This window comes from Dendrobates tinctorius, unplaced genomic scaffold (assembly GCF_039654945.1).
Source record: "Dendrobates tinctorius isolate UK_male_01 unplaced genomic scaffold, ASM3965494v1 ptg000219l, whole genome shotgun sequence".
In the NCBI taxonomy this organism is placed as follows: Eukaryota; Metazoa; Chordata; class Amphibia; order Anura; family Dendrobatidae; genus Dendrobates; species Dendrobates tinctorius.
This window is the reverse complement of record NW_027361886.1, coordinates 3,461,805-3,605,983: the sequence shown is the minus strand read 5'-3', so window position 1 is coordinate 3,605,983 and position 144,179 is coordinate 3,461,805. Positions and strand designations below refer to the sequence as shown.

General features: G+C 43.1%; 3 protein-coding genes across 7 annotated transcripts; 2 read left to right on the top strand and 1 right to left on the bottom strand.

Moving 5' to 3' along the window:
* The first annotated feature begins 25,288 nt into the window (after positions 1–25,288).
* On the top strand, positions 25,289–47,246 carry NR2C2AP (nuclear receptor 2C2 associated protein). 2 transcript variants are annotated; one of them, XM_073555128.1, is made up of 5 exons: positions 25,289–25,450; positions 27,180–27,270; positions 31,931–32,036; positions 32,109–32,193; positions 34,556–34,762. In XM_073555128.1, the coding sequence occupies exons 1-5, from the start codon at positions 25,335–25,337 to the stop codon at positions 34,632–34,634; spliced, it is 477 nt and encodes a 158-aa protein (XP_073411229.1). In that variant the 5' UTR covers positions 25,289–25,334; the 3' UTR covers positions 34,635–34,762. The 2 variants fall into 2 exon arrangements, with proteins under 2 accessions (XP_073411229.1, XP_073411228.1); XM_073555127.1 differs by lacking the exon at positions 34,556–34,762 and adding an exon at positions 46,134–47,246 and having other exon boundaries at positions 25,291–25,450; positions 32,109–32,177.
* An 11,688-nt stretch (positions 47,247–58,934) lies between these two features.
* RFXANK (regulatory factor X associated ankyrin containing protein) lies at positions 58,935–134,361 on the bottom strand. Of its 3 annotated transcripts, none has more exons than XM_073555122.1 (10): positions 133,227–133,744; positions 126,347–126,432; positions 90,241–90,354; positions 85,161–85,241; positions 75,741–75,806; positions 75,559–75,659; positions 67,525–67,650; positions 66,730–66,796; positions 65,148–65,228; positions 58,935–61,381 (listed from the first exon to the last, which is right to left on the bottom strand). In XM_073555122.1, exons 1-10 carry the CDS (start codon positions 133,511–133,513, stop codon positions 61,329–61,331), a joined length of 1,062 nt encoding a protein of 353 aa, XP_073411223.1. In that variant the 5' UTR covers positions 133,514–133,744; the 3' UTR covers positions 58,935–61,328. The 3 variants fall into 3 exon arrangements, with proteins under 3 accessions (XP_073411223.1, XP_073411224.1, XP_073411225.1); XM_073555123.1 differs by lacking the exon at positions 58,935–61,381 and adding an exon at positions 61,403–64,604 and having other exon boundaries at positions 133,227–133,771; XM_073555124.1 differs by lacking the exons at positions 58,935–61,381; positions 65,148–65,228; positions 66,730–66,796; ... (3 more) ...; positions 85,161–85,241; positions 90,241–90,354 and adding an exon at positions 117,460–122,844 and having other exon boundaries at positions 133,227–134,361.
* Positions 96,561–117,462, top strand: BORCS8 (BLOC-1 related complex subunit 8). Of its 2 annotated transcripts, none has more exons than XM_073555126.1 (4): positions 96,561–96,667; positions 104,465–104,577; positions 109,900–109,964; positions 115,611–117,462. In XM_073555126.1, exons 2-4 carry the CDS (start codon positions 104,488–104,490, stop codon positions 115,720–115,722), a joined length of 267 nt encoding a protein of 88 aa, XP_073411227.1. In that variant the 5' UTR covers positions 96,561–96,667; positions 104,465–104,487; the 3' UTR covers positions 115,723–117,462. The 2 variants fall into 2 exon arrangements, with proteins under 2 accessions (XP_073411227.1, XP_073411226.1); XM_073555125.1 differs by lacking the exon at positions 96,561–96,667 and adding an exon at positions 96,684–96,915.
* Positions 134,362–144,179: the final 9,818 nt, after the last annotated feature.

Here is a 144,179-nt window from a genome sequence, read left to right as displayed (position 1 = left end):
CCTTGGGGCTGAGTTCTGTGACCATTTACTGAGCACTCTTTGCCGAGCTCTGTGAGCTTAAACAGGCTCTGGCATTTATGTTCTGCAGTAGTGCGGCTCTGTGAGGTAACAGAGTTCACCTTGTACACACCGGGTGACGTTAACCCACGTGTGTTCTCCCTTTATACCGACATATAGCGTCCGCCATTACCGGGCAGCAGTTTACCATCCCTGCATGGTGGAGCCCGGGCTGCTAACGCACCTAATTACCATATTTTTATTTGGTGCGTTCCGCCAGCCCTAACATTATATTAGCGCCAGGGTCTGGCTAGTAATGGCGGATGAGCAGCGACTGCAGCAGTACATCCAGCAGCTGGAGGGCAGGTTGGCGGCTCTCAAGCGCACAGCCGCAGCTGTGGATGTTACCACAGTAGCTGTTCAGGCTACTAGTGTGGCTGCAGCTAGTTTGTCTACTGCCACCCCTGTTCCGACCTTATCCCGCCTCCCGCTACCAGATAAGTACTCTGGCGATAGCAAGTCATGTAGGGGATTTGTGAGCCAGTGTGCGATACACCTGGAGCTCCTGGCTGCACTTTTCCCCTCAGAGCGGGCTAAAGTAGGATTTATTGTATCTCTTTTGTCGGACAGGGCATTGGAGTGGGCTACGCCGCTGTGGAAGCACGACAATCATGTGGTGCAGAGTGCTTCATGGTTCCTGAGCACTCTGAAACAGATATTTTTGGGACCTCAAGTCACCCATGATACGGTGCTCCAGCTGCTGGCACCGTCACAGGGTTCATCCATGGTCAGCCATTTTTCCGTCCACTTCCGGATGTTAGCATCTGAGCTGGAGTGGCCAGATAAAGCCCTTATCCCTGTATCTTGGAGGTGACTGGCTGACCATGTGAAGGACGCTTTGGCCACTAGGGAGATTCTCGCCACACTGGAGGAGCTAATAGCGGTCTCCACTCGCATCGACCTCCGTTTTCACGAGTGAGGGTTGGTGCAAGCCCAGTGTAGGCAGAGGTTTCGGCTGGCTCCCACCTTCGCCAGACCTCTGGAATCTCCGGTTCAGGCGTCTGAGCACAGGAGCCCATGAAGGTTTCTCGAGCAAGGTCTAAGTCCCAGGTTGCTTGAGTACCCATGGTCTGTCCTGTTTGCCAGCAGTCGGAACATTCTGCCAGGTGATGGCCCCAGCGGTCAGGGAGACGTCAGCGTCTAGTGGTTGTAGGAGGAGGTACACTGGACACGACGACGTTTTCTCCCAAATTGTCCTTCGAGGGGACAATTACAATAGGCCCATCCACTCAAACGGTTGAGCTTTGCGTGGATTCCGGGGCGGAGGGCAACTTCATGTCTTCGGCCTTTGCCCAACGGCACGCAATGCCCCTGGTGATGCTCGCCAAACCAGTGACCGTACAAGTGGTGAATGGGGTGACTCTGCCCTCACAGATATCACATCAGATCATCCCATTTACTCTTTCCATGTCGCCATCCCATCAGGAGATGATCTCTCTTCTTGTCATTTCCGAAGGAATTGTTGAGGTCCTGTTAGGTATACCTTGGCTACGGTACCACTCCCCACATATAGAGTGGTCCACAGGGAGAATTTTGGGATGGAGTGAATCTTGTGAGGGTAGACGTCTGAGGGAGTGCATTCAGGTTGCCACTACGGAGGTACCCGCAGATCTTTCCTCTCTCCCCAAGCACTATTGGCCCTATGCAGACATGTTCTCCAAGAGGGCTGAGGAGACCCTTCCACCTCACTGCCTCTATGACTGTCCTATTGACCTCTTGCCTGGTGCAGAGCCTTCCCAGGGTCGAATCTATCACTTGTCTCTCCCGGAGACAAAAGCAATGACCCAATATATCCAGGAGAATCTGGCAAGAGGATTCATTAGGAAGTCAGTGTCACCTGCAGGGGTGGGATTCTTCTTCGTGCAGAAGAAGAATGGAGAACTGCATCCATGCATAGATTACAGGGGTCTTAACGCCATCACCGTTAAGAACAAGTATCCTCTGTCCCTGATATCTGAGCTCTTTGATAGGCTGCGGGGAGCAACGGTATTTACTAAACTGGATCTATGGGGTGCTTACAACCTGATTCGCATCCGTGAGGGGGACGAATGGAAGACGGCATTTAACACCAGGGATGGGCACTATGAATACCTGGTGATGCCCTTTGGGTTTTGTAATGCTCTGGCCGTCTTCTAAGACTTTGTGAACAAATTCATGGACTTCAGTGCGCTGCTTGACAAATTCACGAACCCAGGTTATGAGAAAAGATTAACTGTTTTATTTCCCAACGCGTTTCAAAGTGTATACCACTTCTTCCTCAGGGGATGACATATATCATATATTTGATATATGATATATGTCAAGCAGCGCACTGAAGTCCATGAATTTATTCCATAAAAATCTGAAGTTCTGGCGGTCACGGAGCTGACCTTTGGACATGCAGCAAGCTGACTACGGATCTTATATGCCTGAACCCCTCCTGGAAAGGGTGAGTGAATTTTCATTTATTCGTTTAACAATAACTCGGGTAAGACCCTATTGCGCTTTCTGTTCCTATAGTTTATTTGCATCAAGACTTTGTGAATGACATCTTCCGGGACATGCTCACCACCTCAGTTGTAGTCTACCTCGATGATATTCTCATCTACTCTCCAGATATAGACTCCCACCGGAGAGATATTTGCAAACTCCCTCTACGCCAAGTTGGAGAAGTGTGTGTTTGAGCAGGAGTCCTTGCCTTTCCTGGGCTATATCATCTCCGCCCAGGGATTGGCCTTGGATCCTGCCAAGCTACAGGCTGTGATGGATTGGCAAGGGCCTCATTCCCTTAAAGCGGTGGAGCGTTTTATGGGATTTATTAACTACTACCGCCAATTCATTCCCCACTTCTCAACTTTGGTAGCTCCCTTTGTTGCATACACCAAGAAGGGAGCAAATCCCAAATTGTGGTCAGAGGAGGTCTCCAAGGCCTTCCTCTCTATTAAGGCCCATTTTGCTAGCGCTCCCATTTTACATCGCCCCGATATGGATAAACCATTTATTTTGGAGGTGGATGCCTCATCCGTCGGTGCTGGAGCAGTCCTGTTCCAAAAGGATGCTCAAGGTTGGAAGCATCCTTGCTTCTTCTTTTCTAAGACCTTCTCACTGGCGCAGAGGAACTATTCCATCGGGGAGAGGGAGTAGCTAGCCATGGAGGGGCTCGCTATACCTTCCAGGTCTACACCAACCACAAAAATCTGGTGTACCTACAAACCGCCCAGTGGTTAAATTCTCGCCAGGCTAGATGGTCCTTGTTCTTCTCCCGGTTCCACTTCACCCTCCACTTTCTTTCTGGGGAGAAGAACATTCATGCCGACGCTCTCTCCCGTTCCGTAGTGTCATCAGAGGAGGCGGAGCCTCGGTTAATTGTCCCTTCAGAGAGCCTGAGTACTGTGGCCCCGGTTTCGCTAGAGTCTGTGCCCCCAGGCAAGACTTTCATTCCACCTAATTTGCGACTGGAGGTTCTCTCTTGGGCTCACTCATCCAGGGTGGGTGGACATTTTGGGACCAAGAGGATATCTGAGCTCCTGGCGAGGACGTACTGGTGGCCGCATATGACCCGTGACGTCAGAGACTATATTCAGGCGTGTGTCTCCTGCACCAAGAATCGGTCTCCTTGGCAATGGCTTGCTGGGTTACTTTACCCTCTGCCGGTGGCAGAAAGGCCCTGGGAGATGGTTGGGATTGACTTTCTGGTGGGTTTACCCAAGTCTCGTCGCTGCACCTCTATTTGGGTAGTCACTGACCATTTCCTCAAACACAGGACTAGCCAGATCTTCCTCCAGGGAAGGACCCAGCCAAAGGGTGGCTCCTTTCGGAAACCACCATTACCACCATATTAAGTGGCCCATTAAGTCAATATCCAGCTCTTTACGAGTTTACAGATATGACAAGGGAAATACCAAGGCCAGGTATCCATCCACAGGCAGCTGTTTCGGGGTGTTGCCCCTCATCAGTGTGGAGTAGGATACTGGCTAGGTGGGAGCAATGCCTAGTAGACCAACATCACGAAACAATCACTGACCTCAGGGAGACCAGTCAAAGAAAACACTGCGGCAGCCGGCAAAGGCGCTCAATCACAGTGAAATCCTAGGTGCATTGCTCCCTGGGAAATACGAATATGCAAATAAAGTCTGTGGAGCCTCATTTGAGAGTCTCAAACACGGGACTAGCGAGATCTTCCTCCAGGGAAGAACCCAGCCAAGGGGTGGCTCCTTTCGGAAACCACCATATTAAGTGGCCCTTTAAGTCAATATCCAGCTCTTTACGAGTTTACAGATATGACAAGGGAAATACCAAGGCCAGGTATCCATCCAGAGACAGCTGTTTCGGGGTGTTGCCCCTCATCAGTGTGGAGTAGGATTCTGGCTAGGTGGGGGCAATGCCTAGTAGACCAACATCACGAAGCAATCACTAACCTCAGGGAGACCAGTCAAAGAAAACACTGCGGCAGCAGCAAAGGCGCTCAATCACAGTGAAATCCTAGGTACATTGCTCCCTGGGAAATACGAATATGCAAATGAGGTCAGTGATTGTTTCGTGATGTTGGTCTACTAGGCATTGCCCCCATTCCGGGTCAGGACCAGGAGAGGACTTCCGGTTCAGTTCCTCCAGGATCATAGAGAGGCTAGCTAGATCAGATTCTGCTGGACCATAGGGAGGGTCATATGATCAGGGCCTCCAGGACCATAGGGAGGATTGCTGGATCATATTCTGCTGGACCATAGTGACTATCACAGCAGGCAGAGCAGAGACGGGAGGTCAGCCAGCAATGGCCTGCAGCCATGAGGTAAAGCACACATGTGCACTGGCAATGACGGGCAGCCATGAGATGAGGTGCGCGTGCACACTGCTCCAGGCATCTTGCAGCACAACAGTCACGAGGTGCGTGTGCACACTGCTCCAGGGATCTTGCAGCATAAGACATAACGGGCATGATAGTTCGGTGCACGTGCACACTGCTCCAGGAGTCATGCGGCATACCAGACACGGCGGGCATGATAGTTCGGTGCGCATGTACACTGCTCCAGGGGTCATGCGGCATAACAGACATAGCGGGCATGACACGTCCTGTACCTCAGACCTCCGTTAGTCACTGCCGTCCCGTCTTGCAGCTCTCCTCTCAGGGCCACCCCTTCTCCTTGTCACAGTCTTTCTCTTCTGCCTTTCCTGAGCTTCTCCTTCCTCTGTCTTCTCCTGAGATCTTCTCACTTCTCTCTTCCTCCTGGGTGTCTGCCCTTCCCCTTGGACTCTTCTTCCTTATATCTCCTCTTTCTGGAAATACGCTTCTCTGTCCCGTAACTCTGCCCACCATGACTAGGCGGTTTCCTTAGCCTAAGGCCTCTTTCACACATCAGGTTTTTGCCGTCAGGCGCGATCCGGCTCTTTTGACAAAAAACGGATCCGGCGAAATGCAATGCCGGATCTGGTTTCCCCCCCATTGACTTGCATTAGCGCCGGATGGCCATGCGTTTTGTCCGGTTTTCGCCGGATCCGGCAATGTGTCGCAATCCGGCGTCTGGAAAAAACGGCTACTGTAAGGTTTTTTGTCTCCGGCGAAAAAGACGGACCCGCCGGACCCGGCGCTTCCGGCTTTTTCACACAATGAAAGTCTATGAGCGCCGCAATGTGCCGGATCTGGCGAAAGCCGGATCCGTTTTTTTGGGTCTGAGCATGCTCAGTAGCTCTGCTCACAGCACACATATATAAAACCATGACAGTGGGACCCTCAGCCACACCCAACATGCCACCCAAGACAGGAACCAGGCGCAGGAGAAGGCAAGAGACCACTGCACCACCATCAGCACCACGACCACCCCAAATGGAGCAAAGCGACCATGAGGAACAACGGGAGGGGAGTCCACCAGCAGATGAGAGACGGTAATTATCAAATCCCCCATTCCTCAAAACTAAGGCCATGGAATATCAAGATTGGCCCTTTGTTTCTCTTTATTCAACAGCCGCCCAAGAGATGCAGCAGCAGCAGCACTGGCAGCAGCAGCAGCAGCACCACCCACAGGCATGGAGTCTGGCCAGCAGGAGGACACCACATCTTCTTCTGGGAGCCCTCCCTCGCATCGTCAGCGTTTGATGGTAAGCTTTTATTTCCAAAATCCATCATCTCTGTAATATATGTCTATTCATTGGCTTTTATTTCAAAACAGGAATCACAAGTTGAAGAGGAGCTCCCAGAAGAAGAAGGAAGGGGTGGACAGACACCTGGAGTGGGCTCACAATTGGTAAGATTTTTTCATCAAACTCAGAAACACAACATCACACTACACACAACACATAGAAAACTATGTACCGCAGACATCACACAGCAAACAAATATGCCAACATCCAAACACATACATTTTTTTCTTTTCTTCTCTAGTCTTCCCAATCTGGTGCTCGGCCAAGAGGTCCTAGCAGTGCCTCCCAGGGTCGTCGGCGACAGCAACGCGGCGGTCACCAGCGTGTAAGTATAATATTTAAGTTACATTTTGGTACACTTTTCATTTCATGTCTTAAAGTGTGGTGCCTAATTTTGCTATTTTTCTCTTTTACTTTAACAGCCTTCACAGCGTGCTCCCGACTCTGACGGTGAGGATCGAGGAATTGATATGGACCACCTCATCGATCTCGTCAGAGAAAGGGAGCCGCTATGGAATATGGCTGACCGCCGCCATGCTGACCTGATAGTTACCCGACGGCTCTGGGAGGAAATCTGTTCGCTCCTTGTGGACCGCTGGGAGGACCTCGATGCTCGGGCCCAGATTAAAGAGCGTAAGTATATATAATACCGGTTGCTTGATGTAAACCAGTGTTTCCCGAACTCCAGTCCTCGTGGTCCCCACGGATCATGTGTTCAGGATTTCTATTTACTATGGAAATCCTGAAAACATGACCCCTGGGGACCATGAGGACTGGAGTTTGGGAAACACTGATGTTGTATACTAACCACTTTGTCCTTTCTCGTTTCAGGGGAGAGAATTGTGAAGCGGTGGCAGTCTGTGAGGGATCGTTTCAAGAAGGAGTTCAATAAAGAGATGCGGGCCCCGAGTGGATCTGGAGGACGCAGGAGCAAGTACAAGTATGCACGAGCCCTGTCGTTCCTCCGGGATACAATGGTCACCAGAAGGTAAATATTACACACCACATGTAAAAAAAAAAATGTTTAGATGTAAAAAAAATTTTTCAGCCAGGGCCATGCCATGTCACTATTTTAATTGTTTTTTTTCTCTTTATTCCACAGCACGGTGAGCAGCGCTCGGGAGCCTGCACGGTTGGACCCTTCTGAGGCAATCCCTGAGGAGACCGGCACCGGGGGACACTTCGACCGCCCCGGTACATCTGCACCTTCCCAGCCTTCCCACACATTAGACCCATCTGTCCCATCCACCAGCGCAGGAGCATCGTGGCCGACAACATTACATGGAGCTGCTGGTGAGGAGATCGCTTTCCCTTTACCCCACCCTTCTGCCCCTGCCACCTCTAGTACACCTGCGGGTACTGGGCGGCAGCGACAGAGGTGTCAGGAAAAGACTTATGCGCCAGAGTTCTTGCATCTGAATGCATCTTTCCAGAACTGTCTAAAAGTCTTGTCAGAGCAAATCTCTGCAGGCTTTCAGCAGATCAACTCCAGCATTCTGGAGGTGAAGACACTTCTGCAAAATATGCATTCAGAAGCAAGATCTTCGCCAAACCACACCTTTTCAGGTCTGTTGTGGAGCGCATGGAAATGCTCTCTCCTAGCCAGCAGATGCATGTAATGCATTCGTGCCACGGTGCTCTCCAGCACGTTACCTCCCAACCTCCTCCTCCCACCCCAGTAGTTCCTCCACCTGCACCCCCTCCAGCCACTTTCCATCCTCCCCCTCCTTTTACATACCAGCCACCTCCCCAGTACCAGCAACCTCCCCAGTACCAGCAACCTCCCCATTACCAGACATCTACCCACTTACAGCAACCTGCCCCGTACCAAACTCCTTCCCCGTACCAAACTCCTTCCCCATACAACTTTCCATCCACATCATCTGATCCTACAGTCCCTGCCCAACCCTCCACTCCACTACCCACCACCTCTTCTGCCTCCCACATGTCCACCCATTCTCTATCTTTTTCCACACCTTCACCTCTAACTGTTCCTTCCCCACCACGATCCCAGTCCTCTCTCCACACTCCCAGTGTCAAAGTGTCCCGCAGCCCCTCCAGCAGTATTTCCACCCCACACTACACAAATTTATAACAATGTGTGTTTTTAAATAAATGAACAATTTTCTGGTTTAAAAGGTTTATTAAAAAAGTTTTTACATTTCAAAAAAGTATTCTAAAAAAAAAAATGTTCAATAAAAGTTTAATTATTGTTTTACACTGGTTGTCTGTCATTTCTTTCTGCGGCGAAATATGGTAAAAAAAAGGTTAAATACAGGGTATTTAAAAGGTAAAAAGGTTCTCAAAACCAGGTATATAACTGTAGGTAAAAGTAAATAACTTTTACCTTTTTGCCACAGTTGTGTTCCTGGTTGTGTTTGAAGCAAGTATTTCACCAAAAAAGTTGTGTATCTTGTTGGTGATTTCCTAACAATGTACACAACTTTTGTTAAAAGGTGAAATACTTTGCATAAAACACAACCAGGTACACACCTGTGGCCTAAAGGTAAAAATAGTTAAACCAGGACAAGAGAGCCAACTTTGGTTGGCAAAGGTATATACTGTTGGTACAGAAGGTACACAAGTTTGGTTAGGGCACAAATCTTTCACACTCTGTCATCCTGCCAGTCTATTCTGCCTTGAGGCGACATAAAGTATTGTGCAAAATTGTCCCTCATTACTGAAACCGTCACAGAACTTCTAGTGGTAATGTTCTGGTAATCTTGCAAGGTGGTTTCTTCAGAGGTGTCCTCAATGGAAATGGGTTCCTTGCAGATAACAAAATTGTGGAGTACCACTCAAGCTTTGATCACCTCGTCAACAGTTTCTGTCTTGAGGTTGATCGCAGTCAATAGGACCCGCCATTTGGCTGTCAGAATACCAAAGGTACATTCAACCATTCTTCTTGCTCTGGTGAGGCGGTAATTAAAAATGCGTTTTGTTCTTGACAATCCTCTGCTACCGTACGGTTTCAAAAGGTGTTCTGACAGCTGGAAGGCTTCATCCCCTACACAGACAAATGGCATAGGTGGACCAGATGTTTGCGGCAGCGGTCTAGGGGATGGGAACTGGAAGGTGTTTCCATACAGTTTACGCCCCATGGCAGACAGTTTGAAAACTTGAGAGTCATTTGAGCGGCCATAGGCCCCAATATCAACAGCAATAAATTTGTATTCCGCGTCAGCGATGGCCATGAGGACAATTGAAAAATATTTCTTGTAATTGAAATATTCCGATCCCGATCCGGCTGGCTTTACAATGCGGATATGTTTCCCGTCCACAGAGCCCAAGCAGTTCGGAAACTGACATATCTGTAGAAACTTTTCAGAAATTTCAATCCACCTCTCTGTTGTGGGCTCTGGTAAAAACTCTTCAGCTAAGGAGTCCCACAGTGCACGGCATGTGTGCTTCACTATTCCAGATATGGTGGAAATCCCGAGTCCGTACTGGAAATGCAGTGACGAAAGGGATTCTCCAGTTGCAAGAAATCTGTGGGGAATTAAAAAACAATAAATTAGTTTAAAATAATAGCATTACATACCAAAACTCAGCTATAACACTTGGAGATACAAACTACCACCAACAAGATTGCAGTGAAAGTGTGCTCTGATGCGAGCATATCCAATAAATGTGGCTTACCTTAAAGTCACCATCAGACGCTCTGCGGGTGAAACAGAGAAGCGGCAATAGGTGTCCGATTTTCTTATGAGGTGTGCAATGCGCTCCACCAAGTAACCAAAATTCTCCATTTTCATCCGAACATATCCAAAAAATTTCTCCGGGTTTCGTCTAAGGTCCATGCAGAGTGTAGAATAGACCCCACGCGTCATTCTCTTGGCTGTGATGGGGTGGATCCACAAACGTCGTCTACGATGCCTGATGCGCTGCTGTCTCGCTCTCTCCTTCTCCAGAACAATCACCCTGAAACGATTCGCCTCCGCTGTAAAATCCGCCAAATTCTTCAAAATATTTCCAATCACAACATCCATCTTCGCCAGTCACTTGCTCTTTTCTCCAACCTGCACTTTCTCCTCTACAACCTGTCAAAGACGAGCTGTAGGAACACGGTATATATAGTTTTTCAGTAGCCAATCCCATTCGGAAGGCCACAAGGGGCCTTTTTAAAAACTGGATCCGGCGTAATCCGTCGAAAAACGGATCGAAAAACGGATGAACCGGATGAGACGGATCCGGTTTTGGCTGTCATGCGCAAGACGGATCCGGCAGAAAACCGGATCCGTCACATCCGGTTTTACAAAACATTTGCCGGATTCGGCGCTCCGGCACGACGCCGGAACGCGCCTGACGGCGAAAACTTGATGTGCGAAAGTAGCCTAAGACTTGCAGTTGAGTCCTTTTCTCACTGCTCTCTGTCTCCATCTAGTGGCCAAAACCCGGTACTACACCATCTTTGAATAATTCTAGCTGTTATCCCTGGGAAATACGAATATGCAAATGAGGTCAGTGATTGTTTCACCTTCAGAGACAGGCACAGTCCCCTGTAACAGTAAGAAATGCAAGACCTGCACCCACATATCACTAATCGATAAAGTCCCCATACCAAACCCAAATCAAGACTATAAGATGATGGACTCTTTTTCATGTACATCCTCCAATGTCGTGTACATGATACAGTGTACAAGGTGCAATGCAGGGACATACATCGGGGAAACTAAGCAAAAACTACAAACAAGGATGAATCTTCATAGACATACAATCAAAAATGAGCTGGACACACCTGTAGGGATACACTTCTAGACCTGGACACAGCTTGGCCGATCTAAAAGTCCTAATATTGAAAGGTCATTTTAATAGTGACAGAGAAAGGAAGATTTGGGAGTTTAAATTTATAAATATGTTCCAATCGCTAACAATAGGACTGAATTTGACACCTGGGTTCATGACTCATTACATGAACACAGTTCACACCTCCACAAGAAGGTCTTCAGATCTCTAATAGAACATTTGGTCCTCATCTGCATGTGTAACAAAAACCTTAATTGGATTTCCTTGGCCTGTCTATAGCTAGCATCATCTCATGTCCTGTGGTAATTCCTATTTAAATGATGCCATCTTTTCTCAGTAATTGACTTGTAATCTAGCCTGATGAAGGGGCCTTTTGAGCCCTGAAAGCTTGCTTGCAAATATAATTTCTCTGGTTAGCCAATAAAGGTATCACACCTTGAATACTTTTCTCAATTTTTTGGGGGGACATAAGTATTTACATCTATTTTTCTGGCTAACACGGTACCACAATTTTATTTTGTATTGTACATAGCTGTTATCCCACACATCTACATACAAGTCAAAATAAAGCATTGTATGCATCATCCCTTTCACATTCCCCTCTTTAGCAGACAGGTCCATAGGTCAGTCCACCCCCTACATACCTCCTTCCTTTGACCATTGTTGTCCCCAACAATCTCGTACCCTTCGTTTTCCTTTAAGTACTTCCCCACTTTCTTTTGTCTGTGTGGCCGGTTGCCGAGCAGAGCCTGGAGCTCTCTAGCTCTACATGGGATGCTGGACAGAGCCGGGAGCAATCATGATCCGAGTAGGTTACGGCTACCCGCAGGTGCTTGCGCCTCTGACGGTTCCCTTTCATTGGGGTAGGACCACCCGGACTCCTCAACGGGTGTTCTCCCCCAATTGTCTCACTTTCAGAATTGCGTTCCACTCTAGGGCGGGATGAACGAGGCTCTGGCCTACCTGGTCACCGACTTCCCTTTTCCTTTCGTTACGGGTATTTTCCACCTAGGACCTGACCGATGGACCGCTGTCTGTTCCAAATCACAAACTCTCTTATCCCTTCTTTTATAATTTAGTCATGGCAAGCATTTTTCCAATTCTTCACATTTTGGACCCCCTTCTTGAACATATTTTTTCAGTATAACAATTTAACTAACTTTCCAACATTTGGAATCATTCCTGTTAAATACGTTCATTACCTCTACATTTAGACATTTATTTAACCATTATTTTTAACTAACTTTTTCCTCTTAATTATCCAGCATAGTAATAACCCCCCAAATCTTTTGTATAAACATTTGTAACCACAAGAGCGCCCCCTTCCTTTGTGAGCAGTACCCCCAACACATCCCTTCTGTGTCAGGAATAGGGTTTCTTACCCCAAAGAGACGCGGAACAGTCCCCATGCTGTGCAATGGCGCGCAGCAGTCCCGGTAGTCCGTGAACATCAATGGTGCTACGGGCCACCTCCTGACGGCCATTCTTCTTTGCCGGCAGGAGGGCACCCCACAGCCAGGGGCCCCCAGGATGCCTGCCAGTCCCTGGGCCATGAATGTTTTTAGTGCCCAAGACCCAGGAGTCTACCTACCCCTCACGGGGTTCCATATTCTTCGGGGTACACAATTATGGCTACCGCATAGTAGCCACGGGGGCAGTACTCTTTGTAGAAGGACACCCAGTCCCCCATCTGCAGAGCCCTCCCATGTTTAATGAAGGCTGCATTAAGGAAGACTGTTGTTAACACTTTTGACCTGGCTTCTGAGTTTGGGCTCCCTCTGGTGGTTGCTCCTGGTAATGGAGCTGGTCTAGCTGACAGAAGTCAATCACCTGAGCTGGATGATTGGAGGTCAGGTGTTACAGACTGGGGAGATTTAAGTGAACACCCTTCCCTCAGCTCTTGCCGGTGATTTGGTTTGCTTCCTGAGCATATTTTGAATTCTGCTTGTCTCCTGCTCCGTCCTGCATCTTTCAGATAAGTTATTTGTCTTTTTAAATCTTTTTTGCATTGGATCCATTTGTGCTTGTCTCTGATTTTTGCTTAGCTGGTGTTAGTTCAGCCTGGTTCCCTGTTGGGACCTGTGCTGGACCCTGTTCCATATTCCACAGTGTATGTTATTCTTTTTAGTAACCAGTTTACACCAGAGTTCTGATCTAGTGGGAGAGAGGTTGTGTGGCCTGAGTATTTTTGCATATCAGACGTGCTGGATTTTTCTTAGGGTTTTTTGCGTGATTGCAGACAGTATCCTTTCCTGTCCTGTTCTATATAGACAGTTTGGACCCCATCATTTGCTTACTCTATTCTTTGCCTGTGTTCTGTGCTTCATCTTGTCTCACCGGCAATATATGTTCGGGGGCTATCTGTTCCTTTGGGGTTCTACTCTAGGGCAGTTTAGTTTTCACATTTCTCTCTTTAGGCTTAGTTAATTCTGTGGCTGTGCCGAGGCGTCTAGGGCATCTAAGGTACGTCCCATGGCTAATTCTAGTTGTGTTGTCAGTTTAGGGGTCTGCAATCCACTAGATACCAACCTCCCTGGTTATCTGGTTGCCTAATATATTCCCCGTTATCCTCCTCGGTTACCTAATCATAACAGTAGACTTTGTGGCCAGTCTCTGCCTCCTTAATGAATCCGTAGCCCCGCTCAATGTTGATATAGACGAGCCGCCCGTGGCTCCAGGGAACAGACATGGCGGTTTCCCCCTTCTCATGGAGGGCCGCCCAGATCTCCGGCTCCTTATTCTTTTTCTGGGAGATGATATCTGCAAACCAGACGGCCCTGTGTAGGCCGCAGGCCCGCTCTGTGCCGGTGACGCGGGGCGTGGAGAAGCCGGGCGAGGGGGCCGGGTATCGATGGCGCGGACATCAGCCGGCCCAGCATAGGCCGTGGGTGAGTGAGCGGGGACTGGGCAGAGAGGCTGAGACTCGGGTGCGCAGGCGTTAGGCCTAGCACCCCCTTGGGATGGTAGGATAGGATGGGGCGGGCCCGTGTAGGGCGGCTGGGAATCAATGTCTGGGATTTTGGGCCTAGCGTCCGGATGGGGCAGGGAAGCGGGGGCAGCCTGCGATACCGCCAGTCAGGGCGGGGAATCACTCACCTTCCCCTGCGCCGCAGCCTCCTTCCGCTGGATGGGCCCGATGTCGTCAGCCATCACCTGCGGGAAGGATCCCGCCGATCCTCCGCTGCTTCCGGTCCTGTCGCTTGATGTCCGTGGCTGCTCTTCATACTGCCATCTGTGTTGTGAGTTCATTTTCCCCTTCGTCACTGAGGTCTGGTGAACTCCCTATTCTGGTAAAGGAAGGTAATGAGACTGATTATCAGGCACCTGAGCCTAATGAGGATGACTGGCTGAGTGGAGTCACGGACTGGATATAAGGCTGCCGACGCCCTTCTGCCCTGCGGGTGATTTCTCTGTGGACTTCTAGGACACCAGTCTTATTGCTGCTCCTCTAAAGCTAAGTTTTCTGCTTTGCCTGTTAGCATTTGTGTTTTGTTTTTGTTTTCCTTGCTTTTCTGGATTCTGCCATTCCCTGCTGGGGTGAGCTGAATCTCCTTTTGCCGGTTGCTCTGTCTTCAGAATATTCCTGAGTACTGACATAGCTTTTTTGAAGCCTAGCGTCTTCAGGGCCTTTTTCACTGTCAGTCTGTTGGCTCTTATTTTCATAGGGTTTTTCACGGATTGCAGACAGCAGCCTTCCTGTCCTTTCCTATCTAGTTAGCTTGGGCCCAGTCTTTGCTCAGTCTATCTTTCTGTCTGTGTTAGTGTTTTCATCTTGCTTCACCGTCATTATATGTTGGGGGCTGCCTATTGCTTTGGGGTCTGCTCTGGGGCAGTTTAGATTTCCCCTTTCTTTAGGCCTATTTAATTCTCCGGCTGTGATCGAGGGGGGTCTAGGGCATCGTAGGAACCCCCCACGGCTACTGTTAGTTGTTGTGGATAGGATCAGGGGTCTGCAATCCATTAGCTGCCAACCTCTCTGGTTTTCTGGACTTAGCTAGCATTTCTGTTTTTGCCTCCTACGGTGACTCAATCATAACAGAATCACCCGCCATACCGCAGATCCTAGGGTACTCAATAGCAGGAAAGAATTGTGATTAAAAAAAAAAAAAAAAGGTGTGTATATTCTTTCCTCTATATCTCTGAGGCCTTAGGGGGAATTTTTTTTTCTCTCAATGGAGATAAAGCAATTGTCTGATCGTGTGGAGCAGCTTGCTGCGGAAGTGCGGGGAATTTCCGCCTACCTTGCTCGTTCGCATGCTGTTGAACCAAAGATCCCTACACCTGATGTATTGTTTGGGGATCGATCTAAATTTTTGAGTTTCAAAAATAATTGTAAATTATTTTTTGCCTTGAAGCCTAACTCGTCAGGGAGCTCCGCGCAGCAGGTTAAAATTGTCGTCTCTTTGCTGCGTGGCGATCCCCAGGATTGGGCGTTTTCTTTGAAACCAGATGATCCTATTCTGACTAATGTGAACGCATTCTGTCAAGCTTTGGGGTTGTTGTATGACGAACCTAATGCTATTGATCAGGCTGAAAAGACCCTGTTGGCATTGAACCAGGGTCGAGATTCTGCAGAGTTGTACTGTCAAAAGTTCCGAAAGTGGGCGGTCCTTACTACCTGGAATGATAATGCCTTGGCTGCTCTCTTTCGGAAGGGTTTGTCAGAAGCCGTAAAAGATACTATGGTGGGATTTCCTGTTCCCTCTGGTCTGGACTATTCTATGTCATTAGCCATTCAGGTTGATCGGCGTTTACGTGAACGCAGGATTGCACGAGAGGTGTTGCCACCGGTTGAACAGACGTCTGAACCTATGCAATGTGATAGAGTTTTGTCTAAGGCGCAACGTCAGGAGTTCAGAAGGCGTAATAAGCTGTGTTTTTTCTGTGGAGATGCCTCGCATATTATTTCTGTTTGTCCTAAACGAGAGAAACGCTTTGCACACACGTTTTCTGTTGGTGGTGTTCAACCTAAGTTTCTTCTGGCAATTACTCTGATCTGCTCCCTGTCCACATTTTCCGCCAAGGCTTTTGTGGATTCGGGAGCAGCGCTAAACCTAATGGACTTGGATTTTGCTAAACGTTGTGGATTTCCGATGACACCTCTGCAGACGCCTATCCCTTTGAGGGGGATTGATGCTACTCCTTTGGCTAAAAATAAACCTCAGTTTTGGACCCAGGTGGTCATGCGGGTCGCCCCAGACCATCAAGAAAATTGCAGATTTTTGGTGTTGCATGGTCTGCATGATGCCGTTGTTCTGGGGTTTCCCTGGTTGCAAATTCATAATCCAGTTTTGGATTGCAAATCTGTGTCTGTGGTGGGTTGGGGTTGTCGGTGTGCCTTTAGTGAGGCTCCGGTTTTTTCGACCTCTCCTCAGTCGCATGATGTTCCTGACTATTTGGCGGACTTTTATGATGTATTTAGTGAGAATGAGTCTGCGTCCTTGCCTCCTCATAGGAGTTATGACTGTGCAATTGAACTAAGCCCGGGGTGTAAATATCCCATGGGTCGGCTCTTCAATTTATCTGTACCCGAGCACGAGGCTATGCGGTCCTATATTAAGGAGGCGTTGGAGAAGGGTCATATTAGACCATCCTCTTCACCCTTAGGTGCGGGGGGTTTTTTTGTGGCCAAAAAGGATGGTTCTTTAAGGCTTTGTATTGATTATCGTGCCCTCAATAAAATTACTATTAAATATCAGAATCCGTTACCCCTGATTTCGGATCTATTCTCTAGAGTTAGAGGTGCTTGCTGGTTTACCAAGCTTGACCTCAGGGGGGCGTATAATCTTATCCGCATTAAGCAGGGGGATGAATGGAAGACGGCGTTTAATACTCCGGAGGGACATATTGAGTACCTGGTGATGCCTTTTGGGCTCACTAATGCCCCTTCTGTCTTCCAGTGCTTCATGAACGATATTTTCCGAGACTTTGTCGATAAATTTTTGATTATCTATCTGGATGATATTTTGATCTTCTCCAAGGATTGGGATTCTCATGTGGAACATATTCGGACAGTGTTCCGGATCTTGAGGGAGAATTCCCTGTATGTCAAAGGATCGAAATGCCTTTTTGGAGTACAGAGGATTTCATTTTTGGGATTTATTTTGTCTCCATCAACTATTGAAATGGACCCGGCCAAGGTACAGGCCATTTATGATTGGGTTCAGCCCACTTCTTTGAAGGCCCTCCAGAAGTTTTTGGGTTTTGCTAATTTTTATCGGAAATTTATAGCAAAATTTTCTAGTATTGCCAAGCCATTGACTGATCTGACTAAGGCCGGTTTCACACTAGCGCATTTTCAACGCGCGCACGGCCGGGGGTAGCTCCGCCCCCGATCCGGCTCTCTGCCCGGCGTGCCCGCCCCTTCCTTGTAGCGCCGCCTCCTAGCGGACGGCGGTGCCTGCGATCGGCGCACCCTATCTTTAGCATAGGGTGCGCCGATCGTGCGCAGGCCGTGCGCTAGTTGCGCTTTGACCTGCGCTGCGCACTTTTGACGGTGCGCCGTGCGCGCCAAAATCCGAAAAGTTCGATTTTGGCGCGCACGGCGCACCGTCAAAAGTGCGCAGCGCAGGTCAAAGCGCAACTAGCGCACGGCCTGCGCACGATCGGCGCACCCTATGCTAAAGATAGGGTGCGCCGATCGCAGGCGCCGCCGTCCGCTAGGAGGCGGCGCTACAAGGAAGGGGCGGGCACGCCGGGCAGAGAGCCGGATCGGGGGCGGAGCTACCCCCGGCCGTGCGCGCGTTGAAAATGCGCTAGTGTGAAACCGGCCTAAGAAGGGTGCTGATGTGTTGAATTGGTCTCCGGAGGCTGTTGCTTCCTTTCAGGAGCTGAAGCGAAGATTTACCTCCGCCCCGGTTTTGCGGCAACCTGATGTCTCACTCCCGTTCCAGGTAGAGGTGGATGCTTCTGAGATTGGTGCAGGAGCTGTTTTGTCCCAAAAGGATCCTGTAACATCTAAAATGAATCCCTGTGCTTTCTTTTCCCGAAAGTTCTCTCCATCTGAACGTAACTATGATGTGGGGAATCGGGAACTGTTGGCCATGAAATGGGCATTTGAGGAGTGGAGACATTGGTTGGAGGGAACTAAACATCAAGTTGTGGTCCTCACTGACCACAAGAATTTGATTTACCTAGAGTCGGCTAAACGCTTGAACCCTAGACAGGCTAGGTGGGCCTTGTTTTTTACACGTTTTGATTTTGTGGTCTCTTTTCTTCCTGGAACTAAGAATGTCAAGGCAGACGCCCTCTCTAGGAGTTTCTTTGCTGATTCTCCTGTGGTGACCAAGCCTGCTACCATCTTAGGCGAAGGGGTAGTTCTTTCTGCCATCTCGCCCGATTTGAGACTTGCTCTGCAAGAGTTCCAGGAGGACAAACCTGAGCGTTGTCCCAGTGGAAAGTTGTATGTTCCTGACCAGTGGAAGAAGAGAGTGATGTCTGAAGTTCATTGCTCTGCATTGGCTGGTCATCCAGGTATTTTTGGTACTAGAGATCTGGTGAGTCGCTCTTTTTGGTGGCCCACCTTGTCTCATGATGTCAGGAATTTTGTGCAGTCCTGTGGGACCTGCTCCCGGTCTAAATCTTGTTCTCGCTCTAGTGGGTTGTTGATGCCTTTGCCGGTCCCCAGGAGGCCATGGACCCATATTTCAATGGATTTCATCTCTGATATTCCGGTCTCTCAAAGAATGACTGTTATTTGGGTGATTTGTGATAGGTTCTCTAAGATGGTTCATCTTGTACCACTCCCTAAGTTGCCATCTTCCTCTGAGTTGGTGCCCCTGTTTTTGCATCAGGTTTGCATCGCTTACACGGGATTCCTGAGAACATTGTATCTGACAGAGGAGTTCAGTTTGTGTCTAGATTTTGGAGGACCTTCTGTTCCAAGCTGGGAATTCAGTTGTCCTTCTCCTCTGCTTTTCACCCTCAGACCAATGGGCAGACAGAGAGAACAAACCAGACCTTGGAGTCGTATTTGAGATGTTTTATTTCCGCTGATCAGGATGATTGGGTTTCATTTTTGCCCTTGGCCGAATTTGCTTTAAATAATAGAGCTAGTTCTGCCACTTTGATGTCACCTTTTTTTTGTAACTTTGGGTTTCATCCTCGATTTTCTTCAGGGCAGGTGGAGCCTTCTGCCTGCCCAGGTGTTGACACTGTGGTGGAGAGAATGCACCAGATCTGGGACCAAGTGGTGGATAAGTTATCTCTCTCCCAGGAAAAGGCCCAGCGGTTTTCCAATCGACATAGGACCATTGGTCCCCAGTTTAAGATTGGTGATATGGTGTGGTTATCATCAAAAAATATTGCTATGAAGGTGGCTTCTCCTAAGTTTGAGCCTAGATTTATTGGACCTTACAAGATTTTGGAGATTATTAATCCAGTCTCTTTTCGTTTGGCTCTTCCTGTCACATTTAAAATCCATAATGTGTTCCATAAGTCCTTGTTGAAGAGGTTTGTTGAACCAGTTGTTCCTGGGGTGGCACCTCCAGACCCTGTATTGGTTGAAGGTAACATGGAATATGAGGTAGAGAAAACGCTGGATTCCCGTCTGGCTAGACGGAGACTCCAGTATTTGGTTAAGTGGAAGGGTTATGGTCAGGAGGATAATTCCTGGGTCTCTGCCTCTGATATTCATGCCAAAAGATTGGTGCGTGCCTTTAATCGGGCTCACCCTGATCGCCCTGGTGGCGTGGTTGAGGGTTCGGTGACCCCTCCTCAAGGGGGAGGTACTGTTGTGAGTTCATTTTCCCCTTCGTCACTGAGGTCTGGTGAACTCCCTATTCTGGTAAAGGAAGGTAATGAGCCTGATTATCAGGCACCTGAGCCTAATGAGGATGACTGGCTGAGTGGAGTCACGGACTGGATATAAGGCTGCCGATGCCCTTCTGCCCTGCGGGTGATTTCTCTGTGGACTTCTAGGACACCAGTCTTATTCCTGCTCCTCTAAAGCTAAGTTTTCTGCTTTGCCTGTTAGCATTTGTGTTTTGTTTTTGTTTTCCTTGCTTTTCTGGATTCTGCCATTCCCTGCTGGGGTGAGCTGAATCTCCTTTTGCCCGTTGCTCTGTCTTCAGAATATTCCTGAGTACTGACATAGCTTTTTTGAAGCTTAGCGTCTTCAGGGCCTTTTTCACTGTCAGTCTGTTGGCTCTTATTTTCATAGGGTTTTTCACGGATTGCAGACAGCAGCCTTCCTGTCCTTTCCTATCTAGTTAGCTTGGGCCCCGTCTTTGCTCAGTCTATCTTTCTGTCTGTGTTAGTGTTTTCATCTTGCTTCACCGTCATTATATGTTGGGGGCTGCCTATTGCTTTGGGGTCTGCTCTGGGGCAGTTTAGATTTCCCCTTTCTTTCTTTAGGCCTATTTAATTCTCTGGCTGTGATCGAGGGGTCTAGGGCATCATAGGAACCCCCCACGGCTACTGTTAGTTGTTGTGGATAGGATCAGGGGTCTGCAATCCGTTAGCTGCCAACCTCTCTGGTTTTCTGGACTTAGCTAGCATTTCTGTTTTTGCCTCCTACCGTGACTCAATCATAACACATCTGGCAGGATCGGCCTCCAGGCCCGAAGGTTCCGCGGCACATGTCAGCGGCGGTTTCTCCAATGGCCGCTTCAGCGCGGCCGGTGCTGTGGGCGGGCACATCTCTTCCTTCCGCTCCGCAGGTCCAAGTGTCAGCGACCCCAGCTTGGTCTGAGGATCTTCATTCTTGGTAAGTGTCCGGTACGCTGTGACTCTCTAGCACAGGTGATGCGGCGGGCCTCAACCTCCCGCTGCTATCCACTCCATCCGTCCAAGGCCACGGCAGCTGCAATGTCTCATCGCGTCCGTGCTTCCGAGGCTCAATGGCGCCAAGCAACTGCACCCAGCCTGATAAGTGGTGTCACTCCCGTTCTTGGGTGGGGCATGGGCCAGTCCCTCCACCTATTTTCCAGCGTTCAATGGAAAGGGGCAGCTGTCACTGGATGTACAGCGCTTCCCCCGTCCGAGTCTGTCTGCTGCAACACCTACTCACTCTTCGGTGTCCAGCCATCCTGTACCCCAGACCTCTGTTAGTCACCGCCGTCCCGTCCTGCAGCTTTCCTCTCAGGGCCACCCCCTTCTCCTAGTCACCGTCTCTTTCTCTTCTGTCTTTCCTGAGCTTCTCCTTCCTCTGTCCACTCCTGAGCTCTTCTCACTTTTCTCTTCCTCCTGGGTGTCTGCCCTTCCCCTGGGACTCTCCTTCCTTATATCTCCTCTTTCTGGAAATCCCTTTCTTAGTCCCATAACTCCGCCCACCATGACTATGCGGTTTCCTTAGCCTAAGGCCTGGATCACACTTCCGTTTTTTTAAATCTGTCCAAATCCGTCATTTTCCGTTAAAAAACGGATCCGCCATATTTTTGGCGGATCCGTTTTTTTTTCCCATAGACTTGCATTAGCGGCTACTGCGGATCCGTCATAAAACGGATCCGGTAGCATCCGTTTGCGGCAAAAAACGGAAACGGATCCGTTTGGCGGACACAAAAAACGGATGTGTGAAACAGGCCTAAGGCTTGCCATTGAGTCCTTTTCTCACTGCTCTCTGTCTCCCATCTTGTGGCCAAAACCCGGTACTACACCATCTTTCAATAATTGTAGCTGTTATCCCGCACATCTACAATCAAGTCAAAATAAAGCATTGTATACATCATCCCTTTCACATTCCCCTTTTTTTAGACAGGTCCATAGGTCAGTCTACCCTCTACATCTACAGAGTGTGCTCTGCCGCACGTCTGCCAACAGGGGGGAATAATGCTCATGGTCCAGCACCTGGCACTCGCTTCTCAATGCGCGCACCGTATGTTGTCGGCTGTGCGGCTGATGCCCTGTGCACTCCCTGGTTCTGTGGGGCCCACGTGTAACTTTTCCCTGGCCACGGCCCCGCATTCTCTCTGTCTCTGCAGAGTGTGGCGCACACCTGTCTCAACTCTCTGTCGGCTGGAAACTGAGCTGTTTTCCTGCGCTTCCTGTTCTCTTCCGGATCTCACCGTGCCCTCTCTCAACAGGTCAGAAGTCCTGTACGGTTCCCCATTCTTTTCCCCCCGCAACACTTGACGCAGCCTCGACAGTTCCAGACCCGGCATTGAGCAGGTACCCACAGCTCGATCTTCTTCCTTACACTGAGACCCATTCACTTGACTAGGCAAATAGCACTCCGTTCCTCCTGAGTCTCTACATACTGTACAGCCACATATGGGGTATTGCCATGTACAGTAGAAATTGTGGGACAAACATTGGTGCCATTTTTACCCACTTCTTGTGTAAAAATGTAAAATATTTGGCTAAAACAAAATTTTGATGGTAAAAAATGTAGTTATTTTGTCTTCACTGCCCAATGGAATAAAATTCTGTGGCACACCCACGGTGTTAATATGATCACTGCACCCCTTGATGAATTCATTGGGGAGTGTAGTTTGTAAAAGGAGTCACCATACAGGGGATTTCTGTTGTTTTGGCACCTCAGGGGTTCTGCCAATGTGACATGGCACCCTCAAATCATTCCAGCAAAATCTGAATTCCAATAAGCCGCCTCGTCCCTTCTGAGCTTTGCACTGTGCCTCAAAAGTAGTATTCCCCTACATATGGGGTATTAACATACTCAAGAGAAATTGTACAACAACTTTTGGGGTCCAATTTTTCCTGTTACCTTTGGTAAAATAAAAAATTGGGGGCGAAAAAATCATTTTTGTGGAAAAAATATGATATTTTATTTTCACAGCTCTGTTATAAACTTCTGTTGAAACACTTGGGGGTTCAAAGTGCTCACCACACATCTAGATAAGCTCCTTGGGGGGTTTAGTTTCCAAAATGGTGTCACTTGTGGGGGGGTTTCCAGTGTTTAGGCATATCAGGGGCTCGCCAAACGCGACATGGCGTCCGATCTCAATTCTAGCCAATTTTGCATTGAAAAAGTAAAATGGCGCTCCTTTCCTTCTGAGCTCTGCCATGCGCCCAAACAGTGGTTTACCCCCACATGTGGGGTATCAGCACACTCAGGACAAATTGCACAAGAACTTCTGGGGTCCAATTTCTCCTGTTACCCTTGGTAAAATAAAAAAATTGGGGCTAAATATCTTTTTAGTGGGAAAAATGATTTTTTATTTTCATGACTCTATGTTATAAACTTCTGTGAAGCACTTGGGGGATCAAAGTGCACAACACATAACTAGATAAGCTCCTTGGGCAGTCTAGTTTCCAAAATGGTGTCACTTGGGGGGTTCCACTGTTTAAGCACATCAGGGGCTCTCCAAACGCGAAATGACGTCTGATCACAATTCAAACAGTGCTCCTTCCTTTCCGAGCTTTGCCATGTGCCCAACCAGTGATTTACCTGGACATATGGGGTATCAGCATACTCAGGACAAATTGCACAACAACTTTTGTGGTGCATTTTCTCCTGTTACCCTTGGCAAAATAAAAAAAAATTGGATCTAAAGTAAATTTTTTGTGAAAAAGTTCATTTTTTTAAACATTCCAAAACTTCCTTTGAAGCACTTGAAGGGTTAATAAACTTCTTGAATGTGGTTTTGATAACCTTGAGGGATGCAGTTTTTAGAATGGTGTCACTTTTGGGTATCTTCTATCATATAGACCCCTCAAAGTGACTTCAAATGTGATGTGGTCCCTAAAAGAAAAATGGTGGTAAAAATTAGAAATCGCTGTTCAACTTTTAACCCTTATAACTTCCTAAAAAAAAAAAAATTGGTTCCAAAATTGTGCTGATGTAAAGTAGACATGTGGGAAATGTTACTAATCAGTATTGTAATATTCGGTCAGTATATGATGTTAATTTGTGGTCTGGTCACAGTGTAGCAGTATTTCTCCTTGTATGTAGTATTATTTGGTCCCTATATGCAGTTAATATGTCATATTATTCGGTCACTATGTGGTGGTAATACGTGGTCTGGTCATGGTGTGGTGGTATTTGTCCCTTGTGTGTAGTTTTATTCGGTCACTATGTGATCTGGTCATGGTGTGGTGGTATTTCTTCCCTGTGTGTGGTATTATTGGTCTTGATATAAGATTTTTGTGTATGGCGGTCATTTGTTCGCTCTGATATTAATTAGAAGATTCTTTATTTCCATTAGAGATTAAATACTTTGCACACAGTGGCAGAGATGCACTTACAGAGGGTTTCCTGTGGAAAAAAGTAATCACCTATCCACAGGATAAGTGATAACGTATTGATTGGTGGGGGTCTAACTACTTGGACCCATTCAGCAAAATGTGGAATTTTTTATCCCTATTAGACTGGAGCAGCATGTCCGACTTGCCCACTGATCCATTCATTCCCTCAGTGGCTGCACTTGTTTTTTTTCTGGAAGCCCCAAAGAGGGTGAATGGAGCTGTGGTCAGACATCCCTACTGCCCCTCCATTTTAAAATGGGAATAAGTGTCCTGTCAGGAATAAAACTTCCTTATTCTTCCAATCGATGCAGTTTCTAATGGTCGGACCTAAGTGATCACCTATCCTGTGGAGCCCATGGATCGGTGATACCTTGTTTAAACCAAAGAACACCATTAATGTAAACTACCGTAATTATACATCCAGTTACGGGGGCGCACAGTAGATGTGCAGGAGTGCAGGAACCGTCTGTGTTTTACAGCCGATGCTCCACTATAAAGGGGATAACGACTGACAGATATTTGTATATAGCTGTAGGGTGGGCCCATACTGTTCACTCCCCTGGTGGGCCCCAGACACATGTGTGTGTGCGTGCGTGCGTGATCTCCTGCTCCAAAAAATAAAGGGAACACTTAAACAACAAAATGTATCTCCAAGTCAGTCACACTTCTGTGAATGCAACACTGATTGCGATTCAATTTCTCCTGCTGTTGTGCCAATGGAATAAACAGGTAGAAATGATAGGAAGGTCACTAATATCCATGTGTCTGCTCAGTAAGAGTGTCCAGGGCTCCCTTTATTTCTTTGCGCAGTGTGTATGTATATATAGATAGATATAATGTGCGTGTTTGCAAAGTCGCTACCTAGCTTAACTGAAGAAAATCTGTCAATCTGCTGACATGGAGACCATTATGGATGTAATGACTCATAAACTCACACAATGGGGAGTGTTCTAGTGAAAGATCTGTACATAAAGCACTGTGTGCTTGATATATTCCTCTCCCCTTTTCTAACTTCTAAAAACAAAGTGAGGAAAGTGTGCACATTGTGAAATAGGCTGTCAGCATTGCCTATGTGCCTCCTCAGCAGCTCTCAAAAGCACTGCATGTTCTTATAATAGCTGCATCTGTTTCCCGCCTAAATAGAAGGGCAATGCTTTACAGTAAACTATGTGGTTCTGCTGCCATCTGCTGGCTGCATCCAGTATTAATATGACGAGAAAATCCGAAGCAACGTCACGTGATGACATTCAGTCATTCTAGATTCGAGGCTTGGAATGCAAAGCCCAATGCTTTACGGCACACTATGGCATAGACGTGCTTCACGACAACAGCATGTGGTATTTTACGGCAACATGGTGCAGACAGTGTTATCTCCTGGGGTAGTAAGCAGGTGAGTTGTTTGACGCTCTCCTTCTATAGTGGGGTGTGTGAATGTTTAACTTTGTTTTGTCTTTCATTCATATAAAGTTATATAGAGGTTATGTGATTGCTATTGAAGGAGCTGTGACCGCAGCTCAGTGTTGACCAGAATACAGTGCATTGGCCCCCCATTCCTACCCCCTGAGGGGACTGCTGACTGAGTGCTCAGAAATCTCCCCCTGGTGGTCAGATGGTGCCTGTGCTATGGAGTGGGTCCCATGGCAGCTGCCCTTTTTTAGAGCACATATGGGGAATATGACAGCCCCACAGTGCTTGGTTTGCCATGGGCAGCACCGCCAATTTACTTTCCACTCGTTCTGATGCATCTCCCCAGCAGCTGTTGTTAAAGGTAACCTGGCAGCTTGGTTACAGAGGTATCCAACTTGTAAAGTAAATTTTCGACTTTAACCGTTTGGGTCCATTGTGAGAAAAGCACTTCTGACAAAGTGGGCAGAACTGGGACAGGGCATGGCAACCAAATTCGTGACGAGCGGCGGCATTCCTTATGCCACAAATCTTACTTCCCGCTCTTATTGGAGTAAGACTAGTGGCGAGGTGCTCGCCACTTGGTAGACATGTCAGCTTCATTATGAGGCATGTATCTCTTAATGAATCAGGAGCATCTGACTCCCCATCACGACTGACATTTTTTCTCAGGGCTCACGTTTTTGAAAAAGTATGCATTTTCGAGGAGGATTTTGAGCGTTTCCATTCAGTTTCTGCTCCAAAACCACTTCACAAAACTTTGTGTGCACATAGCCTAATAGTGGCTTGTCAAAATTTCGCTGATCAGCCTGTTACAGCTGGGCACACAGATGTGTTTTGTGATATATTGCTTTTCTGATGAAACGGATCATTTGATGCAATACAGATGACATGAGAAAAAAACATTCCATTTCTTACGGATTAAAAAAAAAACCAAAACGGATGTGTGAATGAAGCTTTAGGCAAAGCTCACACTGGGCGTTTGTGCTATGGTTTTTATTTCTTCTGCAGCAAAACCTGTGTGCTTGGCAAAAATGCAGGTTTTGCTGCGTTTTTGGTGGGGTTTTTTCCATTTAATTCAATGGGTGAAAAACACTGAAGGTGACATGCTCTATGTCCAAAAAAAACAAGCAAAGCACAAATACTGATGACTAATAAAAACAAGCTGTGTTCGTGAGATGTCTGAAATCTCAGACATAGCTAGTACTGTCAAATGCAGTTGAAAATTAGCATTAAAAAGGCATAAAAAAAAGCCCAGTGTGAATAGGCTACATTCCCATAGTGAGTTTTTGACGCTGTATATTTTCATTTTGTCAATAACGCAATATCTTACAGTTCAATCACTCTTGCAACACACTGAATTTTATGTGCGGATTTTCCCCATAGACTTGCGTTAGATGCAGAATATTTCCACGGACATGTGGTTTTAGTGTGTTTCCGCAGCAAAAACACATATGACAAAGTTTTGTTACTTCCTAGTATTTGGCTTTATCAAAAATAAAACAGCTTTGATTAAAACATGACAACTATCAAGAAACAAAAACCGCAGCAATAAAAATACCTGTAAAAACAATTGCACGTTATCTAATTTACTTAATAGAACATCTGCAACGTCAAAAGCTCATCGTGGAAACGTAGCATATGAAGGGTGGGATAACAAGCAGCAGACAGAATAGAGGGTTCTTGTGGCATTGATCTTATTTTTTTTTCTGCAGGGTAAGTTCAGTTCTTCAGCGGGATGTTAAGCAATTTGGTAAGCAGTTCCTCTTTGACCGTAAGGAAGAAACATGCTGGAATTCTGATCAGGTACAGTCATGTCAGATGTTGTTTGGTGTAGTAGTTCCCCCTGGAATTTTTCAACCTTTTCCCACATATCATGCTTCAAACATACAGATACCAAATATATATAATGTATATTTTTGGTGAAGAATTAACAACAAGTGGGACACAATTGTGAAGTTAAAAGAAATTTATTAGTTATTTTAAATTTTTGTGGAAATTCAAAAACTGAAAAGTGGGGCGTGCAATATTATTCGGCCCCTTTACTTTCAGTGCAGCAAACTCACTCCAGAAGTTCATTGTGGATCTCTGAATGATCCAATGTTGTCCTAAATGACTAATGATGATAAATATCCACCTGTGTGTAATCAAGTCTCCGTATAAATGCACCTGCTCTGCAATAGTCTCAGGGTTCTGTTTGATGCACAGAGAGCATCATGAAGACTGAGGAACACAACAGGCAGGTCCGTGATACTGTTGTGGAGAAGTTTAAAGCCGGATTTGGATACAATATGATTTCCAAAACTTTAAACATCCCAAGGGGCACTGTGCAAGCGATCATATTAAAATGGAAGGAGTATCATACCACTGCAAATCTACCAAGACCCGGTCGTCCCTCTAAACTTTCATCTCAAACAAGGAGAAGACTAATCAGAGATGCAGCCAAGAGGCCCATGATCACTCTGGATGAACTGCAGAGATCTACAGCTGAGGTGGGACAGTCTGTTCATAGGACAACAATCAGTCGAACACTACACAAATTTAGCCTTTATGGAAGTGGCAAGAAGAAGGCCATTTCTCAAAGATATCCATAAAAAGTGTTGTTTAAAGTTTGCAACAAGCTACCTGGGAGACACTCCAAACACGTGGAAGAAGGTGCTCTGGTCAGATGAAACCAAAATCGAACTTTTTGGCAACAATGCCAAACGATATGTTTGGTGTAAAGGCAATACAGCTCATCACCCTGAACACACCATCCCCACTGTCAAACATGGTGGTGGCAGCATCATGGTTTGGGCCCGCTTTTCTTCAGCAAGGACAGGGAAGATGGTTAAAATTGATGGGAAGATGGATGCAGCCAAATACAGGACCATTCTTGAAGAAAACCTGTTGGAGTCTGCAAAAGACCTGAGACTGGGACAGAGATTTGTCTTCCAACAAGACAATGATCCCAAATATAAAGCAAAATCTACAATGGAATGGTTCACAAACGTATCCAGGTGTTAGAATGGCCAAGTCAAAGTCCAGACCTGAATCCAATTCAGAATCTGTGGAAAGAGCTGAAAACTGCTGTTCACAAACGATCTCCATCAAACCTCACTGAGCTCGAGCTGTTTGCCAAGGAAGAATGGGCAAGAATTTCAGTCTCTCGATGTACAAAACTGATAGAGACATACTCCAAGCGACTTACAGCTGTAACCGCAGCAAAAGATGGCGCAACAAAGTATTAAGTTAAAGGGGCCGAATAATATTGCACGCCCCACTTTTCAGTTTTTGAATTTCCACAAAAATTTAAAATGACCAATAAATTTCGTTCAACTTCACAATTGTGTCCCACTTGTTGATTCTTCACCAAAAATTTACATTTGGTATTCTAATGTTTGAAGCATGATATGTGGGAAAAGGTTGAAAAGTTTCAGGGGGAAGAATACTTTCGCAAGGCACACATACACTGTACACATGCACAGCTCCTTTTAGAGTAAATTCAGACTATACTGATTCTGTTGTGTAAAGTTCTGCAATTGTCCCATTCTTTTGAAACAACCCATTTAGATATACGGAACCAATTTTCAGTGGCAGTAATTTGTGCAGCAATATCTGCAGTGTAGGACATTCTCATAACTGTCATGGAATGAGTCAGGGTATGTGGAGCGAATTTAGAAGCTAAGCGTGCGCCAAATAGAGCAAATGCCAGCTGTGTTAAATAGCTGATATTTGCCTGAATTGCTGTTGTTAACCCCTTAAATGATTTTCTCAATCACTGACAGTGACATTTTAAGTGCCACAATGTGGTTTGGCCGTTCATTCGGGTGCCCAGTTCCTCTTTCCTCGTTGCAATCACTGCTGAAGGCAATTAAACTTGACCAGCCAGTCGCAGCAGTTTTTCACTGAAAAACCCTATCCTGGTGCCGCACGGCATATCTTCATGATGGTGATTGGTGCTGCTAGTCAGTGTTAATCACACCTCAAGCTATACATATAAAAAAATTTCCAGTGTTAGCCCCAGCATCCCCCAATCGCCATATAAGGTATTCATAGACAGAAGTGTGATGACTGACCATTTGAGCTCTCTGCGCAGTACAGCAGAGATGACTGTGCTGTATGAGCAGGAGAGCTGATGGACTTGTTTGTAATGTGATACAGCTAACCTCAGCTATGCTGCCTCTTCCACCACACTGATTTTGAGGACATTATCCGAAAGCTGTGAGTTTTCTGTGCTCCCAGCACAGTTTAATCATGCAGAACGTTAGACCAGAGGATCAGCTGTATTATAACACTTCACACACTGAGAAATCTGCTCTAAGCTATTGTGGCGGCGTTTTCTTTTTAAGTGATGCTGCCTGATAATGATTGGGCAACAAGGTGATGAAATACGTGCCATAAATGAAAACTCTCGCGTGTTTTTTTTTTTTTTTTTTTTTTTTTGTTTTTTTGTTTTTTTTTAATAGTGAATCTATCAACAGGATTATGCACCAGGTTTATGCTATCTCAACGATGTATCACTTAGTTTACTTGGTGCAGAAGTTGTGACACAGAGTTATTGGATGTAGCAGAGATTAAAAAGCTAACCCTGCCTACACAACAGCTTTGTATGTATATTGCCTACTGACAGTGAGATGCTTATCAGAATAAGGAATGTGGTTGGTCTAGCGTGAGCTGTATTCTGGACGATGATAATCTCCTGCTGACTGAGAGCAATGAAACTTGGCACAGTTATTAGCCCTTCTCTACATAGGTGCCACCTAGGGATATACATTCTCCCATCTCTTTAAGCAACTGTAAACACCACGCTTAAAAACACATGTGACATGCACAAATGTGAACAAGTCGGTCGGACAGTGTTCACACCACCCACTGACTGAAACACAAAAAGAATGCACAGAATAACAAATGTGCAAAAATGCCCTGCTGTAAAAAATTACAATCAGCAAGTGCTGGTAAAAAGATGACAACAAATACAGGGTATTTAGTCGATACGTTTTTTTGCAAAAAAGTGTATACCAATCCACTCCACCTCATCAAGGTAACACTTAATGGAGCAGTCCCTATCTAATGTATTTAAAATCTGATCATATGAACAGTGTCTAAATGAACAGGATGAAGACAGGCACTTCCTAGTATGGGCATGTGGTGTAAGAAGGCTCTTTATGTGCATGTCACTCAAGAGAGGGGTGGGGTCTCTCAAACCATGCTTTCCTTGCTTTTGCATGGTTTGAGAGACCCCACCCCTCTCGTGTGACATGCACATAAAGAGCAGTCTTACACCACGTGCCCATACTAGGAAGTGCCTGTCTTCATCCTGTTCATTTAGACACTGTTCATATGATCAGGTTTTAAATACATTAGATAGGGACTGCTCCATTAAGGGTTACCTTGACGAGGTGGAGTGGCTTGGTATACACTTTTTTACAAAAAAAGTATCTACTAAATACCCTGTATTTGTTGTCATGTTTTTACCAGCACTTGCTGATTATTGTCATATTTTTTACTGCAGGGCATTTTTGCACATTTGTTGTTCTGTGCTTTCTTTTTGTGTTTTGTAAACACCACGCTTGTAGATGTCGACAGGTTTCTCCAAAAGCCATGTTGTGACTTTGGAAATCAGAGTGTCATCATTTGGAAATTGCTTGCCCTTCAAAAATAACTTCATTGCTGGAAAGAGGTGAAAGTCTGATGGTGCGAGGTTGGGTGACGAGGCCGGGTGACAGCTGAGGGTTGGGCATGTGCCTTCTTTGGAAGCAGTGAGTCATGATGCTTCCATTGCATCGACTGGACTTGTGATGACCCAGCTTTCATCCCGTGTGATCAGTCTGTTGAAAAAGTCCTCCTGGTTTCCATAGTAGAAACAAAATGGGAGAGGAGGGGGCGCTGCTGGTGTAATACCCGGTGGTCAAGTGGAGGAGGTTAAGAACAAGGTACACTAACCTGCTGTGGTAATGCTGTCAGCATAACCACATTTGTAGAGCCTGCGGTGCTTATTGTGCACCATTCGCCGTCCCGGGTTCAGAGGTTAGCCAATCACGAGGAACCTCACGTGATGCTGATGTCACCGCAGGTCCTCTGTCTTTCAAATTCTGCAGGATCTTTTATCGTCTGCTGGGTCCATGCTGCACCAAGCTGCTCACCCAGAAGGGCGTAAAATGCAAGGAAGGGAAAGTACGGCTGATTAGGGCGCTCAGACCAAGACAGACACTTGTTTTATTTAGAAAATAAACTTCTTTACTTGGTCATTATGTCCTCACAAAGCTTTTTCGGCGGTGAATCCGCCTTCATCACTGAAATCTGTTTCAGACTCTCTTGCGGTCTTCAGATTATGTAGCAAAAACCTGCTGACAGATTCCCTTTAAAAAGTTTTACTTAGCTCTGCAACCACTATTACAATGTGTGTCCTGTTCAACATGAAAAATATGGTGAAAGTTCCTGTTTAACCAGTGACATTTAGAATTTGTTTGCTTTGTTGCCCAAGGGATCATCTCAATGGATTACGCTGGAGTTCCCGCATAAAGTCTGCATATCAGAAATCCACATTCAGTTCCAGGGTGGTTTTTCAAGCCGTAGTTGCGTACTGGAAGGTAGTAACTTTTCCAAAGTAGAGTTATTACTACAGGACAAATATATCTTATTTTTATTGTTTGCATTTACAGGATGCCTTAAAGAAGGTGAACTAGTGAAAATTGCAGAATTTTACCCAGAAGATAACAATGCCCTTCAGATATCCTTTTCAGGATGGTAATCATTAAACTAACAGCCTGCTATAAGTCTATTTCCATTAATGCATATTGCCATGACCTTTACCTTTCTCCTGATAATTACAGTGTACCATGCCTGTCTTTCAGAATAGTTCTGCATTTTATTTTATGTGAACTGTTTGCTTTTTCTGTTTTCTATCAGCAATTACTATGGGTCCATTTCATCATTTGCTGTTATTTTTATTTTATTTTTAACCTCTTCACCACCATGGGGTTTTCCGTTTTTGTGTTTCCATTTTTTTGCTCCCCTTCCTCCAAGAGCTATGATTTTTCGATCAATATAACCATGTGAGGGTGCAGGGGAAAACGGAATGCCTCACCGTGTCAATGTGCTTGGTGGGCTTGAATTTGCCAGCAGCGATCCAAAAAATTCTGTCTGATCGTCGGATCACAATGAGAGGGAAAAAAAGTTGTCGGATCACACAGCTGAATAAATAAAAAACAATTCTTCTTTATTTCACACCATCATAAAAATGTGTAGATATATCCACAAATAGATAAAAACAGAGTCACATTCTTACGCGTTTCTGCCTATCAGCCCTTAGTCATAGAATGTATCAAAATACACCTAGATAAGTAATTTATACAGGTGTGAGTTTCTATGACATCACAGTTAATTAGCAACTACACCTAACAGAATGCACGCAACAGAGCTCGCATTGCAGAAACTCATTCAGCATGAATAAATTTCACATCAAAAAAACATATAGTTTATATATTCATGCAATATCATATACCATAGCACATATTCTTTTATTAACAGACAGTATATTTATTATTATATATACTGAAGAGCCCGGCGCTGCCCGGGCGTAGTAACTAACTGTGGTTAGTTATAACAAATTATAATTATCCTCCATCCCATAGTCCCGTTCCCTTATACATATCCTCCATCCCATAGGCCCGTGCCCATATACCCATCATACATATCCGCCATCCCATAGTCCAGTGCCCATATACCCGTCACACATCCTCCATCCCATAGTCAACCATTATGACATCATAATGAGGGGCGGGGCTTGATACACACACTTTTTCCCCATTATGTAGATGGGGGAAAAATTGTTTGGTGAATTGGAACACGCGGGGTTAAAATTTCGCCTCACAACATAGCTTAGGACACTCTCGGAGTCCAGACGTGTGACTGTGCCAAATTTTGTGGCTGTAGCTGCGACGGTGCGGATGCCAATCCTGGCCATACATACATACACTTGAGCTTTATATATTAGATGTATGCATGAAGTAAACCACTATTAAAATTATTGCATTCATATAATGAGGTATATTCTGTTCCAAAAAAACTTCAAAAACTCTCCCCTTTTTTTTTTTTTTTTTTTTTTTTTTTTTTTTCCCTTTCCCTTCATCCACCCTTTTATGCTTAATAAATATACATGGTGTCTCTGCGATTAAATTAATCCCTTTGGTTGCTTTGTATCTACCGTATATACTCGTCTATAAGCCGACCCCCCCCCCCTAATTTTGCCAGAAAAAACTGGGAAAACTTATTGACTCGTGTATAAGCCTAGGGTGGAAAATGCAGCAGCTGCTGGTAAATTTCAAAAATAAAAATAGATACTAATCAAAGTAAAATTAATTGAGACATCAGTAGGTTAAATTTTTTTTTTTTTTGAATATCCATATTGAATCAGGAGCCCCATATAATGCTCCATACAAAATACACCCCATATAATGCTGCACAAAGGTTAATAATGGCCCCATAAGATGCTCCATAGAATACTATGCCCCATATAATGCTCCATAAAGGTTATGCCCCCATATGCTGCCCGATATATTATGCCCCCATATGCTGCTGCAAAAAAAAAAAAAATGCCATACTCTCCTCTCCTGCTCCAGCACCTGTGATATTCACCTCTCCAGAGTCCATCGCTGCTCACCACTGTCTGCGCGTCCTCTGTCAGTGACTGTTCAGCCAGCAGAGGGCGCGGCGGGCAACAAACCATGTCACCGCGCCCCCTGCTGGCTAAACATCACGGACACAGGAAGCAGCAGACGGCGGTGAGCAGCGCGGGAACAAGGACAAGTGAATATCGCTGCACTCTCTGCAGCCTCGCTTCTCCACTGTCTCCCTTCCTGCCTTCAGCGGTCATGTGATACTGCTCATTACCACTCATCAATATGCGCATATTCATGAGTTTAATGAGCGGTACCACTTGACCTCTGAAGGGAGACAGTGGAGAAGCGAGGGGGCTGCAGAGAGTGCCAGGACAGGTAAGTATGATCTCTGACACCCCCGCCCCCCCCCCTCCCGTGCCGACCCCCATATAAGTATAAGAGATTTTTCAGCCTTTTTTTTTTTTTTTTTTTTTTATTTCCTCTTTTAGGATGAAAAACTTTTTCAATACCAAAAAAACGAAAACTATCAAGATTTCCATCATGCGTTTTCAACAAAATGTTTGGTAGCTCCTGAATAGGATGCATTTTTGTTATTAATATTCTGAATATGTTCCGATATTCTTTTAGTTTTCTTTTCGTGCAACCAATGTAATTCAGATCACAAAATTCCCAATGAATGCAATAAATAACTTGTTGCATGTTGCAATTAATGAGACTGAATGGAAAACCTTTTCATTAATCGTATGCGTTTTGAATCCACACTTACACATGTAAGGCCCTGTGCACACGGTGCAGATTCTGTGCAGTTCTGCAGCAGATTTGGCCCTGCAGAACTGCACGTCATGTACAGTACCACTTAAGGCTATGTAAAACAAAAAACGCTGTGCACATACTGCAGATTTTTCTGCGCAGATCTGGTGCGGAATAAAAGAAGCAGCATGTCGCTTCTTTTGTGCGGTTTTGCTGCAGTTTTCCACCTGCTCCATTATAGAAATCTGCAGGGGAAATCCGCACTAAAACTGCAGGTAAAACGCAGGTCATTTTACCTGCAGAATTAGTAAAATCTGTGTGGAAAATTCCACAGCAGAATCCGCACCGTGTGCACATAGCCTTACATTTAGTGTTTGCGCATTTGAAAAAAACCTTAGGGTGTGTGCACATGCTGCGGATTCTGCTTCGGATTGATCCATGCGGATTTAGCAAAATCCGCAGGTAAATCCGCAGCTCAAAAGACTTGCGGTTTTCCCCTGCGGTTTTTCATCTCCACAATGGAGCAGATGGCAAACTGCAGCGGAATCCGCAGAAAGAAGTGACATGTAAATTCTTTCTGCGGATTAGAAACTGCAGCAAATCCGCATGGAAAAATCTGCACTGCGGTTTCCATTTCCCATAGGAGATAATGGTACTGTACAACGCAGCAGAAACTGCTGTGGATCCGCAGGACCAAAACCACCGCGGATCTGCAGCAGAATCCGCAGCGTGTGCACACACCCTTGGTGGATAACCATGTTGTATTACTGCAATAAGGCTGGAGTCACACACAACGTTTTAAAAATCGGTCTGATTTTAACGGTACGAAATCACACACAGGTTTCTTGTCCAGGGATCCATCTGTCATCCCGTTTTCCGGCGATGAACCGATTTTATTCGCATCTAAGCATCAAATTGACATCCAATACCTGATGCTCTTTCCTGTGACCTGGAGAAGTCTTGCGATTTAATCGCAACTCACACGTGTGGTGCGTTTTCAATGCGATTTTTAATCGCACCCATAGACTTGCATTGGCGAATCCGATCTGAAAATCGGTGACAATCGCAGCATGCTACAATTGTCTCGGTCCGAGGAACGGATCGTATAATAAAAAAAAAACAAAAACGCAGGATGGGAGCAGCAACATAGAATAACATTGGGACGAATGACACACAGTAACATTTAGTACTTCCTTTAGCCTCCAGTTTAACAAGATAAAAAAACATTATCAAAAATCGTATTCCTATTTTATATCAGGATAACATGCTAAATCAGATTCCTGCAGGGGGTTCAGGGGTGTTTCGAAAAGAGGAAAATGCTTGGGAGATGTTCTGACACAAAGTGACTTCCAACAAGACTCTTATTGCAGTAATACAACATTGTTATCCACTAAGGTGTTTTTTCAAATGCGCCAAATGTAACGTGCAAATACACGGTCAAAACGCATATGGTTAATGAAAGGTTTTCCATTCAGTATTAATTGCAACAAGTTATTTATTGCATTCATTGTGAATTTTGTGATCTAAATTACATTGGTTGCACAAAAAGAAAACTAAAAAAGAGAATATTGGAACATATTCATAACAAAAATGCATCCTGTTCAGGAGCTACCAAACATTTTGTTGAAACTCATGATGGAAATCTTGATAGTTTTCGTTTTTTTGGTCTTGAAAAAGTTTTTCATCCTAAAAGAGGAGGAAATATACAAAAAAAATTGCTCTTTCGGGAAGCTTTTTGGATTATTCAATTAGATACAAAGCAACCAAAGGGATTAAATTATCACAGAGACACCATGTATATTTATTAAGCATAAAAGGTGGATGAAGGGGAAGGAAAGGCAAATTTTTGAAGGGTTTTTTTTTTTTTTTTCCTTGTCTTTTTGGAACAGCATATACCTTAATTTATGAATGCAATAATTTTAATAGTGGTTCACTTTGTGTGTATGTATATGTGTGTGTGTGTGTATGTGTGTATATATATATATATATATATATATATATATATTATAGTCTGTTAATAAAAGTATGTAGTATGATGTTGCATGAATATATAAACTATGTTTGTTTTTTTATGTTGAATTAGTTTCTGCAATGCGAGCTCTGTTGCGTGCATTCTGTTAGGTGTACAGTTGTGGCCAAAAGTATTGACACCCCTGCAATTTTGTCAGATAATACTCAGTTTCTTCCTGAAAATGATTGCAAACACAAATTCTTTGGTATTATTATCTTCATTTAATTTGTCTTAAATGAAAAAAACACAAAGAATGAAGCAAAAAGCAAAACATTGAACATTTCACACAAAACTCCAAAAATGGGCCAGACAAAAGTATTGGCACCCTCAGCCTAATACTTGGTTGCACAACCTTTGGCCAAAATAACTGCGACCAACCGCTTCCAGTAACCATCAATGAGTTTCTTACAATGCTCTGCTGGAATTTTAGACCATTCTTCTTTGGCAAACTGTTCCAGGTCCCTGATATTAGAAGGGTGCCTTCTCCAAACTGCCATTTTTAGATCTCTCCACAGGTGTTCTATGGGATTCAGGTCTGGACTCATTGCTGGCCACCTTAGAAGTCTCCAGTGCTTTCTCTCAAACCATTTTCTAGTGGTTTTTGAAGTGTTTTGGGTCATTGTCCTGCTGGAAGACTCATGACCTCTGAGGGAGACCCAGCTTTCTCACACTGGGCCCTACATTATGCTGCAAAATTTGTTGGTAGTCTTCAGACTTCATAATGCCATGCACACGGTCAAGCAGTCCAGTGCCAGAGGCAGCAAAGCAACTCCAAAACATCAGGGAACCTCCGGCATGTTTGACTGTAGGGACCTTGTTTTTTTTTTTTTTTGTTTGCCTCTTTTTTTTTTTTCTCCTGTAAACTATGTTGGTGCCTTTGCCCAAAAAGCTCTACTTCTGTCTCATGTGACCAGAGAACATTCTTCCAAAACATTTTAGGCTTTTTCAGGTAAGTTTTGGCAAACTCCAGCCTGGCTTTTTTATGTCTCTGGGTAAGAAGTGGGGTCTTCCTGGGTCTCCTACCATACAGTCTCTTTTCATTCAGACGCCGACGGATAGTACGGGTTGACATTGTTGTACCCTCGGACTGCAGGGCAGCTTGAACTTGTTTGGATGATAGTCGAGGTTCTTTATGCAACATCCGCACAATCTTGCGTTGAAATCTCGTCAATTTTTCTTTTCCGTCCACATATAGGGAGGTTAGCCACAGTGCCATGGGCTTTAAACTTCTTGATGGCACTGCGCACGGTAGACACAGGAACATTCAGGTCTTTGGAGATGGACTTGCAGCCTTGAGATTGCTCATGCTTCCTCACAATTTGGTTTCTCAAGTCCTCAGACAGTTCTTTGGTCTTCTTTCTTTTCTCCATGCTCAATGTGGTACACACAGGACAGAGGTTGAGTCCACTTTATTCCATGTCAACTGGCTGCAAGTGTGATTTAGTTATTGCCAACACCTGTTAGGTGCCACAGGTAAGTTACAGGTGCTGTTAATTGCACAAATTAGAGAAGCATCACATGATTTTTCGAACAGTGCCAATACTTTTGTCCACCCTCTTTTTCTATGTTTGGTGTGGAATTATATCCAATTTGGCTTTAGGACAATTCTTTTTGTGTTTTTTCATTTAAGACAAATTAAATGAAGATAATAATACCAAAGAATTTGTGTTTGCAATCATTTTCAGGAAGAAACTGAGTATTATCTGACAGAATTGCAGGGGTGTCAATACTTTTGGCCACAACTGTAGCTGCTAACTAACTGTGATGTCATAGAAACTCACAGCTGTATAAATTACTTCTCTAGTAGTTATTTTGATACATTGCTATGACTAAGGGCTGATAGCCAGAAACACGTAAGAATGTGACTCTGTTTTTATCTATTTGTGGATATATCTACACATTTTTTTTTTGATGGTGTGAAATAAAGAAGAATTGTTTTTTATTTATTCAGCTGTGTGATCCGACAACTTTTATTTTTTCCTCTCATAACTATGTGAGGGCTTGTTTTTTGCTGGATGAGTTGTACTTTTGAAAGACACCATTTGAAAGACACCATTGGTTTTACGATATCTTGTATTGGAAAATGGGGGGGGGGGGGAACTTCAAGTGCTTTGAAATTGCAAAAAAAAGTGCAATTCCACAATTGTGGTGTTTTTTTGTTTTTGATCTGGGGATGGCAGAGGGCTTATTTTTTGCGCCTAGAGCTGACCATTTTATTGATACCATTGTGCATTAGATACATTTTGATCGCCTGTTATTGCATTTTATTACAATGTTGCAGCAATCAAAAAAAATTAAATCTGGTGTTTTTTGTATAGATATTGTTTTTCGTTACGCCCTTTAGAGAACACATAAAACAGACTTTGAGGCTGTGTGCACACGTGCGGAATTCCCGCTGATTTTATGCGCATAAAATAAGCAACCCATTGAATTCAATGGCATTCCGCACATGCTGTGCTGATGCATTTTTCCGCGGCAGAATGAGCGCGGAAAAATACGCAGCATGCTCATTCTTTTTGCGGAATCGCTGAATTCCACACACATAGGAAAGCATTGTTCCACTTACTTTCCGCATGTGGCTATGCCCACCACGCGCAAAGTACGTGGAAAATGTGCGGTTGGTACCCACGGTCTGGAGGAGAGGAGACTGTCCTCCGGGCCCTGGGTACCATATCCCTGTAAAAAATCATTATATTCTCACTTTCCGGCGGCCCCCACAGCCATTCCAGGCCTTAACGATGCTCCCGGTGAATCCCGTTCCCAGTGCTGATTTACAACAATGACCTGTGATGACGTAGCGGTCTCGCGTGATGCTACGTCATCTGGGGTCATTGTCGCAGGGCATCGCTGGGAACGGGACTTGCCGGGAGCATCACTGAGGCCTGGGGACGCCGGAAGATAAGAATAACACGATTTTTTAAATTTTTTTTTTAACATTAGATGTTTTTACTACTGATGCCACATAGGCAGCCTCAATAGTAAAAAGTTGGTCACACTTGTCAATCAGTTTTCCAAGCAATGCTACAGATCGCTTGGAAAACCCTAGCATTCTACAAACTAATTACGCTTGCAAAACGCTAGTTTTTCGCGGGAATTACACATGCGGATTTCTCGCGTATTTCCCACAGCAGGGAGTTGCGGAATTGCCGCTAAAAATTCCGCGGCAATTCCGCACGTGTGCACATAGCCTTAAAAAACATGGAGCAAATTAAATGAAGAATTTGGCACAAATTAACAGTAAATCCCCCCAAAAATGTACAAAAATGCTCAAATACAGTAATGAATATCGTCCTATACTTTAGCTCACCAGCTTGCAATAGAAAGTTAAATTAAATTTCATTGTTAGACATTGCTGCCACTGACAAGTCCAGGAAGCCTGCTTGAAATTGCCCAGCTATACTCCCAATTACAGCATTGGGTATAAGCACATGCAGTGACTTGCAAAAGTATTCACACCCCCTGGCTTTTTACCTATTTTGTTACATTACAACCTGTTTACAAAAATATTTAAAAAAAAAAAAAAAATTTGAGCTTGACTTAATTTGGTACACAAGCAGAACATAAATGCATGTTCATATTGGCCACAAAACATATAAACCTTCAAGAGAAAAAGTGAGCAAAAACCCTGCTAAGTAAATAAAAAGCAAAAAGTGGATTTTAATAAGAGTTTAGTTATACTTTTTTTTTTTTTTTTTTTTATCAAAAATGGCATAAAAGCCATCCCACCACGACAAGGTAACGCTGATTTGGGACAGTCCTACACTGTCTTACCAAAATATTTAATCTGATTTGTGGGTGAAATAGTCTTAAATTGGTGAAATGAGAACTTATGCCTATATTTTTACATTTATGGGATCACATAACTAATAATTGGCATGTGCATATGTATTCACCTCTTTTCCTATGAAGCACCTAAAATTTTTTGGTGCAAGCACTAACCTTCAGGGTATGTGCACACGCTGCGGATCCACAGCGGATTTGGCCCTGCGGGTCCGCAGCAGATTCTGCTGCATTGTACAGTACCTTTATTTCCTATGGAAATAAAAAAATGCAGTGCACATGCTGCGGATTTTTCCGCAGGTTACAATCCGCAGCATGTCAATTCTTTGTGTGGATTCTGCTGCGGTTTCCTACCTTCACCATTGTGAGGTGAGAAACTGCAGGCAAACCGCAGGTCAAAGACCTGCTGATTTTGTAAAATCTGCAACACTAAAACTATGTGGGCACATAGCCTCATAAGCCACATGCTTAGTGAAAGGAAGTGTCTGTCACTATATACACACCTTTTCTGAAAGGCATCAGAGGCTGCAACACCATTAAGGCACCACTAACCTAACACCATGAAGACCAAGAAGATCTGCAAACCAGTCAGGGGCAAAGTTGTTGAGAAGTACAAGCCAGGATTGAGTTATAAAATACGGTGCGTGTGTGTGTGATATATATATCGCCTATTCTCTGAGTCTCCTTCAGCACACCAGCAAATCCATTATCATCAAATGAAAAGAACATGGCACCACAACAAACCTGCCAAGAGATCCCAAGCAGGAGTATCTGTCCATACGACCACAATAAACACACTCCATAAAGGTACTTTATGCAAAGTGGGAAGAAAAAAGACTTACAATGTGTAAGTCTCATTTTAGTTTGCCAAAAGACATGTGGGAGACTGTCCACATATGTGGAAGAAGGTTCTGTGGTCAGATGAGCCCAAAATTGAACTTTTTGGCCACCAAGGTAAATGCTAATGTCTGGCGCCAAACCAACACAGCCCGTCACCCCAAGTACACCATCCCCACAGTGAAACGTGGTGGCAGCATAATTCTATAGGCAGCAGGGACAGGAAAAATGGACCGAGTCGAGGGGAAGATAGTGGGAAATTTTTGCGCAAAACATGTTTCTCTGTTAGTGATTTGTTACTGGGACGGAAGTTCACCTGCCAACAAGTCAATGACACAAAGCATACTGCTAAAGCAGTGGTTCCCAAACTCCAGTCCTAACGGACCCCAACAGATCATGTTTTCAGGATTTCCATAGTGTTACACATGTGAGAGAATTCCTGATGCCTTGATGATTCTGCCATCACCTGTGAAATGCTAAGGAAAACGTGACATGTTGGGGGCCATGAGGACTGGAGTTTGGGAAACGCTGTGCTAAAGCAACACTCGAGTGGTTTAAGGGGTAGCGTGTAAATGTTTTGGAGTGGACTAGTCAAATCTTAATCCAATTAAGAATCTGTGGTCAGTCTCGTAGATTGTTTCATCTGGTGAACAGCAATCTAGCTTGAAGGAGCTGGAGCAGTTTTGCCTTGAGGAACAGGCAATAATCTCACTGTGCTAAAATGCGACCTGGTGGTCGTTGTCAACCACTGGCCACCGCCATCCACTACATCTGATTCTTCCTCCTTCGTCAGTGTGGCAAGTGTTCCTACACAGGTCTACGGCCACAGAACCTCCACTTGTTTACTCGCAACAGCTAGGTTGAGTGACAGCCCATCAGCTGTTACGGAAAACCTGACACCAAGCACATCACATCTTTCTCAATGCAACATAACATCTCTTTCACAGTCCAGCAGTTTATCATGTTCACCCTACTCCACCCTTACTCAGCATAGCAGCCAGCCCTCGGTCCTGCAGTTGTAGTCACGTAAAATATTGCTTCTTCGTACACAAGGCAAAGCTAAGAGCTTCAACTTTACCATCTCCAATCAGTTGGCCTCAACAATGCTGCTTTTCTGCCTGGCTTATACAAACCCCTTTCCAAAAGCTGATGACCATCGCAGTCCCCCAGTACCAGTTGCCTAGTCATCATTACTTATCTAAGAAAGCTGTGCCTGTACTACACCAGCATGTCGCAGACAACATCACCCGTTCCTTGAAAAAATCTGCCAGGGTGCATTTCATCACTGACACCTGGACAAGCAAGCATGGTTATGGTCTTTACATCTCTTTGACAGAGCACTGGATGTTTGGTGGCTATTGGTCCAGGCGGGGAAGGGGCTGCTCCACAAGTCTTGGAATCCTCAAGGCTTGCAGGGTGCTTCAGGATGGAGAACTAAACCACTACACAACAGGGGAGGAGGCTCTCCAAAGTACTGACTTTAGGGGTGAATAGATACAGTGGAGGAAATAAATATTTGTTCCCTTGCTGACTTTGTAAGTTTGCCCACTGACAGACATGAACAGTCTATCATTTTAAGGGTAGAATAATTTTAACATTGAGAGAATATCAAACATAAAATCCCGAAAATCACATTGTATAAATTCTATAAATTTATTTGCATTTTGCAGTGAGAAATAAGTATTTGATCCCTCCAGTAAACAAGACTTAATACTTGGTGGAAAAATCCTTGTTGGCAAGCACAGCAGTCAGATGTTTTCTGTAGTTGATGATGAGGTTTGCGCACATGTCAGGAAGAATTTTGGTTCACTCTTTGCATCTCTAAATCATTAAGATATTGAGGCTGTTCCTTGGCAACTTGGAGCTTCAACTCCTTAAATGTGCTTCTTTTTGAGCCACTCCTTTGTTGCCTTGGCTGTATGTTTTGGGTCATTGTCTTGCTGGAAGACCCAGCCACGACCCGTTTTTAATGTCCTGACGGAGGGAAGGAGGTTGGTACATGACTCCATCCATTCTCTCATTGATGCAGTGAAGTAGTCCTGAGCCCTTAGCAGAGAAACGCCCCCAAAACATAATGTTTCCACCCCCATGCTTGACAGTGGACACTGTGTTCTTTGGGTCATAGTCTGCATTTCTCTTCCTCCAAACGTGACGAGTTGTGTTAATGCCAAAGACCTCAATTTTTTTCTCATCTGACCACAGCATCTTCTCCCAATCCCTCACAGAATCATCCAGGTGTTCATTGGCAAACTTTTAGATGGGCCTGCACATGTGCCTTCTTGAGCAGGTGGACCTTGCGGGCGCTGCAGGATTTTAAACTTTTACGGCGTAATGTGTTACCAGTAGTTTTCTTGGTGACTGTGGTCACAGCTGCCTTGAGATCATTAACAAGTTCTCCCTATGTAGTTTTAGGCTGATCTCTCACCTTCCTCATGATCAAGGATACCCCACAAGGTGAGATTTTGCATGGTGCCCCAGATCGATGTCGATTGAAATTCATTTTGTATTTCTTCCATTTTCTTACTATTGCACCAGCAGTTGTCTCCTTCTCACCCAGCGGACTACTTATGGTTTTGTAGCCCATTCCAGCTTTGGGCAGGTCTATGATCTTGTCCCTGACATTCTTAGAAAGCTCTTTGGTCTTGCCCATGTTGTAGAGGTTAAAGTCTGACTGATTAATTGAGTCTGTGGACAGGAGTCTTTTATAAAGGTGACTATGTAAAACAGCTGCCTTTAATGCAGGTAACGAGTTGATTAGGACCATCCAACTGGTTTGTAGGGGATCAAATACTTATTTCTCACTGCAAAATGCAAATAAATTTATATAATTTATGCAATGTGATTTTCTGGATTTTATTTTTGATATTCTCTCAATGTTAAAACTAACTTACCCTTTAAAATTATAGACTTCATGTATTTGTCAGAGGGAAAACTTACAAAATCAGCAAGGGATCAAATTCTTATTTCCCCCACTGTATGCACACTGAAGTTTTCAGTTATTTTGTCCTATTTCTTGTTTGCTTCACAACAAAAAGAAAACCAAATGTTCACAGTTAGGCTGCGTTCACACATTGCGTTTTTTTCGCGGCAGTTTTTAACTCGTTTTTGCCGTGAAAACGCAAAAAAAAATCTCATGCAATCCTATAGGATTCCACAAAGTTGTGCTAGTGCTGCGGATTTTTCCGCGGCGGAATCAAAACGCAGTACGCTCATTAATTTTGCGGAATCGCAAAAGGAATGCATTGTTCTGCTTACTTTCCACATGTGGCTATGCCCACCATGCGAAAAGTAAGCAGAACATTTGCGGATGGTACCCAGGGGGTGGAGGAGAGGAGACTGTCCTCCAGGCTGTGGGTACCATATCCCTGTAAAAAATAGAATAAAAAATCTGATTTATATTCACCTTCCGGCATCCCGCGCAGACTCCCGATGCTCCCGCCAACTCCTATTCCCAGTAATGCCTTGCGGCAAGGACTTGTGATGACGTAGCGGTCTCTCGAGACCGCTACGTCATCAAAGGTCTCGCAAGGCATTACTGGGAACGGGAGCATCGCGATAATTGGGAATGCTGCGCTGGACGTCGGAAGGTGAGAAAAACACGATTTTTTTTAAATCTAATTTTTAACATTATATCTTTTTACTACTGATGCTGCATAGGCAGCCTCAATAGTAACAAGTTGGTCACACTCGTCAAACACTATGTTTGACAAGTGACCAACCTGTCAATCTGTTCTCCAAGCGATGCTACAGATCGCTTTGAAAACGCTAGCATTCTGAAAGCTAACTACGCTTGCAAACCGCTAGTTTTTCTGCGGGAATTTAAAATGCGGTTTTCCCGTGGGAATTCAGTAACATGTGCACATAGCCCTTCAGGCATGTTCTTTACAAGAGCTGATGCAATCCCTGAACAAAAAAAAAAACTGTGAAATTCAAGGTTGTGAGGCAACAAAACATGAAAAATTTCAAGGGGGTGAATACATTTGCAAGCCACTCTACCTAGGACAGAAAATAAGAATACATTTCTTTTTTGAAGGGGGGGGGAATCTTAAAACCCTTTCATGTTATGCTGTCATACACATAGCTGTCTGCCAACACTTATGTAATATGTCCTGACTCCCCTAAACACATAAGCACTTCACTCAGCCAACTGCTTATTTATTTTCAATGGCAAGAATGAAGAAAGCCACTGCCAGAAACTTCTGGCAGCATCTTATCTTGCTTGAAAACTGCCTGGTCCCTCTCTCCACTGAGATTTTCTTTCGATGTAGTAGTGGAAGGCCATCCTATACACATTAGATGCTCATCCTTTCCAGCCATTATCAGTGACTGTGGCCAACTTTTACACTGTCAACGGGGGCCTTTTATTGTGAATTTACACAGTGCGATGATCAGGAATAATATTCATCCATTCTTTGGGTGAAACTATTTTTCGGCTTGATTAAAAAAAAAAATTATTTGTTCTTGGCAGCACGTCATCCTGTGTAAAGACATGCTGCCAGGGACAATGCCAGCCTATAAAATCTATTACTGTTTGCTCTGTGCACATTGTAAACGTGTCTAAACAAGCTATTAAAGATTGCCAATTGGCAGATTGTGTTGTGTAAACGAGCCCTTAGATCTAACTTTCTGCTTTTTTTTTTTTTTGTCTTCTCATGATATCCATTCTTCCTTGACTTCTGAGCCGCACAGATTTGACTTTCCAGAGGAGTATGCTGAAAAGCTGCGTCTATGTTTCCCAAACAGTACAGATTTCTTTGGGAGGATTGTGGTTTACCACCTTGACCTGCTGGGCCACACGAACTGAAACTGCACTACAGCGAAGCAATAGGTGCAGAGACATGGAATGGAATCTGGTTATGTTCTCAGGCGTTGAAGCTCTGTGCCTTTTTATGTCTGGCTCATCAAGAACATTATTAACTGTTAAAAAGAAACCTGATGCAGAAGCTCCATCTATCCATAAAGACAGTTCTCTAGTGTCTTCTGTTGTAAGGATGTTTCTGCTGAACTTTTACTGAAGCAAATGAGGACCTTGTACATTCAAGACTGTAACATTCAAAAACAAACGCCTCTAGCCACCAACTTGGATCACGTTCAGACGGCATGTACACAATAAAGTGGTACTGGTGTCATGGTGTTGTCAGTGGTTTTCACGTATGGATGACTAAATAATAACTGGTCAACTACTCTTTTGCAGTGTTAAACATAGTCAGCACATGGATGCGATCCGTGTGCTGTACGTGTTTTCACAGACTTGCATTGGCATTTTTCATCTGTGGCGCTGGAAACAGACATGTCTCTGTGAGTTTTGCACAGACATGTTCTGTGTAAAAACGATGATGTGAACAGCCACATAGACTATAATGGGTATGTACACTGACAGAGCACAGATATCTGCATGAGGCCTTATATTGTTGTTCACGATGGCAAAATGTGCTGCAGGTTTGTCTTTGAGAGCAAGGCAGCAATATTATTTTTATTATGGAAATGTAAAACATTTATGTAAAAATGGCCAAAAAGCTTTATGGAAGTTTTTGTTTGCAGGGGACTGACTGCAAGGATCCACACGAGTGGGATGGTTTTGAGTGACAGGCTGTAACACCACTGAATCTCAGAGACTGGGTTCGACTGACACAACACAGGACTTTTTGAATCTCACTCCTTATAGGTTCCTATTTAATGCATTCCTTTCCTGAAAAGTAGAATCCTATATTGCCAAAAGTGGAAGCCTTCATTTAATGTTACCTCTTTTTCCATTGTGATGTGATCCAATCCTCTGGCAATAAACATTATATTTTCATATATACAGAAATTAAAATCATTGGTAAATATTTTTTTTTTTTTCTAAGTTATATTGGCTTTGTTCATGATTCTTCTTTACAAACAAAACAAAAACAGAAAAGAAAATGCAAAACCATAAAAAGGGTTACCGTATATAACGCTTTAACGCCAGACCCTGTTTTCGCCTTCGTGACTAGGACAATTTTTACAGTTCTGACCAGTGTCACTTTATGTGGTTACAACTCTGGAACGCTTCAACGTATCCCAATGATTCTGAGTTTTTTTCGTGAATTATTGTACTTCATGACAGTGGTAAGATTTGTTCAATGTGACTTGTGTTTATTTCTGAAAATATCAGAAATTTGGCAAAGCTTTTGAAGATGTCACAATTTTTAAACTTCTAATCTTTATGCCCTTAAACAAGAGTTATGTCAGAAAATAGTTCATAAATAACATTTTCCACATGTCTACTTTACGTCAAAACAATTTTTGAAACTTTTTTTTTGTTACGAAGTTAAAAGGGTTAAAAGTTGATCAATTTCTAATTTTTCCATAAAATATACAAAACCATTTTTTAGAGACCCCATCTCATTTGAAGTGACTTTGATGGGCCCATATGACAGAAAATACCCAAAAGTGACACCATTCTAAAAAATGCATCCCTCAAGGTGCTCAAAACCACATTCAAGAAGTTTATTAAGCCTTCAGGTGCGTCACAAGAGTTAATGGAATGTGGAAGGAAACAACGTAACTTTTTCACACAAAAATGTTACTTTAGTGCCAAATTTTTCATTTCACAAGTGTAACAGAAGAAAATTCACGATAAAATTTGCTGTGCAATTTCTCCTGAGTACGCCAATACTACATATAGGGAGGAAAATTACTGTTTGGGCACACTGCAGGGCTTGGCAAGGGAAGGAGCGCCATTTATCTTTTGGAATACAAAATTGGCTTGAATCAATAGTCGATGCCATGTCGCGTTTGGATAGCCCCTGAGGTGTATAAACAACAGAACTCCCCCCACAAATGATTCCATTTTGGAAACTAGACCCCTCAAGAACTTTATATAGATGTGTGGTGAGCACTTTGAACCCTCTGGGGTTTCACAGAATTTTATAATGTGAAAATTAAAAAACACATTTTCCCAACAAAAATGTTTCAGCCCCATTTTTTCTATTTTCACATAGGTAACCGGAGAAAAGGGATACCAAAATTTGTTTGGAAAAATTGCACAAGTACGCAGGTACCCCATATTTGTTGAAAAACGACTGCTTGAACATATGGTAGGGCTGTAAAGGGAATGAGCGCTGTTGTGGCTGCAATAGGGTGTGAATACCATGTCACATTCGAAGAGTCCCTGACATGCCAAAACAGCAGAATTTGTAAACATCTCTCAAGGAATTCATCTAAGGCCGGATTCACACGTCAGTAGCTCCGGTTCGTGTAGTGACAGTTTCCTCACGTACCGGAGACACTGACACACGTAGACACATTAAAATGAATGTGTCTCTGCACAGGTCAGCGTGTTTTCACAGACACACGGTCCGTATGAAAAACACGGAGACATGTCCGTGTTTGTGGGAGTGCATGGTCCGCAAAAGGACAACACGTGCACATGGAGAAGAGTTCACATTGTCCTCTGCTCACGGATGGCTGCCGGGGAAGAAGCGCTACTGTAAGTGCTGTTCCCCGGCGACTGGTGCTGAAAGCGGCTGTCATTCTCTCCTGCTCTGCCAGCAACAGCGAGGAGAGAAGAATGAATGAAAACCCGACGTGGGGTCCCCCTCTGTTTGTGAACCAACCAGACGAAGATTAAAGCTGGGGGCTACAGCCCTCAACTCTCAGCTTCAGCAAGGTTGGTTCTCAAGAATAGAGGGGTCCCCACGCCGTTTTTTTAATTTAAATAATTTTTTAAAAAAAGGTGTGGGGTCCCCCCTATTTTTGACAACCAACCTGACTAAAGCTGACAGCTGAGGGCTGATATATTCTCAGGCTGGTATGGGGCCATTGATCTTGCCCCCCCAGCCTAAAAACAGCAGCCCCAGCTGCCCAGAAAAGGCACATCTAAGAGATGCGCCTATTCTGAAGCTTTGTCCACTTCTTCCCAATGCCCTGTAACAGTGGCAAGTGGGGTTAACGCCACCTTTCTATTGTAGGGTGACATTAAGCCCGGATTAGTAATGGAAAGGTGTCAATAACGTCAATCCATTACTAATCCTAGAGTTATTCAAGGATTAAATAAACACACGATAAGAACTGTCTTTTAATGAAAGAATACACTACAAACATTGTTTAAAGCTTTATTATACTCCTAAATCCAAAACAACGCCATCGTTCTCCTGTAAAGAAGTATCAAATAAACCATCAACCATATACATTACCTGTCCGTTGCTCAGTCACGTCCCATGGCATAATCCTTCTCTAGGGGTTAATCAGTTTACAGGTGGAGCGCTGCTAATACAGCCGCTCCGACTAAACTACTGGGGAATGAATGGAAGCAGAGCGCACTCAGTGATCAGCGCTAGTTACTGAGCATGCGCTGGCTGCTTCCATTCACTACACCTGTAGATAAATTCCCAAAGGAGTGTAATTTGCAAAATGGGGTCACTTGAGGGGGGATTCTGCTCTTCTGGCATTTTATGGGCTCTGTATTACTAATCCTATAGTATGTAAAGGGCTAAATAAATACACAACCAGAAAAAAAGTCTTTTAATGAAATGAAACACCACACAGTTTTGCCATCTTTATTGTTCTGCTAATCCAAACGAAGCCCTCGATCTCTGTAATAAAGAAAAAATAAAAAAACAATATACCATACCTGTCCGGCGTTCAGTCCCACGCCATAATCCATATCTGGGGGATATATAGTTTACAACCGGGAGTGGTGCTAATGTGACTGCCCCGGCTGTAAACCACTGATGAATGAATGAGAAGCTGCCGTCGGTAGCATCAGTGACATCAGCGCAGCCTCATAGCCTGACCTGCGATAAACTCTGCAGCGTGGGAAAATGAACTTTCAAATGAATATGTGCACTTTTTTGTTTTTACATACAGTATACGTATTTATTGGTTTAATGTTTTTTTTTTTATTATTTATTTTGTTTTTTTTAATAGTTTTAAAACTTTTTTTTACTTTGATTCTTACTTAGTCTCTGTATGGAATTTCAATTTTTATTTCTCTGATCACTGATCTCATATAATGTAATACACATGATTGCATTTTTATGAGATCTGTCAGTGTTACACTGTCAGATCGCTTGTTAGACTCTGGCTGAGTAGTAACAAGCCACTGCAGCTGGCAGACCCGGAGGTCATCATGTGACCTCCTTCTGCCATGACAACGCTGCATCCCCCCACGATGTGGTCAAATCTCATCACGGGGTGCGTCAGAGAGGTTTAGTATAGCAGTGGTCTCCCTCTGCTATCTTCTAAGGCTAGTTTCACATTAGCGTTTACGGCCGCAGCGTCGGGCTGCGCACGGCCGCCGCTAAGCCCCGCCCCCTGCCGAGCCTCCGCCGGTAGCTCCGCCTACGGACACATGACGCTGCATGCGTCCTGCATCCCCTATCTTTAGTACTGGGGACGCAGGCCGTGCGCAAGTATGCGTTTGGCGGCGCATGCATCCTTTTGACGCTGCGCCGACCAGCGTCAAACGCAACAGGTTGCAATTTGGTGCGCTCGGCACAGCGTCAAAAGTACGCATGCGCCGCCAAACGCTTACCTGCGCACGGCCTGCGTTCCCAGTGCTAAAGATAGGGGACGCAGGACGCATGCAGCGGCATTAGGCACAGCTACCGGCGGAGGCGTGGCAGGGGCGGGGTTTAGCGGCGGCCGTGCGCAGCCCGACGCTGCGGCCGTAAACGCTAATGTGAAACTAGCCTAAATGCCACGATCGCGGCATCTAGAAGATAACAAAGGGTTAACATCATTGGGATCTAATCTTATCAGGTCCCAATGATCTTACCTGTCAGAGCTACCGTTCTGCACAGGAATTGCAGCGCTTGCAGGCCTGAGCGCTGCGAGAAGACCGACCACTCATTAACATCAGCGCTGCACAGAGCCCAGCAAGTGCCATTTTTGTACTGTGAGAGGTTGGGAATCGGTTAATGAATCTGAAACTAGGATAAAGAAGAGGGTGTCAAAAACATAACTTGTTCATTTGAAACTATATATAAGTCTATGTGTGAGTTGATAGATGGAGAAAGAAGAGCAGCCAAAATAGACCAAGGCGACCAATAGACAACCTGCAACACATTGTAGGAGAGAAACCAACCAAAAGTTTTAAATGTTTTATTTGTGGTTAAAGCGAAGGAAAAGGGAGATTCATGAGTCATCTCAAAATACATTGATAAGTTGGAGAAGAGAGAAAGGATTTCCACTGAAACCATTTGGCAGCAACTACATTGATTTCAGCTTGGATTTGGGCATATGGGGGTTTCCATACAGTGCAAAACTGCTATCCCCTATTCTATAGAAGGGGATCTACTGGCCTTCAATGAATGGGAGTTAATGTTTCGGCAGCTTGAAGTAGGTGCCTTAGCAGGGATTTTTTTTATAAACACATTTGGACATGGGGAACATGTATAAAAGAACTGATTCTGGATTTTTAGGAATTGTTACCAGTCATCTCGAGTGACCATGATAACCCCCCAGAAAGCACTTTAAACTGGGCAGGACCACCATATATGTGACATTGGTCCCACAGCCCCAGCTTCAATCAGAGACCTTTGGAAAACAATTATGCAGGGCAGAAGGGACTTGATACCACCTAGAAACTATTTTGCATCTTGTTTCTTGAGATTTAGTAGAAATTACAGAAATTACAGATTTATAAGAGAGATGGAAGCATTTGATCCATTGCTCTCGGCTATATATTTGTTGAAGTTTAATCTCCCATGCCCTGCAAAAAGGTAGGAGTGTCTCCAGATCCAAATCAATTAACAATTTATACAGTTGTGGCCAAAAGTATTGACACCCCTGCAATTCTGTCAGATAATACGGTTTCTTCCTGAAAATGATTGCAAACACAAATTCTTTGGTATTATTATCTTCATTTAATTTGTCTTAAATGAAAAAAACACAAAAAGAATTGTCCTAAAGCAAAATTGGATATAATTCCACACCAAACATAAAATAGAAGGTGGACAAAAGTATTGGCACTGTTCGAAAAATCATGTGATGCTTCTCTAATTTGTGTAATTAACAGCACCTGTAACTTATCTGTGGCACCTAACAGGTGTTGGCAATAACTAAATCACACTTGCAGCCAGTTGACATGGATTAAAGTTGACTCAACCTCTGTCCTGTGTCCTTGTGTGTACCACATTGAGCATGGAGAAAAGAAAGAAGACCAAAGAACTGGCTGAGGACTTTAGAAACCAAATTGTGAGGAAACATGAGCAATCTCAAGGCTACAAGTCCATCTCCATAGACCTGAATGTTCCTGTGTCTACCATGCGCAGTGTCATCAAGAAGTTTAAAGCCCATGGCACTGTGGCTAACCTCCCTAGATGGGGACGGAAAAGAAAAATTGACAAGAGATTTCAACGCAAGATTGTGCGGATGTTCGATAAAGAACGTCGACTAACATCCAAACAAGTTCAAGCTGCCCTGCAGTCCGAGGGTACAGCAGTGTCAACCCGTACTATCCGTCGGCGCCTGAATGAAAAGGGACTGTATGGTAGGAGACCCAGGAAGACCCCACTTCTTACCCCAAGACATAAAAAAGCCAGGCTGGAGTTTGCCAAAACTTACCTGAAAAAGCCTAAAACATTTTGGAAGAATGTTCTCTGGTCAGATGAGACAAAAGTAGAGCTTTTTGGGCAAAGGCATCAATATAGAGTTTACAGGAGAAAAAAAAGAGGCATTCAAAGAAAAAAACACGGTCCCTACAGTCAAACATGGCGGAGGTTCCCTGATGTTTTGGGGTTGCTTTGCTGGCTCTAGCACTGGACTGCTTGACCGTGTGCATGGCATATGAAGTCAGAAGACTACCAACAAATTTTGCAGCATAATGTAGGGCCCAGTGTGAGAAAGCTGGGTCTCCCTCAGAGGTCATGGGTCTTCCAGCAGGACAATGACCCAAAACACACTTCAAAAAGCACTAGAAAATGGTTTGAGAGAAAGCACTGGAGACTTCTAAGGTGGCCAGCAATGAGTCCAGACCTAAATCCCATAGAACACCTGTGGAGAGATCTAAAAATGGCAGTTTGGAGAAGGCACCCTTCAAATATCAGGGACCTGGAGCAGTTTGCCAAAGAAGAATGGTCTAAAATTCCAGCAGAGCATTGTAAGAAACTCATTGATGGTTACCGGAAGCGGTTGGTCGGTTATTTTGGCTAAAGGTTGTGCAACCAAGTATTAGGCTGAGGGTGCCAATACTTTTGTCTGGCCCATTTTTGGAGTTTTGTGTGAAATGATCAATGTTTTGCTTCATTCTCTTTTGTGTTTTTTCATTTAAGACAAATTAAATGAAGATAATAATACCAAAGAATTTGTGTTTGCAATCATTTTCAGGAAGAAACTGAGTATTATCTGACAGAATTGCAGGGGTGTCAATACTTTTGGCCACAACTGTAGATTACTGAAATAGCATGTGTGGGACCAGATGAGGCTACACAAATTTCTTCAAAAGCGGATTGTCGAACTTGAACGCCTGTCGAGAGATGAGCAGAAGTGTCGTCAAAGGCGTGATGCACCTTAGGAGCCTAGTCCCCTGAAATGGCAGAAAGGGGCATAAGTGTCCCTCCTAGGGCCCCCTGAAAGAGATGCAAAGGGGGGTTTTCTCGAGATACTCAAAAAAGAATTTGTGGGAGCTGCCGGAAAAAACTCAGGATTATCAGTCTATGTGGGTCGACTAGGATGTATATTGTTTGAGTGTTTGCTTCACACTATAGGACACAGACATTATAACGAGATGAGCAGGCCAAAATCCATTTCAAGGTGAAGCTTGGTACGGAACAGGTATTTTGTGCAATGCAGACCCATAATTTAGACTTAGAGCAATGTAACAAGTCAAGAATTCCTGCATGAGCAGATGCTAGATGGTATCAGCGGCAGTCAGGCAGACCAACCCCTCCAGCATCTTTTGGACATGTAAGAATGTCACTACGAATCCTTGGACGACCTGCTGCCTACGCAAATTGACTGAAACTACAGTATGTTGTATTTTGGACCAGAAGGAGGAAGGCTATATAAATCGGAATGGTTTGCAGAAGATATAATCTGCGTAGCACTGTCATTATGAGGATATTAACTCTGCCAAACCAAGATCATTCTCCACAGTTCCAGGAGTTAAGATCTTCCTCTAGTCTGGACAAAATAAGTGAAAACTAAGAGAAAACAGTTTCGAGAGATGGGCGAGAGTATGGGTAGGTAAATATTTCTAGCATTTAATCTTTGTGCAGAACATGGAAAATTCTCTACTTGACATTGTCACTATCTGTTCTAATCACAAGCAAATGGGCAGAGAAGTAGCTGTAAAAAAATATTTGTACCAAATAAAATGCACAGATTACAATTCATGCTAGGAGGGTTGTAAACAGTACAGTACTGTGCTAATATTTTAGGCAGATGCGGAAAAAAAGTGCTGCAAGGCAACAATGCTTTTAATAATAGAAGTGTTAAAAGAAAACTTATCAGTCAACAAAATGAAAAGCGATTGATCAATATAGAAATCTACAAGTAAATCAAGTCTAAATTTGAGGAGAGACACCACATCTCCCCTTTGCCTTCAAAAACTGCACCATTTCTTACAGGTAAACATTTGCCCAAAGTCATAGATTTTGTTATAGACAGACGTATGAGTAACCAAATATAGAAAAGAGGTGATAATGATCATTTTTATATGTAGGCTGAAATAAATTTAGAAACAGCTATATAGGAAGCTTAAAACTGGATAAGAAACAGCCAAATTGCTACAAATGTGAGGTGGTAGCAGGCAATCTCACATCACCATACAGCAAGAAGACGCACGGTACAGATTTCAAAGTCGATGGAGGACACAGGCAAAGATTGTAAGCCCCAATGCAGAAAGTGATTTCTGTAAAGATCTTTGGAAATTAATGGCACTATAAAAGCTAACATAACACGGTATCTAAAACATCATCGAGTCTGTCTTGGATTACATAGAGACAGAAGGATTTCTACAAGTCTACAGTGGGCACGGAAAGTATTCAGACCCCTTTACATTTTTCACTCTTTGTTCCATTGCAGCCATTTGGTAAATTCAAAAAAGCTCATTTTTCTCATTAATGTACACTCTGCACCCCATCTTGACTGAAAAAAAAACAGAATTGAAGAAATTTTGGCAAATTTATTAAAAGACTGAGATATCACTCTGTATTCTTTATTCCTTCTCTCAAATCGCAAATAGCGAGGTCCTATGTCTGTTTAGGTGGCAATGAGTAGGTTAGTAGGATAAATTACCTTATCTACTCTAAAGTTCTGTTTATGTAGCGTTAACTAAGTACCCTGTTATTTAGTTACTACAAGGTATATGCCATGTTGTTCTTTTCCTAGGTCTTGCCTGTGATATGGCCACAGTGTGAACATGCTTTTGTGCATTGCATATACCAATTATGCGCCGGCTTATGTCTTTTGGTTTTGCTACTCTTAAGCCGTTTACACTCAGTGGCACGATACGACCGCCAATTGGTAAACTTTCACTGATCGCCAGTTGTTTGAATGCCTGTTTACACGGTCAGACCAAAGTAAACGACCCATAAGGAATGATCTATACTTGATCGCTCAGTGCGCATAGACTATCATTGTTCTCTGCAGAGTGAGTCCCGTTTACACAGGATCACGCACCGCCAAGAATAATGATCTTTGGTGCTGCATAAAAGATCATTTCACCCAATGAGCTATTATTTTTTGTCATTCATTGGTTGAAATGACAAAAAAATGGTGAATGCAGATCTGCTGCCCATTTTAAGGCTGAGGGTGAAAGCTGCAGTGTATAAGTGTAATATGCAGCAGAATTTAGCATATAAGCCCTGACTGCATATATCCTTATAGGATATCTAAATGTTCTAGTAACTCAGTTTCCCTTAACCATTGAAACAAATTAAACATATTTTCAGACTTAGAAAACTATTTCCCATATCCAGCTATTAGTGTAAATTAGAGATGCGAAAATCATTTTAAACTAATCAAATTCATTTACAGCGCCCCAAATTTTCATTGATTCAGGATTCCAAATTTTGGGCAATTCTATTTTGCTGAAGTAGTGCGAATAGAGGCTTGTGTACTCATCTTGGCCTTTCCAACAGTCACTCTCCACCCAATCCTCCTATTGGCTCCTTTTCTCCTGGGTCTTCCAGCGTTATATGAGATGCGATGGACAGATAGGACCAGGCTGGAAGCTGCGGCATAACAGGTATGGGGATGGTCGGCGAGTGGTGACTAAGGGTATGTGCACACGCTGCGTATTCTGCTGCGGTTTTGGCCGCTGCGGGTCCGCAACAGTTCTGCAGACATTGTACAGTACAATATAAGTCTATGTGATTTACAATCTGCTGTGCACATGCAGCAGTTTTTTCACTGCGGAAAAGCTGCGGTTTTGAATCCGCAGAAAGAATTGACATGTCACTTCTTTCTGCGGATTCCGCTGCAGTTTACCACCTATTCCATTGTCCAGGTGGCAAACCGCAGGGTAAAACCGCTGGCCAATCCGCAGGTAAAACCGCAGGTCATTTTACTTGCGGTTTTACCTGTAGATCTGCACATAAAAATCCGCTGGTGAATCTGCAGCGTGTGCATATATCCTATGAGTCTATATTTTTTTTTTTCAAATTTTGTTTTTTTTAGAAATAAACAGGGTAGGGAAAGGAAGGTAGGAAGGGAGGGAAGGGAGTGAGGAATAAACAACCTTGTACAGTTACGGAAAAAATTTTTAAAAACTAGAGAACCCACAAATAGGCATAGAATAACATATATCGAAAAACAAAATAAAAGAAAAAAAAAATCAACAATCCTTATTATGGGGTAACATTCTTGGAAGGAGATACAGCATCCCAGTACTAAAGCGCCCAGGTTTAAACTTCAAAATATAGTGCCTCTTGTTAAGTCTAGTTGATATGAAATTTGTTGTTCCAGGTCTTCCATTTTTTTGAGTATTTGTGAATGTGATTGTTGTTAATCGCAAATCTGCGTTCTAAATCGCTGTGTTGGCCTATCTTGTCAAGTATGTCTGAAAACTTGGGAACCTCTGCTTTCTTCCACCATTGTGCTAACATGGTCTTGGTCACTAAGAGGATGTGTATGATAATGTGTCTTACCGAATCATCAAATTGTTCCATGTCTAATGAAAGAAGTGCTCTTTCGGGTGTAATTGTGAAGTCCTTAGCAATGAGGTTAATGTGCTGTGTGACTTGAAGCCCGAGGTTTTTGATTTTTGAACAACCCCAGAAAATATGGTAGAGGTTCCCTTGGTGTCCACAATCTCTCCAGCACAAGGAAGATAGCTCTGTATTAAAATGCGATAACCTCGTCGGGGTATAGTACCACCTATTTAACAATTTGAAATAACTCTCATGAAAACCCATTGATATGTTGGAATTGTAAGTGTTTTTGATGGCATCGTTCCAGTTCTCGAGACAGATATCAGCACCAAAATCGGACTCCCATCTCTTCATGTATATGTTTTTGTGGCTCGTTAGGTCTTTGACAACAGATCTATACGAATTACGCAGACTCCAGAGGTTTTTATTTTTAAGGTTGCACAATAGTGAAGATAGCATTTCATAATTCAAAGTCTTCCCTTTTATGAATTTCCAAATTCTGTCTTTCAACATAGTGTAAAAGACTAGCTCAGATGACGGTAAATTATATTTAACCCTGATCTCACCGAATTTCAGGAACTCCACTCCACTAAAAACATCCCCCACCCTTTTAATTCCAGATTTGCCCCAAACCTCCGGTATCGAGAGATCATCCATCAGTGCAAGTGAAGAGGCAACTTTAAGATTTGCTCTGTTTTTTTGAAAGTTTTTGTCGGCTTAATGAGATCCCTCCAGGCTGAGATTATCGGCCCTAATATAGGATGAGATGACTTCGCACTGGGGTTTTGCAGAAGGAAGTGAAAGAAAAGCTTTTGCAAGGAACCTCTATCACTAGCATCTCTCTCCAAGCCATACCAAACTGGATGCGTCATGTTTTCAGTAAACCAGTGCCAGCTCTGTTTGATGAGCGAGGCCTGATAATAAGCGTATATGTTGGGCAGTCCTGCGCCCCCATGTTTTTTATTTTTGTACATCAAGTCTGCAGATATTCTTGCTTTTTTACCTTTCCAAATAAATAGTCGGATGAGCGCTTGAGCTTTATCAATGGTTTGGCGCGGAAAGCTAAAAGAGATTGTCTATCTAGGGATTAGAATAGCTGGATCAATCCAAGCCACAGTTAGGGCCAATTTAGACAGCATTATAAAGACTATTACAGGCAATCTATCCTTTTTGGTCAGCTAGAGACTTCCATCTTTGGAAAGATTCTGGCAGTCAAAACTTTTATCCTTCCCAAAATTTTATACATATTTATGACTTTATGAGTCTATATTTTTTAACCCCTTGCGGACGGATGCAATTTGTAGCAAATTCATTCGATACCAATCAAATACCCCCCCGAATTGTGAAATTCTGCTAGAAATATGCGAGATTCAGTCAATTCTAATGAACACTTGTAATTTTGTTCATGATCCAAAATGGAGAAACAACTTTTGTGCAAAACAATTACTTTATTCTTAAAAGCAGAAAATAATGCTTTATTTTTCAGGGAAGAAAGTGAATCTGAATCCCATTATAGTGATATCCTCTCTTACAAACTATACAGTACATAAAACTTGATTTTTAATGTAAATGGAATACCTGGTTTTCATGTGATTATACAATGTTTAGCAGTAAACCTGGCACTAAGGTAGTTCTTCTTAGTTAAACCTTGTGAAAAAGGCTGTGACAAATAACAGATGTACCTCCCTGAATTGTGCAATATCGTAAAATATAAAATATGGGTCCATAAAATAAAATGTCTATTGGGAAATTTCAAATTTTATGCACATTTTAATTTAAAATGATAAAAATACAACTTAAGTTTCAATTACTCCATATTTAAAATTTGTGCTTGCTGTAAAGGTACTGTCACACTAAGCGATATCGCTAGCAATATCGCTATAACTTGTGACGTTATAGCGATATTGCTAGCGATATCGCTGTGTCTGATACTTACCTACGACTGGCTCCCCCGCTGGTTATCGCCGATTGCGCAAGAACGTCCAGGACCGTTTCTCATCGTCAGCTTCCTGCGGCGCTTCCTGTGGAGACGAGCGATGAGCGAGGAGCCGGGCGGGATGACGTCAGGATCGCCTAGTGTGACAGGTAAGTAGCGACCCCAGCGATGTCGCTGGTGAGATCTGCCTGTGTGGCAGCTCACTACCGACCACTTAGCGATGTACCAGCGATGCTGACAGCGTCATATCGCTGGTCGGGATCGCTGGTACATCGCTAAGTGTGACAGTACCTTTAGTGAACAGAAGCAACTATTGTTTATCTCTAGAGGCTGGCATGAACGGATTCACACAGAAGCTGTTCACACTTGCAGTGTTAGATTTCCATCATGGCTTCCAGGATTTTAGACACAAAGGAAAAAAAATCTGTAGTCAAAATAGCAAATTTCCGAAGAAAGCCTAAGGCCCTAAGGCTATGGTCATACGTTGAGTATTTGTAGTGGATATGTCTGCACAAAAATAATGAAGACAGGAAAAGATTGGGTACAATAAGTGCGTCTTTGATGCATTTTTCCCCCCATTTATTTGAATGGGGGAAACACTAGGCTCAAACTCTGTCACAATTTGATCTGAGTGTCACCCCTACTTGCAGATTTGCTGCATCTTATGCAAGTATATAGAAAAAAATCTGCACACCATTTCTCTTGTGGGTACGCAAAGTTTTAACATGTTGTGGATTTGAAACTCGCACTGTGATCAGTTTACGCCAGAGTAAATTAAAAAAAACAAAAAAAAACAAAACACAAAAGGCATGAGATCTCTATAAATCCCATCCACTTTGCTGGAACAGTAAGATGCTGCGTTTTTGATGTAGCATCAAATACTCAACATGGGCACACAGCCTTACACACCATTAAGAGCCAATATGTTCCATCAAGATTCGTTGGGATCTATGTAACATTTGGATCGGGCACAGTGGTCATAGCCTGATATTTAGGCCATGTTCCCCAGTGCAAAAATTACTCTGCTTCCCCCCACCTGCATTATTACGCAATATTCTGCTCTGATTATTAAATTTGTGCTTTGCCCTTTGATGGGTTTTGCCTTTTTATGTTTTTTTTTTCTTTAGATTTGGAGCAACCTTTTATTTACAGGCGGTTTTTGGTGAAGAAATGCTGGTAGTTTGCATTTAAAAATGCAACAGGTTTTTTTCTACAAAGGAAATAAAAACACTCCCTTTGTTTAAACTACTAAACCCCATAGGAAAACTGCTGTCACCTAGTAAGCCAATAGGGGTTGTAACTAAAGATGCACCAAATTTATCAACTCATGTCATGTTTTAGAGGAATTTTCTTTTAAAATACCAGCTGCCAAAATACATTCAGATATCATAGTCAAAACAAGCAGCTATTTACATTTTAAGGGAAAATCCTCGAATAGACACAGTTCAAATGGTATTCCCCAAATTCCAAGACTGAGACAACCTGTCACCTTCAGATCTTGACTTAACCTGTTAAAATGACACATGATATGCAAATGTTATGAAATGTCTTGCTTTTAAGACTATAACCCTTCAGACTCAAATGCTGGAGATTCTAATTTCCCGCTCGTAAAAGCCCTGAACCTCCCTGGTTGGGCAAGGCACATTTAAAAAGGAAAATGGCAATGATTGGCTACTGCGCCTTCAAGCAGAATAACAAGATTGATTTTTTGCCTATATGTCTAATGCATTTTTGATCAGCTTGAATTATTTCTCTGTAAAAGAGGCTTATATTATGTTCTTGATAGCGTTATTAGAAATCCGGCATTAATTTAGCAATGTCCACAGTGCGCTACAGAAACTGTCCTGTTTCCGTCAACTTTCTCTTAGTCTTCTGTGGTTCACCGATTATGGCTGATTCTGAAACAGTTTTAGGATGTGATGCTCAATAACCTGTTGAACTAAAGAAAAAAAAAAGAATATTTTTAATAAAACTATATAAATATTCCAAGGCAAGACGCCCCATAAAGAAAGCATTGCTTCAGTATAGCTGATCCCTTATCCACTTCTTAGAAAATACAAGACGACTGGGGAAAAAATAGAACATTAAAAATGTCATTAACAAAACAGAAGACAATGTATAGATGGTGGATAGGATTCCCTTAACCCCTTCAAGACCCTGCCCTGTTTCGTTTTTGTCTTTCTGTTTTTGCTCCCCTTCTTCTCAGAACCGTAACTTTTTTACTTTTCCATCAATATGGCCACGTTAGGACTTGTTTTTTTGCAGGACGAGTTGTACTTTTGAACAACACCATTGGTTTTACCATATCATGTACTCAAAAATGGGAAAAAATTCCAAGTGCGGTGAAACTGAAAAAAAAAAGTGCAATTTCACAACGGTTTTTGGATTTTTTTTTTACCATGTTTCACCAAATGCTAAAACTGACCTGCCATTATGATTCACCAGGTCATTATGAGTTCATAGACACCAAACATGTCTAAGTTCTTTTTATCTAAGTGGTGAAAAAAAATTCCATAGTTTAAAAAAAAAAAAAAAATTGTGCCATTTTACGATACCCGTAGCGTCTCCATTTTTTGTGATCTTGGGTTGGGTGTGGGTTTGTTTTTTGCTCGCCGAGTTGATGTTTTTAATGACACCATTTTCGTGTGTATACAATCTTTTGATCACCCGTTATTGCATTTTAATGCAATGTTGTAACGACCAAAAAACGTAATTCTGGCATTTTGACTTTTTTCTCGTTACGCAGTTAATTTTTTTTTATATTGATAGACCGTGCAATTCTGAATGTGGCGATACCAATATGTGTATTTTTTTATTTTTTCTAATTGTTTTATTTTGAATGGGGTGAATGGGGAGTGATTTGAACTTTTTTTTTTCAAAAACATTTTTTTTTACTTTTTGCATGCTTCAATAGTCTCCATGGGAGACTAGAAGCTGCAGTTGTCTGATCGGCTCTGCTACATACAGGCAATGATCCAGATCGTCTGTATGTAGCAGAAACACCTTTACTACGGAATAGTGATGAGTAAACATGCTTGTATGCTGAGTGTCTTCGGCATGCTAGAAAAATATGTTGGGGGCCCAGTGGGCCCAGTGCAGCCGCTGGGACTTGAACATGCTTACCGAGCACGCCAAAGACACTCAGTTACCACACAAGCATGCTCGGGTAACATCTTATCAGAGCACGTTCACCCACTACTAATATGAAGTAGTAAGTATGCTACATCAAATAACTTAATTTGCAGAGAATAGCCATGTTGGCTTTTGTGGACTTGAGCCGAAACTCATTAACTCTACTAGGTGAGGTTTGGCTGTTGTAAGAAACATTTAGTAGGAGTTCATCTAGACTAGCATCAGCCTTGATCTAGTGGCCAGTGGAGTAAAATGTAGTTTTCAGATGGATTCCTGTTGTAAACCCCCTGAAAAACACCACATGAAATGAACATAATGCAAAATGATGTCAAAACTATGTCATACGTCACAGTGTAGAATAAAAGATGCAGCTGCAAGAATAAAGGCAAAATCACCGTTGAAGCCACCTCAGGAAAATGATCACCAGCGTTTTCCTGAAGCAACTTTGCTTGGGAAAACTCAGCAGCTGCACCGGCATGTAAAAAACGCCACATGCACAGAGCCGAACATGATTTCTCTCCTTTACCTTCCTTCTCACTGCACACACACAGAGAGCTCCTGCTGCAGCTTCCCCTCCCGTTTGTCTTATATTTAGCAGTAAGTACGATATTTTGAAAGCAAAGAGAAGAGGATGATAGAATGTTGGAAGGAAGGTAAATCACTTCTCAATGAAAATATATACTACAATGTTTCACATTCATATGTACTACTAAAGCTTTAAAAGTAGAATTCTGCAGGATTTCATATGTTGATTTGCAAGCTGCATTCACACTGCAGTATTCTGCATACAGTGGCTTGCAAAAGTATTCACCCCCTTGGTATTTTTCCTACCTCTGCTTGGAATTTCACGGGTTTTTTGAGGGTTTATAAGTGATTGTAAAGAACATGCCTACAACTGTGAACATTTTGTTTTCTCTTTTTTGCACAGCAAATAACAAATAGGACAAAATAACTGAAAACATCAGTGTGCACAACTATTCACCCCCATAAAGTCAGTACTATGTTTTAGTCTCTTTTTGTGGCAATTACAGCTGCAAGTAACTTTGGATAAGTCTCTATGAGCTTTCCACATCCTGCCACTGGGATTTTTGCCCATTTCTTAAGGCAAAACTGACTGCTCCAGCTGCTCCAAGTTAGATGGTTTCCTCTGGTGAACAGCAATTTTCAAGTCTGATCACAGAATCTCAATTGGATTACAGTCTGGGCTTTGACTAGGCCATTCCAAAGCATTTACACATTTCCCCTTAAATCACTCGAGTGTGGCTTTAACAGTATGCTTTTGGTAATGATCTTGTTGGAAGGTGAACCTCCGTCCCAGTCTCAAATCACTGACAGACAAACAGGTTTTGCTCAAGAATATCCCTGTATTTTGCACCATCCATCTTCCCCTCTACTCAGACAATTTTCCTTGTCTTTGCTGCCAAAAATTATCCCCACAGCATAATGATGCCACCACCATGTTTCACTGTGGGGATGATGTTCTTGGGGTGATGAGCAATGTTGGTTTGACACCAGACAGAGTGTATACCTTGTTAGCCAAAAAGTTAAATTTTTGTCTCATCTGACCACAGCATCTTCCTCCATACATTTTGGGGAGTCTCCCACGTCTTTTGGTGAATTCAAACGAGCCTTACAATTTTTGTGTGTAAGTAAAACTTTTTTTTCTGGCCATTCTCCCATAAAGGCCACCTCTATGCAATGTACGATTTATTGTGGTTGTATGGACAAGCTCTCCAGTCTCTGCTTGTAAACTCTCAAGCTCCTTCAGGCTTACCTTTGGTCTATGTGCTGCCTCTCTAAATTATGCCTTCCTTGCCTGGGCTGACAGTTCTGGTGAGCGGCCCTCTCTTGGCAGGTTTGTTGTGGTACCATGTTCTTTTCATTTGATAATGGATTTGATGGTGCTCCGTGGGATCATCAGAGATTGGGATTTTTTTTTCTATAACACAACACTGACTTGTACATCTCATCAGCTTTGTCCCTGACTTGTTTGGAGATCTCTTTGCTCTTAGTGGTGGTGTTTGGTTAGTCTGATTCGGTCCGAGGAAAAAATAAATTTCAGCATGTCAGAGTTTGATCCAATATTCAGATCACACTCAGCCATGCAAGTCAATGAGTGCATGGAAATCATCACACTGCAGTCAGATGTAGAGGAAGAAATAAGTTGTTCTCCGATTCTCTCATCCCAGAAAATCGGATCACACTAATGTGACACTCTAATCAAACTGTGATCATAATTTAATCAGAGTATCATTGTATAATTGGTCCAATACTCTCAGATGAGCGAGCCTATGGCTGTCTTACCCAAGCCTAAGTTCTACTCTTGGTTTTGGCTTACAGATACAAAATACAGACCAAAAAATTACATTTTGAATGAGGCCTTTGTGGTAGTGGCTATACCCAAAGTTTCTATGTTCCCCAATTCCCAAGCATTATTACAATTTATGCAAAACATGGACACCCTTGTACACAACTCCCATGATGGTACATGTCATTGCTCTTTTGCCAATATCCACAGAGTTAACCTATGAAATAACATTTTGCTCTTGTCAGAGTGACCTATAAATAACCACCTTTTTTATGTCCAAGTGCAACAGCAAGATCCATTGGGGTGTATCCAGAATCTGCCTCCATTGTTAAATCAGCTCCTCGCTCTATAGATAGAGAATGTACAATTAATACACCACCCAATGTAAAACGACTCAAATAAAAAGGACACCATTACAGAAAGCCAACCACATCCTGTAATGCCACTGACATTTCGGTCTACATGCCACTTTATTGTTCTGGTTCCTTATCATCTCACTTGCTGATGAAACATGAAAGCACAGATTCTTACGGACTTTATTTGTGGATATTTGTTGCATTTTTCCCATCTGCAGACGCATGCAGCTCTTTTCATGTGTAAGGCTATGTGCCCACGTAGCGTTTAAATCCGGACACTGAAAACCGGATTCCTTCCCAGAAATTGCACGTTTTTTTCCGCGCGATTTCATCGCGATTTTCGCATGCGATATTCAAGCACTTTCCAAGCGATTTGAAGCATCGCTTGGAAAGTGATTGACAGGTTGGTCACACTCGTCAAACATAGTGTTTGACAAGTGTGACCAGGTTTTTACTATTGAGGCCGCCTATGCAGCATCAATAGTAAAAGATAGAATGTTAAAAATGATAAAAAAAATTAAAAATCGGGGTATATTTACCTTCCGACGTCCCGCGCTGTCTCAGCGACGCTCCCGTTCCCAGCGATGCCTTGCGAGACCTGTGATGACGTTGGTCTCGCGTTGCTATAGCGATCTCACGAGACCGCTAGAGTCACGTGAGACTAGGTCATCACAGGACCTTGCCGCAAGGCATTACTGGGAACGCTGAGGCCGGGAAGGCAGAGCGGGACGTCGGAAGGTAAATATACCCCGATTTTTATTTTTTTTTACAGGGGTATGGTACCCAGGGCCTAGAGGACAGTCTCCTCTCCTCCACACCGTGGGTACCAACCGCACATGAGACACTTAACTTCGCGCATGGTGGGCATAGCCACATGAGGGAAGTAAGCGATTATCATGCATTCCTATGGGTGCGGAATCGCAGCAATTCCGCACAAAAGAATGAGCATGCTGCGATTTTTTCTGCAATGCGATTCCGCCGTGGAAAAAAGCGCAGCATTAGCACAGCATGTGTGGAATGCCATAGGAGTGCATGGGGGGCGTTCTGTACACGATTTTTAAACGTTTTTGCGCCAAAAATCGCGGCAAAAACGCTTAAAAATCGCATCGTGGGCACACAGCCTAAAGAGGAGTTCTTACTTTTACCTTTGTTTATCTTTTTTACGCTATTTTACCAAACATAGTAAAACTTCTTCCAGACAACCAACCAAATTTGAATGCAATGTGGTCGTCTAAGAGGGTGGTATCTCAAATAAAGATGCCAAGTATGAATAATACCAGGTAGAATGGAAAATCTGGTCTGGAAAGGGGAGTGGTCCTTCACTGTTTAATAAAAGTAAATACTTGCCTAAAAAAGCTTAATATTTTTGCATCTTTAGGTCTATGGATATAAACCACAGCCACGCTCGCATTTCCACCAGTATTTTTTCTTTACGCTTCCATTTCCTTAATAAAGACATCTATAATATAGCAAATACGAATGTGTATGTACCTAGTAACACCTCTACACATTTTACATGATTCCCTCTCACGGCGTACAATAATGGTGTCCCTCCATTCTGCAAAAACAAAAGCAAGTCATGAGTCATTTATATGGATTATATTAATGCATTTTCTGCTAAACCTCACTGGGCAGTATAATGCAGTAAAGAATATCAGTGTAGGCGTGACTGCCCAAAAGGGTTTTATTTCACAGTGATAATAATGTGCAGCTTTAGAAATTGTCAGTATTGTGTCTAAAAGGCATAGTACAGATAACACTGAATTTAAAGAGGTTGTCCAGGCTTCTAATATCAGTTAATTCTTTTAATTCTTTTTAGTATAGGTCATCAATATCAGAACAGAGGGGGTCTGACACCCGGCACCTCCACTGATTAGCTGTTTTCGGTTCTGGTAGCTGGATACAAACAGTGAATGAAGCCAGAACAGCACAGTAGAGCAGAGCAGAGTAGGGCACTTCTGATCCCTCAGCTCGGCACCCAACCTCCATACAACTAATCAAAATTTTTGTCTCTATGAAATGTCAAAAAAGTTTTTGAAGTGACAGTTACATGATTAGGGGCTTGAGAAAGCTTTTCATATTTCATCTGTTAGACTATGTAGATATGTGAAATCGTATATTATATAAATCATTATGGAATACATATAGTATGAATCAGTGTTTAATTTATATGACATTAATAACCACAGAATGAATAAAGAAGCAATACATAATTACAATATTACAAAGCAGCGATTACATTAAATGACAAAGTCATTACTGCATGGTAACAAGACGTTGCCTTACCCAGTCATAAATATTAATATCCACTTTCATATTCAAGAGTAAAGTCACAATATCAGAATATCCTCCAGTACTCGCCAGCGACAAGGCACTTTCTCGTTCCTTAGCCAGAATGTGAGGGTCTGCTCCCTGCAGACAGATATTATGAATTAACACATTGCTTTAATATAAATAACAAGTAGCCCCAAAAAATCCAAGGTAGCATTATTGCATGTTCATCGCATGTTCCAGTCAGGTTTTTCTTTTTTTTGTAATCATTCATGTGACATTACGGCACACACTCATTTCCTTTATTAAAAGGAGTTGACCAGTTAAAGGATAGGTGATAACTTGCTGATCGGTGGGTGTCCCATTGCTGGCACCTGCACCAATTAGCAAATCAAGGAACTTTTATCCCCATTACAAGATGGCATAGCAGGTTGGACATCTCACAGCGCAAGTCAAGCATGCACAATGCAGCTCCGTTCTAATGGGGACAAAAGTTGCCGGACAACCTCTTTAACAAAAATTCTGCAAAACAAAATTATAAAATATATGTCATAGAAGCTAATGACTTGACAAGGGTCTCAATGTTAGGTCAGCTTCACATTTCCTACTTTCATGGTCGTGTACAAATCACAATTTCAGGACTGACCTGAACTCAGCAACCTCCTTTATCTCTAAGGCTAAGTTCACACTGGGCGTTTCTGCTGAATTTTTTTTCTTTCGCAGCAAAAATGAATTTTTGGCAGGAAAGAAGATGCGGCTAAAACACAGGTTTCGCTGCATTTTTGGTGCGGTTTTACATTCAATTCAATGGGTGAAAAACAATGAAAGAAGTGACATGCTCTGTAACCCAAAAACTTGCAAAGCACAAAATATTAATAACAAAAAAAAACAAGGCGTGTGCATGAAATTTCTGAAATCTCATAAGCTTTGTTGGTACTGTGAAAAGCAGCTGAAAACTGGCATTAAAAAAAAGCAGCAATAATGCCCTGTGTGAACTTAGCCTAAGAGTCTGTTGAGTTAATGTCAGGAAATCCATGGCTGGTCTGTAAATTGCAAACTGTGACGTGTGAAGCTAGCCTTAGACTATGGCGAAGTTTTTTGGATTCAGAGCATAAAGCTTAGCCATACATAGTATAATGAAAAGTTGTGCAATTTCTCTCTAGGAGTTAACTTTAGTTAAGTCCAAGTGGGCGTTATTAGATACTTCTCACTGGGAGCGTGTACTTCTTCTCCCTGTATGAGTTGCTATCACTGGGGGCATGTACTTCTTCTCTCTGTTTGAGTTGCTATCACTGGGGGGGGTATGTACTTCTTCTCTCTGTATGAGTTGCTATCACTGGGGGCGTGTAATTCTTCTCCCTGTATGAGTTGCTGTCACTAGGGGTGTGTTCTTCTCCCTGTATGAGTTGCAATCACTAGGGGCATGTACTTCTCTCTGTATGAGCTGCTATCACTGGGGGCGTGTATTCCTTCTCTCTGTATGAGTTACTATCACTGGGAGCGTGTACTTCTACTCCCTGTATGAGTTGCTGTCACTAGGGGCGTGTACTTCTTCTCCCTGTATGAGTTGCTATCACTAGGGGCATGTACTTCTCTCTGTATGAGCTGCTATCACTGGGGGCGTGTACTCCTTCTCCCTGTATGAGTTGCTATCACTGGGGCATGTACTTCTTCTCCCTGTATGAGTTGCTATCACTGGGGGCATGTACTTCTTCTCTCTGTTTGAGTTGCTATCACTGGGGGGGGTATGTACTTCTTCTCTCTGTATGAGTTGCTATCACTGGGGGCGTGTAATTCTTCTCCCTGTATGAGTTGCTGTCACTAGGGGTGTGTTCTTCTCCCTGTATGAGTTGCTATCACTAGGGGCATGTACTTCTCTCTGTATGAGCTGCTATCACTGGGGGCGTGTATTCCTTCTCTCTGTATGAGTTGCTATCACTGGGAGCGTGTACTTCTTCTCCCTGTATGAGTTGCTATCACTAGGGGCATGTACTTCTCTCTGTATGAGCTGCTATCACTGGGGGCGTGTACTCCTTCTCCCTGTACGAGTTGCTATCACTGGGGGCATGTACTTCTTCTCTCTGTATGAGTTGCTATCACTGGGGGCATGTACTTCTTCTCCCTGTATGAGATGCTATCACTGGGGGCATGTACTTCTTCTCTCTGTTTGAGTTGCTATCACTGGGGGGGTATGTACTTCTTCTCCCTGTATGAGTTGCTATCACTGGGGGCATGTACTTCTTCTCTCTGTTTGAGTTGCTATCACTGGGGGGGGTATGTACTTCTTCTCTCTGTATGAGTTGCTATCACTGGGGGCGTGTAATTCTTCTCCCTGTATGAGTTGCTGTCACTAGGGGTGTGTTCTTCTCCCTGTATGAGTTGCTATCACTAGGGGCATGTACTTCTCTCTGTATGAGCTATCACTGGGGGCGTGTATTCCTTCTCTCTGTATGAGTTGCTATCACTGGGAGCGTGTACTTCTACTCCCTGTATGAGTTGCTGTCACTAGGGGCGTGTACTTCTTCTCCCTGTATGAGTTGCTATCACTAGGGGCATGTACTTCTCTCTGTATGAGCTGCTATCACTGGGGGCGTGTACTTCTTCTCTCTGTATGAGTTGCTATCACTGGGAGCATGTACTTCTCCCTGTATGAGTTGTTGTCACTAGGGGCGTGTACTTCTCCTCCCTGTATGAGTTCTATCATTGGGGACATGTACTTATTCTCCCTGTATGAGTTGCTATCACTGGGGGTGTGTACTTGTTACTGTAGGAGATGCTATCATTGGGGGGCCTGTATTTCTTACTGCATGAGTTGCTATCACTAGGGCCTGTACTTCTCTCTGTATGAGTTGCTATTATAGGGGGTGTGTACTTATTGCAGTAGCGAGATGGGAGAAAGCTCCACAACGTCAACTATCACTGTAGCCTTCCAACAGTCGGGCCTTTATGGCAAAGTGGGCCGACGGAAGCCTCTCCTCAGTCCAGACATATGAAAGCCCGCATAAAGTGTGCTAAAAACACATGAAGGACTCCCAGACTATGAGAAATAAGTTTCTCTGGTCTGATGAGACGAAGATAGAACTTTTTGGTGATAATTCTAAGCAGTATGTGTGGAGAAAACCAGGCACTGCTCATCACCTGCCCAACACAATCCAAACAGTGAAACATGGTGGTGGCAGCATCATGCTATGGGGGTGTTTTTCAGCTGCAGGGACAGGAAAACTGGTTGCAATTGAAGGAAACATGAATGTGGCCAAGTACAAAGATATCCTGGATGAAAACCTCTTCCAGAGTCCTCTGGACCTCAGAATTGGCAGAAGGTTCACCTTCCAACAAGACAATGACCCTAAGCACACAGCTGAAATAACAAAGGAGTGGCTTCAGAACAACTTGTGACCATTCTTGACTGGCCCAGCCAGAGCCCTGACCTAAACCCAATTGAGCATCTCTGGAGAGACCTGAAAATGGCTGCCCACAAGCGTTCACCATCCAACCTGGCGGAACTGGAGAGGATCTGCAAGGAAGAATGGCAGAGGATCCCCCAAATCCAGGCGTGAAAAACTTGTTGCATCATTCCCAAGAAGACTCATGGCTGTACTAGCTCAAAAGGGTGCTTCTACTCAATGCTGAGCAAAAGGTCTGAACACTTATGACCATGTGATACTTCAGTTTTTCTTTTTTAATAAATTTGCAAAAATTTCTACATTTCTGTTTTTTTCAGTCAAGATGGGGTGAAGAGTGTACATTAATGAGAAAAAAATGAACTTCTTTTGTATACAGTCTGCCCTGCAGCCATTATTACATCATGTGTCCAGTTCATCATGAAAAATTTGGTGAAAGGTCCTCTTTAAAGTTGTCTGGGCAAAACTTAGATTTTACCAGTGGCTAGGTATATTTAAAAAAAAAAAAAAAACACTCACAAAGCTATACTAACCTGCCAGCACTTACTTGGATCCAGTGCAGCCCCCTCCAAGGACTGTTTACACTGGAAGGGAGATATCACCGCTGCGGCAATGACACACTAAGTCACCTAACTGTGGCCACAGTGGTGCTGCTACTCGAACAGTGACTTCCAGTTTTATAGCAGGCAATGGAGAGGCTGGCACTGGATTGAGGAGAGGGCATTGTATTTTTTAACCCCTTTCCTACAATGGACGTAATATTCCATCCATGTGATCTGGGACCTAATTCCCATGGACGGAATATTACGTCATAGCGATCAGCGGCGCCCACGTGGTGAGCGCAGCTGATCGCAGCCGGGTGTCAGCTGATTATCACAGCTGACACCCGGCACAATGTGTCAGGGGCGGTCATGGACCGCCCCTGACACGTTAACCCCTGGCACACCGCGATCAAACTGATCACGGTGTACCGGGGATTAAAGGGAAGCATCGTCAGGGAGGGGGCTCCCTCCGTGCTTCCCTGAGCCCCCCACAGCAGTGCAATGTGCAGCGCTGCTGCGGGGGGGCTCCTTCCCTGCAGGTCCCCGGATCCAATATGGCGACGAGGACCTTCGGGGGCCTGCAGGGAGCTGGGTTTCTCATGCCTGCAAAGCGCAGGCAAGGAGGAAGCCTGCAGCACTGCCTGTGTGACAGATTGCTGATCTGTCGCAGCGATCTGTCACAGGACAGTGATGTCCCACCTGGGACAATGTAATAAAGTTTAAAAAAAAAGTGTAAAAATAATTTAAAAAAAAAAAATCGCTAAATAAATTAAAAAAAAAAAAATATTCCCTAATAAATTCATTTTTTGGAAATAAAGAAAAAAACAATAAAAGTACACATATTTGGTATCGCCGCGTCTGTAACGACCCGCCCTATAAAACTGTCCCATTAGTTAACCCCTTTAGCAAACCCCTTAAAAAATAAAAAACAAAGCAAAAAATAATGATTTATTATACCGCCGAACAAAAAGTGCAACAACGCACGATCAAAAAGATGCATATAAATATCCATGATACCGTTGAAAACATCATCTTGTCCCGCAAAAAACGAGCTGCCACACAGCGTCATAAGTGAAAAAATTAAAAAGTTATAGCTCACAGAATAAAGCGATGCAAAAATAATTATTTTTTATATAAAATTGTTTTCATTGCAAAAAAGCGCTAAAACATAAAAAAAGACATAAATGAGGTATCGCTGTAACCGTACTGACCCGAAGAATAAAAGCGCTTTATCAATTTTACCGCACGCGGAACGGTGTAAACGCACCCCCCAAAAGAAATTCATGAAACTCTGGTTTTTGTTCATTCTGCGTCCCAAAAATCGGAATAAAAAGCAATCAAAAGATGTCACGTGCCCGAAAATGATACCAATAAAAACGTCATCTCGTCCTGCAAAAAACAAGACCTCACATGACTCAGTGGGTCAAAATATGGAAAAATTATAGCTCTCAATATGTGGTGATGCAAAAACTATTTTTACAATAAAAAGCGTCTTTTAGCATGTGACAGCTGCCAAATATAAAAACCGCCATAAATAGTAAATCAAACCCCCTCCGTTATCACCCCCTTATTTAGGGAAAAATAATAAAATTAAAAAAATTTATTTATTTCCATTTTCCCGTTAGGGCTGAGATTAGGGTTAGGGGTGTGTTGGGGTTAGGGTTGGAGTTAGAATTGGGGGGTTTCCACTGTTTGGGCACATCAGGTGCTCGCCAAACGCAACATGGCATCAGATCTCAATTCCAGCCAATTGTGCGTTGAAAAAGTCAAATGGTGCTCCTTCTCTTCCAAGCTCTGCCATGCGCCCAAACAGTGTTTTACCCCCACATATGGGGTATCAGCCTACTCAGGACAAATTGCAAAACAACTTTTGGGGTCCAATTTCTCCTGTTACCCTTAGGAAAATAAATTGGTGGCAAAAATATCATTTTTGTGGAAAAAAATATGATTTTTTTATTTTCACGCCGGTCTAGTTTCCAAAATGGGGTCACTTGTGGCGAGTTTGAATAGTTTAGGCACATCAGAGGCTCTCCAAACGCACATGACACCCGCAGACCATTCCATCAAAGTCTGCATTCCAAAACGTCACTACTTCCCTTCCGAGCCCCGACGTGTGCCCATACAGTAGTTTTCTCCCACATATGAGGTATCAGCGTACTCAGGACAAATTGGACAACAACTTTTGGGGTCCAATTTCTCCTGGTACCCTTGGGAAAATAAAAAAATTGGGGACTAAATGATCGTGTTTGTGGAAAAAATACGATTTTTTTATTTTCACGCCCGGGCATTATAAACTTCTGTGAAGCCCTTGGGGGTTCAAAGTGCTCACCACACATCTAGATAAGTTCCTTAGGTGGTCTAGTTTCCAAAATGGTGTCATTTGTGGGGGGTTTTCACTGTTTTGGTACATGGTGTCCGATCTCAATTCCAGCCAAAAACATCTAATGGCGCTGCTTCCCTTCCGAGCTCTGCCATGCGCCCAAATAGTCGTTTACACCCACATATGGGGTATCAGCGTACTCAGGACAAATTGGACAATAACTTTTAGGGTCCTGTTACCCTTGGAAAAATAAGAATTGAGGGTGAAAAGATCATTTTTAGGAAAAAATAAGATTTTTTAATTGTACGGCTGTACGTTATAAGCTTCTGTGAAGCCCTTGGGGGTTCAAAGTTCTCACCACACATCTAGATAAGTTCCTTGGGGGGTCTAGTTTCCAAAATGGTGTCATTTGTGGGGGTTTCCACTGTTTTGGTACATCAGGGGCTTTCCAAACGCGACATGGTGTCCGATCGCAATTCCAGCCAAAAACATCAAATGGCGCTGCTTCCCTTCCGAGCTCTGCCATGCGCCCAAATAGTCGTATACACCCACAAATGGGGTATCAGTGTACTCAGGACAAATTGCACAATAACTTTTAGGATCCTGTTACCCTTGGAAAAATAAGAATTAAGGGTGAAAAGATCATTTTTGTGGAAAAAGTATGATTTTTTAATTGTACGGCTGTACGTTATAAACTTCTGTGAAGCCCTTGGGGGTTCAAAGATCTCACCACATATCTAGATAAGTTCCTTGGGGGGGTCTAGTCTCCAAAATGGGGTCACTTGTGGGGGGTTTCCACTGTTTAGGTACATCAGGGGCTTTCCAAACGTGACATGGCGTCCAATCTGAATTCCAGCCAATTTTGCATTGAAAAAGTCAAACGGCGCTCCTTCCCTTCTGAGCTCTGCCATGCACCGAAACAGTGGCTCCCCCCCCCCCCATATCAGGTATCAGCGTACTCAGGACAAATTGCACAATAACTTTTTCAGTCCAATTTCTCCTGTTACCCTTGGTAAAATAAAAAAAATTGAACCAGAAGTATTTTTTTTGTGTAAAAAAGTTCAATGTTCATTTTTTGTTTTTTAAATATTCAAAAAATTCCTTTGAAGCACCTGAAGGGTTAATAAACTTCTTGAATGTGGTTTTGAGCACCTTAAGGGGTGCAGTTTTTAGAATGGTGTCACTTTTGGGTATTTTCTATCATATAGACCCCTCAAAGTGGCTTCAAATGTGATGTGGTCCGTAAAAATAAAATGGTGTTGCAAAAATTAGAAATCGCTGGTCAACTTTTAACCCTTATAACTTCCTAACAAAATAAATTTTGGTTCCAAAATTGTGCAGATGTAAAATAAACATGTGGGAAATGTTACTTATTAAGTTTTTTGTGTGCCATATCTCTGTGATTTAAGAGCATAAAAATTCAAAGTTGGAAAATTGCAAAATTTTCAAAATTTTCACCAAATTTCTGTTTTTTCACAAATAAACACAAGTTATTTGAATGAAATTTTACCACTAACATGAAGTACAATATGTCACGAGAAAACAATGTCAGAATCACCGGGATCCATGGAAGCGTTTCAGAGTTATTACCTCATAAAGGGACAATGGTCAGAATTGTAAAAATTGGCCCGGGAGTTAACGTGCAAACCACCCTTGGTAGTGTGGTAGTGAAGGGGTTAATAAACCACTGGTAAACTTTACATTTTCCCCAGAGAACACATGTAATAGGTTTGTATTTGCATTATATCTTCCTAGAAAATAAGCAATAGAAACTTCTTATATTTACCATTTCCAGTAGGTACCGGACAGTCTCTATCTCACCAAAAGCAGCGGCCCACATTAAAGGAGTAAAGCCTCGCTCATCTGGCCGGTTTAAAAATGTATCATCTACATAGAAATCAAACGATTTATTAGGAAAGGAGTCTGTTTATATAAACTGTACACATGTGATTAGATTACACAACTTACCTTTTTGCAGATATTCTTTTAATTGGGTTAACTCCCCTTGGGCTGCGAGTTGCTGTACTGATAGGGCTAAGGAGAGTCAAGAGACATCATTAACGGGGTTGTCCGGTCACAACATATTGATGACTTTAAAGACTGAAACACAGAAAAACACAGTAAAACAAAGCCATCTTCCATAGCGTGTCCACATTGGACATTACCTGCCTGTATCCTGCCCATACAGGTACTATACACATGATCAGGTTTTTAAATACATCAGTTAGGGACTGCTCTGATGGGTATACCTTGACGTTTGGTAGAGCGGCTTAGTATACATTTTTTGCAAAAAACGTATCAACCAAATACCCTGTCTTGTTATCATCTTTTTACTAGCACTTGCTGTTTACTGTTATTTTTTTTACAGCAGAGTATATTTATATGTTTGTTTTACTGTTTTTCTGTGTTTCAGGAATATATACTTATCTCAATGTATATACAGTGCCTTGCAAAAGTATTCGACCCCTTGGAACTTTTCAACCTCTTCCCACATATCATGCTTCAAACATAAAGAAACCAAATGTAAATTTTTGGTGAAGAATCAACAAGTGGGACACAATTGTGAAGTTGAACGAAATTTATTGGTTATTTTAAATTTTTGTGGAAATTCAAAAACTGGAAAGTGGGGCGTGCAATATTATTCAGCCCCTTTAACTTAATACTTTGTTGCGCCATCTTTTGCTGCGATTACAGCTGCAAGTCGCTTGGGGTGTGTCTCTCTCAGTTTTGTACATCGAGAGACTGAAATTCTTGCCCATTCTTCCTTGGCAAACAGCTCGAGCTCAGTGAGGTTGGATGGAGATCGTTTGTGAACAGCAGTTTTCAGCTCTTTCCACAGATTCTCAATTGGATTCAGGTCTGGACTTTGACTTGGCCATTCTAACACCTGGATACGTTTATTTGTGAACCATTCCATTGTAGATTTTGCTTTATGTTTGGGATCATTGTTTTGTTGGAAGACAAATCTCCGTCCCAGTCTCCGGTCTTTTGCAGACTCCAACAGGTTTTCTTCAAGAATGGTCCTGTGTTTGGCTCCATCAATCTTCCCATCAATTTTAACCATCTTTCCTGTCCCTGCTGAAGAAAAGCAGGCCCAAACCATGATGCTGTCACCACCATGTTTGACAGTGGGGATGGTGTGTTCAGGGTGATGAGTTGTGTTGCCTTGATGCCAAACTGCCAAAAAGTTCAATTTTCGTTTCATCTGACCAGAGCACCTTCTTCCACATGTTTGGTGTGACTCCCAGGTGACTTGTTGCAGACTTTAAATAACACTTTTTATGGATATCTTTGAGAAATGGCTTTCTTCTTGCTACTCTTCCAAAGGCCAGATTTGTGCAGTGTACGACTGATTGTTGTCCTATGGACAGACAGTCCCACCTCAGCTGTAGAAGTCTGCAGTTCATCCAGAGTGATCATGGGTCTCTTGGCTGCATCTCTGATCAGTCTTCTCCTTGTTTGAGATGAAAGTTTAGAGGGATGGCCAGGTCTTGGTAGATTTGCAGTGGTATGATACTCCTTCCATTTCAATATGATGCTTGCACAGTGCTCCTTGGGATGTTTAAAGTTTTGGAAATCATTTTGTATCCAAATCCGGCTTTAAACTTCTCCACAACAGTATCACAGACCTGCCTGTTGTGTTCCTTGGTCTTCATGATGCTTTCTGTGCATCAAACAGAACCCTGAGACTATCACAAAGCAGGTGCATTTATTTGGAGACTTGATTACACACAGATGGATTATATTTATCATCATTAGTCATTTAGGACAACACTGGATCATTCAGAGATCCACAATGAACTTCTGGAGTGAGTTTGCTGCACTGAGAGTAAAGGGGCCGAATAATATTGCACGCCCCACTTTTCAGTTTCACCAAAAATTTAAAATAACCAATAAATTTCGTTCAACTTCACAAATGCGTCCCACTTGTTGTTGATTCTTCACCAAAAATTTATATTTGGTATCTTTATGTTTGAAGCATGATATGTGGGAAAAGGTTGAAAAGTTCCAGGGAGCAGAATACTTTCGCAAGGCACTGTACCTCCCCCATACAACAATTCAGTAACGAGGGAGGTTATGTCAGCGGTAAATACTTTACTGATGCTGCCAATCCTAATGTTGGGAGATGTTAATAATGTTATAAATCGATGGTTGGATAGAATGAGTCAGGGTTCATGCTCTGGGAGGGTGGGAAATATAATTCAGCCTCGAAATTTGGGGAACTTCTGTCTGAACTTTCGCTTAATGATTTATGGAGGTTGAGACATCCTGATATTAAGCAGTTTTCTTGTTTCTCAAGTTCACATAATACAATGTCTCATATAGATTTGGCTTTGGGTACGGACCCAATATTCCAACAATTAGAATCAATAGAATACCTCCCTAGATTATTGTCAGATCACTCACCATTGTTGGTGAAATTATCAATTTTCCAATAGTATATCTCTGCCAAAACTGAGGAGTTTTAATGCATTTTGGTTGCAGATGATTGATGGTCATTTGATAGAACAGTCCATCAAGGATTATTTCTCATATAACTCCGGAACATAGTCATGGGATACTTTGTGGGATGCAATGAAGGTTTGTCTTATGGGGCTCTTATTCAGGCAGTGAGCAGAGAAAAGTTAAAGAACAGACAGTTCAGGGAATTCCTTAGATTGAGGGTTCAGGACACGGAACAACTTTTTGCCTCAAGTGGAGAAAGAAGGCATCTTCTTGATATGAAGGTTGCTCAAGATGCTTACAATTCACATGTATTAGAATTAGCTAAAGTTAAGAGATCATGTCAAAAACAATCTAACTTTGATGAAGGCGAAAAAGCGGAACATGTCCTAGCATTAATAGCAGATGCACAGAGGGGGACAACATATATTGTGGCACTGAGGGATGAGACTGAGGAGATGATGTATGAAACCCCAAAAATATTAAAACAATTTAAAACGTTCTATAAATCCAGGGCAACTGGGACACAATCCCAGATGCAGGAGTTTGTGCTTGCATAAGCCAATCACGTTGGAGGAGTTAGAGGGTGCGGTGGCAGACATGGCAAATAATAAATCCCTGGGCTCTGATGGGACCCCCATTGAGTTGTATAAAAAATATGGGGTGTGAGGTAGCGCTGTCATTCGGGTAGGGGATACTCGCTCAGCAGCCACAAAATCAGATCCGGCACAGATTTTCCATAAGCTAAGCATAGTCCATGCGGTTTATTCAATGTCATAAACCCACAGCAGCAACTGGAAACAGCATATTAACAGCAGAGCGTCCATGGCAGAGTTTCACTCTGTAAACCCTCTGTTCACACAGGTTGTACAATGTCCGGCATACAGGCTCTCTTAGCCTCACTTATCTCACCCACATCCGGGTTTCCTCATGGCTGCTTCAGCTTACTGCAGACGTTCATTCCCTCCTCTGGGAACTCTCAGACACGTGCAGCCATTCACCACAGCCACTTCACTGGCTGTTAGGCAGGAAGCCCCATCTCAGCGGGACCGTCCACACTGGACCAATCGGGTCCCAACATTCACCTCATGTGACCTACCCTGGCCACATTATATGGTTTATAGCCACGCCCACTGGGTCACATGACTCTGACCTCATCACAGGTCCTTCAAGCATTTACACACTTTACAACAGTGTTCTTTAAACACACCCCCTGGGTGGGTTTGTAGGTAACTGGCCCGCCCATCTCCCTAGTTACCTGGAGGCTTTTCCCTGTCACATTAAAGCAGCACCTCAGCAGTATCACTGCTGATCAACACATAAGTCTCCATCTAAAAGCCATCCACTATGAGATACATAATGGCCATTCAGTATTCTGCCATTCATCCTTTCTCCTGGGACAGCCACACAGCACCCCCTAGCAGACACAGTGGTTACTACACCACAGGGGGTATAATGTTACCTAAACTTTTAAATATGTTTCAGGAAGCCATTAAATCACATTCATTACCTAAAGCTATGCAGGAAGCCATTATATTAGTGACACCTAAAAAAGATAAGGATCCCCTACAACCTGACTCGTATAGGCCCATTTCCCTTTACAATACGGATGTAAAGATAATAGCTAAGGTTCTAGCCAATAGTCTTACCAGGGTTATTTCTTCTATTGTTAATCAAGATCAGTCCGGGTTTATGCCAGGAAGGTCGATGGCAACTAACATAAGACGTCTATATTTGAATCTGCAGATGCCAGTTTATAACTCAGGGGATAGAGTCATTTGCTCCTTAAACGCGGCCAAAGCTTTTGACAGCGTGGAGTGGGGATTCCTGTGGTCAGTTTTACAAGAATTTTGATTGGAGGCGGAATTTATAAATTCGATAAAAATCTTATATACCAATCCTACAGCCAGGATAAAGGTGAATGGTTCCTTATCAGAAGCATTGGCATTGGTGTGAGGTACTAGACAAGGTTGTCCTTTGTCACCTTTGCTTTTCGCATTGGTGGTTGAGCCCCTGGCGATTCTGCTACGGAAACATTCTGGCATAGATAGGTTTAGAAGAGGGGGGCTGGAAGATAAAATTGCCCTTTATGCTAATTACATTTTACTCTTTATAGCTAATGCGTCTAAGTCTCTGGTGACAGCAATCGCGGTGATCCAGTCTTTTGGGACCTATCCTGGGCTGGTGATTAACTGGTCTAAATCGGTGCTGATGTCATTAGATGAGAGGGGGGGGTCAGGTCGCTCTGGACTGCAACAAGTCGGACAGCTCTGGACTGCAATCCACGTCGCTCTGGACTGCAACAGGTATCAATATTTAAATATTTGGTCTCTCGTAGCCCGCTAGATTATGAAAAACTAAATTTAGCCCCAATCCTCACTAAGTTTACATGGACAAGTGATGCTTGGTCTAAACTTCCTTTATCAGTTGTGGGGAGAGCCAAAGTAATTAAAATGATATATCTTCTTCACAATTCACCTACATGGATCCCTTTTAGTTTCTTTCGGGCTATAGAAGGGGTGTTTAGATCTCTGCTTTGGAGGGGCGGAACGGCTCGTATTAAATTGGAAACTCTGCAGAGGGACAAATCAGACGGTGGGGGGGGTTAGCGGTTCCTAACCCGTGGGTCTATTTCTTGGCAGCACAGGCTCAATATTTTAGAGGATGGGAGGACACAGGTAAAATTTTGTTAAAGGATCTCTTGCAGTGGGGGGATAAATAGTTGTTCTTTATATGAAGCACTAGAGAGTAACAAATTCAAATCTTCTCCAAAAAAAGTTTCTACATTATTGCTAATGCATAACATATGGTGGAAAATAAGAGAACTGTAACAAAGAGAGAGTTGCTCACAATTTACATCAATATGGGACACCCCATGGTTAGTTAATCTGAGAAGTTTGGTGGGTTTTGGGAAGTGGAGGGAGAGGGAGGTGGGCAGGGTATCTCAGCTGCTATTAAATAATGTACTCAAATCTTATGCACAATTACAGGAGGAGTTTGATTTTAATCCAAAGGACTTTTATAATTACTTCCAGCTACGTCACACGTTCAATGCGGACTTTACGGAGAGTGGTTTGAAAGTCTATGTACCAAATACATAAATACTATGTACCAAATACATAAATACAGTTAATTAGTAGATCAAATACTTCATCTGGGATAATATTGCGGCTATATACAGTGGGGAAAAAAAGTATTTAGTCAGTCAGCAATAGTGCAAGTTCCACCACTTAAAAAGATGAGAGGCGTCTGTAATTTACATCATAGGTAGACCTCAACTGTGGGAGACAAACTGAGAAAAAAAAATCCAGAAAATCACATTGTCTGTTTTTTTTTCATTTTATTTGCATATTATGGTGGAAAATAAGTATTTGGTCAGAAACAAGCAATCAAGATTTCTGGCTCTCACAGACCTGTAACTTCTTCTTTAAGAGTCTCCTCTTTCCTCCACTCATTACCTGTAGTAATGGCACCTGTTTAAACTTGTTATCAGCATAAAAAGACACCTGTGCACACCCTCAAACAGTCTGACTCCAAACTCCACTATGGTGAAGACCAAAGAGCTGTCAAAGGACACCAGAAACAAAATTGTAGCCCTGCACCAGGCTGGGAAGACTGAATCTGCAATAGCCAACCAGCTTGGAGAGAAGAAATCAACTGTGGGAGCAATAATTAGAAAATGGAAGACATACAAGACCACTGATAATCTCCCTCGATCTGGTGCTCCATGCAAAATCCCACCCCGTGGGGTCAGAATGATCACAAGAACGGTGAGCAAAAATCCCAGAACCACGCGGGGGGACCTAGTGAATGAACTGCAGAGAGCTGGGACCAATGTAACAAGGCCTACCATAAGTAACACACTACGCCACCATGGACTCAGATCTTGCAGTGCCAGACGTGTCCCACTGCTTAAGCCTGTACATGTCCGGGCCCGTCTGAAGTTTGCTAGAGAGCATTTGGATGATCCAGAGGAGTTTTGGGAGAATGTCCTATGGTCTGATGAAACCAAACTGGAACTGTTTGGTAGAAACACAACTTGTCGTGTTTGGAGGAAAAAGAATACTGAGTTGCATCCATCAAACACCATACCTACTGTAAAGCATGGTGGTGGAAACATCATGCTTTGGGGCTGTTTCTCTGCAAAGGGGCCAGGACGACTGATCCGGGTACATGAAAGAATGAATGGGGCCATGTATCGTGAGATTTTGAGTGCAAACCTCCTTCCATCAGCAAGGGCATTGAAGATGAAACGTGGCTGGGTCTTTCAACATGACAATGATCCAAAGCACACCGCCAGGGCAACGAAGGAGTGGCTTCGTAAGAAGCATTTCAAGGTCCTGGAGTGGCCTAGCCAGTCTCCAGATCTCAACCCTATAGAAAACCTTTGGAGGGAGTTGAAAGTCCGTGTTGCCAAGCGAAAAGCCAAAAACATCACTGCTCTAGAAGAGATCTGCATGGAGGAATGGGACAACATACCAACAACATTGTGTGGCAACCTTGTGAAGACTTACAGAAAACGTTTGACCTCTGTCATTGCCAACAAAGGATATATCACAAAGTATTGAGATGAAATTTTGTTTCTGACCAAATACTTATTTTCCACCATAATATGCAAATAAAATGAAAAAAAAAACAGACAATGTGATTTTCTGGATTTTTTTTTCTCAGTTTGTCTCCCATAGTTGAGGTCTACCTATGATGTAAATTACAGACGCCTCTCATCTTTTTAAGTGGTGGAACTTGCACTATTGCTGACTGACTAAATACTTTTTTTCCCCACTGTAGATCTTTATTAACATTTAACATTAGTGCTAAGCAAACACCCAATTCATAGTAAAGAGAGATGGGAGGCAAAGATCGGCCCAATAGAAGGTCAGTGTATAGAGATATTGGAAAGGGTACCTCATCTCTCTCTTAGTGAAGTGCATAGACTTTCTCAACTTTATCTAATACATAAGGTGTATAGAACATCGGAGTTTGTGTGTAAAGGCCCCGTCACACTAAGCGATATCGCTAAAGCGTCACCGATTTTGTAACGCAGCAGCGACATTGCTAGCAATATCGCTATGTGTGATACTTACCTCCGACCGGCTCCCCCGCTGTCTATCGCTGATCACGCGAGATTGTCCTGGACCGTTTCTCGTCGGTCGCTTCCTGCTGGCGCCGACGAGCGATGCGTGGATGCGGGTGGGAGGACGTCTTCATCGCCATGTCTGACAGGTAAGTAACAACTGCCGACCGCTGCTACGTCGCTGGTGAGATCTGCCTGTTTGGCAGCTCACTAGCGACCACTTAGCGATGCACCAGTGATCCTGACCGAGTCATATCGTGGTCGGGATTGCTGGTGCATCGCTAAATGTGACGGGACCCTAAGAATGGGGCCAGAGCAGACGCATTCTGTCCTAGGTGTGGGGTGGGGCCGGTTACTCTACTTCATATGCTGTGGTCAAGTCCTAAACTGGATGGATACTGGAGGAAAGTACTAAGAATAATCACATGAGTGTTTAAGGTAGCATTGGAAACTACGCCCTTAGTTTGTGTGCTGGGGTATGTAGAAGATCTACAGACAACTAAGCTGGGTAAAACAGCTACTGAGAACCCAACAAAAAAGGAATATATCAACAAAATAAACTGGTTTATAAGTTTGGAAAAAGGTGTGTACAAAAAAAGGCAATATTAATAAATTTAAACAGCTTTGGGCTGCCTGGATGGATGAACCAGCGCTCCCGTCAAGGGAATTAGTGAGATATAGATTGGGCTTGATTTAATAAAGAGGATATGATCCATGTTTATCCCATGAGAAATAATAATGATTGCACGGCTAGAAGCTCCAAAAGGAGATGTTTTCTTTCTAGACAGTACAGTGGTGATGACTATATGTTTTGTCCCCATTTTTTTTTTCTTTTTGTAGAATGGGAAATTTTGTTTTTAATTTAATTTGGTCTTTCCATGTCCCATTCTCCCCCAACCCAGTTGTTCTTAATTTTCTGTGATTACCTGAAGTGGGTAATATGTTCATGTAAAAACTGTTGGAAAACTTCAATAAAGATGCTTTATTAAAAACAACATTGAGGCTATGTGACCACGTAGCGATTCTGAAGCAGAATAAACCTGAGCAGAATTGCACACCCTGCTCCCGGGAAAATGCATGCGGTTTTTGACGTGCTTTTGTAAGCGTTTGTCAAGCGTTTTAGCCCATATAATTGATGGTATGCTGAATCGTGTGCGATTCCGCAAAATTAATGTACATGCTGCGTTTTTAATCGCTAAGCGTTTCCGCAGCGGTTAAAAACGCACCATTGGCACAACATGTGTGTTTTTCATTAAAAATCAATTGGATGCTTTTCTTAAGCATTTCTGCAGCAGAATCGCTGGTCTAAAAGCGCTGCAGAAACACTTAAAAAAACGCTACGTGGGCACACAGCCTGAGTAGAACGTGATGTACAAGTAAAAGAATAAAACTCTTAGAATATAAAACATATTTTAATTTACACTTTTGATTCTATTTATGCAGAAATCCAAATACTAAAGGGTTGATATTCACCAGTGTATGATCATAACCAGCAGTGTTCTGACTGTGGGTCTATGGCTACTGGTTATATCTCTTTCTGTATTGTTCTGTCATTTATTTCTATATTCTGCTGCAGTTTAGGATTAGAAAAACATGGCCGTTCACTTCCAAATACTGCTCCACAACTCTTCAAAGGTTGTGTGCGGTATTGCAAGTAGTCTGTATTCTGCACATTTGGGCACAGAATACGTGTGATATTGCAGCTCAGCTCCATGGACGCGAGTGCAGTTGAGCAGAAATAATAGGTACAATGCACTGACAAATATGATGGTGGCTCTACAAGATAGCAGCCTTGTCGTTCTAATTCGGTGCCACCAATCTACAGAACAGTCTCTACCATGGGACAAATAAGCATTAGATTTGTAACTCACAGTCCAAAGTTGCTGGTAATACGGATACCATGTTTCCTCGTTGCCTGTTGGTTAGGGTTGTGGAATATTTCAATGGGCCAACTATGAGGAGAGAACGCAGTATTCAGATCAAATACAATAGCTACACATATCAGGTTTAACATTTTAAAAAACAACATTTCTGAGTAACTCCGAGAAGATTTCAGGCCACTGTCCAGGATGATATACACTTTGTGCTCACACACTAAGGCTACAGTTGTGGCCAAAAGTATTGACACCCTGCAATTCTGTCAGATAATACTCAGTTTCTTCCTGAAAATGATTGCAAACACAAATTCTTTGGTATTATTATCTTCATTTAATTTGTCTTAAATGAAAAAACACAAAAAGAATTGTCCTAAAGCCAAATTGGATATAATTCCACACCAAACATAAAAAAGAGGGTGGACAAAAGTATTGGCACTGTTCGAAAAATCATGTGATGCTTCTCTACTTTGTGTAATTAACAGCACCTGTAACTTACCTGTGGCACCTAACAGGTGCTGGCAATAACTAAATCACACTTGCAGCCAGTTGACATGGATTAAAGTTGACTCAACCTCTGTCCTGTGTCCTTGTGTGTACCACATTGAGCATGGAGAAAAGAAAGAAGACCAAAGAATTGTCTGACGACTTGAGAAACCAAATTGTGAGGAAGCATGAGCAATCTCAAGTGTTGTGAGCTCATTTTCGGGTTTGCCTCTGGCTTCTGGTGAGGGTTATGGAGCTGGCTGTGCTGACAGAGGAGTAGTGAGTTCTCTATCTGGCCTCCCTCTGTTGGTGAAGGGAGGTAATGAAGCTGATCTAAATGGCAGAGACGAGCCACCTGAGGAAGAGGACTGCGATTGGATATCCTTAGTTTCTGATTGGATTTAAGGCAGCCGACTACCTAGTTTCTGGCTGGTGATTTTTCCTGACTGTGGCTCCTGGTTTCCAGTTTGGTTCCTGCCTTCTTAAAGCTAAGTTTGCTCTGCTATTGTTCATATGAGTTTTTGTCTGGTTTACTTAGTTTTTGTGTTCAGCCAGCCCCGGCTGGGACTGGGCTGAATCCCTATTTTGTCTCTGATCAGTTGATCTCTTTTGCTCTGTCTTCAGAATATACCTGAGTGCTGATATAGGGAATTGAAGTCTAGCAACTTCAGGGCTTTTTTCTATCAGACGTGTTGGACATTTTGGCAGGGTTTTTTGCGTGATTGCAGACAGCAGCATTTCTTTCCTGTCCTTTCTAGTTGGTGAGGGCCCCATCGTTTGCTCAGCCTATCTTTCTATCTGTTTTTGTGTTTTCATCTTGTTTCACCGACAATACATGTTGGGGGCTGTCTATTGCTTTGGGGTCTGATCTGAGACAGTTTAGATTTTCCCTTTCTTTCTTTAGGCTTATTTAGTTCTCCGGCCGTGACAAAGCGTCTAGGACCACCGTAGGCACGCTCCACGGCTACTGCTAGTTGCGTGGATAGGATCAGGGGTCTGCAATCCGCTAGTTACCAACCTCTGCGGTTTTCTGGGCTTAGCTTGCTTTTTGTTTTTTCCTCCTCGGTGACTCATTCATAACATCAAGGCTACAAGTCCATCTCCAAAGACCTGAATGTTCCTGTGTCTACCGTGCGCAGTGTCATCAAGAAGTTTAAAGCCCATGGCACTGTGGCTAACCTCCCTAGATGTGGACGAAAAAGAAAAATTGACAAGAGATTTCAACGCAAGATTGTGCGGATGTTGGATAAAGAACCTCGACTAACATCCAAACAAGTTCAAGCTGCCCTGCAGTCAGAGTACAACAGTGTCAACCCGTTCTATCCGTCGGCGTCTGAATGAAAAGGGACTGTATGGTAGGAGACCCAGGAACAGGAAGACCCCACTTCTTACCTCGAGACATAAAAAAGCCAGGCTGGAGTTTGCCAAAACTTACCTGAAAAAGCCTAAAACGTTTTGGAAGAATGTTCTCTGGTCAGATGAGACAAAAGTAGAGCTTTTTGGGCAAAGGCATCAACAGAGTTTACAAGAGAAAAAAAGAGGCATTCAAAGAAAAGAACACGGTCCCTACAGTCAAACATGGCAGAGGTTCCCTGATGTTTTGGGGTTGCTTTGCTGCCTCTGGCACTGGACTGCTTGACCGTGTGCATGGCATTATGAAATCTGAAGACTACCAACAAATTTTGCAGCATAATGTAGGACCCAGTGTGAGAAAGCTGGGTCTCCCTCAGAGGTCATGGGTCTTCCAGCAGGACAATGACCCAAAACACTTCAAAAAGCACTAGAAAATGGTTTGAGAGAAAGCACTGGAGACTTCTAAGGTGGCCAGCAATGAGTCCAGACCTGAATCCCATAGAACACCTGTGGAGAGATCTAAAAATGGCAGTTTGGAGAAGGCACCCTTCAAATATCAGGGACCTGGAGCAGTTTGCCAAAGAAGAATGGTCTAAAATTCCAGCAGAGCATTGTAAGAAACTCATTGATGGTTACCGGAAGCGGTTGGTCTCAGTTATTTTGGCTAAAGGTTGTGCAACCAAGTATTAGGCTGAGGGTGCCAATACTTTTGTCTGGCCCATTTTTGGAGTTTTGTGTGAAATGCTCAATGTTTTGCTTTTTGCTTCATTCTCTTTTGTGTTTTTTCATTTATGTTTGCAATCATTTGTAGGAAAAAACTGAGTATTATCTGACAGAATTGCAGGGGTGTCAATACTTTTGGCCACAAATGTATGTGCACACGTATGCAGAAATATAACCAGCCGGGTACAGCCGTCGTTGAGCGGGGGCGCCAATCTCGATTATGTTTAGGGTGCCAACCTCCGCTGTTAGGCAGTTTGATATCAGGACCCCTTTGCAGGGTTATAGTAGGTGACACAGTTGTTTCTGTGTCTGTGTTTTTGTCTTTAATCAAGGCTTAAATAAATGTTTAGTTTTATATCTTAATGAATTGTTGTAAGGCTCCTTGGCAATGCAAATGAACTTTCATCCAACAGCTAAGGTGTAATGCCACTTTAAGAAAAACCTCCAATCAAATAATAGTATATACTAATAATAATAAATACATTTAAATAATATATACTAAATGCGTAGGAACAATAAAAAAAACATTTTGGGGGAAAAAAAGGCTTCTCATTTACCACCATGCAGTGCATTAAACGTGATTTCATCCTCTCTACTAATTTAATGGTATAGCTGCACACCACTGAACCTTGTCTAGATTACTTACATATAATCTGCCATGTACTTGCCCAATCTCCCAGTTTATCAAACTGTTTTCTCAACCCATTCTTTTACTGTACATATAGGAAGCAAGCTTGCTATAACAAGACCAAATACTCACTGACCGATTCTCTATCATGCTCCTTTACGGTTTCACTGTTGCCAGTGCGTGACTGCTGCGCTAATCAGTGACCACAGTGGCAACCATAACAGCTACAGTCGCTTACTGGCTCCAGCATCACCCGCTGACGTTGGAAAAAAAGTAGGGGATAGCAAAGGAGGGCCGGGCCAACATGATGGAAGTCAGGTAGGTAAACAGGTGAATTTGTTCTTTTTAGGCCACGTTCACAGTCACACGTTCAGTATTCTACATCAGTATTTATAAGTCTAAATCAGGAGTGGAACAATCAGAGGAAAAGTATGATAGAAACACGTCACCACTTCTGGATTTATCACCCACTCCTGATGTTGGCTTACAGATACTGATGTAAAATACTGACCAATTACAGATAGTATGAATGTAAAATTATAGTAAGGTTTGCCCATATGTTCAGAATAAAAGAGAGGTTTGAAAACCTTTGTGTAAAGTCTTTGTGTGACATCTTACCCTTAGGCTGGGATCACACATGTGAGGAATACAGCCGAGTCTCACATGTTAATACCCGGCACTGCCGCCGGCACTCAGGAGCGGAGCGTGTGGCTCCATGTATTGCTATGCAGCCGCACGCTCCGCTCCTGAGCGCCAGCAGCAGTGCCGGGTATTAACATGTGAGACTCGCCTGTATTTCTCACATGTGTGATCCTGGCCTTATACTAACGGCTAATGCAGTCAGCAATGATTCTTCAGGAATGCATAAAGCGTACATAATTATTTCTGTGTTTTCGATCTGAGTGTAAGTTTTTACCATCAGTGTTTCATGAGTGATTTTTCTTGTATTAAAAAAATAAACGATATAGCTTCTCCTATACATTACAATGTTAAAGGGAATCTGTCATCAATTTTTTTGCCTATCAGCTGTGGCCACCGGCATCAGGGGCTTATCTACAGCATTCTGTAATGCTGTAGATAAGCCCCCGATGTTAACTGAAAGAGAAGCATAATGAGTTAGATTATACTCACCCAGGGGCGGTCCGGATCCGGTTCGGGTCCGGAAGGAGTTGCGGTCCGGTCCGGCGCCTCCCATCTTGCAGCGATGACGTCCTCTTCATTCCTGGCCGTCGCGGCTCCGGCGCAGGCACATTGCTCTGCCCTGTTGAGAGCAGAGCAGAGTCCTGCAGTGCGCAGGACCTCTTCCGGCGCCTGCGCACTGCAGTAATCTGCTCTGCCCTCAACAGAGCAGAGCAGTGCGCCTATGCCTGAGCCGCGACGGCTAGGAATGAAGAGGACGCATGTCATCGCTGCAAGATGGGAGGTGCCAGACCGGACCACGACTCCCTCCGGACCCGGACCGCCCCTGGGTGAGTATAATCTAACTCATTATTCTTCTCTTTCAGGTAACATCGGGGGCTTATCTATAGCATTCTGTAATGCTGTAGGCATTACAGAATGCTGTAGATAAGCCCCTGATGCCGGTGGCCATAGCTGATAGGCAAAAAAATTGATGACAGATTCCCTTTAATTACAGACAGCACACGGTACAATTTTTCATGTGTTGTGTCTGGTATTGCACTTCAGCCCCCAGAATGGAATGCAGCTGAGCTGTATTACTTGACACATGCCAAGGCATGGCACTAATTCTAGAAGTAAAATAGACCCTTATTCCTAATGCTGGAAACCCTGGCATTATTTCTTTGCTTTTGGCCATGTATTAAACAAAGTACTAGTAGTTTTTTATATGGCTCAATACCACCTGTTATATTTGCATATATTTCTTACTATTAAGCTGGGTGGCCTCTTCCTCTGTGTCGGAGTCATTCTGGGAGTCAGGATATAAATTTAGGATGACTATGCTCTCATCAATAGTCGGGCAGGATGCAGGATCTGCCATTGCTGGAAAATAAGAAATTATACATGGCTTTCAGATTAGATTATTATACAGGGGATCTTACATTCCTTATAGATTACTGTAGATTATTATTATACAGGGGATTTAAATTCCTTATATATGAGATTAATATTATACAGGAGCTCTTACTCACCATATTTCCACCTCAAGGGTGTGGCTGGGGAGTCAAATGTGCAGGCACTGTTTTTTTTTTTTTTTTTCGGTGTTTTGGGACTGTTACCCTCATCATCCAACACCTGCTGTCCCTAATAACAGTGACAGTAGGTGTGGATGATCGGGGTATTCCACAGCCCCCACCTGCTGTCATTCGGACTTTAATATAACGCTCATCATTCTCCTCTGCTCGCCGGCAGAGCAGGGGAGAATGAGAGCCGTCTTCAGCACCAGCCGCTGGGGAACAGCGCTTACAGTAGTGTTGATGCAGCACATGGGTGGCACACGGTTGCCACACGTCGTACACACAAGGACACACAGATCTCTCCGGTACCGGTTTTTCCGGTGCCGGAAATATACGGACGTGTGAAAGAGGCCTTATGCTGTGAGATATTATTATACAGGGGGATCTTACATTCCTTATATAGGAGGTTATTATTATACAGGGGATGTTACATTCTTTATATATGAGATTATTATTATACAGGGGATCTTACATTCCTTATATATGAGATTATTATTATACAGGGGATCTTACATTCCTTATATATGAGATTATTATTATTATACAGGGGATCTTAAATTCCTTATATATGAGATTATTATTATACAGGGGATCTTACATTCCTTATATAGGAGGTTATTATTATACAGGGGATCTTACATTCCTTATATATGAGATTATTATTATACAGGGGATCTTACATTCCTTATATAGGCGATTATTATTATACAGGGGATCTTACATTCCTTATATATGAGCTTATTATTATACAGGAGATCTTACATTCCTTATATATGAGATTATTATTATACAGATTATACAGGAGATCTTACATTCCTTATATAGGAGGTTATTATTATACAGGGGATGTTACATTCCTTATATATGAGATTATTATTATACAGGGGATCTTACATTCCTTATATATGAGATTATTATTATACAGGGAATCTTATATTCCTTATATATGAGATTATTATTATACAGGGGATCTTACATTCCTTATACAGTGGGGCAAAAAAGTATTTAGTCAGTCAGCAATAGTGCAAGTTCCACCACTTAAAAAGATGAGAGGCGTCTGTAATTTACATCATAGGTAGACCTCAACTATGGGAGACAAACTGAGAAAAAAAAATCCAGAAAATCACATTGTCTGTTTTTTTTTTCATTTTATTTGCATATTATGGTGGAAAATAAGTATTTGGTCAGAAACAAAATTTCATCTCAATACTTTGTGATATATCCTTTGTTGGCAATGACAGAGGTCAAACGTTTTCTGTAAGTCTTCACAAGGTTGCCACACACTGTTGTTGGTATGTTGGCCCATTCCTCCATGCAGATCTCCTCTAGAGCAGTGATGTTTTTGGCTTTTCGCTTGGCAACACGGACTTTCAACTCCCTCCAAAGGTTTTCTATAGGGTTGAGATCTGGAGACTGGCTAGGCCACTCCAGGACCTTGAAATGCTTCTTACGAAGCCACTCCTTCGTTGCCCTGGCGGTGTGCTTTGGATCATTGTCATGTTGAAAGACCCAGCCACGTTTCATCTTCAATGCCCTTGCTGATGGAAGGAGGTTTGCACTCAAAATCTCACGATACATGGCCCCATTCATTCTTTCATGTACCCGGATCAGTCGTCCTGGCCCCTTTGCAGAGAAACAGCCCCAAAGCATGATGTTTCCACCACCATGCTTTACAGTAGGTATGGTGTTTGATGGATGCAACTCAGTATTCTTTTTCCTCCAAACACGACAAGTTGTGTTTCTACCAAACAGTTCCAGTTTGGTTTCATCAGACCATAGGACATTCTCCCAAAACTCCTCTGGATCATCCAAATGCTCTCTAGCAAACTTCAGACGGGCCCGGACATGTACAGGCTTAAGCAGTGGGACACGTCTGGCACTGCAGGATCTGAGTCCATGGTGGCGTAGTGTGTTACTTATGGTAGGCCTTGTTACATTGGTCCCAGCTCTCTGCAGTTCATTCACTAGGTCCCCCCGCGTGGTTCTGAAATTTTTGCTCACCGTTCTTGTGATCATTCTGACCCCACGGGGTGGGATTTTGCGTGGAGCACCAGATCGAGGGAGATTATCAGTGGTCTTGTATGTCTTCCATTTTCTAATTATTGCTCCCACAGTTGATTTCTTCACTCCAAGCTGGTTGGCTATTGCAGATTCAGTCTTCCCAGCATGGTGCAGGGCTACAATTTTGTTTCTGGTGTCCTTTGACAGCTCTTTGGTCTTCACCATAGTGGAGTTTGGAGTCAGACTGTTTGAGGGTGTGCACAGGTGTCTTTTTATACTGATAACAAGTTTAAACAGGTGCCATTGCTACAGGTAATGAGTGGAGGAAAGAGGAGACTCTTAAAGAAGAAGTTACAGGTCTGTGAGAGCCAGAAATCTTGATTGCTTGTTTCTGACCAAATACTTATTTTCCACCATAATATGCAAATAAAATGAAAAAAAAACAGACAATGTGATTTTCTGGATTTTTTTTTCTCAGTTTGTCTCCCATAGTTGAGGTCTACCTATGATGTAAATTACAGACGCCTCTCATCTTTTTAAGTGGTGGAACTTGCACTATTGCTGACTGACTAAATACTTTTTTGCCCCACTGTATATGATTATTATTATACAGGAGATCTTACATTCCTTATATAGAAGATTATTATTATACAGGGAATCTTACATTCCTTATATATGAGATTATTATTATACAGGGGATCTTACATTCCTTATATAGGAGATTATTATTATACAGGGAATCTTACATTCCTTATATATGAGATTATTATTATACAGGGGATCTTACATTCCTTATATAGGAGATTATTATTATACAGGGAATCTTACATTCCTTATATATGAGATTATTATTATACAGGAGATCTTACATTCCTTATATAGGAGATTATTATTATACAGGAGATCTTACATTCCTTATATAGGAGATTATTATTATACAGGGGATCTTACATTCCTTATATAGGAGATTATTATTATACAGGAGATCTTACATTCCTTATATAGGAGATTATTATTATACAGGAGATCTTACATTCCTTATATAGGAGATTATTATTATACAGGGGATCTTACATTCCTTATATATGAGATTATTATTATACAGGGGATCTTACATTCCTTATATATGAGATTATTATTATACAGGAGATCTTACATTCCTTATATAGATTATTATTATACAGGAGAGCTTACATTCCTTATATAGGAGGTTATTATACAGGGGATCTTGCATTCCGTATATAGGAGATTATTATTATACATGGGATGTTACATATGAGATTATTATACAGGAGATCTTACATCCCTTATACAGGTGCTTCTCACTAAATTAGAATATCACCAAAAATTAATTTATTTCAGTTCTTCAAAACAAAAAGTGAAACTCGTATATTGAGTCATTAGAGTCATCTATATACCGTAGTCATCAAAATTAACAGAAATAAACACTTGAAATAGATCACTCGGTTTGTTATGACTATCTAATATATGAGTTTCACTTTTTTTATTGAAGAACTGAAATAAATTAACTTTTTGATGATATCGTAATTTAGTGAGATGCACCTGTATATGAGATTATTATTATACAGGAGATCTTACATATACAGTGGAGAAAATAAGTATGTGATACACTGCCGATTTTTCAAGTTTTCCAACAAAGAATGGAGAGGTCTGTAATTTTTATTGTAGGTATGCTTCAACTGTGAGAGACAGAATCTAAAAATACATAAAATCACATTGTATGATTTTTACATAATAATTTGGAATTTTATTGTATGAAATAAGTATTTGATACAATAGAAAAACAGAATTTAATATTTGGAACTGAAACCTTTGTTTGAAATCACAGCGGTCAGACGTTTCCAGTAGATCATGACCAAATTTGCACACACTGCAGCAGGGATTTTGGCCCACTCCTCCATACAGATCTTCTCCAGGTCTTTCAGGTTTCATGGCTGTTGCTGGGAAACATTGCGTTTCAGCTCTCTCCAAAGATTCTCTACTGGTTTCAGGTATAGAGATTGGCTAGGCCACGCCAGGACCTTGAAATGCTTCTTACTCAGCTGCTCTGGCTGTGTGTTTTGGGTTATTGTCATGCTGGAAGACCCAACCATGGGCCACCTTCAATGTTCTTACTGAGGGAAGAAGAGTGTTGGCCAAAATCTTGTGATACATGATCCCATCCATCCTCCCTTCAATACGGTGCAGTCGTTCTGTCCCCTTTGCAGAAATGCACCCCTAAAGTATGATGTTTTCCCCACCATGCTTCACGGTTGGGACGGTGTTCTTGGGGTCGTACTCATCCTTCTTCTTCCTCTGGACATGGTGAGTGGAGTTGATACCAAAAAGTTCTATTTTGGTCTCATCTGACCACATAACCTTCTCTCATGCCTCCTCTGGATCATCCAGATGGTTACTGGCGAACTTCAAACGGGCCTGAACATGTGCTGGCATGAGTAAGGGGACCTTTCATGCCCTGCAGGATATTAATCCATGACGGCGTAGTGTGTCACTAATGGTAATGTTTGCGACTGTGGTCCCATGTCTCTTCACGTCATTGACCAGGTCCTCCCGTGTAGTTCTGGGCTGATTCCTGACCTTTCTCAGAATCATCCTTACTCCAAGAAGTGAGAGCTTGCATGGAGCCTCAGAACAAGGAAGATTGTCAGTCATCTTCTGTTTCCACTTTCTAAGAATTGTTGGTTCTGTCCCTGGTATCCTTAATCAGCTCTTTGGTCTTGGCCATGGTGAAGTGGTTGGAGCGTGACTTAGTGTGTGGACAAGTGTATTTTACACGGGTATCGAGTTCAAACAGGTGCAATTAATACAGGTAATGAGTGCAGAGTAGGAGGACTTCTTAAACTAACAGGTCTGGGAGAGCCAGAATTCCTGCTGGTTGGAAGGTGATCAAATACTTATTTCATGCAATAAAATACAATTTAATTTAGTAAAAATCATTCAATGTGATCTTCTGGTTTTATTTTTAGATTCTGTCTCTCAAGAGTTGAGGTGTACCTACAATAAAAACTACAGACCTCTCCATTCTTAGTCGGTGGGAAAACTTGCAAAATCGGCAGTGTATCAAATACTTATTTTCCCCACTGTGTATGAGATTATTATTATACAGGAGATATTACATTTTGTTATAGATTACATTATTATACAGAAATCTTACATTCCTAATAGAGTAGCTAATATATAACGCTGGATGCGTCCTTCTGTCTGAAGCCGGGATAATCGGCGCCTGCGCAGTGTGGCGCAGGAGTCAGGGCGTGCGCATACCGCACTACGGTGCCATTTTATTGAAGACACTATGCATGTGAATTCACAGACAGTGTCTTCAATAAAATGGTGCTGGAAATCGTGGTAAACGGTACAGACATATGCCGACTCTGGCACCATTTTATTGAAGAATTCTACAATGTCAGCATAGCAGTGGGCACGTGCCGGCCATTATCCCTATGGCTGGCGTGCGCACATACTGCGATCTTCGGCGCCATTTTGTTGAAGACTATGTATTACTGTACCAATAGCACTGCTCACCACCTGGGAGCAGAGCGGGTGCGATACCATCTATATCCGTGATGGCTCTCACACCCCATCACCTCCATCAGGTAACTTCTGACTGGGAACTAACAGCATGCCTGCTAAGCTACGTGTCAGGGGCCCAGTGACCGAGGGCCACAGATCAGCTATGGGACATGTAGCAGTAATCACTGCAGCAGAACACTTTCTGGTCTCCCCCCCCCAATAAAGGTAACAGCCATCCTTCTCACAACGCTGGCATGGCTGATAACAGAGGACACTGCTATGTAGTCAACCACATAGCAATGCACTCTAGTGCCCCATTCCAGTCCAGTGCACATTACAATAGTCATGACGGGAATCCACAACACCACCCACCGGCGTAAAGGAATGGCCAGCATTCGTCTTGTCCGGTTTCTTAAAGGCGCAGCTCCCTCTTGCCGTGCAGCATGGCAAGAGTTAAACGAGCCAGCTACCTCGCAGACAAGCAGCGCGCACTTCCTGATGGGTTGATGTGAGGCGGATTCCGATTGGACAGCGCCGTGTTTCTCCTGATTGGGCAAGAGTAAGGTCTGTGCTGTGATTCGCCACAGGTCAGTCACGTGTTGTTTCCCATTTACTTAGTCGTCCTGTCCTGATGCTTTGAACTGCTGGGATTAGTAGTGAGCGCGCGTGGCCGTGATATATGTGCGCGCTGCTTTCCTGTGCCACGCTGGTTCACAGGCGGAACCTCTCGCCCCGTGCTGAGCCCGGACTGCTATTGGTGACGGACCGGAGCTGTAGCTGTCATTCCAGGAGCTGGGTATGGAGGAGCAGGAGATGCAGATAAAGGTGAAGAAAGGTAAGTGGCGGAGACCTGTGTGGGGTGCACGGCCTACTCCTACCATGCAGAATACATCATATGTGTTATTCAGCTTTTTGTCTACTTATTGAAGGGGGGAGGGGATAACAAATGGGGAGAATAGGTGTGATTTACATAAATATTTTGAAGTGATGACTTGCCATTTTAGCGGTTGACGCGTTCAAGATACAGTTATTTAATCAATATGGGCCCATGAGCAGACTCTCAATTTGAGGGTGTTCATATCCTAATTGGAGTGAGGGTTTAGGAATTACAGCTATCTAATATGTAGCTGTCTCTTTTTAAAGTGATCAACATTAATTGGACAATTATCCCAAGCTCTTTAATGAGCTGCATGGGCTTTTCCCTCGTTAATCCATCATCACTTAAGCAGGTAAAAAGTCTGGAGCTGATTCCAGATGTTGCATTTGGAAGCTGTTGCTGTGAACCCACAACATGCGGTCAAAAAATAAACTCAATGGCAGGGAAACAAACCATCTTTAGGCGGGGAAAAAAAATCTGTTAGAGGTAGCAGAAATGTTAGTAGTTGCCAAATCAACAATTTGATACATTGTGCAAAAAAAAAAAAAAAAACACCCTGGTGAGCTTGAGAACTCAAAAAGGCCTGGATGTCCACGGAAGACAACAGTGGTGAATGATCACGGAATCCTTTCCATGATGACACCAACCCCCCTTCACAAATTCCACCCAAATGAAGACCAGTCTCCAGGAAAATGTTTCAGTATTGAAGTCTACCATAAAGAGAGAACGTCATAAGCGCAAGTACAGAGGGTTCACCACACGGCGCAAACCATAAATTTGACTTGGCAAAAAAAACATCTAAAGAAGCCAGCCCAGTTCTGGAAAAGCATTCTTTGAACAGGTGAAACTAAAATCAGCCTGCACCTATATGATGGGCAGAAGAAAGTAGACGAAGGCTTGGAACGGCTCATAATCCAAAGTACCCCACATCCTCTGTAAGACATGGAGGAGGCAGCGTGATGACACAGACCTGCATGGCTTCCGTTGGCACTGGGTCACTGTTTATTGATGTGACTGAATTATGTAATGTACAGAGCTATACTTTCTGCTCAGCTTCAACCAAATGCAGCAAAGTTTTAGACAGTGCTTCACAGTATAGATGACCAATGACCCAAAATATACAGTGACCTCCTCAGATCTCAACCCCATCGAGCATGCAATTCACATGTTTAAAGGGGTTGTCTGGTCCAAATCAAAAAGTCTGAAGTCACTGTGTGTGACTGCAGACTTATGAATCCCCCAGTGCACTAACTGTGCGCTAAGGGGATTCGCTTGTTTCTGCGCTAGGGCTGGAGGGTATGCATGTGTGCTGTTCAGCTAATCGTCTGCAACGGCTTTCAGCCATTATAGTCATTTGCCTAATGTTATATGGTTTCCAGTGACCTTGTCAACAGGATTTTGCTAAGTAAACTGCACTATCAGGTTGGCACTGTTATACTGATAAAAATGATACCTGTGACGCAGTCCGTCTTGTTAGAAGTTTTCAATTTAATGAAATATTTGGCATCCGGGGTGGGACCGTAGGCAGGGTCCTATCATCCTGCTGTAGGCCAGAGAAACTAAGGAAAAACCTACCCACAGACTGCCCCAAAAGCACAAACTGTCTCAATGATGAGGACATGTTTGTTCTTCGAGGTGGAGCCCGACTAGTGGGCACTAATATGGCGCGAGGCCACTGGACGGCTTTGCTACTAGTCAGGATTCTGCCTCGCTCAATGCAAGTTTATGGAGTGTGGCTGCATCCACTAGTCATGCTCTGGCTGGGAGTATGTATAATGCATCCATATCCTCTGGTCCCGGCTCAGAAACCAGTGATTCATAAGTCTGCAGTCACACAATGACTGCAGACTTAGGCCTGTTTCACACTTCCATTTTTTGACGCCAATTTTTGAAAAAAACGGATCCGCCAAAAAAAGGTGGATCCGTTTTTTTTTTTTTTTTTTTGTTTTGTTTTTTTTCCCCATAGACTTACATTACCGGCGGATCTTGACTGACGGTCGTCCGTCCCACCCGTTCTTTGACGGATCCGTCAAAATTGTAGCGTCTCCCGAGCGGATGGGACGGACTCTGCAACATTTTTCCGAGCGACGGTTTAATTTATGTTGCTTGCAAAGAAAAAAAAATTCTCTCTCGTTTTCCTTTAAATTTCTGTCACTACCTGCTAAAGCGGTCCGTCCACAAACGGATCTGGTGGCATCCGTTTGTGTCACAACACTGACGGATCTGTTTTGTTTTTTTTTTTTTTGTTTTTTTTTCACAACCTGGCGGATTTGGACTCACGTCAAATAGCTGAAATGTGAAACTGGCATTATTGGTTTAGACGGGACAACCCCTTAAAGACAAAACTTAAAGGGAAGGTGCCGCAATTTTATATAATTTGCAAAAAAAGAGTAGGTAACAAAACATGTTGTTAAAGAAAATGTTGTACTAACTAGGATTTATGGTTTGTTTGTAATAATGTTTTAATGTAGCCACTGGGCGCTGCCATCTTGATTTGCAGATCTGTGGAGGACTCATACAGTCTGCAAATATGGCCGTCCCTGGACATAGGAGACTGCGTCGGCTCCCGACCCCACCATGCAGCCTCATTAGCAGTGAACTGGGCACGCCCCTGTGGGCTGTACCATTCACTGCTGTAGGTGTGGCTGGGCGCCATTTTACTGTAGCCCAGTGCTATCTGCTGAGCTCCACTTTCTGCACCGTGCTTCCTGCTCCAGCTCCACTGTCCTCCTTTTCTGTCTCCGCCTCCTCACTCACAGCCCCAGTGATCTCCGGTAATCTGACACCTTTGCTTTTATAGTGATATATACAGCCCACAGTCTAGTGTATTTTTTTTTGGGGGGGGGGGCAGTTACACCAGTGTGAGCATATCTGTAATACTGTCTCCTGTGATACTGCCTGCTGAGCCGTGTATCTAATCCTCTCCTGTGTGATACTGCCTGCTGAGCCGTGTATCTAATCCTCTCCTGTGTGATACTGCCTGCTGAGCCGTGTATCTAATCCTCTCCTGTGTGATACTGCCTGCTGAGCCGTGTATCTAATCCTCTCCTGTGTGATACTGCCTGCTGAGCCGTGTATCTAATCCTCTCCTGTGTGATACTGACTGCTGAGCCGTGTATCTAATCCTCTCCTGTGTGATACTGACTGCTGAGCCGTGTATCTAATCCTCTCCTGTGTGATACTGACTGCTGAGCCGTGTATCTAATCCTCTCCTGTGTGATACTGACTGCTGAGCCGTGTATCTAATCCTCTCCTGTGTGATACTGACTGCTGAGCCGTGTATCTAATCCTCTCCTGTGTGATACTGACTGCTGAGCCGTGTATCTAATCCTCTCCTGTGTGATACTGTCTGCTGAGCCGTGTATCTAATTCTCTGCCGTGTGATACTGCTCTCCTGAAATACTCTGTGCTGCTGTCACCCTGCTGGTTTTATGTGTGATCTACATGGTGGTATTGTGTATGATCTATATGGCGGCATTGTGTGTGAAGTATATGGCGGTATTATTTGTGATCTGCTAAAAGGGGACCCATTCTAGGGTGGTTCTGGCTGAGCACCTGCACACGGGGCAGGGGTAATAGGTGCACTCAGGGGAGGGCTGGTGAGGCAGCTGAAGAGAGGGGTCTCGTTTTTATCGTTACTGTATGGCTCCATTCCCCCCCAGCCTGCTTCCCAGTGTCACCCCGGACTGCGCCTGTCGCCTCGCTTTCACACATCGCCAGGATCTGAGGAGGGGAATGGGGTCTCTGCATGCAAAGTCTGGATCAGAACAGGCCATCAATCAGCAGAAATGTTTCCTGGATTTCTGTGCTGCTGTCTCCCTGCTCCTCCCCCATATATCTCCCTCTGTGCCCCCCATAGACCAGCACACTGCTCTCCTGAAATACTCTGCGCTGCTGTCACCCTGCTCCCAGAATCCTTGCTGCCTGCCATCCTCGGTGACCGAAGACCCCATTCCTCTCCTCAGATCCTGTCCTGGTGATGTGTGAAAGCGAGGCGACAGGGCCTGATATATGGTGGAAGGAGCAGGGTGACAGCAGCACAGAGTATTTCAGGAGAGCAGTGTGCTGGTCTATGGGGGGCGCCCTGTTCAGTGCCAGGGATTGTACATAGAGTGCTGTCTTTTATACACATGGATGGACCGTCTTCTTGTTTGCTCCACAGAAATCCAGGAAACATTTCTGCTGATTGATGACCTGATCTGATCCAGACTTTACATGAAAAGACAGTCAGTAACTTTGCAGGCCCCATCAAAATGGCTGATCACTGTGTTCCTAAATGTCATCCTCTCTTTTCCCTTAGCAAGCACCCAGTAGGGGAGGAGAGGAGTGACACCACACCCATGTCAGCAGATTCCACCCATACAGTGTCCATTTTAGGGCATGATCATATATCAAAATCAAACATCATGGACACTGTACGCCCATAATTACTGCAGGACAGTAATGTGAGCTAGTTGTGCACTAGGTTTTTGTGCCAAACTTCAGTAGCTGCTCCCCCTAGTGTTAACAAGTGGAAATGCCAAACTTTAAAAATTATTTTTCATATTTTACAAAATTAAAAACAAATGATATTTTTTAAGAAAATGTAAACATTAATTCTTTACATTTTTTTCAATTGCTGAAAACATTTTTTTGGGATGGCACCTTCCCTTTAAGGCAGAAAGACCCACAAACAAGCAACAAAAAGTCAGCTGCAGTAAAGGGTTGCCAAAGGAGGAAACCCAGTATTTGGTGACATCCATGGCTTCGAGACTTCAGAGAGACATTGCCTGCAGAGAATTCTCTACAAGGTATTAAAAAAAAAAAAAAAAAAAAAATTATGATAAAGTTAATTTGACCAATTACTTTTGACACCCTGAAATGAGAAGACTTTGTAGAAAAAAGGATCCAATTCCTAAATGTTTCACAGGATATTTTTGTTCAACCCCTTAAATTAAACCTGAACGCCTATACTGCAATTGCATGTCGGTTGTTTATTTTAAATAAATATAATGGCCTGCAGAGCCCAAATCATGAAGAGTTACTGTCCAAGTATTTCTGGGCCTAACTAGCTATATATAAATGCGTAGTGGTATTAGACTGGTTGGCTTTGGTTTGAAAAGTTGTTTGCAAGGATCTGCTGGACATCTCCACCGAGAGAATTCTTACTACTGGATTGTCTTGCGGAATAATACTCTACTCAAAGTTTTATTCTGGATCCTATTGTGCGTCAGAGAGACTTGTTTTGAAATGGATGTCATGTATATCATAGATACTATTAAATCTCAAACCAATATTGCACACACACGTTTGTAGACAAAAATGGGGTCCAATGGACAACAGGCCATCAAATCAGCACACTGGATATGCTAAGCTCCTTTCAGTTATTACTATAAGTTCTCATTCACACTTCCTTAATTAAATGCATACTTGAAAAAATAGTACTGCTATCATCAGTGGTTTGGATCCATATACTGTCCTTTTGTGCCTTAGTTTATCATTGTTTTTCACGTATTTATAAACAAATGACAAGGTTTCTCATATACTTTGCAATGTTAAGTACAGACACGACACACGAAACACTGAATGCTGTACATGTTTTTTATGGACCCATATACTTGTATAAGCCCTTTTCATCTTTGATACTGGAGAGGGGGAAAAAATTACCTCTATGAACTTTGCATGGACATAATCCCTGAAAAAATAGACATGTGAATATCACCATAGATTATACGTATGGTATGGAAAATGGATACAACTCGTATGTGCAACACTGACATCTGAATGTGGCCTTAGAAATGCTTGCCTTTTTCTGTGACTCCCATAAATCTTTACTAGTTTCTTCAGTTTCAGTCGTTCCTACACATTTAGCAGACAGTAGTAATACATTTTTGCATGTTTATATAAAGTCCTAGAACACACATTATACATTTATGGCATTCTATTAAATACCATATGTGCCAGCATTTGTTTTCTCTAATTGTTTCTAAATATGTATTGTTGTGTGTAAGTGTATTAGGCAGGGGGTCACACTAACCGACGCAAAATATGGTCAGTATTTTACATGCGTAATACGGATGAATGGCCCCTAAACAGTGCTCCGTATGTCATCCGTAATCAAGGTGTGATCGCGTATTTTGCGCATGTAAGCATCCGTATGTAATCCGTATGGCGATATTTGCTTGCAAAATGGACATATAATGGAGCCCTATGACAGGGTTTCTAACAGAAACCAAAGAATAGATATAGACACACACACATTATATATATATATATATATATATATATATATATATATATATATATATATATATATATATGTATGTGTGTGTCTATATCTATTCTTTCGTTTCTTTATTAAACCTGTCAGTGTGAGTTTACTGTATAGCGCACTGAATTGCCGGCTTTGCTAAAAGACACCGGGTGCGTATTTCTCGCAAGTCAGATGTGTGGTCCGTGTGTAATCCGTATTTTTTGTGCACCCATAGACTTGCATTGGCGTATTACGGCCGCAGTACGCTGACAATCGCAGCATGCTGCGATTGGCACGGAGCGTAGGATACAGATGAGAAATATACACCTGGTGTGAGGGACCCCATAGAGAATCATTTGTCCGTGTCTAATGCGTGCTTTTAGCGCCTCTCACTCAGCCGTATTCCTCGTTAGTGGCACCCCGCTGTCTCCCACAGGGGTTTCTGCGAGAACCAGGAGATGCTTTCTCAGTTTGTCGTGATCCAGACCGAGTTTTTCCTGTCTCTCCTTTTCCTTGTCTGGTCATGACTGGGGTTAACTTTTCTCTGTCTGGTTCTGGTTTCAGGTCTGGTATTTTTCTGTGCTGCATCCTGCAGGCAGTGTCAGTTATATTTCCTGCCTACGGTGTGTGTAGCTGACTCTGGAGAACCCCTGGCTTGTCCTGCTGCGTTTAGCTGACTTTGCTTGTGTCTGTGTTCTCCGTCCCTGCCCGTCCCATCCAAGTGTGTTTGTATTCCTCGGGACTCAACTCTGCTTTGGCTCTGATCTGATTCTGTGTCTTCTGTCTGATACCTCTTCTACTGACCGGCTCTGACTTATTTGCTCTCCTCTGACTCTGCGTTTGTCTTTCTCCTTTGTACTTCACTGCTCTCTGGTATCGACCCGACTTGTTGACTATTCTGCTGCCACCTGGTGGTAGCCTTGCTGTAGTTCTGCTCTGTGCAGGACTTCTGTTCATTCTCCACTCTGCTGCCATCTAGTGGAGTTTGCACTACTCTGCAGCTACCTGCAGTGCTGCAGCGTGACATTGTGGAGCTGCGTTCTGAGTCTCATAGACAGGGAAAGCAGCTAATGCTCTCCATGTTAGAAACCTGTGTGATCCAAGCAATGTTGAATGGTAATCATGTTCTGTAAACCGGGGTTGATTGCTATAGGCGAGTATTTAATTCACTTACACTAAATTACATTTATATTTGGAGAATATTAGGGGACACATTTTGTTGACAGATCTTGTTTAAGAATCTTCTTTTTTTTTTTTTTTTTTTTTTTATTCTAGTAACAGACAAGTTTACGGAGAGCATGTATGTCCTCGCCAATGAACCTTCTGTGGCTTTATATAGGCTGCAAGAACACGTCCGCAGGTCTCTTCCGGAGTTGGCTCAGCACAAGGTGGGTAAGCTTATTCAGTAGAATGAAACCGTGTCTGTCAATGTGCCTCTGGCTGTGCATTAGCAGAATTCCAGTTAAAGGGAACCTGACAGCTGATGCGTGCTGCCCAATCCATCGGCAGCATGTATGAGGCACTGGTTGTACGATCTCAGCCAGGTATGTTTCAGTCTGAAACGCTGCAGCACTTCAGAGAAAGACATACTATAAAAGCAATGGGGGCCCTAGCTGTGCTGGAGACTAGCCGGACTGGCTTCTCCACAAGTGCTGTATGTTTGACTAGTCTCCAGCATGAGTTGGTCACCTGAGATATTTACACTGCTCGAAAATAATAAAGGGAACACTACAACACCACATCATAGATATCACTGAATGAAATATTACAGTTGCAAATCTTTATTCATTACACAGTGGAATGCGTTGAGAACACTAAACATAAAATGATCATTGAAAAATTAAGGAGGTCTGGATTTGGAATGATACTCAAAAATCAAAGTGGAAAATCAAATTACAGGGTGATCCAACTTCAGTGGAAATGTCTCAAGACAAGGAAATGCTCAGTAGTGTGTGTGGACTCCATGGCCTGTATGACCTCCCTACAAAGCCTGAGCATGGTCCTGATGAGGCAGCGGATGTTCTCCTGAGAGATCTACTCCCAAACCTGGATTAATCCATCAGTCAACTCCTGGACAGTCTGTAGTGCAACGTGGTGTTGGTGAATGGAACAAGAGATTATGTCCCAGATGTGCTCGATTGGATTCATGTCTGGGGAATGAGCAGGCCAGTCCTTAACATCAATGCTTTCATCATGCAGGGAAGGCTGACACACTTAATCCACATGAGGTCTATCATCATGCATCAGAAGGAATCCATGGTGCACTACACCTGCATATGGGTCTGAGGATATCATCCCCGTACCTACTGGCAGTAAGGGTACCTCTGGCTAGCACATAGAGGACTGTGCCGCCCTGCAAAGAAAGGCCTTCTGTACCATTACTTGCCATGCTGGAGGATGTTGCTGGCAGCAAAGTGTTCTCCATAGCGTCTCGAGACTCTGTCACATCTGCTCAGTGTGAACCCGCTCTCATCTGTGAAGAGCACAGGGTGCCAGTGTCGAATCTGCCAATCTTGGTATTCTGGGGCAAATGCCAATCACCCTGCACGGTGTTGGGGGTTGTGCTCACAGCCCATCTGTGGACGTCGGGCACTCAGACCATCCTCATGGAGTCAGTTACTAACAGTGTGTGCAGACACATGCACATTAGTGGCCTGCTGGAGGTCATTTTGCAGGGCTCTGGCAGTGCTCATCCTGTTCCTCGCACAAAGGCGGAGGTAGCAGTCCTGCTGCTGGGTTGTTGCCCTCCTCCGGCCCCCTCCACGTCTCCTGGTGTACTGGCCTGTCTCCTGGTAGTACCTCTGGACACAACGCTGACAGACACCGCAAACCTTCTTGCCACAGCTCGCATTGATGTGCCATCCTGGATGAGCTGCACTACCTGAGCCACTTGTGTGGGTTGTAGAGTCCATCTCATGCTACCACGAGTGTGAAAGCACAACCAACATTCAAAAGTGACCAAAACATCAGCCAGAAAGCATTGGTACTGAGATGTGGTCTGTGGTCCCCACCAGGAAAACCACTCCTTTATTGAGTGTCTTGATTGCCAATAATTTCCATCTGTTGTCTATTCCATTTACACAACAGTATGTGAAATTGATTGTCAATCGGTGTTGCTTCCTAAGTGGACAGTTTGATTTGAAATAAGTTTGATTTTACTTGGCGTTATAGTCTAAGTGTTCCCTTTATTTTTTTTTTTGAGCAGTGTATAAACATGCTGGCTGAGATCATAGAGCTAGTGTCTGATACTGCCTGATCAACGGACAGTATGTATGTACTGTATGTATCAGCTGTCAGGTTCACTTTAAAGATTCTTAAAATTATATTTGCGCAACTACCTGTTGGATAATTTTTCACAGATCAGAATATGGCAGGTTCTGAAAAAGTGCCATAACATTTGTATGCAATCAGACACATAATCACCCTCTTTAAGAGACTGTAAAACACTGGTGTATGAAATGTTATTAAATTTATCAATTCTCTGCTGAATGCCTAGAATAGGAATGTATGCAAACTAATTGGATATACTAGCTTGCCGCTTTCTAAAGGATATGCAGGATAAAAATCTATAAGTCAATCCTAAAAAAAAAAAAAAAAAATGTTCAGTGCGCGCACACAACGAATAATGCTAAAGGTACTGTCACACTTAGCGATGTACCAGCGATCCCGACCAGCGATATGACGCGGTCAGGATCGCTGGTACATCGCTAAGTGGTCGCTAGTGAGCTGCCACATAGGCAGATCTCACTAGCGACATCGCTGGGGACGGGGATCGCTACTTACCTGTCACACCAGGCGATCCTGCGTCCTCCTGCCCGGCTCCACGCGTCGCTCGTCCTCACAGCAGGAAGCGCCACAGGAAGCTGACGACGAGAAACAGTCCTGAACTTCTCGCGCGATCAGCGATAAGCAGCGGGGGAGCCGGTCGCTGGTAAGTATCAGACACAGAGATATCGCTAGCAATATCGCTATAACGTCACTAGTTATAGCGATATTGCTAGCGATATCTCTTAGTGTGACATGCCCTTAAGTCTGGTGCTTTATTTCTCAATCACAGAAATGTATCAATGTTGGGGCCTTTATCAAGTTTTATCTACATTGTGATAACAAAAAATAACTCGGGTTTATATGAACCAATACAAATTAAAATATAATAGATATCAAAATCATGTTCAATATATCGTTGTGTTTCAACGATTATTTTTAGGATTTATGTTCAATTTGTTTTTATTAATCAATAGTGAAAGCACAAACATAATATTCAACCAAATATATTATGATCAAATAAGTCACACAGGACTTAAAAAAGCTTGTAAAGATAACCGTATTCATGCGGAAATATAAACAGAAAAAAGACCGAAATATGCCTTTTATTAAAAGATAACCTTTATTTAATCAATCTGTAATTACCAACTGGTGCAAAACCGAACAAATCAGTACCATCACCAAAATATTGAATAGAAAAGACCATAAAACAGGAAAGCATGTATATCACAAAGTAAACTCGACGCGTTTCCCCTCTTGTGTGAGGCTCATCAGGAGTAAATGTAGCTTAGCTTTATCATTTGGTGATATGTATTCAGGGATGAAGTCCTTAACGCACAGGGAGAGTCCCCTCATGATATCGTGCCTCACTTTACTCCTGATGAACCTCACACAAGGAGAAACGCGTCGAGGTTACTTTGTGATATACATGGTTTGCTGTTCTATGGACTTTGCATTAAGAGGAGCTCTGAATCTGTTATATGTACATTGGCTCCACCTGTGGGGGTTTTAACAGGAAAGCTGTGTTGTGAACAACATGGCTGATTTTCCTAGATACACTATAAGCCATGCAAATGCTGTCATCTGCTAAATAATTTTTATCTTCGCAGTACTATTCGTTACATTTTTTTTTTTTTTTAGTATCCGATCTTATCTTTATCATATGTCTGATTTGATGGTTTATGCGCTCTACTTGATGTCCTAGCACTTTATATGTTATGCTATCCTCTTACGATTTAACTAATCAGAATGACCTGGGACAGCCATTGAGGAGGGGGGCCCAATCTCATTATTGAATAAGGGTGCCAACCTCCGCTGGTAGGCAGGGCAGAACAGGGATAGTTATATTGTTAACCCCCTGTCCAAAGTATACACTATATGTACTGCCAGTCCTCTCCCTTTCTTTACATTCCTCCCCTCTCTATCACGGAAGTAACATCACTACTTATTGTATCCACATTGTTGGATACATTCCACTCTTGCTATCAGAGGGTCAGTCGACGGTGAGCGGGGGCGCCATCTGCGCAGGAATAGGGTGCTAACCTCCACTGGCAGGTAGGGTGCAGATAGTTTTAAAATAGGATCAGACACCTCCCTGGGTCTTTTCTATTCAATATTTTGGTGATGGTAATGATTTGTTCTGTTTTGCACCAGTTGGTAATTTTAGATGGATTAAATATAGTTATCTTGTAAGGCTAGTTTCACACTAGCGCTTTGGAGCGCAGCGACGGCCTGCGCACGGCCGCCGCTAAGCCCCGCCCCCTGCCGCGCATCCGCCGGTAGCTCAACCTACCGGCGCATGACACTGCATGCATCCTGCGTCCCCTATCTTTATCACTGGGGGCGCAGGCCATGCGCAGTATGCACTTGGCGGCGCAAGCGCCTTTTTGACGGTGCGCCGAGCGCAACCAAACTGCAGCACGTCAAAAGGACACATGCTCCGCCAAACGCATACTGCCCATGGCATGACACTGCCCTCCCCCAGTGATAAAGATAGGGGACGCATGCAGCGTCATGCGCCGGTAGGCGGAGGCGCGGCAGGGGGCAGGGCTTAGCGACGGCCGTGCGCAGGCCGTCGCTGCGCTCCAAAGCGCTAGTGTGAAACTAGCCTTAATATATAGGCATATTGGGTTTTTTGTTTTTTGTTTTTTTTTTTTTTTTCCTGAGAAATTGCCGAAGAATATGTACTCCAAATATTATCTTTTTGTGCTGTGACTACGGAAATATGAACAGGTCGCTCAACATTGTGACCAAAATTTTCATATCAGCAAATGACGAATTATTCTGAAAATTCCAACACAGATGCTAAAAAGATAAAGATTGTGTGAAAAAAAAAAAAATTTGGGGGTGAGGGATGAGAGGGGGGGTAGGGTTAACAGGGAGAAGGGGTGTGGGGGAGGGAGGAAGGGAACGATGAGGGAAATGAGGTGACAATATTGAGGTAAGCACACAGCACCAACTCAAACACTTCACAAGAGACCGACCCATCTATTGAAATAATTTATAAAAATCTACTGAGTCCTGAAACAGGATCCAGTCACTCCACAATCTCCTAAATCTATCACCGTGTCCACAGCTTTCGGCTGTGTGTTCTTCCATCCTACAAATATTAAGCATCTTGGCAAAGCATTCCAACATTAGGGGAGTATGGGTTGTTTTCCTATGTCTTGGAATCACTAGAATTGATTTATAATATGAATGTATCGTACTAATAACTATGCCTGAAATCTGCTGTAAAATGTGTACCTGGATATTTTGCAGCACAATTTGATGCAGATTTCACTCATGACATCTGTGTGTGAATTTTCTTCCTTTCTCTGCATAGTATTCAATTAAACCCTATTCGCATAAATTCTGCCTTACTTTGGTTGCAGATTTTAAGTGTGGCAACATGCACACAGCTAATTATTGCTGCTGTCTAAAACTAAATATTCTTGATTTTGTAGGCAGATATGCAGAATTGGGAAGAACAAAGTCAAGGATCTATCTATACTGTAGAATATGCCTGCAGGTATGTTTTTTCAGTGCTTTTTTTTTGTTTTTGTTTTTTATTTGTTTTTATATTACTGGAGTTGTCTCAAGTTCTTAAATGGGTAAAATTGCAAAGTATTTGTAAAATCAACCAGTGTTGCTTTATATCTCTTAGTAAAAAATCTCACATGAATGGAGGAATGTGTTATCATAGAGTGCAGCCTGTTGCCAAGATTTCTGGCCAATCTACAGTTAGTGGTTGGTTACTTAGGCATGTAGAATGTGCCCCTTGCTCTATGCTTTACAGCCTGTTCATGCCACTCTGAACCTGGTTTTTGTTGATTCTTCCTCCCTAAAATAGGAATAGAAAGCAATCAAAAAATGTCATGTGCTCGAAAATGGTACCAATAAAAATGTAAAGTCGTCCTGTAAAAAAAAAAAAAAAAAAAAAACAAGCCGCACATGACTGTCAGCAGAAATATAGAAGAATTATAGCTCTCAAAATATGGCAATTCAAAAACGTATTTTTAGTATGGTAGGGCAGCCAAACATAATTTTATATATTATCGTTGTGATTTCACCGACCCGAAGAATAGTCATCTAGTTACTTATACCAAACAAAGAACGGCTTAAAAAATAAAAAATAAAACCAATTCTTCACCTGGTGTTGACTTGTTCGTTCTGCCTCGCAAAGATTGCAGTAAGTCTCAGTTCACATTTATACTGCACTCTGCGCTGAGCGCTTACATCGGGGCGGGGTTTCCATGTAAAGCTGCAGTCCGTGATTCATACGAGACCTCCTACGGAAGATTCCCTGTAATGAGGCAAATGGAGACACTGTGGACGCTGTCTGGCCTGTGATCCAGGGTTGTGTGTTTTTTTGTTTTTTTTTTTGTTTTTTTTTGTTTTTTTTTATATTTAAAGTGTGTATAAAACCGTGTTCTGCCAGTTTTGTGCACATCTGAAAATGACACTGCTGATCAGAGGCTCAGGCGGCGTACATAGTAACTGCGCTTCCTCATTATTGTGGGTGGATCTTTCGGGGTTTCATTTGAATAACGTTATTTGGAGATTTTGATGGAAACTCCAATGTAAGTGCTCCGCGTAGAACACAAGATAAATTTGATCCGAAACGTTCCAAACAAAACATTCAACTCGCTCCACAGAAAAAAGCTTCTCCACTCGGGTCTGTCAATGGTTATATAGAGGGCTTCCACATTTCTGGTAACACTTGGCTAAGAAAAAAAAAAAGCTATAGTTCCTCACCCCCAAAAAGAATTCCAGCAAATTTTACACTCCCAAATCCAATTTCCCCCCCCCCCCCCCCCTCCCTTCTGAGCCCCACCGTGTGCCTAAACTACATTTAGCGTCCATGTTTGGCATTTCTGTACTGGTGAGAGCCCACTGATTTGCGGGGTCCATGTCTCCAGAAGCATGAGATTGGCACTACATTGTACGGGCACTACCAGGGCTTTGGAGTCTGTAAACCAATCCTTCGACTCCTCAATTTCCGTGACTGACTAAACGACTCCCAAAGCACTGTCACTATTGAGCATGTACATAAAGTACAGGACATTCATCTCAACTATAAGCCTAGCTCTATAGATCAGGAATAGAACAGACATTTATTGGATGTTTCATAACTGTCACAACTGTCGGATGTCCTAGGACCAGGGGCTCCTTCCCTGTCCATAACGCTAAGGGCACCCTAGCTCGCCCTGTTCCCCGGATTCTAATGGTGAAGATGCCAGAGCCACATGCCTTGCATTAGCTCCTGAATCCGCCTTCAGTCTGCACTGCACCCCCACCCAGGGAAGAAGAGAGTAGTAGTATACCATAATATACCAACCAGTCTAACAAGGTAATTAGGGTTGATTGAATAGCTTCGGATAAGCGCTTATCCAAATAGCTATAGCGCTTACTGAATAGCTGCCTCAGTAACCTGGATACCTGGAGCGCTTCGATAATCAGCTGTTCGTCGCCGCATCTGCATGTGTCGCGGCTGTGTGACAGGCACAACACGTGCATGGAGAACCTGTTTGTTGGGCTCTCCATGCATTTGTTGTGACTGTCACACAGCCGCGACACATGCAGCTGCAGCACCAAACAGCTGATTATCGGAACGCTTCAGGTATCCAGGTTACCAATGCAACTATTTGTTAAGCTCTTATCTGAATAGTTATAGCACTTATCTGAAGCTATTCGATCAACCCTAAAGGTAATACAAATGGGGATAAAGGAAAATACCAGTCATATAAATATACTCACACAAACATGGGAATGCATCGGGGAGTAGAGCATGGAGTAGGCGAAGAAAGGGAGTTGGCACACACTCAACCTAACAGTCACAGATAAATCCACCAAACATCTTCAATAATAACCAACCAACAACCTCCAGCCATGCAACAAAGCTCTCTGACAATGCATGCTAGCCAGGGGCCAGATCATATAGGAGATGAGAGTGGCTAATAGTGAACATCTGATCCTTACTGCAGGAAAGCTTCTAGGAGCTCTTCACTGAGCATATTAACCCCTGCACTGGCAAAAGAAATCTGCACCGTTTAATATAAATGTGAACTTCTAATCAGTGCAGGAGTAGGAGAAATCAGACGCTTCAGTCTTCTGGCTCCTCTGTCGTGGTAAACCTGTGACAATAATCTTCCCAAATTCTTACAAAATTTACAGTACATACTACATTGAACTACTGTACCCAACCTATTATATTTTAGGAGTCCGGAGTCTTTCCTACTTCACCAAAATGGACACAGACTCCATGAATACGACTCCACAGCTGCGCACTTTAATGGCAGATTTAAATCTTCACTCGGCAACATTCACTGCCGCTTGTTCCTGGTAAACTCCCATGGAGACAAAATTGTCGCTACACTTGTAGATAAATTCCCAAAGGGGTTCAGTTTCCAAAATTGAGTCACTTCAGGGTGCATTCTGCTCTTCTGTCACTTGGGGGCTCTGTGTATGGAGACCGTAAACTATTAAGGGTATGTGCACACGTTGCGGATTCGGCCCTGCGGATCTGCAGCAGATTTCCAAGGAATGTACAGTACCATGTTATCCTATGGAAAACAAAAACCGCTGTGCACATGCTGCGGAAAAATGTAGTTTGTAAAATGAGGTCACTTATGGGAAGGGGGGATTCTGCTGTTCTGGCACCTCAGAGTCTTTGCTAGTGTGACATGGCACCCGTAAACCAGAACAGTAGAATCTGCGACTTATGTAGCTCCTTTCCTTCTGAGCTTTGCATTGTGCCTCCAAAGTAGTTTTTGACCATACATTAGGTAAGTTGTATTCAGGAGGAATTGCATAACTAATTGTACTGTTCATTTTCTCCTATTTATCCATTTTGAAAATTGAAAACTAGGGGCCAAAATATTTTAGGGGGAAAAAATAATTTTCCATTGATTCATCCCAATGTTACAGAATTCTGTTACTCGCTTGAGGGTTAAAAAATGCTCACTACATCTTTGGATGAATTCCTCAAGAGGCGTGATTTCCAAAATTCGGTCACTTGTAGGGGTTTTCTGTTCTTTTGGCATGTCAGGGACTCTTCAAATGTGACATGGCTTACGCAATCTATTCCACCCAAAATTGTGCTCCAGAATTCAATTGGCTCTCCTTCCCTTCCAAGCGTTGTTGTGTGACCAAAAAGTAGTTTTTCACCACATGTAAGGCATCTGTGTACTCTGGAGAAATTGCACAACAAAATGTATTGTCCATTTTCATGACTCAACGTTATAAAATTCTGTGAAGCATCTGTGCATTCAAGGTGCTCTCAACACCTCTAGATAAGTTCCTTGAGGGGTGTAGTTTCCAAAATGTAGTCACTTGTGGGCAGAGCTATGGAGTCAGTAAGTCAAAACTCCGACTCCTCCAGTGCCTTTTCCCCTTGATCCGTAAGGGTGTGTGCACACGTTGCAGATTCTGCTGCGGATTTTTCCCCGCAGATTTGTCTAAATCTGCGGGTCAATTAACCTGCGGATTAGCCTGCGGTTTTCCCGTGCGGTTTGACACCTGTCATGGAGCAAGTGCCAAACCGCTGCGGAATCCGCACAAAGAATTGACATGCTGTGGATTTAAAACCGCAGCAAATGTGCGTGGAAAAATACGCAACGTGGGCACTGCGTTTTTCATTTTGCATAGACTTAAATGGTACTGTACTTTAGATAAGTTCCTTGAGGGGTGTAGTTTCCAAAATGTAGTCACTTGTGGGCAGAGCTGTGGAGTCAGTAAGTCACGCCTCCGACTCCTCCATTGCCTTAACTTAGACTCGCTCATATTTAAGTGATAGATTTACTGTTGTAAAATGGTAACATCAGGCTTTTCCTCAACTTTGGTACAATAATCTTATGTATTTAGAACATGAAATAAAAATGTTCCTGTTCACTGTAGCCGTTCTGAGATGAGTGCAGGTATTCCTTCCCAGTGCCTTTTCCCCTTGATCTGTAAGCGAGTATGCACACGTTGCGGATTGTGGTGCAGATTCTTCCGGGCAGATTTGTCTAAATCCGCAGGTCAATTGACCTGCGAATTTTGTGCGGATTAGCCTGCGGTTTGACACCTGTCATGGAGCAGGTGCCAAACCGCTGCGGAATCCGCACAAAGAATTGACATGCTGCGGATTTAAAACCAGCAGAAACTGCTGCGGATCCACGGGGCCAAATCCGCTGCGCATCAGCAGCAGAATCCGCAACTTGTGCACGCACCCTAAAGGGGGAGCTTCACTACTGAGCATGTAGATAAAGTGCAGCACAGATTAACCCCTTAGGGACCAAGCCACTTTGTAGGTTAATGATCAGGCCTTAATTTTGAAATCTGACACTATCACTTTATGTGGTTATAACTCTGGAACGCTTCAATGGATCCCACTGATTCTGAGATTATTTTTTTCGTGACATATTGTACTTTATGATAGTAGTAACAGTTCTTCAAAATTTCTTATTTGTGAAAAAAATGTAAATTTGGCAACAACTTTGAAAATGTTACAATTTGCAAACTTTTAACTTATGCCCCTAAATTTAGAGCGTTATGTCGCACAAAATAGTTAATAACATTTCCCACATGTCTACTTTACATCAGCACAATTTTTGGAACATAATTAAAATTTTTTATTTATTTTTTTTTTTTTTAAGTTAAAAAGGTTAACATTTGACCACCAATTTTTTGGGACCACCTTACATTTGAAGTCAGCTTGAGGAGTCAATATAACAGAAAATAATTGTCCCTAGGAGGTGGAGAGCAGTGTTTACAAGCTCTTTGCTATAGAGCTTGCAAGTGTTGCTCAGAAGCTGGCCTGATTGCAGGATATGTGGTTTCCCTTAGAGCCCATAAATGGGTTTTGTTAACAGTGTGCAACGTCCTATTCAGCAGACTGTTTGCACATCATTCCCCATTTGACAAGCGCCCTTTTAAACTAAGTGGAACCACTTTAAGTCCACTACCCAAATTAGCATTGAAGTGTGGGTCTTCAGGAGTAGGTGGTCTTCTCAAGGAAGAATTTTAGATGGTGGAACTGAAATTCTCCAACAGGAGCTGTAATCTGGTTAATAGAGTATTCTTTTCATAGAGGTGTGTGGGTTTGTTTTTTTGTATGGTTCACTGTATGTTTTGAGTTGGCAGAACACCAAATATGTGAATGTGTAAAAATGTTTTATATTCTCTCCTCCCTCAGTGCAGTTAGAAGTATGACGTTCAGCAGTGTGCACTTCAAAAGCATTGACGGCCTCCTGAAGCAAGCCATCAATCTCAAGCATCAAATGAGTGCGGTCCAGAGCCGTAGGTAGCCTATCGGCTCTGCCAAATGTCGTGGCTGCCTGCTCCGCACCAGAAGGCTCGCAAAGGATTCCATGCTCTGATTATGCTCCTGTATGGATGTGCCATAGACTTGTAACAATATAAAGAGCCATACTAACTTATGATGGTGCAATTATTTCAAAACATGGTGATTAATTGTACACCAATTTGTATATGGATTATTTTTCTTGTTACTTACTGCATATGTGGAGAAGGTCAAATAATATGAAAAGTGGTTATGAGTAACATTTGGGCATCTGCAATAGGTTCTAGAGTAAAGAATATATTGTAGGAGATGATGCTTGAAACCTCTGCCAGGACGTTTAGGTGAGGGTCCAAGCCAGGAGTGAGTTCGGCGCATGCTCATGTGCTTACCGTGTGTCTTTGTCGTGCTCAAATAATGTTTGAGTCACCGCACCTGCATGTCTCGTGGCTGATAGATAGCTACAACTCATGCAGGGACTGCATGACAAACAGCCGCGAGACATGCTGGGGTGGCAACTAACACATTTTTCGAGCACGCAGAAGACACTCCGTTAGCACACGAGCAAGCTCTGATAATAACTTGTCTGAGCAGGTTTGATCATCACTATTAATTATGGGAACTTGGCCTGCTGGTTTCTAACATTGGTGGTGATTTATTTGATGGCCTGACATGTAATGTTACAGTTCTATACTGATCAATGCAGTTAGAAAAGGGCTTGATTTTGAAAAATCCACTTTTAAAGACTTAATATATATTTTTTTTTAATTTGTCTTGTGTGATCCCCTTAGTAAATGATACAGGGCTAGTTCCTTGTTGTATAACCTTTACACAATAAGATATTCATATTAGCAATTGCCAATATGAATACTGTAGGCAGCCTAATAGAGACTAACAGTGCACATTTACACCTACTGGTATAGTATACATCATTTCTTGTAAATTCATTGTCTAGATCTCGACAGTGTGCGCATCACACGCTGTCAGGATTCTATGGTATTGTCGGCGAGAGTGTGCAGTCTCCTGACCACAAGTATGCAATTTGCATGCTACCAGACACATTCCAACTAGACGTGCCTGGCTTTCAGGTTGAAATGTAGTCAGAAGTAGGCAAAGGTTATGTTATGCTCTTACTGGTAATGGTGGAGAATCCTGACAGCTTGTGGTATGCACGCTGTAAGGATTCAGATTCATCAGACAGCCCCTTTAATGTTGCATATCTGCTATCCTAAAGCAATTCATATGGGTATACTGTAATTTAATAATGCTCAATGGTTATTTTTTACATGAATGATTATTTGTAGCCAATAAGCGTTTTACTTCACCTATTTACATTAAATGGGCACTATACTTTCAAATAACATATGATAATTGCATCCAGAATCTTATGGTTTCTTTATTTTTGAGCCTCCTATGAAGCACCCCTCTACAGTGCTGACATCTTCTACCCAAAATGCTGAAAACGACTGTAAGAAGCAGAGGCAGGACAGCAAGTTGTGTTTTTTTTTTTTTTTTTTTGTTTTTGTTTTTTTTTGGTGCAAACAACAAATTTTAATGTTTTATCAAATAAGTTATTTGAAAGTACAGTGTCATTAATTACCGTATCTGCTTATTTAAATGGACTGTTGGTAATAAGTTTTTGGTGTTTTTTGTTTTTTTAAATCTCCTTGTCAGCTGTAAAGCAATTTGTTTAGCCATAGCAAATGTCAGCTCACTCAAATAAAATCCATTTTATTTTTTAAAAAAATGTTTCATATGCGTTCAAGTTATTTTTAATTTTACAAAAATAGAGAGTAATATAAGGCAAAAGAAAATCCAATATCCTAGAAAATAATCCTTACATGAATCAAAATGTTTATGTACTTTTGACTTATTTATTTACTTATTTTGTTAATTTCTTCCGGCAGCGTACTATTGAGTTTCCTGAATGTATGTTCCATCACATTTGCTTTCTGTGAAACACAAAATATTCATGTATACATACAAGTACTAACTACAACTCATCCAAACTCACTATTTATACACTACACTAATAGCAAAAAATTACAATAGTGGAGAACCCCTTTAACATAGAAATATAAATAGTGACTAAGTTAGCAGCAGATCGCTGCCATATTTAATGAGCCATGGGCATGAGTCCAATCTTCTTAGGTTTCAGGTTTTACTGAGGATGGAGATGTTAAAGGAGTTATCTTCTACTGGGGAAACCCTTTCTTTAAGGTGTTGTCCACTACAAGAACAACTCCTCAATCTGAATACTTGCCCCTGTGGGGGGAAAAAAGATGCTTATACTCGCTCACCTCTCTTGTCAGCACTCTGTGTTCCTGGTGCTCACGCGAGGTTTGTTTGAGTGGCAAGCTGCAGCTCTTGCTTCATCTTCATTACATATGTCTGTAGGAGGGAACAGCAACACCAATTCTGGGTGCAGGGCTCACATTTGATAACAACTGAACGTGAGTGGAAACTAGAGTGCCGACGCCCCTAGAAGGGTGCCTGCACGGGAGGAAAGTATAACTTTATTTATTTTTCCAGGCCAAACATTCCGATTTTGAGAAGGGCTTGTCCTAGTAGGGGACAGCCCCTTTTAGTTGCTTAAGAGTACCACATAATTTAAAGAAACATGTATACATTCCTCCTAATTGACCGCTGCACTCAATATTCTGAACTGAAAAGTTCACAGCGCACTCAGTCGGTAAAGTAGTAGTGATGACACTTTATTTATAAAGGCCTTCATATCTACTCGCCTGTGACAATTTTGATAAAGACTCCACAAATTGAAACGTCAATAGAGTATTGTCACACTCAAGAAATAGATTTTCACAAGTTAATGCACTTGCTGTACCCTTATAAATAAAGCTCCATCACTACTACTCCACCAACTGAGTGTGAAGTGACCTTTTCTCTGAACCTGACTGGGATTCCACTCCCAGCTCTCAAGTGCCTCCAAGAATAAGTGAAATGCTAGTCTAAGGGGGTCAGATTCCTTGTAGGAATGCTTGGACCTGACACCCATAATGTGGTGGTGCACCATCTTGCTGGAAAAACTCGGGGAACGTGCCATCTTCAGTGCATAAAGAGGGCAACACATCATCATGTAGCAATTTCAGATATCCAGTGGCATTGAGGTTTCCATTGATGAAGAATGGCCCCACTATCTTTGTACCTCATATACCAAACCATCAATTATGGGTGTCAGGTCCGAGCATTCCTACATTAAGTTTCCTGGAAAGTGGATTGGTCGTCGTGGGCCACTTGAATGGCCACCAAGGTCTCCCGATCTGGCCCCTTAGACTTTTATCAATGGGTCATCTGAAGCCAATTGTCTATGCTATGAAGATACGAGATGTGCAGCATCTGAAACAACTGATACTGGAAGCCTGTGCTATCATTTCTCCTGAGGTGTTGCTATTAGTGTGTCAAGAGTGGGAGAAGAGGGTTGCATTGACAATCCATCACAATGGGCAGCACTTTGAACACATTTTATAAGTGGTCATAAACTTGTAAACTCATGAAAGAATAAAGTTATGTTAAAACCAAGCACACCATTGTTTTTCTTGTGAAATTCTCAATAAGTTTGTTTCACAAGACCCTCTTCCCATTGAAAAAAATAAAATTGGATCCAAAATGGCCGACTTCAAAATGGCCAACATGGTCACCACCCATCTTGAAAAGTTTCCCCCCTCCCACATACTAATGTGCCGCAGACAGGAAGTTATCACCAACCATTCCCATTCTATTTAGGTGTATCCATATAAATGGCCCACCCTGTAGTTTGAGACCGCTTTCTGGCATGCATTAGTGAATCCGTTGCTCTATAGTTAATCACACAGAGTAGCAAAATTGTTGCCACATTCTACTTTCACTTATTTTGGCAAATTTATGATGCTGGAAAACTGTTGGAGACTGATATATTCCCCCCACACGTGTGTCAGAAGTCACAAATGGATGTTGGACTTGGCGTTGCCCGCCAATCTTATGTTATGGATGACTCCTGGTATTCTGCCAGTTATTCCAGTAAAATGACGTGGATGCTTAACCAAGTGCAGAAATTCATATAGCCAGCATTTAATTGTATATATGTACGTACTTATCTCTGCAATGTGTGCTGAAGATTCATGCCCATGGCCACATTGTATTGGCTATTGCCTTCTGCTATCTTTTCAGTGACTTTTTTTAAGTATAACTACAGAAATCTCTATGACTTTTTTAAATGACAGTGACCTTTAATCCCCGGACCTTTTTTCGGTTTTGCGTTTTCACCTCCCTCCTTTCCAGAGCCATAACTTATTTTCATTTTTTTTTTCCATCAATATGGCCATGTCAGGGCTTTTTTGCAGGACGAGTTGTACTTTTGAACGACACCATTGGTTTTAGCATGTCATGTACTAGAAAATGGGGGAAAAAAATTCCAAGTGCTATGAAATTGCAAAAAAAAAAAAAAAATAATCCCACACTTGTTTTTTGTTTGGCTTTTTTACTAGATTCACTAAATGCTAAAACTGACCTGCCATTATGATTCTTCAGGTCATTACGAGTTCATAGACACCAAACATGTCTTGGTTCTCCTTTTTTTTTTTTTTTTTTTTATCTAAGTGGTGAAAAAATATTCCAAACTTTGTCGTATTCCGATACCCGAAGCATCTACATTTTTCGTGATCTTGGGTTGGGTGAGGGTTTATTTTTTGCGTACCGAGCTGACATTTTCAATTATACCGTTTTGGTGCAGATACGATCTTTTAATCATCCGTTATTGCATTTTAATGCCATGTCGCGGCAATCAAAAAACCGTAATTCTGGCATTTTGACTTTATTCTCACTACGCCGTTTAACGCTCAGGTTAATCTTTTTTTTTTTTTTTTTTTTGTTTGTTTTTTTTTGTTTTTTTCATCAGGCGATTCTGAACGCAGTGATACCACACGTTTGATTTTAATTTTTTTTTGTAGTATTTTGAAAGGGGGGGGTGACTTGAACTTTTTTTTTTTTATATATATTTTAAACACTTTTTTTTTACTTTTGGCATGCTTCAATAGTCTCCATAGGAGGCTAGAAGCTGGCACAGCTCAATCGGGCCAGCTACATAGAGGTGATGAGCAGATCGCATCTATGTAGCTGAATTACTGACATGCTGTGAGCGCCACCACTGGGTGACGCTCATAGCAATCCGGCACTGACAACCAAAGAAGTCTCCAGGAGACCTCAGATTGTCATACCGACGACCCACGATCACATGAAGCGGATGACTGGTGAGCGCATTTCCGCGGTCCTTGCCGGAAGCGATTGTTGAATGCCGCTGTCAGCGTTTAACAGCGGCATTTAACTGGTTAATAGCTGTGGGTGGATTTCGATTCCACCTGTGGCTATTGCAGGCACATGTCAGCTGTTCAAAACAGCTGACGTGTCCTGGGAAAGATGTGGGCTTACCGCCGGAGCCCACATCAAAGGGGGAGTGAGGCAGACATTGGTGTAATAATACGTCAGACGTCGGTAAGGGGTTAAAGATGACAAGTCTGTTTTAGTAAATTATTGTATTCCCCATGAAATAACTGATTTTTTTTTTTTTCTATGAAATCTGTGTTGTGCTGTTGCTCTGAATTCACTTAGAAATCTCAAAGTCTTATTCCAGCTTCGTATTTTTCTGAATTGGGAGTGGGTCATTGTTTGATGGGGAGTAAAAGTTTATGAAAAGTGGTGACGGGTCCACTGTAATAGGATGTGCTGTACTTATTGCTGTCAACACCCATGTTGGCTGATGTGTTGTATTCAGAAATACATATGTTCAAGATCCAATTCATTTGTACATCTCAAAGCTCCCATACACATTAAACTACTGTTAGCTGCCGATATTGGCAATAATGTGTATGGGGCGCTGGCTATTTGTCTTGGAAAATGTTGATCAGGCATGTCACATTTCGAACTGCTGATTAGTGATGGGTGAACAATCTCTGATAGCGTCTTATCCCAGCATGCTCGGATGTTATTAGAGTACCTTGGGCGTGTTCAAATAATATGTTCGCGTCCCTTTGGCTGCATGATTTTCGGTTGTTAAACAGCCTGAACACAGGCAGGGATTGCATGTTTGTTAGGGAATCCCCCATGTGTTCAGGCTGAGGAGTCTGGCGGCGCCTCTGTCATTACTCTCAAGTGACCGATGTCGGGAGGGGGGAGAAGGATCTGACAAGTTGTATTTCCAGTGGCCGAACCTTTTTGTCCTCCATGAGATAAGCCGCTGCAAGAGGAGGAGTCTGGCAGCGGCTCTCTCATAGAGAACACAGAAGGGCTTGTCCCGCTGTGTCTGTGGAGTTTCAGTATAGAGTAGACATTATTGATTTGGATTATTTATGTTTCTTGGTAAATTTTATGATGGTCTTCATAGTTCCAGTAGGGAATGGAATTTTAGATAAGCCCCTCACTGTAAGAACTTCTTCAGTGACGTCTTTGGTTGAACATCTACATAGTCTTAGACTATATTTTGTGAATTTTATTCCTCCTGCAATAGCGTTTGATCAAATCCGCTTCGAGTTTAGTATGTATTGCACTCTACTGACGGTGGTATAGAGAGCTCATACTAGTGTGGAGTCCTTCCCAATCACTCCTGGTTTCCTTAATATCATTGTTCTCATCTCTTGCGTTCCGCCATTCCAGGATCTAGTGTTTGGCTGTGTGAGTCCAGACTCTACAGAAAGCGTACGTTGCATTCTGGGAATGTGGTAGCGCTCATCCCTGTTGCTGTTGCACATACTCTCACTCTGCTTCACTACACACTGTGCATTGTTAAATAGTGGAGAAAGAGTTTGTGGTTTGTGTTGCTGCTGTTGCTGCTGCTGCTGTTGCTGTAGAAAAGGAGGATAGGAGAATTCACGGTGGATCTCCGGATGTGGCCGCACAGGAGTCATTTCTTTATCATGGAGGTCTGATGAGGGTGTAGAATCATTAAGGTCTGCTTCATGGGCTGAATCATTTTCATACAGTGTACTTGCCACCTGGTCATGGTTTTGGCAGGTAACCTGTGAGGCTTTGTGTAGTGTATGAGCCACAGTGACTATCATAAAAATGGAGCCCATACTGAGAATACAGGAACTAGCTATTCCTGTTTCTATTTCAAACAGGATTAACATGTAAAGTGAGAGCGCTGTGGAGAGAATAAAAATGTCACAATGTTACTTACATTAATGTGGAGGATATACATAGTTACTTTAGGTTTAAAAAATGCTTCCTGTGATAAACAGCTAAGAATAGAGCCCACACTAGAAACACACTGCAGTCTGTTTAGCCCACCAGTCTTTAAGGCATATAATGAATTAAATCGACCTGTCGGCAGGATTTTTCTAAGTAAACTACAGGTATTGTCAGGTTGGCAGTATTAAACTGATTAAAATGATACCTGGGGTGTAGAAATTCATCTTGTGGTTCTTGTGTAATCAGTGTTAGATGTTTTCCGTTAATGATATGCCCATGCTTCGGAGTGGGACTGTAGGCAGAGTCTTATCTTCATGCTCTAGGTCAGAGAAACCAAGGAAAGACCTGCCCACCCACAGGCCACCCCAAAGCACAAACAGTTTTTCTCTCTCTATCTGATCGCACCTCTCTCCCGATTTCACTGACATCTGCAACCTCAGGATGCAGATTGCAGGGTAATTATTTGTGTGGATGGGCCCTACTATACATAAGGGGGCTGTGTGTGAGGGCCCATACTTGAATACAAGGAGAAGATCTGTGTGGAGAATCATACTGTGTATAGGGGTCCTGTGCAAACCATCATATCATGTGTGGGGAGGGCTTGTGAGCAGGGCTGTGGAGTCGGTATAAAATGGTCCGACTCCTAAAATATATAATAAATTGGGTACAGTAGTTCAATGCAGAATGTGCTGAATATTTTTTCATAGGAATTTGGGAAAGTTATGAAATGTCCTATAAATGGCTGTTCTATTCCTGATCTAAGGCTACATTCACACACAGCGTTTTTGCTGCGTTTTTTGAGGATACATTTTTCAGCTGCAAAAGCAGATCAGCTTTTTAAAACACCGCATCACCTGAAAGGTTTTTGAGCTCATAGATAATGTTTTCAATAGAGCAGATTAATAATCTGCTTTTGCTATCTATCCATTTATCCATATCTGTCTATCCATATCTTATCTGTACCAAAAAGAATGAAAGTCGGGTAGCACACAGAATAACACTTTTTTTTTTTTTTTGCACAGGTACACCTCATAGCTGCCCAAAAGGATGCGCAGGACAGGCATTTCACTTCTTCAGTAACACATCAACATCAATTGATAGTTGGAATAAATAGACTGCATTCACCACATCTTAAGGTGCAGGCTTTATTTTCAAGTGTAAGGTTCTGCAGCAGCTGAGGTGTGCAGTATGAGATTCTGCGGAACAGTATGAGGTTTTGATCCTGGCTAAAACCGTTTCTTATAGATATGGCGAACTCTCAGGTAACCATAAATGAAGGTCAGTGGACACAGGTGGCTGAATTGAAGGAATTGCTTAATCACCTATTTACCGTGACTAAAAAATTATAAGCTGAGGATTTAACTCCTGGCATTTTCATAAGGGAGTGGAAGAACTTGCTATTTTGCCTGTCCCAAAGAGGAGATTTAATCGCAGATGGCATTTCTGCTTCAATGAAATGGAGAGAGACACAGGTATTGGAAAATAAAAATTTTCTGGCAGCTGTTTATGTGGACCCATGTCATCGTATATTGTTTGATGATCAACCGATTACTAAAGGAAAAGAAGCTCTGACTGAGGTAGCAGTTAGGATGAGTGGACTACAGGAGGACTGCCAGGCGCAAGAGGACTCTGGTCCTGACAGTGCTACTGCTGCCATATCTTCATCCTCATCAGATGAGGAGTTTGACTTTGACAAGTATTTGGATGATATGGAGCAGGCAAAGCATTGCTGCAAGGAAAAAGATTTCACTCCATCTCCTATAGCAAGCAGATTGACCATATTTCAGCAAAATGTTTCACTTGCTCTCAAAGAAAAAGAAAAATTCAACCGTTCATCAAAACTGACTGTGCATGAGGCAATTCCTTTATACCCGGAAATTGTTAGAGATGTTGCCCATGTGGTTACGGCTTTGCCTCCAACCCAAGTTAGTGTAGAGAGGTTGTTCTCTAGCCTTAAAATTATTAGGTCAGATTTTAGGTCATCTATGGAGGAGGATCTGATGGAGGCAATTCTATTTCTTAGAACAAATTCATAGACTGCACAAATGTTATTTAGTATGTTTTTGTTTAAAACTGTTCCTTGCCACTTACATAGTTTATTACATAGTGTGATATATATATATACTGTGTATATATATGTAATCGATATTACATAGTGCATTACATATTTACAATTTATTAGTTTTCTGTGTTCTAAAGTTGTATTCCAATAAATATATATTATGTTCTATCTAAATGTCTTGATTATTGTATCATAGAAATTATTAAATGACTGATGTTCACATTGTACTACAATACATTTTTCACTTAAATATATAAGCAATATATGTGGGAGGCGGAGTCGTGGAGTCGGTGGAAGGGAAATTGAGGAGTCGTAGTCGCAGGTTTGGCTTACCGACTCCACAGCCCTGCTTGTGAGGGCCATCACATTGTGTGTGTGTGTGTGTGTGTGTGTGTGTGTGTGTGTGTGCGCGATCATTCTGTATTAGAGACAGTTTGAGGGACTATGAGATTCAAAATGAGGAAATGGTTGCACTCAATTGCATTAAGGCATGTCAATGTGAAATACATGAATTTTGAATAGCATAATGGCTTTTGAAATTCAGGAAAAACACATGAGATGCATAGCACAAAATTTGGCCAAAAAATGTGAGCCCATCCACCAACATCAAGGTAATCTCATGGATCGGATGTGTCCCTGACCTAACTGCCTAGTGTGTACACTTACCTCTGACTAATAACGTGGCAAAGTCTAGATTTAGGCCAGGATCACACATGCGAGGAATACGGCAGTCTTGCATTTTAATACCCACCACTGCCACCGGCACTCAGGAGCGAAGCGTTCAGCTGCATGTATTTCTATGCGGCCGCATGCTCCGATCCGAGTGCCGGCGGCAGTGCCGGGTATTAACTTGCGAGACTCGGCCGTATTCCTTGCATGTGTGATCCTGGCCTAAGAGGAAGGTCGGAACCAAATGTGATTTGGATGTATTTAAAACCACAGCAAGGTGAAGGGCGGAGTGCTCAGTCTGAAAGCTAGCATACAAATAACAGAAAACTGACGGCACATCATGAGATTCATCATACTGTATAGGGAGCTGTGGGGACATCATACTGTGTGGGTAGAGCTGTTGATCAAGGAACAAGAACAGCATAACAGTAGCATATGATTTATAAAAGGTACTAAACTACGTGGGTTTGATTTGCTGCTTCTGGTAAGATACATGTCGCAATCAGCCCTATCGTAACATGTATTAGCAGTAGCAGTGAGTCACAATACTTGTTTCTGCTCAATATTATAGTTATACAGTTAATATCAATCTAAAATAATATTTAATATATTAATATTGAGTAGAAGTAATATCAGTCGGTTAGTTCGACCTTCCACAACTCATGTGGCCCCTCAAGAAAATTAATTGCCTACCCTGAACTAAGGAATACCAAGAAATTCTTACCTGCCAAGTACAGTGAAAGCCCAAGGCAGAAGAGGCAGACTGCTGACTGCCGTATACTCCGGTTATCTATCAGAAACCATTCACACCTACATAGAGAAGAAAATATATTATTGTATGGCCGCAAGAGATATGATGGACTTGGTGGCACTTCTTTACACTGAAAGGTCCACTGTTTCCTGGAGCCATGTGGTTGCAGTAGCTGTCCTCAGTAGTGATGTTTCAAACTGACTCAATCTGACTTTAAAATCCTATTGCCTTACCACATTGCCCTTTATAGAGATGGCATACTAAAATCAAAGACTAGTGGTGATATATTCACCTTTGGTAAATAATGCTTTTTTTTTTCTTTGCATCGCCAATATAAAAAAAAATTAATTGCCTTGCAAAAATTTCCTAATTTTGTGACTATAGCTCCTACGCAGACCTCCGTGGGAAAACAAACCCAGGAAAGGTCTCCAGGCATCGGTAAAGGTCACAGAGCCCTGGCACATGCACACTGCAGTAATGCGCCTGCAAAGGAATGCGATGCCGAGGAGACTGTGTGGATAATGGAGGGAAGCATCATCTACACGAAGTTAGAAGGAGAGCCATAATCGTGAGAAGAAAGAAGGGGCCGGACCAAGAACATCGACACCCATCAGACCGGACCACCTCGCAGGTGAGTATAATAAATGGACTTTTTCTTGTCTTGCAGGTCGGGTTGGGGGCATATACAGTGGGTATGGAAAGTATTCAGACCCCTTTAAATTTTTCACTCTTTGTTCCATTGCAGTCATTTGATAAATTCAAAAAAGTTATTTTTTTTTCTCATTATTGTACACTCTGCACCCCATCTTGACTGAAAAAAAAATCAAATTTAGAAATTTTTGCAAATGTATTAAAGAATAACTGAAACATCACATGGTCATAAGTATTCACACCCTTTGCTCAGACACTCGTTTCCTTGTGATCCTCTTTGAGATGGTTCTACTCCTTCATTGGAGTCCAGCTGTTTTTGATTATATTGATAGGACTTGATTTGGAAAGTCACACACCTGTCTATATAAGAGCTCACAGTGAATGTCAGACCAAATGAGAATCATGATGAACTGGCCTAGAAGCTCAGAGACAGAATTGTGGCATGGCACAGATCTGGCCAAGGTTACAAAAGCATTTCTGCAGTCCTCAAGGTTCCTAAGAGCACAGTGGCCTCCTTAACGCTTAACCCCTTCACGGCCCATGACGCCTACGTAGGCGTCATGAAAAGTCGTGCCCAAACGACCTTTGACGCCTACGTAGGCGTCATGCTATAAATATCCCCCTGCGGGTCGGGTGACCGGGGTCACTGAAAGGTCACCCGACCCGCACACAAAGGACCCTTCAGAGTTAACACCTGGGGGTGTGGCTTAGCCCCCACGTGTCTACGATCGCTCTGATTGGCTGTTAAAAGTGAAACTGCCAATCAGAGCAATTGTAATATTTCACCAATGAAAATTGGTGAAATATTACAATCCAGCCATGGCTGATGCTGAAATAGCATCGGACATGGCTGGACACCGAGACCCGACCCCCCCCACACCGACTGACAGCACCGATCGGCTGCCGCCACCGTCTGACGGCACCGATCAGCAGCCGCCGTCATAATCTGCCCCCCCTGCCTTCCCTCCGCCCCCCCAGCCCTCCGATCACCCCTCCGATCACCCCCTCTTACCCTCCTTTGTGCCTCCGACCTCCCGCTATCTGTCCCGGTGTCCCGCCGTCCAGCGTCATGGGCGCCGCCATCTTGGAAGATGGCGGGCACATGTGCAGTGCGCCGAATCGAATCTGCAACGCTGCAGATTCATTCATTTATTTTGATCACTATGATAAACTTTCATAGTGATCAAAATAAAAATAGTAAATCACCGCCCCCTTATCACCCCCATAGGTAGGGACAAATAATAAAATAAAAAAAAATTCTTTTTTTTTTTTTCCATTAGGGCTAGGGTTAGGGCTAGGGTTGGAATTAGGGTTAGGGTTAGAAATAGGGTTAGGGTTGGACTAGGGGTTAGGGTTGGACTTAGGGTTAGGGTTGGACTTAGGGTTAGGGTTGGAATTAGGGTTAGGGTTGGAATTAGTGTTAGGGTTGTAATTGGGATTAGGGTTGGGTTGGGGTTGGGATTACGGTTAGGCTTGTGGTTAGGGTTAGAGTTGGGATTTTGTTAGGGGTGTGTTGGGATTAGTGTTGTGGTTAGGGTTATGATTAGGGTTGGGATTAGGGTTAGGGGTGTGTTGGGGTTAGCATTGGAGATAGAATTGAGGGGTTTCCACTGTTTAGGCACATCACGGGGTCTCCAAACGCGACATGGAGCCACCATTTATTCCAGCCAATTTTGCGTTCAAAAAGTCAAACGGTGCTCCCTCCATTTCGAGCCCCGACGTGTGCCCAAACAGTGGTGTTCCCCCACTTATGGGGTATCAGGGTACTCAGGAAAAATTGCACAACAACTTTGGGGGTCCAATTTCTCCTGTTACCCTTGGGAAAATAAAAAAATGGGGGCTAAAATAATTATTTTTGTGGAAAAAAAAAGATTTTTTATTTTCACGGTTCTGCGTTAAAAACTTCTGTGAAGCACTTGGGGGTTCAACGTACTCACCACACATCTAGATAAGTTCCTTTGGGGGGTCTAGTTTCCAAAATGAGGTCACTTGTGGGGGGTTTCCACTGTTTAGGTACATCAGGGGCTCTGCAAACGTAACATGACGCCCACAGACCATTCCATCGAGTCGGCATTTCAAAACGTCACTACTTCCATTCCGAGCCCCAACGTGTCCCCGAACAGTGGTCCCCCCCACATACGGGGTACCAGTGTACTCAGGACAAACTGGACAACAACTTTTGGGGTCCAACTTATCCTGTTACCCTTGTGAAAATAAAAAAAATAGTGGGCTAAAAATAATTTTTTGAGGAGAAAAAAATAATTTTTTATTTTCACAGCTCTACGTTATGAACTTCTGTGAAGCACTTGGAGGTTCAAAGTGCTCACCTCACATCTAGATAAGTTCCTTGGGGTGTCTAGTTTCCAAAATAGGGTCATTTGTGGGGGGTTTGCACTGTTTAGGTACATCAGGGGCTCTGCAAACGTAACATGATGCCCACAGACCATTCCCATCAAGTCGGCATTTCAAAACGTCACTACTTCCCTTCCGAGCCCCAACGTGTGCCCAAACAGTGGTTCCCCCACATGTGGGGTACCAGCATACTCAGGACAAGCTGGACAACAACTTTTGGGGTCCAATTTATCCTGTTACCCTTGTGAAAATAAAAAATAGCAGGCTAAAAATTTATTTTTTGAGGAAAAAAAAATATTTTTATTTTAACAGCTCTGCGTTATAAACTTCTGTGTAGCACCTGGTTCAAAGTGCTCACTATGCATCTAGATAAGTTCCTTAGGGGGTCTACTTTCCAAAATGGGGTCATTTGTGGGGGAGCGCCAAAGTTTACGCACACAGGGGCTCTGCAAACACGACATGGTGTCCGCTAACGATTGGAGCTAATTTTCCATTCAAAAAGTCAAATGACGCTCCTTCCCTTCTGAGCCATGCCGTGTGCTAAAACAGTGGTTTCCCCCCACGTATGGGGTACCAGTGTACTCAGGACAAACTGGACAACAACTTTTGGGGTCCAATTTATCCTGTTACCCTTGGGAAAATAAAAAATAGCGGGCTAAAAAATCATTTTTGAGGAAAAAAAAATATTTTGTTATTTTCATGGCTCTGCATTTATATATATATAAACTTGGCACACACCAAAGGTTTCTGATGCAGAAAGGTGATTTTTAATTATACAACAGTACATACATACACAGACGTTTCGGTCTAGGACCTTCATCAATGTACGATATATTGTACTGTGAGATTCTTAGTGACTGGGCTTTGTGAGATAGACCAATCCTGTGAGGAGGCACATGAAGCCGTCCCACTGCGTGGTGGTTTGTGGAGTGTGGACGCAGTATCCGCCGCGAATCCCAAGTGCTGCAAAGTGTGAGAGTGCTCACTATGCAACGAGATAAGTTCCTTGGAGGGTCTAGTTTCCAAAATGGGGTCACTTGTGGGGGAGCTCCAATGTTTAGGCACACAGGTGCTCTCCAAACGCGACATGGCAACCGCTAAATATTCAAGCATATTTTCCATTCAAAAAGTAAAATGGCGCTCCTTGCCTTCTGAGCCCTGCCGTGCGCCCAAACAGTGATTTATGACCACATATGAGGTATCGGTGTACTCAGGAGAAATTGTCCAACAAATTTTAGGATACATTTTATCCTGTTACCCATGTGAAAATGAAAAAACTGATGCTAAAAGAAAATTTTGGTTGTAAAAATTAAAATGTCCATTTTTTCATTCCATGTTGCTTTAGTTCCTGTGAAGCACCTGAAGGGTTAATAATCTTCTTGAATGTAGTTTTGAGTAGCTTGAGGGGTGCAGTTTTTAGAATGGTGTCACTTTTGGGTATTTTCTGACATATAGACCCCTCAAAGTGACTTCAAATGTGAGGTGGTCCCTAAAAAAAATGGTTTTGTAAATTTTGTTGTAAAAATGAGAAATTGCTGGTCAACTTAACTTCCTAACGAAAAAAAATGTTGTTTCCAAAATTGTGCTGATGTAAAGTAGACATGTGGGAAATGTTATTTATTAACTATTTTGTGTCACATAACTCTCTGGTTTAACCGAATAAAAATTCAAAATTTGAAAATTGCAAAATTTTCGCCAAATTTCCATTTTTTTCACAAAGAAACGCAAAAATTATCGCCCTAAATTTACCACTAACATGAAGCCCAATATGTCACGAAAAAACAATCTCGGAATCGCTAGGATGCGTTGAAGCATTCCTGAGTTATTACCTCATAAAGGGACATTGGTTAGAATTGCAAAAAATGGCCAGGTCATTAAGGTCAAAATAGGCTGGGTCATGAAGGGGTTAAATGGAAGACGTTTGGGACCACCAGAAGTCTTCCTAGACATGGCCGTCCAGCCAAACTGAACAATCGTGGGAGAAAAGCCTTAGTGAGATAGGTAAAGAAGAACCCCAAGATCACTGTGACTGAGCTCAGAGATGCAGTAGGGAGATGGGAGAAAGTTCTACAAAGTCGACTATCACTGCAGCCCTCCACCAGTCAGGCCTTTATGGCAGATTGGCCCGACGGAAGCCTCTCAGTGCAAGACATGAAAGTCTGCATAGAGTTTGCGAGAAAAAAACACGTGAAGGACTCCTAGACTATGAGAAATAAGATTTTCTGATCTGATGAGACGAAGATAGACCTTTTTGGTGATAATTCTAAGCGGTATGTGTGGAGAAACCAGGCACTGCTCATCACCTGCCCAATACAATCCCAACAGTGAAACATGGTGGTGGCAGCATCATGCTGTGGGGGTGTTTTCAGCTGCAAGGACAGGATGATTGGTTGCCATTGAAGGAAACATGAATGCGGCCAAGTACAGAGATATCCTGGATGAAAACCTCTTCCAGAGTGTTCTGGACCTCAGACTTGGCCGAAGGATCACCTTCCAACAAGACAATGACCCTAAGCACACAGCTAAAATAACAAAGAAGTGGCTTCAGAACAACTCTGTGACTATTCTTGACTGGCCCAGCCAGGGCCCTGACCTAAACCCAATTGAGCATCTCTGGAGAGACCTGAAAATGGCTGTCCACCAACGTTCACCATCCAACCTGACGGAACTGGAGTGGATCTGCAAGGAAGAAGAGCAGAGGATCCCCAAATCCAGGTCTGAAAAACTTGTTGCATCATACCCAAGAAAACTCATGGCTGTACTAGCTCAAAAGGGTGCTTCTACTCCATACTGAGCAAAGGGTCTGAATACTTATGACCGTGTGATATTTCAGTTTTTCTTTTTTAATTTGCAAAAATTTCTACATTTTTTTTTTAATCAAGATGGGGTGCAGAGTGCATTAATGAGAAAAAAATGAACTTTTTTGAATTTACCAAATGGCTGCAATGAAAGAGTGAAAAATTTAAAGGGGTCTGAATATGTTCCGTACCCACTGTATACAGCATTATAGAATGCTGTATATCATGACTTAAAGGTGGTGGTCGTATCTCATATTGGCTAAACCCGGTGACAGGTTCCCTTTAAAAACAGTTTCAAATTACTTAATAGAAAATGTAGCAAACAAGTTCCCCTCCTGGACTGCTCAGGTCTACTTTTTGGTTTGCTTTCTCTCCTTACCACATGCATCTGGAACTGCCACTACTTCATATCAATGTGTACCACCTGTTGTTCATTGCTAAGTGACACTCAGATTTCCATAGATCCAGATGTGTATTTTCTTCTTAGCGGTACCATATACATTGCTGCCCAAACATTTGCCCCACACTGTTTAGTAAATATCACATATGTATTTTTTAAGTCAAAGCTCTCCTTTAAGCCATCACACAACAGATTACCTTGGTGACTTACATTTCCATGTAAAATAGAAATAAATAAATGAAAATGTAAAAAATTATTTAAAAATTGTATAATATGGATTGTGGGACATTGTATTAATTGGCCATATATCTTACTTTGAAATAAGTTTTACTTCCTTTAAAACTGGTTGTGATGGGTCTGTTCCCTACTCTTGGCTGTGAGGCGTTAATGGTCATGTGTCAGCCTACCAAGCTGGAAGCAGCTCCTTGCTGTGACATTGTTTTCAGGAACAAAGAGCGAGGATCTGAAAACTGGAGCAGAGGCTATGGAGGCAAACAGGAGGTTATTGAAATGCATGGTTAGAGTGTGATCTACATGTATTGAGGAGGATGATGAAGGCCACTGTGCTTGGGAGACTGTTGATCTATCATTAGAATAGGGTTGTAATAGGTTTCCCAGTGCATTTTACACGTTATTGAATGAATTAACTCACCTCCTGGAATCTGGGTCCTCACGACAAACCTCAGCAGTGAAATACGAGTGGAGCAGACACAGCAAGAGGCAACTGGTATTGAGGGCAAGACACAAGGCAGCCAATACTGCAGAAGCTGGCAGTAGGATCCTACCCGCTGCAGGGCCTAGTCCCGCCGTGAGCTCCCCTTGTTTTGTAGCCGTTTGAACTTGGAAGATTAGGATAACTGAAAGAGAGGCCATAATGGCCGCCAAAATGCCAAAAAGTGCAAGGACTATAATGGACTGATGGCTGTAGTGAGAAGGCATTTTTGATCTCTTTGCTGAAGTGTGTTAGGATCTACAGTACAGCGTGTTCTGCCTACTACCACCAAATAGAGCAATCAGCTACAAGCACTAACGAAATTCTACCAACCAATACTATATGCAAAGCAATCATACAGAGCAAGGTAATCCCTAAAATGGCAATACCTATTACATTAATTATCAAGGAGTAGTAAAATAGACAACAGTAACTGTCTTCCAGTCATTGCTATGCCATGTCATATCAGCAGCATGAAGTACTGAGCGACTTTATATTGCTACACTATACAAACAGTCATTCTGGAGTGCAGTCTTCTCTAACCTGTCATGTACACACTATCTTACAAATAGAAAACTATTACCATAAATCACGACTACTTTTCTTAAATAAACATAAGTTGCAAGAACAAATACAAGCAAGGGTCAAAAAAGTAACGACCTATAAAAGTACAAAAAAGACAATCTGCTTACAGAATAATGTCCTTGGTAAAACTAATGTGCAAAAATTCTATAGCAGTATATAACATAGATAATTACACTACATAAAATCAAGCCTGATAAATCTCTGCACCTGCAGCCAGAAATTATCTGGGAACATCTGAAATCTCCTCCAAGTACAGAAAGTTGTTAAACATAATACTAAGCCACCATATCAACTTCTCCAAGATAAAAAGTCACAATTCCTTATTTTTACCTTACTCCCTGCAAGGAACCTGCCTTTTAACCTCTTGCTGGTCTCCTGAAAATAAGCTCCTGGGATTGCTTGACCATTTACAGAGAGTAAAAATATATCAAATTTGGACCAAAAAAATGAGCGTTCTGAAAAGATTGCCTCCTTTCTCTGATTCTTGGAAACTCTGGGGTTTCCAACAGGATAAAAGAAGGAATCTCTGAATTGTTTGGTCCAGGCACAGAAGGAGGGGGCATGGGCGGGAATTTCAACCGTCTTTTTAACCTCTTCCCTAACTAGAAATCATTGTGGTGACAGGGGGGTTAAAGCTATCACTGATTGGGATGTTGAGCATTTTCAATTCGTTTTTATAAATATTCCAGAATGTTCTGAATGGGAAATATAAGTTGTTTAATTTTCAGAAACTAGTTTGTTTCTAGGATTCTATTATATTATCAGTGCTGGCTAATTTAAAAGTATGTTCTAGAACATATGTATCAATTCTATAGAGCAAATATGTGCACCCAAAATGAAGTATACTATGCTAGACCTATGACATGGTCCTGTTAAAGTGTTGAAGTTGTGGGATGTTTATTATATGCAGTTCCATATTTTAAAATTCTGACAGCTCATGTCAATGTTGCTACGCGTCACAAAAGAAATACACTTTTTCATATCTACCCGACCCTCTGAGGCTGACATTAGTAAAGAATTTCTAGGGCATCTGGATAATTTTCTGATTCAAATTCTAAAAAACAAACATTCCTCTATGAAGAAATGATTGGATGAGATAGAATAGACTATTCAAAAGGAAGATGGAGTAGCGGGCCAGCACTCAATGTCAGCTACCCATCTGCTATCTTTTCTTCTCTTTTCAAAAGTCCTGTTTTGACCTATCCATCACACTGCTTTTCAGACAAAGATGTGGATTATATTCACTTCAAGGGTGGTAAAAGTGAATTAGCTATTAACATTGATTATTACTGGAACTCAAGCATTTTATATCTTAAGGAGTGTTAATGCTACATAATTTCAATTAGCTGATTTTTAGTAACATTGTGTAAGCAAGTAAAGATTTTTGTTAAATAAAACCTTATACAGTTTCCTATACATTTTGAGTGTTCAAGATCTCTTATTGCAGGACGTCAAAAGTAATCCATATTGGTGACTTCCAATTTGCTAAACTCTGTCCTGCTTGCAAAGGTGTTCAGTTCATTGCATTATATAATTCTGACCGCCTATCTGACAATCCCGACAAATGTCAGATGGATCATTACTGGGAGTGGGCTGCATGGGGACAGGAGTGGAAGGGGCCTTCTCTACTTTAAAAGTATTGGCAACTAAATGACACACACTGTTACAAACTGTGGTCGAGGAGCCTGGTCAAGAGAAGAGAACTTGCGCTCATCAAACAATTGGGAGCACCTGGCAGTAGAAAGAGCATTGAAGGGATTGTTACCTCATGTGCAGGGTCATCATGTGAGAGTGATGTCCGACAATCGAACTACAGTAGCTTATAAAAAAATGTCCACAGGACCAGGGAAGAAATATCAAAAGTACAATCATATAATCCCTTTTAAAAACATGAAACTTGATATAATGAGGTAAAAAAAACACCCCCCCTAGTGCAATAACACAATTACAAACTCTATACATTAATAACCTACGACAGCCCTACGCTAGACTGCTATCCCTTCCTGACAGTGGAGGTTGGCACCCTAAAAGATACGATTATTTGGTGCCCCCACACCGCGGCAGCTGTCCCAGACTTGCCCTAAATGACTCTTATAAACTACAGGTAGGAAAACAATAAGCAAATAAAAGAGATGAAAAAGATAGTGCTTAATATAATGCACAGGCTATTAATGTACAATATATATATAAAAGACAGGCTATTACATGTAAACATAGAGAAACCTCTTGTACAACCAATATATAGCAGCAAGTCTTGTCTTTTTGGGTATTAATAGACCACAGAAAATATAGATTCCATAAGCTACCAGTAGATAGTAGCCATCTTGTCTTTTTGGGTATTATGGCTCTGGGAAGAAGTGAAGCAAAAACGAAAATACCTCTGGTCATGAATGGGATAAAGGGATTGTCTGGGACTTTTACATTGATGATCTACTCTTAGATCAATATCTGATGGATGGGGGTGTGACATCCGGCACCCCTGCCGATGAGCTGTTCTTGATGCCAACAGCGGTTGGAAGTGATCAGTTGCGGAACTGCACAGCTATGTCAACTGTACTGTTGTCTCCTATTCAAATCAGTATGGTGCGGATGTGCAATACCGAGCCTCGGGCACTATATAGTTGACGGAGCAGTGCAGGTCTGCAACTAAGCACTTCAGGCTGGCACTGGGAACATTTGATCAGCGGGGGTGCCAGGTGTCGCACCCCATCAATCAAATATTGAAGACTTTTCTTAAAGAGGTTGTCCAGCTCAAATTGATAAGTCTGCAATCACTCTGTGACCTCAGAATTATGAATCCCCCCAGCGGTTTCTGAGACTGGACCAGAGGGTATTTATGAGGTATACATACTCCCAGGCAGTGAGCGCAGCCTTGCTCCCATTCCCTTATATTGAGCTTGGCCATGCCCAGACTAGTTATGTGGCCGTTTGTAGGGTCGGTGGGCCGAGCTGGGGGGTGGTCCCTCTCTTTACCGCACAGAGACAAAACAGAGACGAGATGGAGGCAGATTCTGGGTGCAACAGGTCCAAGTTTATTTCACTCGCCATCCGCCTGACGGCCTCAGAGCACACCGCACTTTCTTCACCTCACGGCCCTCCGTTTCCAGGGCCGCTTCTCACACACTGTACTCTATACTGGGGACGTGTATGCATACACCGTCCCCTCTTCACTCGTCGACGCTCCTGACAGGTCCGTCACTGTGGCCGCCTTAGGCCCGTAAACCAACAGTGCTTCCACTGATCAGTCGTCGTGTCAAATACGGTGTCCTACACCCAGTGTCTTGTCTCTTCTGCGGTTCTTCCTGTCAGGACCACCCCCCTGACGTTCTCTCTCCTCAGTCCCCCTGGTCTGATTCTCCTCAGAGTGCACGAATTGTCGTAGTCCTCCTGTCACCTGAGCTCCCCCTGGGGACTGGAATCTTCTGGAACCCTCCCTCAGTATTTATATCATTACCGGTTCCCTGTAACTCCGTCCCCCATGACCAACGGTTTCCTAGCCCTAAGCTGCTGTCAAGTCCTTTTCCTCACACTCCCCCCTGCCACCTTGTGGTCACCCAGGGTACTGCCTCGTCTGTCCGTCAGGTCACTGTCCCTACACGTTCAGTGCGCGTGGCCTCACTTCATACAAGTGTAGGAAAGCGAGGCTGTGCCCACTGCCCTGGTGTAAAGGCCCCGTCTCACTAAGCGATCTCGGTAGCGAGATCGCTGCTGAGTCACAACTTTTGTGACGTAACAGCGATGTCACCAGCGAGATCGCTGTGTGTGACAGCGATCAGCGAGCGGCCCCCCTGCCGGTATCGCTGATCGCTGGAAGAAACCTCTGGACATTTCTTTGGTCGCTGGCCTCCCGCTGGCCAGCACGCATCGCTGCGTGTGACAGGCGGGAGACCAGCGATCAGGTGTAAAAAATAATAAAAAAAAATTAAAAATATAGTTATTCTCACCTTCCGACGTCCCGTTCAGCCATCCTGCCTCCACGCTCCGGTCCCAGTGATCCTTTGCACGAATGACCACGAGACTTCGCGCTCCTGCGAGACCGTGACATCTCTCAGTCATTCGTGCAAAGGATCACTGGGACCGGAGCGTGGAGAGAGGCAGGATGGCTGAACGCGATGTCGGAAGGTGAGAATAACTATATTTTTTATTTTGATTCTATTTTTTACAGCGATGGCCAGCGATGCCGGGCGCTCTGCGTCGCTGTGCTGATCGCTGGTGAAGCTGTCTGTGTGACAGCTCACCAGCGATCACATAGTGACTTACTAGCGATCCTGACACCTTGATATCGGTGTCGGGATCGCTGGTAAGTCGCTTAGTGTGACGGGGCCTTAAGTGTAACTCATACATACCCTCCGTTCCCAGCTCAGAAACCAACAAATCCCCGCAATGCACAGTGCTTGTGCTGGGGAATTCATAAGTCAGCAGTCACACAGAGTGATTGCAGACTTATCGATTTGGACCAGACAATCCCTTTAAGGCTAGGCCATCAATGTAAAAGTCTTGGACAACCCTTTAATAAAGGCATGTGGATCAGATGAAATGGTGTGGCTGTAAATACGCCAACATGTGCCAAGCTATGCCAAAATATAGATGAAAAAAGTAGTACAAATGAAGACAATCAAACGATGGTGCAAAATTAGGCAAGTGTCTATAGATAAATTATTTCAGCCAGCGTAAACCATGGTGATAAATATTGCGCATTTTGAGACAGTCTAGTCTAAATATTGAAAAGAATTATACAATCTGCTCCAATACAGATTACTACAAAATGACAGTAAGTAAAGGCCTTAAAGAAGTGCACGGCTGATGAACAAGGAATGTAAGAAAACGGCGGAACGTTACATTTCATTATACAACTGTTTGCGGAATTTAGAGTGAACTTCCAATAGCTTGTCACTTTGAGCATTTACCCGGTAATACATCAGCACAGTGGTTAATAAGTGATTAATGAGGAATAAGGACCGACATTAATAAACATCACCTGTAATTATGCACAGGACACATAAGAGAAAGTTATTGATAAACTAGAAATGCTATGGTGAAAAGGTCAGATGAAAGTCACAAAACGGCAGATGAACCGTATCGGAACTGCTACCTTTTCACCCTGTTGCCACAATCTTTATGATACTGTTCTGAGTTTTACTGAAAATTAACATTAACTCATTATTTCCATTGCTTTAGTGTGTCCTAAGCTCAGTGTGTCCATAGGATTGTAGATACAGAAGACGAATAGTTATTAAAAGTGAATGAATTTCTAAGCATTAGTCATTTCACAATGTGCTGTGTGCAATAAAACTGACATTGTTAATGGGAGCTGCATTCATCTTCTACATTTGGCAATTCTGGGCAGTGCACCTATGTGCTTTTGTTGTCCTTCTTCCACCTTGAGCTTGGCACTGCCTAGTGAGCTCTCCTTGTTAATTGGTTGAATTAATTACAGTATATCTATGCATTTTTTCTGGTTATCAAAAGAGAAGCCGAGCATATGCAGTTACATCCTCCTTCTCTGCCTACAAGGGCACAAAGGGCAGAAAAATACTTTTTGTGAGCCAATGGAAGGGAGACTACGAAGTGAAGCTTGTATTCAGGGGCGTTAAGAACCTACTGGGAGAGTTGTAAGGTTGTCATGCAAAGCAGCCACAAACCACTAGTGCAGCAGAGGATGAAGAAAAGGGAAACAAACCAAAGAAGAAAACTATATTTTAAAGTTTAAAATGAATATTAAGAATTATTAACATTAGACAGGCCTGTCCGTTTGTCAATAAAGCTATGTTCCCACAATCTGGATGTAGCAGTGCTTTGGACACAGCGTATTTTCTCTGTGTCCAGAAGCTGCGTTCCATTTAACGCAGGTGAATCTGCTGTGATCACTCAACTATGCAGATTTTCCAATACATTTCTATTGATGTAATTTCTGTTGTGGAGACTCGCATCTCCATAAGAGAAATGGACATGCTGCAGTCCTGAAAGACGCGCCGCATGTCAGTGTCCGTGGGTGATCCGCAGGCGCACATGCATGCATAGTGGACATGGGATTTCTAGAAATCTTATCCACTATGCTGTAGCATCTGGCCGCTGCGGGTTTGATGCTGCATAAATACGCAGCGTTAAAACCACAGCAGCAATTCCCGAATATGGGATCGTACCCCAAGAGGTTGTGTGATTGCAACGTCTGATGATGTTGCAAGAAAAGTCAACATATGGAGCAGTAAAAAATGAAATACCAAAGGCATTGCAGAGAAACTGCTAAATAAAGCACCACTCCAGCATTTTTTAATTTAATTTTACTGTTGGAGTGGTGCTACTAATCTAAATTTCACGCATATAGTATTATACTCGCCAGCCCCATCTTCTGCAGGGTTTGACCTGTTGGATTGCTCCAGTGCTTGCTGGTGAGCCGGAAGTCACAACTAAATGTACAGGTGCTTCTCACAAAATTAGAATATCATCAAAAAGTTAATTTATATCAGTTTTTCGATACAAAAACTGAAACTCCTATTATATAGAGTCATTACAAACTGATTCATTTCAAGTGTTTATTTCTGATAATGTTGATAATTTTGGCTTACAGCCAATGAAAACACAAAAGTCATTATCTTAATTAGAATAATTAACAAAAACACTTGCAAAAGCTTCCTAAGCTTTTAAAAAAGGTCCCTTTGTCTGTTTCAGTAGACTCCACAATCATGGGGAAGACTGCTGACTTGACAGATGTAAAGAAGGCAGTCATTTAAACACTCCACAAGGAGGGTAAGCCACAAAAGGTCATTGCTAAGGAAGATGGCTGTATCCAAACAAATAAATGGAAAGTTGAGTGGAAGGAAAAAGTGTGGTAGAAAAAGGTTCACGAGCAACTGGGAAAACCACAGCCTTGAAAAGATTATTAAGAAAAGGCTATTCAAAAATTTGGGGGGAGATTTCCAAGGAGTGGACTGCTGCTGGAGTCATTGCTTCAAGAGCCACCACACAGACGTATCCAGGACATGGGCTACAAGTGTCGCATTTCTTGTGTCAAGCCACTCATGACCCATTGATATTGGACGTTTTAATCATATAATGACTGGTATCCTACCAAGTGACCGGCGTAAAGGTAATGGGTGCCCAGTTCTGAAAAGGGCTCCAGGTCTTTTCTTTGGTAAATATAGACTAGTAAACTTAACATTCACTTTGGGAAAAATTTTCATCGACTTGTGATAGCAGCATGATTTTGCCAAGGACCGAAGTTAGCAACAAACCAGATCAGTTTATAAGAAGACATGAGTAGAAACCTGGACAGAGGTGAGGGGTAGTTAATTATAAAATACTTTTGAAAGTGGCTTGTGCCTCTTAAGGAAATCAGCACATATTATACCTGCCCGCCCCTCATTAAGAATAGCATTTCATGAATCTGAGCTGTAACTTTTTTTGGACTTTGCAAAAATGTTTGACACTGTCCAATTTACCTAATGGGTAAACGAAGGTCTATAGGTTTAGAAAGTAAAGTATTGTAATTGGATCGAAAAACTGTCTCAAAGACCGCTACTCCGAATGGTTTTTGACTGCAACCATTGCACCACAAGGTTCAGTGCTGGATATGCCATCATACAATATTTTTTTTTAACAGAGGATAAGCAGTAATAGACCTTTAGGGTATTGTTCTGTCTCCGGCATAATGACTGTTAACTGTTTATTCTCATAACATAAATTCAGTATAATGCTCAGTTTGCCATACATTTTAATGTTCATTGTTTCCAGCTCCATCTAGTGGCCAAAAACAATAACTACAGTGTTAGTTTCATTTTCGTTCTTGATTTTCCCTCCAATTTCCAATGTATCCTGGGTAAGTTTGCAAGGCATCATGGTCTAATCCAGCCCCCTTTTTCTGCCCAGTCTGCCATTTTCTACCAGGTTTGCATGCTGAAGCACCTCATCCCTCTTCTCCCCCTGTGGCAGCATCGTTGGTGAGTAACCATGCTCCCACATTAATCCCTGTCTTAGAGCACCCCTTAGTTAGCTCTCCCCTGGTTAGCTATTAGCCCAGGTAATCTGTATAATGTCTATTATGTATTTGCATGTACCCATAATGATTGTTTGTATTGTACGTTTATTTGTATGTGACGAGGTCAGCTTACGCTGAGTCGACTTTTTCTTTAGAGTGGACCCTCTGGGTCGTGGCACCCACCAACCTAGGACGAGCTGACCTTGTGAGGAACCACCCCCTATACAGGGAGTGTCAGGGGCAAGACCAAGGGGGTGAGCCACCACGACTGCTGGCAGCCGACGGCCGGCTCAGGTAGACACTAGGTACGAGTGTCTGACGACAAGGACGTGCTGAAAACAAGACAAGACAAGACGTAAGTTTAAGGTATCTTCATTAAGACAAGTTCAGGATAACATTCAGTGCAAAATGTGATAACAAGCAAACACGGCAAGGTGCGTGCGTGGCACACCAAGGTCCATGGAATAGTACGTGCTAGAAGGCAAGCCTGGATACCGGCAAGGACACGTTGGCATCGGACTCCGGACAGCTGACAGGGATCAGGCTGTAGACTTCATGCTTACGATCTCTGGCAGGGATGGCAGGTTCCGGGAATCCAGCAGGCAAACCTGGGTACAAGTAAGGAGGCACGACAGATCTCCAGGCATGGTGCGTGTTAGGGAACATGCCGAGATCCAAGGCAAGGTTCCAGGCAGGGTGCGTACTAGGGGCGCACCAGGGTCCAGGGCAAGGTGCAAGGCAAGGTACGTGTGTAGGGGACATGCCAGGTTCAAAGAGGGAAACACGGTGCGTGTGTAGGGAACATGCCAGGGTTCAAAGTTCAACATACAAGACAGAATGCGTGTGTAGAGACACGCCAAGGCACTAGGGACAAGGCAGAGTACTGCGCGTGCAGAGGGACACGTCAGGGTTCAAGGCAGAGTCCTGCGCGTGCAGAGGGACACGCCAGGGTCATAGTTCAAGGCAGAGTCCTGCGCATGCAGAGAGACACGTCAGGGTTCAAGGCAGAGTCCTGCGCGTGCAGAGAGACACGCCAGGGTCAGGGTTCAAGGCAGAGTCCTGCGCGTGCAGAGAGACACGCCAGGGTCAGGGTTCAAGGCAGAGTCCTGCACGTGCAGAGAGACACGCCAGGGTCAGGGTTCAAGGCAGAGTCCTGCGCATGCAGAGAGACACACCAGCGTCAGGGTTCAAGGCAGAGTACTGCGCGTGCATAGAGACACGCCAGGGTCAGGGTTCAAGACAGAGTCCTGCGCGTGCAGAGGGCACGCCAGGGACAGAGTACAGGCTAGGACCTGTGCGTGCGAGAGGGCACGACAAGGTACATGGCAAGACCTGCGCGTACTTTTACAGAAGCACGGGGAGGTATGCCACGAGGCAGGCGAGGGCCTGCATGTGCTAAGAGAGGAGTACATAAACACAGTGCAGAGACAGCGTGAGTGCAAGGAAGCACAGAGAGCACGGCTGGGGCACTGGCTAGCTGGACAGGCTGCAGCACAAACAGGCGGGTAAGACTCCGGCAAACCCGGCTGGGGCATGTCAGGCGACACAGCTGTCACTGGCCGACGAGCACGGCTGAGGCACAAGCAGGTGGGCACGGCTGAGGCACAAGCAGGAGGCTAGGAAGGCCAGGCGCATGCAAAGGGCACACGGAGAAACAAGGCAAGGCAAAGCTAGACAGGGTATGGAGCCAGGAGCGGAACGTAGGCAGAAACACAGAGTCAGGTCAGAGCGAGAACAGAGCTAGCAGCAGAGCGTAGGCTGAAGCCCAGAGCCGGGTCAAGGCAGAGCCTTGAGACTAGCGTGGAAATGTGCAAGAGAACACCAGAGGTAAGAGAGGAGGAAAGGTGCGTGTGCCAGGAGGCACTACAGAGCACCATAGGTAAGAGAGGAGGAATGGTGCGTGTGCCAGGAGGCACAACAGAGCACCATAGGTAAGAGCAAGGCAAAACAAGCAAAGACAGAGAACATAGGAAGGACCACAAGGCAAAGTATAACAAAGGCAAAACATGGCAAAGCAGGCAAGGCAGAGAATTCCGGAAGGACTACAAGTCCAAGCATGACACGGACAAAACATGGCACAAAGGATGAACACAAGACAAGGCACGAGACAAGAGGCAGTACAAGCACAGAGCGTGTGCAGAGACGCACTACAGAGCAAAGTGCAGGGGCACTAAATACAGGGAGCGACCGAGCAGTCCAAGCAGCCATGCAGGGAAGCAACACGATGCTCAGGCCCCGACCATAGGAAGGGGCGGTCTGATATAGCACCATAGCACCTGCACTTCCAGGTGAGGATCAGGGAAGAACTTCCGGTTCAGATCCTCCAGGATCAT

Excerpts from the sequence above, each read along its gene's own strand:
- NR2C2AP (XM_073555127.1), top strand. The coding sequence starts at position 25,335 with ATGCAAAGCCCAATGCTTTACGGCACACTATGGCATAGACGTGCTTCA. Across the intron at positions 27,271-31,930 it reads CATGCTGGAATTCTGATCAG|GGATCATCTCAATGGATTAC; the intron begins GTACAGTCATGT and ends TTGTTGCCCAAG. Across the intron at positions 32,178-46,133 it reads AGATAACAATGCCCTTCAGA|GATTTGACTTTCCAGAGGAG; the intron begins TATCCTTTTCAG and ends CTGAGCCGCACA.
- BORCS8 (XM_073555125.1), top strand. The coding sequence starts at position 96,879 with ATGGAGGAGCAGGAGATGCAGATAAAGGTGAAGAAAG. Across the intron at positions 104,578-109,899 it reads CGGAGTTGGCTCAGCACAAG|GCAGATATGCAGAATTGGGA; the intron begins GTGGGTAAGCTT and ends TTGATTTTGTAG. Across the intron at positions 109,965-115,610 it reads ACTGTAGAATATGCCTGCAG|TGCAGTTAGAAGTATGACGT; the intron begins GTATGTTTTTTC and ends CTCCTCCCTCAG.
- RFXANK (XM_073555122.1), bottom strand. The coding sequence starts at position 133,513 with ATGCCTTCTCACTACAGCCATCAGTCCATTATAGTCCTTGCACTTTTT. Across the intron at positions 126,433-133,226 it reads GAGGACCCAGATTCCAGGAG|GTGTGAATGGTTTCTGATAG; the intron begins GTGAGTTAATTC and ends TTCTCTATGTAG. Across the intron at positions 61,382-65,147 it reads TGCACTTGGACATAAAAAAG|TTCAACAGGTTATTGAGCAT; the intron begins GTGGTTATTTAT and ends TTTTTTCTTTAG.